The sequence below is a fragment of the Notamacropus eugenii genome, chromosome 3, assembly GCF_028372415.1.
Source record: "Notamacropus eugenii isolate mMacEug1 chromosome 3, mMacEug1.pri_v2, whole genome shotgun sequence".
Classification (NCBI taxonomy): Eukaryota; Metazoa; Chordata; class Mammalia; order Diprotodontia; family Macropodidae; genus Notamacropus; species Notamacropus eugenii.
Window position 1 is genome coordinate 70126070 of NC_092874.1, and position 144179 is coordinate 70270248.

Consider the following 144179-nt stretch of genomic DNA (forward strand, 5'->3'; position numbering starts at 1 on the left):
CCTTTACTGTTTCCTCATTTGGGAAATGGGTTGCATAGTTCTAGCAACTTCAGGATTGTTAGTGGGTTCAAAGAATATAATATATGCAAAGTGTTTTGTGAATCTTTAATCACAGTGTGATTGCCCAGCTGTTATAATAACCTCAGACCTGTTGTTATTCTATTACCTTTTTATTGCATTTTATCTTTGTGGTCCAATTTATTTTCACTTCTAATTCACAGGAGCTGAAATATCAATCCTGAGCCTCCTGCATTGGGAATACTGCACTAAGGTCAGAGTATGATAGAAAGCTTGGAAACAGCATTGTCTCTGACTTGTCAGAGCCTGCAATCTGCCAGGGAGAGAAGCCACATGCACAAAAATTATAATACAAATGAATAGGTTAAGTTATAAAGACAGGTAGGTGAGAAATGTCATGTGGGGGCTAAGGGGAGGTCTAAGTGGCCTAAGGACCATTATACCTTAGAGAGGCCTTGTTGCAGGAGATAACATTTCACCAGGGCTTTACAAGATGGATGGAGGCCAGCGCCAGTCATCCTGGCCAGAGTCTTACAACCAGACTCTGATGTCTTGGGAGGAAAGAATGAGGCTGGTGACTTTACCCAGCCCTGCTTCACTTAAATCCAATTCACTTGCAAGTCAAGACATCACCCTGCTAATGTGATTGGTCCTCTGAGAATGAAAGATAAGCAACAAAAGATCGATAGAAATAACAAGTGGAGGGAACAAGACAGTCGAAGACATGGAGAGCGGCAGAAGCAGAAACTCAGAGATGGGAAGTTAAGGCTTGGCTGCAGTATTCAACATCTGGAGAGAAGAGAGGTGAGATCACAACTGGAAAGGCAGGTGGGGGCCAGATTTCAGGAGTCCTTAAAGTCTAGACTGAGGAATTTATGGTTGTAACTCTGACATTCTATAGTTTTGGTGCAGGAGCATAGATTTGGAGTCAGACCAGACCTCAGAGGCCAGCTACTTCAGTGTCTTCATTTTACAGTGAAAGAAAATGCAGCCCAGGGAGGTTTTGTGACTTAGCCAAGGTCACACATCTGAGCAGATTTTTGAACCCACATCTTCAGGCCCCAGAGCCCCGGGACTGCATCATGCTGCCTCCTAGAAGCAGAGTAGTCTCAGAGGCATTATTAAAGACACTCTATTTCCTCTCTCCTCAAAAGGTCCTATAGCAAGGATCCTTGATGTTTTGTGTATAGCATGTGTGTATGTGCATGTGTATGTATGTGTGTGCACATGCATGAGAAGCTTGTGGATCCTTTCTTGGAATAATGTTTGTAAGCTCATAAAATAAAATACATATAATTAAAAAGGAAACCAATTATACTGAAATATATTTTGGTGTTGTTCAGTCATTTTTCAGTTATGTTCAACTCTTCATGACCCCATTTGGGGTTTTCTTGGCAAAGATACTGGAGTGATTTGCCATTTCCTTCTTCAGCTCATTTTACAGATGAGGAAACTGAGGCCAGCAGTGTTAAGTGACTTGCCCAGACTCACACCGCTAATAAGTATTAGGGGCCAGATCTGAACTCGGGAAAAGGAGTCTTCCTTACTCTAGGCCTTGTATCCTCTATACCACATAGCTACAAAATATAATTATCAAAATATTGATAAAAAAAGCAAATTCAGAGACCCTCCTGGAATCTACAGATGAACCTCAGGATCTATGGGCCCCAGGTTGAGGATCCTTGCCCTATAGGCAGATTGAATTATAGCAAGGAACAACTGAAAGGTTTTGATCAGATGAGTGACAGGACCAGATCTGCTTATAAGATCATGTTGGCATCTCCATGGAGCTGGAAAGCCTCCATGGACAGTAGTGAGAACCTGCACCAAACTGGTATCGATGAGAAGAGAACAGAGCGCTTGGGTGGCAGGGTCAATGCCTGGGTAGAATCAATAAGGCTTGGAAATAGATCAGTGGATGAAAGGCAAAGGAGAAGGGAGAACCATAAGTAAACTTAATTATGTACTATACAAATGGAAGCTATCATTATTATTATTTAATTGTTAACGATTTAAAATTCTCTGAAATAGAGATCAGACAGTACCAGAATGGGAGCTTCAGGGCAGCAGACAGGCTATGTCCCTGGAAAGCTCCAATTAACTCTGAAGAGTCTCTTTTAGTTCCCCCATAACAGAGCATCTGTTTTAGCCTCTGATGTTCCCCTTGACTTGATGAGCCCCTCTCTTGGGGAATATGACTGTCCCAAATCTAAAATCGCGGTTCCTGAAGGAAGCTGACATTCTCTCTCTCCTTCTCCTTCAAAAAGGAAGAGAGAGTTGAATCTTGGAGACAGCTCAGGAGAACTCCTGGAGTCAAGTAGTCATTCCTATATCTACAGGCATTCAGAGGCAGCTAGGTGGCCCAGTGGATAGAGGGCTGGACTTACAGTCATTGTAGATCTGAGTTCATCTGGCCTCAGATGCTTACTAGCTGTGTGACTCTGGGCAACTCACTTAACCCGTTTGACTCACTTTCCTCCTTTGTAAAATGAAAATAATCAAAATTGTCCTCAACTGTAAAATTGGGGTAATAGTAAAACCTATCTCTAAGTATTGTTGCAAGACTCAGTTGAGATAATACTTGGGAGGCCCTTAGCAGAGTGCCTGGCAGATAGTTGGCACAATATTCATGAATATTCAAGTTAGTTATTATATGAAGTCATCTGTAAACTCCCATCCAATGCATCTGTAACTGTCTGAAGTTAGCCATTCAGACCATACCAAGAATTATGAAAGAAGTAGATTGGAAGCCCTTCTCAGAGGTCTCCCCAGTCCAATTCCCTTACAAGTTTAATTCTAGAAAATAACCCACAGACTCTCACATCTTCTTAGAGGGCATTTTGGAAAGAGACAAAGTAGTAGATCTGTACCTTTTATTATAATCATCTGATACTGTCCAGGACTCAGCATAGTATAATGAAAATAACATTGGTTCTGGAGTTGGAACATTTGGACTCTGATTTGTCTCTGATGCCTATAATATGTGTGTGACCTTGGAGGAGTCATTTAACCAGAGAATATCAATGTGTTATTAATTAGTGTTATTAATATAGGATAATATATTAATATTCATAGAACAAGAATGTATTTCTTTCATTCTGATTCAGTTTTCCATTAGGACTGACATGATTCATAATAGAGAGACCCTTGTCTTCTTATATGCATTCTGATCCCTCTTGGGTCTAGAAGCAATAAAGTTCCATTCAGTTACTGCCTATTTTCTAACTCTTTTTTTGCTGATATCAGCATTTCAAGAGATTCAAATGCCAGCACTGACAAAGCTTCTGCCAAAGCTTCACTCATGGGAAATCTGAATTGGGAAGATCGCTTCCCTATGGATTATTTTTTCAAGAGATTAGCTACTTAAAGAGGAAAGTATCCAGTTCAATTCTTTTATCATCACAATCTAATGAACTATCGCGTCTGAGAGAAGGCTAAGGGAGGTTTCACTCGCTTTCTCACCCTGGGGCAGCTGGCGTCCAAAAGCTAATGAAGCAGGATGATAAAGACCCTCAGAGGCAGGGCCTGGAGCTCCGATGGCTTTCTCACTTTTGCCTTACAAAACTTCACAGTGAACCCATCAAACAATGTTGTTTCCTGTCTCCAAACCCTATAGCCAGGTTGGATGCAACAGAGGATTAGGTGCTCTGGGTTGGGGTAGGGGGATAGAATGCGGTAAGTCAGCATAGAGAAGTTTGGGGGACAGTTTGCATGCACTTAAAAGAAAAACCCGAGAGACTGGATAGAAGGAAAACATGACGAGGCACTGGGCACACTGACCGGAAATCTACTGAACATTCAAACTAAGCACTTCCTTTTCTTTCATATCTTTTTTTAGTGATTCTGGCTGGGTTCCTAATTACCAGCAGAGCAGAAGAGGAAGGAAGCAAGTACTAATCTTCATGGGTGGATATGTTCTCTTAGATCGGTTTGGTTTTAGCCTACATTTTAATATTTTCTTTTCCTCTTATTCCTTTTGAGTTGCAAGCAAATTTCTTTAACTGACAAATCCCACGTTTCTGAACTAGGTAACATAGAGCCAGAGTAGGTGCAGAGTATTTGGAACCTTTGCATTTTTATAATGCAATCTGATTTTTAATTAAACAGAACATTTCCCATTGTGTTATCTCCTTCCCTGGCCACTGCTTCCTCTCAAATCTGACTTATTGGGAAATATCCAAATTCCTTATCTCTTCTGGTTCTTCTTTTAACCAGATGTTATACAATCTGGTTAAAGCAAAGGTGACTTAAAACTTTTCTTTCTTTCTGATATGTTGTCATGTAGGTGATTAATTGTGTCTGACTCTTCATGACCCTCTTTGGGATTTTCTTGGCAAAGATACTGGAGAGGCTTACCCATTTCCCTTCTCCAGCTCATTTTTATAAATGAGGAAACTGAGGGAAATAATGACTTGTGGAGTGACTTGCCATTTCCTTCTTCAACTCATTTTTACAGATGAGAAAACTGACTTGTCCAGGGTCACTAGAGTGACTTGCCATTTGCTTCTCCAGCTCATTTTTACAGATGAGGAGACTGAGGCAAACAATGAATTGTCCAGGGTCACACAGCTAGTAAATGTCTGAGGCTAAATTTTAGCTCAGGCCCTCCTGATTCCAGGACTGACATTCTATGCACTGTGCTCCTCTTTCTAATATTATATAGAAGACTAAATATGCATTTCTGTCTGAACAGTGTAAGTCTGTGCTTGGGTTCAGCATACCCACCAAGTCAAAAGTTAAAAAAAGTGAAGAGACAGAGGACCAAGAGAAGCAAGATGGTGAATAGGGTGGAAAGAATTTTTCTCCAAGTTTAACTTACCCCTGCCTATTCCCCTGAACTCCATATGTAATGACTTAGTCATGGCAAGGAGTAATCCGAGGTCCCTGCCAATGACAGAACATCAAAAGTAAAAGCATTGGCTCTGTAGCTACTGGCTTCTCCCAAATCCATGCCTTATGCTTTAAGGAAGAACTGAGACCCAGATCCAAAGTTCCTGAGCTGTTCTTAGAAATACCAGCTCCCATATATGCTAGAAGGTGAGTACCAGCTGTCCCTATGTCCCTTTGTCTACTCAGAGGGTAAGTAGTTGGTTGGATGGGGGCAGAGGGCAAAGTTAAATAAACAGACCCATGTCTTTCTTAAACCCCTTAAGTTGTATCTATATATTTAGATAGAATATCTATAAGGATAGATATAGCTAGGTCTCATTTGTATCTATATCTAGATAGAAAAAAATCAACATAGATCAATATATCTATGTAGATATACAGATAGTTCTATATAGATGTCTATAGAGATATATTTATAGAGCTATATGTAGTGCTATTAGATATATCTGTATAAATTTCTATCTATATAGAATTATATACATATAAGTATAGACATGTCTGTAATTGTATTTATTATCTGTAATTGTATTTGTTAGTATGTATAAATATCATATTACATTATGAAATATAAAATATATATCTTATATATTTATATTATATTTACATAGCTATAGGAATTTAGACATATTTCTAGAGCTATATACACTTCCATAAGATATATCTATACAGATAAATATCTCTATAAAGATATCAACAAATATATGAATATCTATAGATATTTATCTTATGTATCTATACACAAATCTACATAGGGAGATATAAGTTGTCTAAATATATAGGGTGGTATATAAAATAGATGTCTGCAGAGATTTGCAGATATCTGTAGGGATATCTAGAAATATTTATCTATCTTATTTATCTATCTTTATCTCTATCAATATATGTGTAAATCTATATATAGATACAGTTTATCTAACTATACGTAGGCTATATAGATGTATGTGCTTCACATGTCTATCACCTAGTATACTCTAAATAGATACTTTTAACCAAATAGCCTTCATGTCCTAATGAGGCACTAGAGTAAGACTTTAGTGAAGGAATATGATTCAGATGTAGAGAGCTGGGTAGCACAGTGGCGAGGGTGCCAGGTTGAGGGTCAGGAAGACCTGAGTTCAAATATGGCCTCAGACACTTACTAGCTGTGTGACCCTGGGCAAGTCATTTAATCCTGTTTACCTCAGTTTCCTCATCTGTAAAAATAGCAAACCACTCCAGTATTTTTGCCAAGAAAACCTCCAATGGGGTCATGAACAGTCAGACACACCTGAAAAGTAACTAATGAACAAAACTCATTAAGTTGTTGAACCTCAGAGAGGTTAAGTGACTCCTCAGGGTCGCTTAGGCAGGATTAGAACCTTAGTCTCTTTTGAACTCCAAGTTCAGGGATCTTTTCATAAAATTGCCATAACAAATCTTTGTTGAATTTAATTTACAAAATGTATGTGTGTTTGCCCTTCGTTGCTGAAGAAGACCATGCCATGAGAGAGATGATGACATTACTTGCACTTGACTTTGTTTTGAGTGAGGGAGGGCCGTGCAGGTCACCAGGCTCACTTCTCCTCCAGAGCCATATGAATCCAGTGATTAGATATTCATCAGGATAACTGGAGATGACCCAGGATGAGGCAACTGGAGTTAAGTGACTTGCCCAAGGTCACACAGCTAGTGAGTGTCAAGTGACTGAGGTGAGATTTGAATTCAGGTCCTCCTGACTCCTGTGCTGGTGCTCTCTCCATTGCACCACCTAGCTGCCCCAATTTATAAAATAACAACTCAATGAAGATGAGATATCCTAACATATGCAGTTTTCAGAATTTTACTGTCACAGAGAGATAAAATCTAGGATGCATAGAGATGTACTCTAGGATCTGAATACCTTCCTTGCTGCCCCAAGATGGGCTCCCTCCTTCATTCCTTTCTCTCCTGATGAGGCATCTCTCAGGTCCTTTTGCCCCAAACAGGGGTCTTGACTGGTCCATAGTTTCTCTGTGTGTGTGTGTGTGTGCGCGCGTGTGTGCGTGTGTGCTTGAGTGCGTGTGTGTGTATCTGTCTGTCTGTCTGTCTGCCTCTCTGTCTGTCTCTGTCTTTGTCTCTGTCTGTCTCTCTGTTTCTGTCTCCCTCTTTCTTTCTGTTTCTTTCTCTCTGTGTCGCTCCTTGATATTTCTGTTTTCTGCCATAGCTCATCCTTTACCTTCTGTTTCTCCTTTCACTGGTTGCCTTGGGACTACCTGGTCTTGGATCATCTCTCCATGATCCCACTCTCTCACCTTCCAAACTCTTGCAATCTCTGATTCTGAGGTAGCTCCCTCCTTTTAGACAAAATTCTTGAGGCACAGCCAAGATTTTCACCCTTTGGCTTCAAGTCAATTGAGAAGTGCTCTTATCTAACAGATAATTACTTTTGAGTGGAGTAGAATAAATCAATGCATCCCCACCCTTCAGTTGTGACCAAGGTTCATTCAAATGTAAAATAGTGGCTATCTCCTCCTCTAGGTCTGCTTTTCCCCTCAGACTCAAGACACCAAGGAGGGAACTAGGACTTCCCTCAAATCTTGCCACCTGCAGCCCAGCTTTGGTGAAAGAAGTTCTCTTTGTAGATCATAAAAAGGGAAAAGGATCCTCATGTACAAAAATTTTTATAGCAGCTCTTTTTTTGGTGGCAAAGAATTGGAATTTGAGGGGATGCCCATCAATTGGAGAATAGCTGAATAAATTGTGGTACACGAATGTAATGGAGCACTACTATTGTTCCATAAGAAATGGTGAGCAGGTGGACTTTAGAAAAACCTTGAAAGACTTGTTATGTACTGATGCTTAGTGAAGTGAGCAGAACCAGAAGACACTATACACAGTAATAGTAACATTATGCAAGGACCAACTTTGTTAGACTTAGCTCTTCTGAGCAACGCGATGATCTAAGACAATTCCAAGAGACACATGATGGAAAATGAACATCCAGAGAAAGAACCATGGAATCTGAATCCAGAGAGAAGCATTCTATTTTCTCTTTTGTTTTTTTTTGTTTTTCTTTCTCATGGTTTTTCCCTTTTGTTCTGATTCTTCTTTCACAACACGACTAATATGAAAATACGCTCAATATGATTGTTTATGTATAGCCTATATCAGATTGCATGCTGTCTTGGGGTAAAGGAGGATGGGGGGAGGTGCAGAAATTTAGAATTCAAAATCTTATAAAAGTGAATGTTGAAAACTAAAAATTAAATAATTTTTAAAAGTTCTCTTTGTATCCAGAGGAATGACTCATTAAGAGATTGTTTCTGTACCCCCACCACCAACCCCCCAGATGCTTTCCCTACCCCACTGACACACTGCTGACCTTTAAAGAGTTATATTCTCTTATTCCTCCCTCCTCATAACTTTGCTGTAATTCCTTCCACCAAGACATCATTCCCTCTTCCTCTTTTATTTTTCTATTGAATTAATCCTCTCTGTGGTGGTATTTTCCCACACCTCCTCCCATATGGCTTCCTCTTATACTCCTATACCACATCCTGTGACATCAACCCACCTCCAAGCCCTTGGAAGGGGTGGGTGTGTGTGTTTGTCCTTGTTGTTGAAGAAGACCATGCCATCAGAGAAATGATGACATGACTTGCACTTGACTTCGTTTTGAGTGAGGGAGGGCTGTGTGGGTCACCAGCCTCACTTCTCCTCCAGAGCCATTTGAATCCAGTGACCAGATATTCATCAAGATGACTGGAGATAACCCAGGATGAGGAAATTGGGGTTAAGTGACTTGCCCAAGGTCACACAGCTAGTGAGTATCAAGTGTCTGAAGTGAGATATGAACTCAGGTCCTCCTGACTCCTGCACTGGTGCTCTATGCACTGCACCACCTAGCTGCCCCAAGGGATGAATGTAAATTCTGGGAGTATGATGGGGTGGGAAGAGCAATAGATCCAGAAGAAATGGGAATCCTGCCTGCCATTTCTCTCTCTGTGGCCTTGGTTGTATTCTCAGAGATGCAGTTTCCTCACCTAGAAAATAAAGTGAACCCAAACCAGAAGTTCTAACATTTTGTGTATCATGGATGCCTTTGGCAGTCTGGTAAAACCGTTTCTCAGAATAATGTTTATTATGGTTTTTTTGAAATTCATAATTGAAGAAAATGCTCAGTGTTGGTTAGAAGTTAGTGAAAATAGAGATACAATTTTTTTCCCCTCTGAGTTCACAGATTTTCACCTCCCCTGTCACTATACCCCAACCCTTCTCAAAATCCTTCCCTGGGCTAATGACCCCCAAATTAAGATTAGATGGTTTCTATGATCCTTTGTGACTCAAAATCTATTCTTCCAAGTGTTAAAAGGTCCTTCTTTGTTTCTGCCTCAGGATTTCTCAGTTCATTATCCTCCCTTAGAAACTTTATGAAGTATCTCCTTCATGGTCAGTATTGGATTGGGACTGAGGGGGAGCTGGGTTCAAATCCAAATTCAGATACTGACTAGCTGTGTGACCCCTGATAAGCTGCTTAACCTCTCTAGGCCTCATGTGCAAAATTAAGAGTTTGGACTGGTTGTCCTCTAAGATCTTTTCTAGCTTCAAATCTATGATGCTGAGCCACCAGCTTTTCATCAATCCACCATAATTCAGCTTTTAGATACCACCATGAAAGCTGGCACCATTGTTCATTAGCCATATAACATTAGGCAAATCACGTAAACTCTGGGGACTCTCAGGGTCATAGAATTGGGAAGTGGGGGGAAAGTCAGAGATTATCTAATCTAATTCCCCTCATTTTACAAATGGAGAAAGTGAGGTCCAGAGAGGTTATGGCCTACTCATTATCACATAGGTAGTATTGGTAGGACTTGAACTCAGGTCCTCTATCTCTAAATTCATTGCTTTCTTTTTCTGGGAAATGGGGAGAGAGAGAGAGAGAGAGAGAGAGAGAGAGGAGAGAGGGAGGGAGAGAAGATTTTCTGAAGAAAATATGGCTACATGTTGAAATTGTTATAGTTTTTAAAAGGAAAGCAAGCACTACAAAACACATCTCCAGTTTCATGTGCAATCTTCTATTTCTCTTCTATAGATATGGAAATGCCCATTTTATTTGGTGTTTGTTAAGTTCTAAATAAAAATCCGTTTTCAAAAAGAGAAGGAAGCATTATACAAGCATTAGTCTGAAAAAAACTCTTCCTTCCCAAACCACCCAGCAAGGAATATCATATGAGAAATGCTATGGTGAGTGGATGTGTGCGGGGACTGAGGGGGAGGGAGAGTAGAAGGAGGGTTTTACAAAGGAAGGAAATACAGAACATTTATCCTCAACATGTACCAAGGAATCAACCAAATTAATCTGGGGCCCATATTGGGGTTGAGCAATAGCTTTCCTTGGATCTGAACACAAGTATCTAGAGATGAGTGGGGAAAAAGCAAAAGAATGAACTTAGTTAATGTGTCAGATAACTATAGTAAGTCACATAGTGATGACGTTTTTTAGCCTCATTTTCAAATGCAAATACTTGTAGAATTTTCACATAAATGACAAAATAGTTTTTAAAAAAGAATGAACTTAGTAGGCTAGGAAAGCTTGCTTGCTGCGTGCTGCTTAACAAGGCCTAGAAACTTCTGGGTTCCAGATGAATGCACTTGAATAAATTGTACTGTTTTTCTTTCTGTTTCACTGTGTAAAATACTTAATTAAGGAACAACATTTGGTGCTTACTTGGTTGCTTTCTGCTTGGGGCTGGCAAGATAGCAAAAAAGCTAGGAGCAGGAAGTAGTGAATGAGGTACAAGGAGGCCTCCACTGTTCTGACTCACCATTAATCTTTTCCCTCCATCCCTTTGGTTGGTAAGAGCAACAACTTTGGTAAGAACAAAATTTCCCCACAGAAGAAATGCCCATGCCAGAAGGGAAGATGGGAAATTATGTGTGCACTAGCCTTATCACAGAAGTCGAAAAATTGGCTGAAGGCCATGCTTGGCACTAAGACTTGTTTTGGGTTGTTTCATGGGTTGTTTTTTTTTTTTCCTCTTGGCATCATTTGCTTCTCAGGAGTGACTGTCTGCATTCAAACCATGACATGTGTGAAAAGCAATCTCCAGCCAAAAGTGATTGGCAGTACCTTGGTTTAAAAATTCATAAGCTGTGAAAATCCTTCAGGGCTGTACGTTATGGTCTTCATATCCTGAAAGTGCTTTTAGAACTTTGAAGCCAGGAGGTTGGCTAGATCAGGGATTCTTAACCTGGAGTCCATGAACTTATTTTTAAAATACTTTGAAAATTATATTTCAATATAATCAATTTTCTTTGTAATCTTTGTATTTTATTTTATGCATTTAAAAACATGATTCCTGATAAAGGAGCCATGGGCTTCCTCAGCTTACCACAGACAAAAGCTAAGACCCTGTAAGCAGGATGATCTCTCAGGTTGTTTTTATTTCTAAATTCTATAATTCCATTAATCCCCTCATTTTACATATATGGAAAGATTGTCCCACAGAGGCAAAATGAGTTATTGAAAAATCTCATAGCTTTAGGGAAATGGCCCAAATTTACCACATTTCAGTCCATCACTCTTTTTATGATACTATTTTCTTTAATGAAGTCAATTTTGATGCCTTTTTTGAGATGGTAAGCATTATTGTTAATTATGAACATTTTATTCAAATAACTATTTATTTATAAAATAAATATTTATAAAATACCACCTCTGACACTTACTACCTCCATATCCTGCGGCTAGTCATTTAAACTGCTCTGTGAACCCATTTCCTCTTCTGTAAAACAAGGGGGTTGGGCTACATGGCATCTATTATCCCTTTCAGTTCTGAATAAATTATGCTAGACACTGCCATGTACAATATTCTATGCACAATCTGAATGGATAGAAGGTCTCTACAGAGGTCCCAGGATTTAGAGACAGAACTAAGATGATGGAATATAGGCTGGGACCCAGCTGAGTTTTCTCAACATTTTCCTCCAAACAACTTTAAAATAGCCTTAAATCAAATTTAGGAGTGGCAGAGTCAACACAAAGTCAGAGGAAGATATTTTTCCAACCTAAGACAACTTAGGAGGTCTGCAAAAGAAGTCAGTAACAGTGGGGCAGGTACAGGCCCGGGGATGTGGCAGGAACACCAGTGGTGGGCCTTGGATCTGATCATGACAGCAGCACCTTCAGGAGCTCTCAGCTCAGAGACAGTAAGGGGCTAGACAACTGACCAGAAAGTTTTACAGGGGACCCTTTGCTGGCACTGGGTGCAGCTGGTGCTGATTGGCAACTCTATTGCCCATAAGCAATTCTGGATTGGAGTTCCAGGGTGAAAAGGAGGCTGGGGGTCGGTCACAAGGGAGCAGAGGCCCTAGCCACAGTTCCAGTTCCAAGAGGAGTGCTGGCACTCATGGTTGCAGAGGAGCAGGGGCCCTTCCTGGATAAGGACCAAAGTACAGACTAGGAGAGCAATGACCAAACCTCTCCCAGGAACAGACCACCATGGAAGCACCATAAATTTACAACCCCCTAGAACTAGTTCTGAAAATAGCCACACAGAAAAGCCTCAAGCTTGGCACAGTGCCTTCCCACCCTGAGATGAGCAGATCCTAACTTTATTTCAAAGCTCAAAGTGAAGAAATAGGTTGGGAAAATGGGCAAACAAACAAAAGAACTAAACTGCAAAAAGTTCCTAAGGTGGCAAGGAAGACCAAGACATAAACTTAGACACAAACAACAATGTGAAAACAGTTACAAATAAAGCCTCAAAGAAAAAAAGCTAATTGAACCCAAGGCCAGCAAGATTTGTAGAAAAGTTAAAGAAAGAGATATGGGTAGTAGAGGAAAAAACGGGAAAAGAAATGAGTGATGCAAGAAAATTGTGAAAAAAAGAATTAACAACTTGGTAAAAGAGGCACAAAAAAAAAAATACTGAAGAAAATACCACCTTAAAAAATAAAATTACCTTAATGGCGAGAGGCATAAAAATTCACTGAAGAAAATAATTCCTTAAAAATTAAAATTGGGCAAGTGAAAGCTGATAACTCCATGAGACATGAAAAAACAATCAAACAAAACCAAAAGAATGAAAAAATAGAAGAAAATGTAAAATATTTCATCAGAAGAACAACTGACCTGGAAAATAGATCCAGCAAAGATAAGTTAAGTATTGGACTACTTCAAAGCCAAGACCAAAAAAAGAGCTCAGACATCATATTTCAAAAATTTTTGTAAAGGAAAACTGCCCTGATATCTTAGACCCAGAGGGCAAAATAAAAATCAAAAGAATTCAGTGACCACCTCCTGAAAGAAATCCCAAAATGAAAACTCCCAGGAATATTATAGCCAAATTTCCAGAGCTCTCAGGTTAAAGAAAATATTGTAAGCAGCCAAAAAAGAAACCATCCAAATATTGTAGAGCCACAATCAAGATCACACAAGATTTAGCAGTTTCTGTGTTAAAAGAATGGAGGCTTTGAGATATGATATTCCAGAAGACAAAAGAGCTAAAATTACAACCAAGAATAGCCTACCTAGCAAAACTTATTTTTAATCCTTCAGGATAAAAAAAAATGGATATTTAATGAAATAGAGGACTTCCCAGCATCCTAAAAAAAAAAAAAAAACAATAGCTGAAGAGAAAATTTGACATTCAAACAGAGGATTCAAGAGAAGTATAAAAGGATAAATATGAATGAGTAATCATAAGGGACTCAATGGAGTTAAACTGTTCATATTCCCATATGGAAAGATGATACATATAATTATTAGGACAGTTAGAAGGAGATAGCATAGAGACAAGGCATGGGTGTAACTCGATCATGTCAGAGTGATCTCCAAAAAAAGAATATAGGGGTAAAGAAAAGGAATGTAGGGAGAAAAAGAGAAGAGGGAAGGGAGAAGTAAAATGAGACAAATTTTCTCGTATAAAGGACACATGCAAGTCACTTAACTCTGTTTGTGTCAGTTTCCTCATCTGTAAGAATGAGTTAGAGAAGGAAATGGCAAACCACCCCAGTATCTTTGCCAAAAAAACCAAACAAACAAACCCTAAATGGGGTCATAGTCAGACACAGCTAAAATGACTCAACAATAATGATGATCACATGGCATAAAGTATAGAGGAGGAAAAGAGAGATCAAGGGAAATCTAACAGAAAGCTGAAGTGACCAGACACTTATCTTACTCATGTAGCAGTTTGAACTGACTCCTTTGTGAGGCCATAGGATATTAACATAATCTCATAAAATTAGCTCGCGCTCTGAGCAGACAGGTACTCCACTCATTATGACTTCCATCTCCATAATATGGGGTGGCTACAGAGAGTTCTCTGAAATGAGTCTGTTCTCAGTCTTCCTAGCACGGATACCAAATAACCATGTTCTGTCTCACAGGAAGCCACCCAGAAATATGCCTGGTTTTTGCTAGTCTGTAATGAAGAAGCAAAATAACCCACAAGCAACACTTGTAAGGAAAAATAATGAAAACTTTCTTATGAATCTGTAGATAGGAAAAACACTGGATTCTGTGGTTCCCTTGGTTGCCTGAAGGTCTAAAGCACTTTGGGCAGAAAAGAGTAGAAGACATAATGAGTACAGGGGAGGGACTGTTGCCTTCGTAGTCAGTGAATATGGGTTCAGACCTCAGCTCTGCCATTTATTTCCTCTTTGATCTTGGCTAAATTGCTCAATCTTTCGGAACTTCCGTTTTTTCATTCATAAAATGAGGGGATTAGATTAAGTGACCTCTAAGGTGTCTTAGTTCTAAATACACGACCCTGTGCTCTCCCCTCCTAAGAATTTCTTTCTTCATACTCTGGTCTGAACTTGATCAAATCATTAGGCCAGAAATGAGGGTCAACAAGAAACTGGCAGAGGATGAAAGAGGAAGAAACTAGCATGGGCACTGTTACAAAACTGACTCTCAGGGAGGAACCAAGATGATGGAGTACAGGGAGGGACTCACCTGAGCTTTTCCCCAAACCTTTCTAAATGCCTTTAAAAATGACTCTAAATAAATTCTAGAGCAGCAGAACCCACAGAAAGACAGAGTGAAATACATTTCCAGCCTGAGACAACCCAGAAGGTCAACAGAAAAGGTCTGCTGCACCAGGCTGAAAGAGGAGCACAGTCCATCACAGGCTGTGCCAGTACAGACCAGATCCCAGAAAACTCAGAGCAGGCCTCAAGAGTGAATCACTGGCAGCAGTAGCAGTCCAGACTTCTCAGCCTACAGATGCCAGACAGCTTAGAAGGTCAGTAGGAAAGTTCTGTCAGACCTGCATGAGAGAGGAGCACAGTCCAGTACAGGCCACCCCAATGCAGTCCCAGCCCCAAAAAACCAGGAGCAGGCATTGGGAGCAGCAGTGATTGCTTCTGGAGCTCTCAGTCCACAGACACTAAGGGCATTGAACAACTGGTCAGAAGGCGATTACAGGGGTCTCTTTGCTAGCACTGAGGTAGGACTCTGTTGCTTTGCCCTTACTTGGATCTGGCTCATAGTCCTGTGTCAATCCTGGGATAAAGAGGAGCACTAGCATAGCAGAGCTTGTGTCAGCAATAGAGGGGGAACCCTCCTCACAGTTGTAAGGTAGAAAAGAGTGCTTGTGGTTGCTCAAAGACCAGAGCACAGGCCAAGAGAGGAGTAAATACCTCTCCTTAGATCATACCACGTTAGAAGAGCTGAAAACTTACAGGACCCTAGAAGAATCTCTGAAAATAGCTGCATAAAACCTCTGAAGCTTGAGACAATAGACCCTCCACACTGGAAGTAGAGCCCTACCCTAACAAAGTGTTAAAAAGTCAAGTAATAGGCTGGGAAAATGAGCAAACAATAGGAAAAAAACCCTCTGACTATAGGAACTTACTTTGGTTTCAAAGAAGAGCAAAACACACACTCAGAAGTAGGTAACAAAGTCAAACCTTCTACATCAAAAGCCTCCAAGAAAAGTATGAATTAGTCTCAGACCATGGAAGTTCTCAAAAAGGATTTTGAAAATCAAGTAACAGAGGTAGAGGAAAAATTAGGAAAAGAAATGAGAATGTGGCAAGAAAATCATGAAAAACATGTCAACAGCTTAGTAAAGGAGACCCCCAAAAATAACGAGGAAAATAATGCCTTAAAAAATAGAATAAACCAAATAGCAAAAGAGGTCCAAAAATCCAATGAGGAGAAGAATGCCTCAAGAAGCAGAATTGGCCAGGTGGAAAAGGAGATACAGAAGCTCACTGAAGAAAATAATTCCTTAACAATTAGAATGAAGCAAGTGGAAGCTAATGACTTTATGAGAAATCAAGCAATTATAAAACAAAACGAAAAGAATGAAAAAAGAGAAGATAATGTAAAATATTTCATTTGAAAATTAACTGACTTGGAAAATATATCCAGGAGAGATAATTTTAAAATGATTGGACTACATGAAAGCCATAATCAAAAATTAGAGACTAGAAGTCTTCTTTCAAGAAATTATCAAGAAAAACTGCCCTGATATTCTAGAACCAGAGAGCAAAATAGAAATTGAAAGAATCCACCAATCACCTCCTGAATGAGATCCCCAAAGGAAAACTCCCAGGAATACTATAGCCAAATTCCAGAGTTCCCCAAGCAAGGAGAAAATATTGTAAGCAGCCAGAAAGAAACAATTCAAGTATTGTGGAAATACAATCAGGATAACACAAGATTTTGCAGCTTCTATATTAAAGGATTGGAGGGCTTGAAATATGATATTCCAGAGGTCAGGGGAGCAAGGATTACAACCAAGAATCACCTGCCCAGTAAAACTGAGTATAATCCATGAGGGGAAAAAAATGGACATTCAATGAGATAGACGAATTTCATGCATTCTTGAGAAAAGACCAGAGCTAACTAGAAAATGTAACTTTCAAATACAAGACTTAAGGGAAGCATGAAAAGGTAAACAGGAAAGAGAAATTATAAGGGACTTATTAAGATAATCTGTTTACATTCCTACATGAAAAGATGATATTTGTAACTCATAAGACCTTTTTCATTATTAGGGTAGTTAGAAGGAGTATATATAGAAAGGATGTACATATGAAGGAGTATATATATATATATATATATATATATATATATATATATATATATATGAAGGGATGATATCTAAAAAATAAAATTAAGAGGTGGGAGAGAGGAATTTACTGGGAGAAACAGAAAGGGAGAAGCAGAATGGGGTAAATTATCTCAGGTAAAAGAGGCAAGAAAAAGCTTTTACAGTGGAGGGGAATGGGGGGAGGTGAGAGAGAGTGAGTGAAACTTACTCTCATCAGTATTGGCTCAAAGAGGGAATAGTACACACACTCAATTGGGTATAGAAATCTATCTTACCCTATAGGAAAGTAGGAGGAAGGGGATCAGAGACAAGTGGGGGGGAATGGGGGAATGATAGCAGGGAGGGCAGATTCAGATGGGGATAATCAGAAGCAAAACATTTTTAAGGAAGGACGGGGGAAAGGAGAGAGAGAATAGAATAAATGGGGGGGCAGATAGGATGGAGGAAAATATGGTTATATCTTTCACAACATGACTATTATGTGTTTTGGATGACTACACATGTATAACCTATATTGAATTGCTTGCCTTCTTAATGAGGAGGTGGGGTGGGGAGGAAGGGAGAGAATTTGGAATTCAAAGTTCTCAAAATGAATGTTAAAATTGTTTTGCATGTAACTAAAATACTAAATTAAAAAAATACTAAATTAAAAAAAATAAACTGACTCTCAACCACCTTGTACCTTTTAACTCTTAGCACAAATATGTTAACTTGAAGAGCACTGCTTTATGTTTTAGTTTCCTAATTGCTTTTTATAAATACGCATTTCCAAATCCCTTGCATTGAACGCCACCCTGGGTTAAGATTGTGTTACAGCAAAACTCACTCATCTGAAGTATGAGTTTTTCATTTCATTGGCATAGGAGATTCCCAGGTGAGGAAGCTCAGCACTTTCTCTGTGACTAAAAATCTTAGGGAGTTGCTTGGAACCTTGAGAAGTTAAGTGACTTCTCCAAGGTCACATAGCTAGTATGTATGAAGAGTTGGGACTTAAATACAAGTCATCCTGACCCCATGGCTAGTTCTCTAATATACCATGCTACAAATCCTAGAATCAATATGTCACATCAGGAAAGTACTTTAGGATGAAGCCACCTCATGGTATAAGTAAAGAAATTGAGACTCAAGGAGTCAGAGGCAGTGTTAATTCCTTACATTTTTATTACATTTTTACTTGTCTGAAACAAATTTTTTTGTAGATCCTAGGCTGACATCAGTTGAAATAACCCAAGAAAACATAGCCTTTCCTTTCCGGAAGGGTCTCCCCTTAGAAGGTACAATTTGTTAACTTTATCCTGGAGAGAAGCTGCCTCCACAAGCAAGGTTAGGCTCCTATACAGCTTTCATATATACAAGAATATAATGTAACTAGGGGAAAAATAAAACATTATTTAAATAATAAAATAAAATTGTTTGAAGTTTAAATAATTTTAATAATAAATTTAATTTTTTAAATAAATAAGTAATGCATTTAAATAAATTATTTTTCTAAATTTAATATTATTTTTAAAAAAGAATATAGGCAATGTAAGTAACACCATAGACTGCACACACTTGCAGGTAAGAAGATAAAGACAACCAGTGCTATTTGATGGTGCTTCCTTGGATGTCAATATCCCAGCCTTGGCCAAAGAAAGATTGGATTCATAATTCATTTTACCCCTTGACATTAGAAATTCAGTCTTCTGGTCCACTCTCTGTGGTTTCCAGACAAAGATGTCTATGGGGAGGAGAGGAGCAATGATTGGCCTTGTGATTTGATTAATTCTAAAAAGGGTTGAAGGCTGAGTAATGATAGATATGTATAGGGTTAAGAAAACTAATTCCTTTAATCTTTTATTCCTTTTTGACTTGGAAGAGATTGGTGGGTCTTACCTGAATGATTTGACTCTGAACATTGTGCTGTTAAGACTTAAAATAGAGCTGGGGGAAAAACGGGGAGGATCCTCTTAACACGAAATTGTGGAGAATAAATATCACGAAGTCTAAAATTTATTTCTGTTTTCTGTTCATCTACTGAGCATTTCAGTAATAACTATTAATGAAGATGCCTTTCAGTGATACTTCACTGCCAAAAATTGTTACCAAAGGTGAAATTTTATAGGACACAGATGTGTTCCAAAACTGATTCTCTCCCTAAGATGCTTTAGTTAAGATCAAGATCCTTTGCTCTTCTTGGTCTATCCTAAGGGGCTTTCCTTCCTATCTTAGGGCATTTTCCTGTTCAGCAATATAACCCAGAACTCCAAGCATACAGGTCTTTCCAGTCCCAGGTTTTCCTCTTTCTTGAGCTGGAACTGGGCGCTGGCATGACCAGGAAAGGTCTATTTCTGTGATATCATTGTTTCCTTCTTGGACACTTTCACCACCAACCTGTGCTGAAGGGATTGGAACTTCCTTAACTCTCTTCCTTATCCTCGTCAATTTTAAGAGGTTTTGTTCCTGTCTCTTTCTTCTCTCCTGCCCTGCGCCACTCCCTCTCCTCTATTCCTCCCCAGGGATTTGTTAACTGTACTGAATCATAACCAGAACTAGATTTATTCTAATCTTATATATCTTACAGAGAAATAATAAAGATATCCAATAAAGCTTTGACCTCAAAAACAGAACTCCTAAAGACTAGTACAATCCCTTTGTGTATAACAGATATTCTCAAAGTTATTTAGGGGGCAGGGTGTTTCCAGTATTGATTTGATTCAACAGCCTCTATTAAAATCTGGTGTTTAAAATCTCAATTTGAGCTTTTAAAAGACAGGTTAGTGTCTTGAGTCTCCAGATCAATGTTGGAGAAAGAATAGAACAGATTCAAGGGAAGAACAGGCATAAAAGGAGATGAGATAAAACAATCATGATTAAAAAGAGAACCACATGCCATAGAGGTAAGACAAAATATGGAATTTATTTAGCAATCTGACCAGTCGACATTGGGCAAAATACTTTGCTTCCTCTATATTACCTGAAAACACATTTTAATAATATTCTTAAATATTTTATAATGTCAAAAGTATAGGAGTGTTCCTTAAAGCATTTGATATATACAACATACACAGTATGCTCTCTTGAAACTCAAATGCTTAAAGCATTTCAGCATTACAAAGGTTTCCATTTTTCCTAGAAGTTCACTCATTCATCCCATTGGATGTACTGAATTATGTGGTTTACACAGTTTTGCCCACATCCAAAACGTTGTGTTTTAAATGTATTAAGCATAGCATGTACAGTAAGAATTGTTTCCATAGGAACATAAAAGGACTTATCAGTGACAGGTAGCTAGGGACACATTCAATTAGCCATTTCAATACACTGGCTGAGCTTATTGGTGGTTAAAACAGTACTCTGGGCTCTTATCACCCCCTCAAAAATGTCAATTCAATTTTTGCCAGAATCGAACATCAATGGTTCAAGGAAATACTGTTTAAAAACAATAAACATTCTCCAATAAATAAAGATTTCTTATCCAACTTAGAAACAAAAGTAGTAATTTCTACATTAACGTATTCTTATAATTGTCCAAAACTGAAAATACCAAAGTGCACAATAGATGGAACCAATCACCAGAAAGTAATTCTTCTAATCTTCTCAACTTTCTTATTTGGGATTTATCATCAGGGATATGAGAACATTTCTTCTTAATTTGTACCAGTCTAGTTTCAAAGATTAACTGCATATGGGCGACGTAGAGCCCATACTATCCAGCTAAAAGACCTGTGGTGCCACCAACTACATAGTCACTATGTAGATGTAGAGTCATCATTAAATCTCCTAGGAAGAGATAAGACTGAACCCTAATTTGGAGCAGATGATGCTGGCCGTCAGCCATATTCTAACGTGGGAGGTCCCCGGACAATGTTGAAATAGCCAGCCAGGGCTCCAAGGTCAATATAGAGAGATCGCTGCCTCCTCATTGCTTCTGATTCTTCTGTGCTCCCAGTGCATGAAGAGGAATCTGTAAAGACAGCAATTAGGGGACTGTAAATTCGCCATCCAGAACAAATCCGGACATTTAGCCAACAAACACAATCACTTGGGGCCTGATGAGAAATCTTTTAAAAATCTGATTTTATTCCAAAAGCTTACACTTGAGTATTTTTCCTCAACTGTCTATCTCAGATGAAACAGACCATCAAATAACTATAAGATGGTAGCGAGGAACCCAACTTCCAGATACTTCTTAACAGTGGCAAGGAAAAAGGCCGGAGAAAATCCATGGGACTTTTTAGGAGCTGCACATGGGGACAGAGTATGAATCTCAATAGCTTCTAATAAAAAACAGAATATTTTCTAAACTGGGAAGTTCTCTGTCAGGGAAAAAGACTTTTAGAAAAAGACCAGAAATGCCAATTGATTTCAAACTCAGCGTTGCATCCATGGGCCACTTAGGATATTCTCCAGTGGGTTAAGAGCCTAAGGACATTTGTTGTGAAAGTCTATAATGATACTTTACCAAAAACCAAACTATTAAGGTTCATTTACTTAAAATGAACAAGTGAATTATCTATTGCACGAAGTCAGAAACCGCTTAGGATAGGACCGGAATATACAGACCTGTGGACCATCCCACAGTGACCAAGTTGATGCCCATCTCCCATGGATGCATATTATGATTTTCTAGTAAATTAATTCTCCATGAGAGAAATAAAATCTGTTTCTAAAATCCTAGCTATGGTTACAGTAGCTCAAGATTTACTTTTATTCCATAAACTGCAAAGAAAAAAATCTAGAAAAGTCATTAGAAGAAATGAAAGCTTAGGGGCTATGCACTTCAAGAGCTCGTACCTGTAATGTTCTCTGGCAACTCCAAATCCTTTCTCGTTATTCTTTTCCTCTCAAAAAGAGCCGAGTCCAGACTCTGACAACGCGGCTGCTCCTCTCGGGGAGGGTTCAAGGCCTCATGTTTTAGTAAGTCTGCTGCAGTTGGACGATGGTTTGGGTTCCTTTCCAGTGCTGCTTCTATCAGCTCTCTCATGCCTGGGCTAGAGTCCTGAGCAATGTCTTCCAAAGGGGGCGCTTGCTTGTGAATCTAACAACAAATCAATTTTTTTTAGTATACAAAGAGCAGATTGGGGGGTTTGATGGAAGGCTGGGGGGTGGAAATAGTCTCATGGGAGAAAATGTCCTACGGACAAGTCACTGGAAATTACATTGTGTCACCAATCTCCTCCCCAATAAAAACAACCAATATCAGTCCCCAAGAACATGGGTTTAAATTCAAACGCTGGATTCATCATCTAAAAGCACGTAATTTAGAAAGGGGGCACCCCGTGTCTATGCTCTCTCCACAAAAGAGCCTTAGTCTCAGCTTATTTCTGCTGCTCCAGCAAAGTCCAGCACTACATTCTTCTCCTTTGAGAAAGGAGGGTGATATTATCTCATCTGGATCCCAGGCTATCAAAGGGATCAATAGATTAACCTATGTTTCATTTAGCACAGGCCTTCTTAATCTTTTATGGGTTATAGACCTTCTCTGCAACGTGGTGAAGCCTAAAGAGACTTTCTCATAAAATATGCTGGTTTCTACATTATAATTAAAGGAATTAAAGGAAATGCTGAATTTCAGTTATATGCTAGTGAAAATAAGGTTGTCCTTTTTTTCCCCCCATCCAAGTTCATGGACCTTCTGAAATCTTACATCCCCTTGATCCCAAGTTAAGAACCTCCAACTTGAAGAGTTCAAAATACATGTGGTACATCTCCAGCTTGGAGACTCGGGTCATTTCAAGGTTGCTGCCAAGTACTTTAATTTTATGGGATAAAAAGAAATGATCTTTCATGGATGGCTGATTCAGGCCCAAGAGGCCCTTCTCTTTTGTATCATTTATTACTACTATTATTTATTTCTTCCAACATAGGAAGTATTTGTGGCTTTCTTAACACCATTTCAACACTCTAGGAGAGCCTGGGAGCTTGTCTGAGCAGGAGTTTCCCAGGCCAGGCTGAACCATCCCTCCCATGGCTGGTTTGATGGTTCATACTTACTATATAAAGGTAGGAGGGGTAGGCAGAACGAGGATAGCGTTTCACCCAGGGAGGGGTGCCAGTCTGCATATGGATGAGGGTGGCCCCCAAACTGTAGATATCAGCTTTGGTTGAATGGCCTCTGCAGAGAATCACTTCTGGGCTCATGTAAATCTGGAAAAAAATGTGGAGGGAGGTAGAGAATCAGCCTGTGTTCCCTCATTTGGTTGTTTTAGTATTTATTTCCTTTCTCCAGTTCTGGGAAATCCCCCCGGCCTTATCATTTCTATCAAACTCTCTACCCTCTGCAAAAGAGACAATGCTTGCTTCTTCTAGCTAAGGAAAATGAGAGACACACTTTATTTGGGAGCCAGGCAACCTTGGCTGAAAGGAGCAAACTAGCCTGACAAAGAATGCCTTTCAGCCACATGCTGAAGGTGTTGCAGATTTGGATCATGAAGAGACCTGGTGCCAAGCAAACTGAGCAGAATTTCCATCATGCTGTAAACAATGACCTACTGCACTTCATGGTTTTCTTAATGAGTTGAAGGGTTTTTGTTTTTTTATTTAATTTTTCTAAGATTTGGTCTATCTAATCCTGCTGCTTTTCCCACGTGGGTTGGTTCAACACTCCTTAAGTATCCTGCCACCTCCATGATGCCTGGGGGCTCACCTTACTAATACTGAATTTTTATTATTAATTACACAATTAATAATACTAATACAGAACCAGGAGACTCAGTCCACTGAAGTTGCTGAACTTAAGAGATCTGCCAGTCTCAGCCTATAGGCTGAGATAAAGCATGGATTACAGGTGAGCTGCATTACCACATCCTGCTTACTGGAGGGACTTTGTAAAATTAAAATTTGAATTGTATTTCTTATTTAAAGTAGACAACACACAAATCCTTTTTAGTCCAAAGCTTAACATTAAGTAATAGCTTTTTGATTACTCACACAGTGGGTATGAATGCTCCAAAAGCTAGATAATCATCAAATGATTTCTACTTGGCTTGAAAATGAGTTTTTTATACTCACATTTGAATATAAATGTGTCTAACATTCTGGGAATTAATTTAATTCTAGCTCAAGAGGAATTACTTTTCCCCATCCTGACTTCTAACTCAACAGGTTCCTGGGGCCCAAACACTGAGGTGAAGATATTCTTCTTTGAGTGCACAGTTCGAATCTCCAGTGATTCCAAATAATGTGGAGAAAGTACTGGTGAACTAATGAATTTGGATTTCAAAGGGTTGAAGAAATGAACTTGATGTTCATTGTTTATGATGATTTTCAATAACAAAGCCAAGCTATGTGGGACTGGGGGTCTTAGTGAGATTCTACAGATTTCAGGAGGTCCATGAACTTGGATGGAAAAAAATGTATATCCTTATTTTCACTAATCTTCAGTTGCCTTTGTAAATCCTATAGATTTCACTTTACGCATTCAACATTGCTCTAAAAAGAGCTCCACAGGTTTCCCAAAATTGCCAAAGGGTTCCATGACACACAAAATGTTAAGAACCTGTGGTCTTATCACACTTTAATGATGGCTTAGTGACTACACTGTTGGTATAAGAGAGTCACTGTACTTTGGGCTGAAGTCTGGCTTGGGAGCTAGGAGGCTGGAGCTCCAGCAAGGGCTATGTCTCTGACTGTGAGACCTTGGAGGACAGAAAACCTCTCTGGGCCTTGGTTTGCTCATCAGTAAAATGTTGAGGCTGAATCAGAGAGAAACTATCAGAAGGGCTCTTCCAGGGCAAAAAAAAAAAAAACCAACAAAAAAAGTCTTATTCTTTGTCAGGATTCTTTAAAATAGATTCTTTCATTTTCTGTGTTTTGGGAACTGAGAAGTTGTGTTTCTAAAAGAAAAAGGACAAATAGATGCCACCTCTAAACCATAGTGAGCCTGTATCGCTTGGATATTCTTCTGGGCCCTCCATGTACTGGTCCACAGAAGATGGTGGTTGTTAACTTTTAATAATGCAATGGCCAGAATTCAACTTTAACTGAATTCTAATACAGGCCCTGTTGTGTAATTACACACAGCAAACTTGTATTAGCAACCTACTACCTAATTGTGTACTAAGCTAGATGCAGGGGGATATAAACATTTAGCAGCCATCCTTGCCCTCAATGAGCTTACTGGCTAATAGAAGAAAGGATAAGTGTTGGTATTCGTTGACTAATTTAAGGCTTACAAAAGACATCACATACGCATTACTTTATTTCATCCTCATGATTCTTTTTTATAAATGAGAAAATGGAACTAATTTAGAGAAGTTCAGTGACTGCCATGGTCATGCTAGTCAGCGTCTGCCGTAGGTTGCACACCCAACCCGATGATTTCATGAATGGTGACACTCACTGCTCCTTCTAGTACACCACCCCATGTTGCCTCTCCCCCCACAAAAACAGTTATGAACACCAGCAGCTCTATTTCCTCTAGGATAAAGATAGGGTATAAACTTCTCTTTGGCTTTGTAGAGTTTTAGACTCTTTCCAACTTGGCTCCATTTTACATTACTTCCCCACCTGTACTCTGATTAGGCGTAACTGGTCTTTCTGTTTTTCATAAATAGCACTCCATTTCCTAACCTGCATTTATTTGTACTTATTTTCTTTATACTTATTCTGCAAATTATTATATATGTGTTATTTCTCTCTTTCATTAGGATATAAGCTTCTAGAAAGCATGGGTTGTTCCATTCTGTGTCACTGGCATCCCTAGCAAAATACACAGTGCCTGGCACATGACTGGGTCATCGCAAATGTGCAGTGATTAATTAATGGATCCACCACATAGGTTAAAACCAAATAAAAGGAAAATGGTTTTAACCAAAAAAATATAGAATCTTTTGGAACAAGAAAAGGTGGGATTGTTTCAAATGAATCATCCAAATGTTGATTAATTTCTTGCATGCTTTAACTTCTGATTTTTCCCAGTTTTTTCATTCAAATGCTATATTCTGGCCAGAGATATTCTTTCTTCAACTTCAAAATTTCCCTTCCAGAGTCAGAATTTGACCACTGTAGTTTTGATACTCCCAAGATAAAGACCAGCTCTGGCATTTGGAGCTGCAAAATCTTTGTGATGTTCTCTTGCAAACCATTCTAGCCAAACCATAAGAAGCAATTTGCTGTTGCAGAAAAAATAGATAATCTAAATGCTATCTAGTGGTAGAATATATTGCTAGATTTCTAACTCAGACTGGCACTGCCCTTTTTTCACAGAAGATGCCCAGAAAAGGTCTAGTTTTTTTTTTTCCGCCACCATTGCAAAATACTTAATTTAATCACACTACTGTGTAGAAGTATTAGGAGGGAGGGGGGTGATATGTACAGATTTTTTCTATGTTTAATACTGTAAGTAGTTTGGGGGGGTTTTTTTGTTCTTTTTTTTTTTAACAAGTCCAGGGAGAGAAAAAAGTTATGATGCTTCACATTTTTAAACTAATTACAAGATATCCTGAAGCATTTTCCAAAGATTTACCCAGGATCAGATAGTGAGCATCAGTCAGAAGCGGATGTTGAACATAGGTCTCCATGACCTTAACAATAACACTCTATCCATTGGGCCAAATTGCCTTTCATATTAGGTTGTAAAAGAAAAAAAAAAACTTTACACCAGGCCAAGAACCCAAGCCTTCTTCTCTTCTGGCTCACAGATATCCATGCACAAGTTCAAAGATTATATAGTTTTAAAGTAGTCCCTTTGGGGTCTAGCATGATGGTGCATACCAGTAATCTACACTATTAGGGGAGGCTCATCTTAGGGGATTGCTTGAGTTCAAGAGCTCTGAGGCGCAGTGGGCTCAGTACATAAGACATGCTCTCTAAATCTACCACACAAGCTGCCAAGGAACCATCAGGCTGATGAAATAGGGATGGACCATTCTACCTCAGAATGGAGGGTTGAAGCTTCCATGCCAGTGAGCCATGGGGTGAGTGGTCACTACACTTTCAGCCTAGGAGAGACTCAGGGGCCAAAAAAAATAAAATACATAAAAACCCCTCCTTACAAAATGGAGCGAGAAGAGAGAGAAAAGCATCTCACTAATACATACTCAAAATGGTTAAGGTCAATTAAGGAATTTATTAGTGACAAATCTAAGCATTGTAGGATATGAAAAACCCCGGGGACACATCTCCATTTCAGGAAATTCTGTTCCTTTTTGCTTCATGGAAAACTTAAATATTATTGCTATTTTGTTTTTGGTTCAGATTTGCTCATTATTCACTATTTAAATTAAATCCAACTACAATCATACATTTACTTTAAGGAAAACTAGTAATATTACCAACTGACAGAGCATTATTCCACAGACTTTTCCTGCCCTTTACTCTGTCTCTCTCTGAGGGATTCTAGAATCTTTACCAAAAATTCTCAGAAAGACAAAGTATTTTCTTGGATATGTAATAATTACCTCTGTTCCCCGAAGATCCTTAGGAAAATAGATCTCTTCTGTCATTTTAACACTCAGGCCAAAATCTACCAATACAGCCTTTGTTGACATGAAAACGATGTTGCTGGCTGCAGCAGAAACAAAACACTTTTTTTTAGTCTAAAAACATATATGTATGTTATGGTACAACAATTCCCAAAGAAAAAGATACCATATAGCGATCAAAAGCATGAGCATCTAGTGGAGTTTTCAGAAAAATGCAAGAAGAAAAAAAGGATTCCAATTCTAAGCATAGGAAGAGCTCAAGATGTACATAAATGACTGAGACATGCCAACAAAGTAGTCGGGGACTCAAGCTTCAAATTCTAAGAGTCAAAAATGTGGACCCGAATGGGGTCACATTGTGACCATATCATTCTTCTGAAACAGGAAATCCCAATTCTGACCCTATAAAAGTTGAGTCGCTATAGAGTCTAATGCATGCACCATGTTTTATATTGGTTCTCTTTCAGATTTGCTGATCACTGTTGCTGGAAGATTTCAAGGATCCATGATGTCCCCCATGAGGTTATTTTCTTAACAAATACAGATTATGAACTGCTCAGCCTTAACAGATTATATGCATGAGATTTGAGTTGTTACAGGTAGAAAAATACCTGTACTTGCTGGCAAGCTCTCCAGTGATGAGTTAGAATGGGCAGTGGACAAGATCACTTGTTTAGGAGGGTCTATACTCCTAAATCTTGCCAGAGCTTGCACTCCACTGGCATAGACTTCAGGAATCTAAGGTCACCTCCATACCACAGTGGGGTACTAGAGTAGAATATTATGAGTTTCATCTAGTTCTAGATATTACTAGGAGAGTTTCAAACATTTAATGTATTTGTTTTACATGACCCCAAAGAAGAGATATAAGAAGATACCTCTCTCAACCTCTGCAGGAGTGAATTAATACATAGATTTTCAGATTTCTTTTGTCTGATGTATCAAATAAACTTTACTCATTTTTTTCCTTCTTATCCTATTTTTCTTTTAAAAGATCCTTTGCATATATGATGGCTCTTCAGGAATGGGAGAGTGGGAGGAATACAGCAGAAAAGACCATATAAAAACAAAAGATAGCTATATTTAAAAAAAAATAAGATTTGTTTGGGGGTGGGGTGGGAAGGCATGCCTTTTAAGAACATTTAATGACTTCAAAGAATAGTGGAATAATGGCACTTATTAGGCTAAAATAGGGCGATCTCCTTTATGTTTTGTAAAAATTTCTAAGTCAGTGCCATGGCTTTTCTATGTAAGAGCTTCATGGAGGAAAGGGGAATAAAAGTCAGTAGCAACATATCTATTACTGCCACCAGCTCTCAGAGAAGATACTACCCCTGCCTTTAAGGGACTTAGAAATTTAGGGGTGCAAAAACATTTGTCATCTATCAGGATATTATGGAACCAACTCACCAAATATTCCAACAGATGGCAATATATCAAATGAGACAACACGAAACAGAGACAGGCTAGGAATCAGGAAGATGAGTGTCAAGTCTGGCCCCTTGTGACCATAGGCAATTATTTACCCTCTCAGTGCCCCCAAGCAATGCTCCAAGATTATAAATTGCAGAATTACTTCCAATCAGCAATGGTGAAAGGGATTTTTTTGGTCAAATGAAATCACAGATCCAATTCTACCTATCCCCATCCAGCACCACCCCCCCAAAAAAAACTATGACATCCAACTTACGTTTAATATCATGGTGTATTACTTTCTTTGAGTGAAGAAAATCAAGTCCCTTTAGGACATGTTTCGTGACCCATATAATTTCAAATTCTCTCATAGGTCCACAGCTCTCCAATTTCTCCATAACAGATCCCCCCTCGCCTGCTTCCATGAAGAGATGGATAGTTTCACCCCACAAAACAGCACCATATAATTCTGCAATATTTTCATGATGGAAGCAGGCCTGAATTTCAACATCTGATGGCTTGAATTGATCTACTGGGATCTAAATGACAAAAACAGGAGGCAGATTAAGGACAGTATAATGTTAATTCCTTCACTTCTTACAATGGAAATGTAGCAGAGAATCAATCCAAATAAAACTAGGTAGCCAAAAGGATATATTTAGATGGTCACTGCAACGGGACAAATAATTATTATTATATTATAACGATAATGACTAAGCCATAGGCTAGCCTCCACAGAGCCAGACTGGAAAATCCACATAATGCTATGCAGCTAAATCAGACTTCCCACGAATGATGGGTCACTGCTGTTTATCTCTCCCACCCCCTGAAAAAGTGAATGAGTGGTCACCCCCACAGCTCATCAGATGTGTTGACTGCCCTCTACAATGGTCTGACTCTGTGTGGAAGCACCTAAAGTCTGAGGGAAAGTGTTTACTTCAGGTAACACTGACTTACCCTGCAGGTCAGGATTATGTATGTACATACATACATACACACTCATGTGTACATAAAATTCTGCCTTTGGATATATATGCACACATATGCACATGTGTGTATATTACATATGTGTATATATATGTATGTATATATGAGCTGTGTAATTTTTTACCTGGATCGGATTCTTTTGCAATTAAATATACAGGTACTCCAACAAAGGAAGGTTTTTGCTTCTGTACCACAAAAGTATATTTTGATTAGTGGGACCAGAATAAGAAATATCACTGTTAGGTTTGGAAAAAGGCAGCAAATCCAGGATTCTATTTTTAGGGTAACAAGGGGCCCCGAATCAATTGCTTCCTACATACTTCATTAAAAGGGACTGTCATCTTTGAGGTCATTCCCTCAAACCACTTAAAACATGCACCCACAAAGAAAACAAATCCACAAAGCTAAATGCCTATACTTTCTTCAATGAAAGTTAAGTGTTGGACTCTCAAACGCTAGCAGAGTTAGACAGTCCTTCACTGGCTTTTCAGAACGATGTGAAGATGTCAAACTCCATTCACCGGTGTTTTATGGTGACATGCTTCTCAACACACAGAGAAAGCAACAAGGTCAACCACATCAATTTCATCTTAGCACTGGTTAGGGACTTAAGATACGTTTACAAATTATATGTCTGTATTTATAAAAGTGTGTGTGTGTGTATATGTATATACATATACATATACATATATACACACATATATACATATATGTGTACTATGTAAAATTTAAAAGCATTAGATGAATTAAAAGCCCAAATAAAAATATAGACAACAGTCCCACTATTAAGCATTCTCTATATAGGCATCCTTTTTAAATTTTCTACTCCTTAGATGGGGCTAAGTTTTGAGAAGCCCTACAAACTGAAGAAAGCAAACAACCCAGCAAACTTACTCTCCCAGTCTCTGATTATTTCCTTGCCCAGTTGTCTCCCATTTCTCATGTTAGAAAGAGGAAGTAAGGGTCTGTGGTCTCAGAGTCATGGAGTCAACCACAACTTGTAACTGTCCTACGCCTCCCTCCATATGTGGGAGTAATAACAGCATGGAGCTGTGGGTAAACAAGTAATATCCCAGCTCTGGGCTAGCTTCAGGCTCTTTCTTTTAGTCAGTCAGATGCACACAGACTCAGAGTCTGCAACAATTTAGGTAGTGAGCGAACCAGTGAATACAGATGTTTTTAAATGGGTCATCTCGTAAATGGGATCCAGCCAAAGGAACTACAACCCAGTGAAAATATTTGAAACATGCAAAGAGGGAAAAATGTGAATGGGCAGGAGTATTTTTTTTTGCTATAAATACATACCAGTTTACATGCCATTCTTTTTTTTGTCCTCCTATCTTGTGCTAAGTATACTTTCCCAAACGCTCCCCTGGGAATGAAATCAGAGCCAATATTTCTATAAGTCAGCTTCCATGGAAAAAGAAGGACATCAGCATCGATCTGGTACCTTCCATTTTGGGGGGTGATGACCTGTTAAATGAGGTAAAGAAAAAAGGCAGAGTCTCCATGAAAAAGAGCCTTTTGGATACATGTTACAAAGTACTACATTTCTGAAGAGATGCCACTGACCATATGTGATCACCATGACACACTGTACACAGAAAGCTATATTTAGAACTATTGACAAGGCAAAGGGAGCATGTGAAAACTCACTCCTGGTGAAACCTGCTCAAATTTCCGTGTAACAATGAGTAAGCTCTTTAAATTGTAACCTATAAAAAAAACTATTTTCACCATGGAACACCACTGCCATACCATGCTGACTGACTGAAAACAATGACTGTATAAATAGATCTGCAGGTTGATTTGCTTCTAAGTAGAATATGATAACCTGTTAGTCTACATAGCTATTACTCACATATGACACACACCTCAGAGATTAACTAATGGTCACAGAGAATTCTAAAAACAGTAGGCCAAGGTGAGACTGAACCATTTTAAGAAAGGCACCACCTAAAGAACAGTAATCACACAAAAATATTATCAAAGGCCAGTTTCTGCACAGTCTGTCTCCAACCCCCTGGGACATGAAAGAAGACAGTCATTTCTTCACTAACACTAGGAACTAAGTTTGAGAGTTAAACTTCAACCAAAATAGGCTGCACATGATGTCTTCAGTAAATTGGTCGAAATATATGCCTACTCTTTCCAAAAATCAGTCCTGCCACGATTTTTCCCAAATATAATGAAACTGAATCAAAATATTATTAAATAGGAGATCACTATCTTTCAAAATGACATTTGGATTATCTAGCACTAGCATAGGAAAGACCGTAGATGGGGGAAGGTGGAAAGGGCATGTGACTAAGAGTATTAAAAAGCTAATGAACAAGGCAGAGAAAATGAGAATTCCAATTAAAATATTTCACTTTGTCTAACATGCTCATGACTTTGGCCTCCTGTAAGGGTACACTATTAAAAACAATTGAGACCAAATAATTGTCTCTAGCTGAAATTTTCCAAATGATGTACCTACTGGGGAAGAGAATAAGTCTAACACTATAGAAATCAACATCTATTGAGCAGCTAATGTGTACAAAACTTTGGAGTAGGGCACTACTGGGATTAAAAAGTATAAGACACAACCTTAGCCTCTTGGCAAAACCAGATCCTTCCATGTTATGAAATAATATCTCGGGGATGGCAGGAATTTTAAGAAATTTAATAACATACTAGGAATACAGCAAGTGATTAATTTATTTCATCTTACAACTTCAGACAGAAGAATTCTTGCCACCTCTCTTGGAGGTGTAGTTTTCCTGTTCTTAAAAATTAATAATGATGATGATAGAAATTCCATAAGCTCCTTCAGAGTAAATGAATTTGATTTTTAACAATCTTCTCTATCAGAAGAACACTACTTCTATCTATCCCTAATTCCTCATGCTGTAGTTTAAGTGCATTCCCTCTTATTCCATTCAGAGAGAGAGAAAACAAGTGGCTACTACCCTCTAAATAAGAGTCTTACTTATTTGAATGCCATCATTAAAGTATCAACATCAAAATATGTGGCCTAACTTTACAAGGCACTGAGCACACATCAGCCTTCCCCTCTCTTGGACGAATAATCCAAATTCTTTTAATTTCTGGTGGCCAGTTCCCAGGCTAATTCTTTAGACTTGGAGCCAACAGTTGACTGCAACTTTCTGCAATGACTGTGGTCAGACTGTTCTTAATATAGTGCTAATCTGCTAGTCCTAGCTGGTGGTTTTTCCTGTAAAACCCATATCTTCCCTTGCCATATTTTCATATGGTCATTCTCTCAATTTGAATTTAATTCCTTTTTTTATCTCTTTCATAAGTACCCTTTCCCACACATGGCCATTATGAAAGTTCAGGCTATTTGCTTCTGATAGCTTCTCCAATTTACCATGAGCACTCATAAGGTTGTGAAAAACACATTCACTTTAAATTAATGCATTTTAAGCATTTTCTATTTATCCAGATATCTGATATACATACAAAATTCTAGACTCAGGATTAACCTTTGAAGATGACTTTGGATATCATCTCCACCAAAAACATGGGAGGAAAAACCGAGGTAAAACCTTGGTTGGTTATCTATGTGCTACATACTCATCTAGGTCACTGGTGTCCAATTCAGTCACTCTGTCATGACATCATAATATGCCATTTATAGAACATCTTAAAGTATATAGAATTGATTTCTCTTTATTCTCTTCCTTGAGTTTCATAAGAACCCCATGAGAGAGGTACCAAAAATATTATTATGCCCTTCTTATAGAAGAGAAAACTGAAGTTTGGGGAGGATAAGTAATTTACCTATGGTCAGAGGCCTAGTATCCAGACAGCTAGGTGATGCAGTGAATAAAGCACTGGACTTAGAACCAGAAAGACTCCTCTTCATGAGTTCAAATCTGGTCTCAGACACTTACTAGCTGTATGACCCTGGGCAAGTCACTTAATCCTGTTTGCCTCAGTTTCCTCATCTGTAAAATGAACTAAAAAAGGAAATGGCAAATTACTCCAGCATCTTTGCCAAAAAATCCCCAAATGGGGTCATGAAGAGTCAGACATGACTAAAACAACTGAACAATACACAGAGCTAGTAAGTGTCAGAGGAGAGATCTGACCTAAGGCCATGGTGTTCACAATGTCATGCTACCTACCTCATATAAATAACTATAATATTAATCTGTGTTTCTCTTTACAAAGACTTATTAATCAGAAAATACATGCCTTGGATCAAAGGCTCCATGGGCAGCAGTATTCAATTTAAGCTACAAAACTACAATCATCCAGTCTCCTGTTTTAGATACTGGAGTATGTAAAGAGTAAGAACCAAAAACCTTATTAACAAAACATATGTTCCAGAAATTAGACTTGCCCTCCATCTACAGAGTTGTGAGGATTAAAGGAGATATTCTGAAACAATCTGTGACCCTTAATGCCCTAAACAAGTGTCAGTTGTCATTATGGTATCTTCATCACCATTACTACTGCCACCACCAGCACTAAATCTGGCACTTGCATGAAATCATGCTAGATTAATCTATTAGAATCAGTTTATCACAAAGTCCTGTTGGGTATCTGCTCCTATTAGCTATTTTAGTGAAGACAACAATGTTTAAAACAATATTACCTACTCTTCTGCTGCCATAACTTTCTATTTGTAATTATGATCTTTACAGGCCTGGAAAACAAATTTTTAGAAGTCTGTACTTCTACACCTTCCAGGATCTTGATCCATAGTCTTCTCCAAAAGCACTGCCCAAAACACTGGAATTATGTGGGGTTTTTCCCCCACTTCTAAAACCCTCTCCATATTTTTCAAAATGAGAGCCTATTCTATAGTGACTTCTGTCCCTCCTTTCAGAGGACTAAATGTTGACACCTGAACCTGCCATTATCTCACTGGACACCTCTTCTACACCAGATGTTGAACAACGGTGTTAGGACAGAGGAAGAAGAATCCAGAGATGAATAAGACAGTGTTGTCCTCTCTCCTCAGGAAGCTTACAGTCCAGTAGGGAGAAGAGACAAGTCCACAAATAATTAATATGAGCTAGAATATCATCCATGCTATAACAGGGGTATAAGCCAGTTAGGTTCTAAGGGCAAGTAGAGCAGGGTGGCACTTAGAAAGAGCAGATCAGATTTGGTTCTGAAGGCAAGGCTGGTGGATCCCAGAAGGTTTTGTGAAGGAGGTGGCATTCAGGCTGGGCCTATAAGAATGGAAAAGGCTTTGAACAGGCAGAGATATCATCCTCTCTGTTTTAGGCAGAAGGAAATGAATGGCAAGAACCAAGGTAAAGAGATAAGAAAAGTACAGGATGCATTCAAGGAACACTAAATCATCCATCTTGGCTAAAAGCATGAGTTAGTGGTAGAAAAATTAGTAGGAGCCAACAATGGAAATAGAGACTGAAGCCAGTGCATGGAAGGCATCTCCCTTTTGTGCGTCAATTTCACTAAATCAAAAATCAAAGAAGATGTACACCTATAATTATATGTACATCTCACTGCAAATATATAGATCATTTTGGCCTTCAAGATGACTAGCTAGACATTTAATAACAGGCTGTCACTTAATCCTCACGTCTCATCTGGCTGCACCACTTTGGGACTTCTGACTAACTTCTACCCCTTCCCACCCCTACCCCCCACTTCCTAGCTTCCTTTTGTGTGATGTGCTCCCCTACTAGACTGTAAACTTCTATGGGCAGGGACTGTATTTTTTCATATCTGAATCCCCACAGTGCCTGGCACACAGTAGGTACTTAATAAATGTTGATTGATTGATCATGACATTATATATAGTTCAAGATATTTTCTAGAGGAAATTAATATCCCTTCAAAAAACTGAAGGCACCCAGGAGGAAGGAACTCCATTCAGTTTACTATTCAGCCAAGTTCACAAATGCCATACTGCCAAGCAAAGCAAACACCAACTGTAGAGATTTATCTCAAACAATATTGGATTGCAGCTGAACATGGCCAGCTTTCAGCAAAGACAAACAATTAGACCACCCAGATGACCCAAGTGAGAATACTGTTTGTATCTAAGTGACTGTATGACAGTAGTCATTCAAAATAAAAATGAAAAAAATCAAGTACAGATTTTAGGCATGAGTCTCCTCAAAGTTACCTTTTTGGGGACTAAGGGAGATAATATAAAAGTCTTCACTTTCAATAAGTGTTATTTATAAGTTGCTGATTACTACTCTAAGTACTGTGTGGGCATTTGTTTCTAAATTAGGTTAGATGCTAATGATGCCTAACCCCACCTTGCAAACACTAAGGCCATCAATACACCCAGGCACACCTGAGCATACCACATGAACTGTTGGGACAACAACTTGTGGCCCTAATGTTTTAGATTATTTGCATTCTAGGGATGACTAGCAAACACAACATCCATCACTCATGTTCTGCCAATTAAAAAGGATGAGCTCTGTGATTAGATATTTTCAGGTTGTAGCCTCTAAGTTGTATAGTTGCAAAGACTGACTCTGGTTAAATTCTAGTTAAAATTCCAATGACTTGATGAACCTCACTCAATCCTCCCCTCCCCCCAAATGAATGAGATGAAGAAGCAGCTTGGTTTTCACAAATAAAAGTTAGGTAGAGTTGTTATTTCTATTTTAGAATAAGAATATTTCTTTCAGAAGAATTCTACTATCTTTTTGCCTAAATGAGATGAAAAGAGAGAGGGAACTTTTCTTATGAGGTCCCTCATTCAGAATACTCAAACTGGCCACCAACAGAAAGTTTTAAATATTTTTATAAATTTTCTATTTCTATAAAATTTTTATAAATTTATAAAAAGTTTTTAATACTTAAAGATAGGTAATACAGTATAGGGGCTAAAAGTCATCCAGACTTGGAGTGAGGAAAGATCTAAGGTTGAATACTAGCTTCAACACTTATTAGCTATAAGACCATAGGCAAGTCATGTGACTTCTGTGCCTCAGTTTCCTCACCTGTAAACTAGAGATAATAGTACCCATACTACCCCCTTTAGAAGGGTGTCGCAGGGAAAGGGTTTTGTATGTAGAAACCTGTAGAAACGTGAGTTGCAATTACTGCTTTTCAGTCACATTCAGTAAAAATCAAAAGTGAAATCTTAAAGATTTTGTACTGAGCCTTTAACTTCAGGATGATTTTTAACACATTTGTAGGTGTTGTGAAAGCTGGTCATAGTTAAACTACACTGGTCTACTTGCTACCTTCTCTCCACCAAGTGGCAAGATTAGCAGTGATACAAATGAAAAAAATCATGAAAAGCAAAAACTTGGCAGGTCAATTGCTTACTGTATTTAGCAGAATTCCAGATTCCTGTGGCCGGCACCCACAATAATGCTTTGTAGTATTGGAAACGTGATTCGCAAAAGCAAGCAAGTCCTCCACAGTTCCATATTTGACAGATGACGGCAAAGAAACCTCCTGGCCACTAAGTAAAAGTGATTCTGCACGCTCTTCATTTTGATTAGTGTCCTGGCCCATCTTGACAAGGCTGTGTTCGTAAACTGCAGGTTCTCCACTTGGGTAGAGATTTTCCATCATGTCTATGACTTCAGACATGTTCAGGTTTTCAATCAACAAGTCAATTTCTTCTTTGTCATCACTTCCCGTGCTCATATACTCCATCACTGTTGCGTTTTCTAAATCAACTGCAAAGTCAAAGGACAACAATTGGTTACAGTAAGAAGTATAAGACAACATTGAAATAAAGGAAAGAAAAAGGCTGAGAATAGATTTCAGTATTGACACCCTTATATGTAAGTCAAAGATTTTATTGCAGGATATGGTACCATTAACTTTGCCCATCAGGAAGAAAAACCATGCGAGTCTTCAGCCAGAGGGGTAAATTATTATTATTTATTTTTAAGTAAGTCTTTGGTCAGAGGGGTAAATTGTTATTTATTTTTAAGTATCAAATTTTTGCTAATATGGCTTGTAAAGTACCAGATTAGTTGTTCTTTAAGCTTCATAGATTTAAAGTTAGAGAAAAATGTCATTTTGCATTTTGGCATTATACATTTAGGAAAGAAAATTGGGAAGCAAGGTCCAATTCAAGAGCATCGGCTTCTATGGCACAGATTATTTGAAATAAAGACAGCCTACAGCGTAGATGAATTCCTTTTATTAAGGGGATCTGTTCTGTGAAGTCCTTTGTCAAGGGACCACATGTGGCCTTGAGGCCTCCGGTCCCCTACCCATAGGCCCTACACCAACATTTAGGGCAGCTAGGTGATGCTATGGAGCATGGAGCTCTGGGCCTGGAATCAGGAAGACTCATTCATCTTTGTGAGTTCAAACCTGGCCTCAGACACGCCATGTGTCCCAGAACAGGATTTACTGTGATTTAAGATCAGGATCCATACCACAGGTGCATAATAAATAACCCTTTGCAATTTGATCAGTTTTAGTTGATTTCTGGACACCAGTTCCTTAAATCTAAGTAACATGAGTGAGACAAATTCGTTAAATTCAGCAACCATTAAAGAAGTCTAGTGTAATTTGACAAATCTAGTAGAAGCTTTAAAAAAAAAAATCATTGCATAAATGCTGAAAGCACTAGACAGAACAAAAGCAGAGATCAGAAAGAAAATCACCTACAGACACAGACAAGTGCTTGTATATACAATGCATGGGCACAGATATCAATACAAGTGTATAATCTGCATAATTATATTATGCAGAAAATATGGAGGTACAAAAACAACCAAATATGCACTTTTCCTCCTTGCAGACTTCTGGAAATTTATTTCCTTCTTAACTACTCATACAATGGAAAGGGGAACATCTCTCAATTGGCATAGAATATTCAAAGCCCAACTGGTAGAACCTGAAACAAAATCCATGGAAAGCTCAGTGGAAAGGAAAAATCAGAAGACTAGCTTTGAAATCAAAACCTTGCAGTTAACCTAAAACCAAATCAAGGAGGTCCAAAGATCAGAAGTTCTATGGCCACTTGCCCAACATAACTCTACTTTTGAGCCAAACACCTTTCCTTGGCTCTCACTCCTGAAACAGCAACACCACCACTATTCTCCCCACAGGAATCTCTGTATGTAAAATCTGCACATCATAAAACAGCTTTCAATTAGTTAACTTGGCAAATGAAATTCACCCTCTGGAGCCAGTCTGTATGCAAATAATTTGGGTTACATTCTTTGGGAGCCCATCAGATGAAGATTCTATTTCTGGGAATAGTTCTGGATCTAAATGAATAGATAGATTAAAAGAGTTAACTGGGGAAAGGATTACAATTTAAGATTCTAGGTCTGGTGTCTGCAAGTCTGGAGAAATGTCATTTAACCAGTGAATTAGAACTTTTTTTACCTCTCTTCACCAAAAATCATATACTTCCACTGTATTTGAATGCTATTATGGAAGGGGATTTTGTTTAGAAGGTTGCTGCAAGCAGCAGTATTAAGAACAGTGACGAATACAGCATTAGTAATTCAAAAGTGAAATATCCTTTAGCTCTTAAAATAAAGTTAACCACAAAAGTGAAATATCCGTTAGCTCTTAAAATAAAGTTAACCAACACTTAATTATAGCATCATTTTTTGGAGGCAATCAGGGTTAAGTGACTTGCCCAGGGTCACACAGTCACTGTCTGAGGTTGGACTTGAACTTAGGTCCTCCTGATTCCAGTGTCCGTGCTCTATCTCCTGCGCCACCTAGCTGTCTCTAGAGTTACAGTATCATACACACCAGGTGCAACATCTGGGAATTTTCAAAAGAAAAGAGATAAAAAGAAAGGGAAGGAATTTAAGTATTCCGTACTAGAAAACATTTCAATTCAAAAAGGAGTAAAAGGGTTATTTTCTTTGGAGAGGCAACATAACCTGTTAGTTAGAAAGGTGGGTTCAAAATATCTTTGTTCAAGTCCAACATCAGGCATATACTGGCTTTTCAACTATGCAAATGCAGAATGCTCTAGACCAGTGGTGGTCAACTCAAATAGAAACTGAGGCCACTAATCTGTACATTTGGGGTCATGTATTAACTTAGTTTTAGGATACAGTATTTTCTATATTTTTATTTATTTTGTTAAATATTTCCCAATGACATCTGGCTGGGGTTAGGAATGGTGTCGTCTGGGGACACTTTGTGCCCTGAAACCCTTTCAAGGACTCAGAACTATCTTCATAATAACAGATACTTTTATTATGGTAAGTATCAATAAACACAACTCACATAAACAAAAGTGTGAGGGAGAGGATGCCTTCAATTTCTAAGAGTGTAAAAGGGTCATGAGATCAAAACATCTGAGAATATTCTATAGCACTGAAATTAAAGGCCCAATTCCTATCCCTAACCTATATTTTTCTCTTGCTGGAATAACTAAGAGGTAATAAGTAGATAATAGCACCTGGAAGATGGGCAATGACCTTTAGCTGGAACCATGCATTCCTGAGAGGATGATACCTCCCCACCTGCACACATATACAAACATTTAAGGATTTTGTAACCATCAACCGCCCAATAGTCTTCTACTAGGGGCGACAAAGATCATAACTTTTTCCTCTGACAAAGTGGTACTTCAGATCATAACTCGGAGAATATGGTCCACAGTGTTAGACCGTAAGTGGATGACTTGAAACATACAGCTGACTTAGGTACTAGATACATTCATTTCATCTCAAGTGCTTCTCTGAAAAATGAGTATGTGGCCACCAGCCCTTAGCTACCATAGAAAGTAGATTTTTTTTTTTAAAGTATGAAGCACTTTAGTTGTCATTTGAAGACAAACTACTATTACAGTATATAGCACAGCTAATATGTATAAAGAAGGATGATTATGAAAAAATACAATCTTGCTATAAATTTTTTCAGAAGTTGGAAAGAGTTTATCAGTCTCTCATCCTCACATTATTTTAATTCATCTTCTAGACTGTAGGTTGCAGAGTAGGGGTCAATCTCCATTAGAGGAGGGAGTTCCCTAAATGGATGAAGTCACAGATGCAGTTTAAAAAAAAAGACCTCCCAAAAATCTTAATTTCAGATTGCAGGTCTCCGAAAAGCTAAACAATTTTGCAGTCAAACATTAAATCTTTTGATCGGGCTCACCTCTTAAGTTATTCCAGTGTAAACTCTTGAGACAATCTGCAGGAATTTAAAAAGCATGCCTTTCACATTGGCATCAGCTGAGCAAACTGTGAATTCTGTGGAATTTTCCCCTGCTTCCTCTCTGGAGTCATGTGAACTCATGGACTTTTTTTTTTAAGAAACATATTTGATTAGTAAGTCAATAAGCCCTCCCCAGCCAACAGCATGCTAAGTAGAGTTACTTTTGTGACAACTTCTGTTTTTCAAGCCTGGATTGTATAAGAAGAAACTGCAACTAACTGTTCAATGAAACCAAAGTAGTATCCATGTTCTGTTGGTCACATCCCTCTCACTGACATACAAACAGTATGGCCCTGAGGACCAACTTACAGTCTTAATACTTCTACAGAAGCAGGTGAAGTTTCCTGAGATGCTTTTTTAGTTGAATACATAATATACAGATGCCTTCTGAGCTAGTATCAAAACACATGATAGTGCAGGTACCATTAAAATTCTATATTAAAAACAAGCAAAGTGAGATCCATTCTTGGACAGAATGAGAGCATGCAGCTATAGAAAGAATGAAATAATCGCAAAGTTGTTCTAGCATAGCAATCGATGCTTTGTAGCCTATGTAAGCCAAATGCAATGCCTCCCCTCTACAGAGCACAAGCAACTTAAGAGACAGAAAAAAAAAATCCCTACAAAACTTTACACCCAGAAGAAGGGAGTACAGTCATTTGCCTCAAGTCCTCAGGTGAACCCTTTAGTAGAGGTAACCAATACAACGTTTTAGGTTAATTTCAGTTAAACTGACATTAAAATTGGAGTCAGAAGTCCTGGCTTCCAGTCCCTACCCTGCAACTGGTCAGCTGTCACCTAAGGTTAATATCCTTACTTACAACACACTTCTCTAGTGCCTAAACGATTACTTTCCTCCTAGCAGCCCTTTAAGGTAGGGAAGTAAGTAGTGTAAGTATTATCAACTGTGTGACATTTGAGAAACCAGAAGCTCACAAAGTCTCACATGCATGTACTCTCTTAAGAATACTGGTGGAAGTCCCAGACCAGCACTTTCACACTTCACACCTTATTAGCCTTTGTGTATTCTTAGCAGTAAAACAAAAAAACAAAAACAAAAAAAAAAACAAACCAAAAGAAAATAATATTAATCTATTTACCTCAAAGTCCTGGAGAAGCAAAAGAGATCAACTATTTGGCTTTGAAAACTGCAGCCCCCTAAAAACGTAAGGTACATCTGCAAGAATCTTGTGAGATGTAGGTTGCAAGATGATTACTTCCTTGCAATCAATGGTAAGAACCCCTCAGTAGTTTGTATTAAACGGAGTTTCCGGGAGGAAAGGAGAAAAAAAAATTTAAAAAAAAACTTTACTTAGTGGTCAATTACTCCAGGTGCAAAAATTTCTGGCTTTAATATGCAAATGAAAGGTGTACCCTTTCTCCCAGGTCCCAAAAGCACTTCTAATCCCTTAATAGAGACTATTCAGAATAAAGCCTAAGGTTGATGTATTTTAATTAGGCTGAAGTACTGCATTAGTTAATCACAGAAAGCCAAAAGATCTATACTGGAGAGAAAAACTGGTTTGAAGGTCATCAGACAGTAAGCTCAACGGAAAACCTTCGGATGAGACAATCTATTTGGCCTATATAGATTACTCAAAGTAATGGTATGTAAAGCTGATGTATTTTTAGTTTCAAGGAACAGCCCCTTATTTTGGTTCAAACCACCCACCCTCCAAGATGAAAATTAGCAAGTGTTTACATCATTTCACACAGGCTCGATTGGCCTCTACCCTCTCCCTTCCTCACTCCCTTTTGAAAAATCCCAACTAACAGCTTAAAGCTTAACCTTCAACACTTTCAGGTAGAACCTGTCAGTTTGAGCCCTCGAGGACCGGACGCTGGGTCTCTGGGTGTCAGGAGAAGGAGAGCAGCCCTCAGACAGCAAGTACCTTCCATGAAGTTTTTCCCCTCTCCGGTTGATACAGCCTTCCTAGCCTCAAAGCCCAATCTTGACACTATGACGCAAATGCCCTTTAGAAAAGACTCGGAGCAATTGAGTCCGACTCCCCAAACCCCCAAACGCCCTCTCTCCCCAGCCCACCTGCCGTCCCCACCCGCAGCCTTGCTTCCATAGGTTTTTTTCCTTGATTAAAATGATCAGTCCCTCGAGGACCTGCAGTTTCGGGATAATTCTTAGGATTAAGTCCACAAGATGCGTCGGGTTGATGTGTTAGCAAGTTAAGGCTACTGATATTTTAAAGGCGCGCAGAGAGCAGTAGCGGCCAAACCCCCCAGACTCTGGTCTGGGTCGCACTCACCTGGAACCGAGCTCCCCGGCGGCCGTGGGAGGGAGGCGGGGCATCAATCCCACCTCTCCCGGGCACAGCCCAGACCTGCACTACCAACCTGGAGCAAGTCTTGCGGACAGCAGGGATCCGGGAGAGAGAGGGAAGGGGGCGGGGTCGAAAGACTGCCACCAGTTAAGAGTTTCGCAAGGTGCTTTCCAGCGGGATCGCAGCATCCCGACCGGGTCCGAGAGGAAGGAAACTCGGCGGCAGCAGCTGGTTGGCAGATCCAGCTAGCCCCGACCCGAGGAGTTCCCCGTCTCTTCCCGGCAGCCAGGCGGAGAAACACAGCGACAGAGGAGAGAGGCGCTGCCCAAATAAAAAAGAAGTCCCCTCCCCCTGCACCCGAGTCCCCCAGCGCCCCCGGCAAGCGGCCGCTTGGCGCTTCTCTCCTACCTGGAGTCCCCGTGCAGCCCGGCGGGCGGGCGGCTGGACCTCTCCAGGGGGAGCGGGACCCCGGCCAGGGCCGAGCACTCGCCGAGCGACTGTCTGGCCGGAAAGCTTCGACGTGAGCGGCGAGGGGGTGGAGCAAGAGGCCAGAGCCGCGGAGAGCGCCGGGGTGCGGGCCCTGGGTCTCCGCCCCGGCCAACGCGAAGCGGCCGCTGCTTAGCCCCGAGACGCTGCCAGCTCCTTGACTCCCTGCGTCTGAGCCCGGCGACGGGTGGCGCTGCGGAGAAGACCAGGCGACGCCGCCCCCTCCTCTTTGGTGTTTTCCATTTCCCTTTTCTCTGTGTAATCAGAAAGAGGTGGCCCCGGTCGCAGGGGAAGCCTGCGTCCCGGAGTGGGAAATTCCCCCTCCCCTCTAGGTGTCTAGGCACTAAATGCACCCGAAAAGATTGGGGGCGGGGCCAGGGGCGGGACTTAGGGCACCGGGAAACCAGAGAGGAGACAAGCGAGACGATCAGAGGGGCACCATGGACTCTACTGGGGAATTCCCAACTTTTTCTGGAAGGGAGCTGCGAGACCGGAAGCAGCTCCCCACAGCTCCCAGCTGTAGGGACCCACGGACTGCCACCTCCCCTCAAAAAAGAAAAAACCCACTCCTGTGAAGAGTGAGGACACCCTGCCCGGGTGGGTAGGAGGAGCTGCGGGCTTTGATCTTATCTCCCAGTGCGAGCTGGAGAAGAGAACAGAGTGCGGAGGGTGTGGATTCTTCCCCCCCGCCCCACCAAAGAGTCTGGAGGAAGCTCTGTTATTCCAAGATCTTCCTTCCCCACCCTTAACCTCCCCACCGAAGGCTCCTCTCTGCACCGCCTCTGGATTGGACCAAAACATGTTCCCATTCCACTTCATTAGCTCAACCACTGCATCTTCAATGGCACAAAAGGAGATAGACATAGCTAGCTAGATCGATGGATAGATCTTACCAAGCCAGCTTCAAGAAGCTTACGTTTCAGATCTAGAAAGGGAGCAAAGGTTGAGGCCCAACTCCCCCATTTTGCGCGTGAGGAAACTGAGGTCCCCGACGCACGTTAAGCGCACGTTAAGTGGCTTGCTCAAGATCTCTCATAAGTATTCTAGGTGTCCGTGAGGTATTTGAGCCTAGGTCCTCTGACTGCAGTCATAGGTCTTCCTCCGGTACCCCATTGCCTCCGACTACTGGATTTGGAGACAGAGGACCGAGGTTCAACTCTCAGCTCTGCTGCCGTTTGTAATAGACCCTGGACAAGTTACTTAACGTCTTTGGGCCCTTGGAGGAGTGATGTTAGTAACTGCCTGCCTAACAGTGCTGGGAAGACAGCTGAGCTCCACCCTCAGCTGAGTTCCTCACTGCTGGGAACGGCCTGCTCCCTCCCTTACCCCTGAAGCTTTCACCACTATTCCCCCTCCTCCCTCCTCCTTTTCCGCTGGCAGCCGCTCCATTCCTGGGTCGGGCCGGCGGCTGAGCCACTCACTCTTGGCCCCGGACCTCTTTTTCTGAGCCAATTGCCAGTAACCTGCGCTTTCCACACCCCGTCTTCCCACTTAAGGAATGCAGCGATTTGTATTAATGGTCATTTTCTCAGCAACTCCTGAGTATGCGGCGGCAGATGAACGCAAGAGTCAGCCGGAAGCTGAAAAGCTTAACTAGACTCTGCAGCGTCTGCACGGATAATTGGAATCGAAATGCTTTGGGGGGACTTTAATTAGGACCGAAATTCTTAACACCTGTGATTTGAGGATTGCGTGTGATACTTGGTGGAAGGATTGAAAGCACTTGACAATATTTTGCTTTTGAAATAGAAAACGCTATGTTCTAAGAATTGAGGGATTTCGGGCGGGGCACTGGAAAGTTTAGCAGAGACCGCATTTACACGAGCTGTTCATTCTTTCTGGCCTCTCTCGGTGAAAGAACTTTGGGGCACTCCGCCCGGATTCCCTCCCCAAGCATCCGACGGGCAACTGCAGCCTGGACTCTCGGGGTGTTCTACCATAAGTACTGATTGATCTGGTCCTTCCTCCCCCAACTTGTAAACACAGAATAGGATCCCTTATCTTAGCAACTCCTGTGAGGTTTAACTTGTGGCTGGCTGGGTAAAAAGAACTGCGAATAAAACTTGAAAATGACTGGAGCTCAAAATAGAAAAAAAAATGTATCCCACTCCCTTTTTTGCAGAGGCTTCCCGGGCTTTCTTCAACGCTTGGCTCAGCTTCCACCTTCGGCAGGAGGCCTTTTCTGGTCTCCCGACTCCTCTGACTCGACTTCCTATTTATTCTGTAGATATCTCTATGTTCATAATTGTTTACTTGATGTGTCCCCCATTTGAATGTGAGTTCTTTAAGGGCGGAGACCATGTCCTTGCCTGCTTGTAGCCTTAGCGCTTAGCACCGTGCCTGGCACTTAGTAAGTGTTAAATAAATACTTGTGGGCTGACTGGCTGAGGGACTGACCCGAGGACTAACGGTGTGGAGTATTTTATATACCTCTAGATTGTATTGATGTCTTGGTTTTGATTTTCATTTTTCCCTTTTTTGTTCTTTATTACCTGGGATGGTGGTAACTCTTTAATTGGGTGCAAAGAGGACAGTGAGGGGGGGTGAAAATGAAGATGTAAAAACAAAAGATAGCAATACATTTCTCAAAAGATAGAAACTCAGTTAAGTCTTTTTCACTGGTGTAAGACTGAGGTTAAAAAGGGGGGGGGGGGGGCTTTCACAATCTTTTTCTGTATGTCCTTGGACAAATATTATGATTTCTCTCTGCTCTACAGTAAAGTAGGTTATGAGGTTATGACTGGGATCATGTTATCATAATAACTCCAAGGGACATTAATAAACACTTTGCAAATACTGAAAGTTGCTTAATCAGCAGATTGCTGTTAGGTGCGTGCTATATTTAGCAGATTGGGGCTTGCAGAGTTGATACTTCCTAACTTCCACCCCCAATAGAACAGTTATTGAAATTATTACCTAAGAGTTAGAATCATAGTCAAAAATTCTAGGCAAGCAACATGGAAGACCAGCTTTTAAAGAAGAATTTAGTTGGGTGAGGGAACATGTGGGGGAGTGGAAGGACCATAGGACAATGAAGGCCCTAGGGTAGAGGGAGTAGGAAAGGTAGGCAGAAGTCACCTAGGTTGTGGGGTAAGGTTCCTTATTCTAGTTGACCAGGTGCAAAGTCCAATTATTTCTATCTGTATAAGGAACAGAGATTTTTCAGTGCCCTAGGGAAAACTTCAGTAGCTATGGCCCTATCCTTGTGAAAGGCTGTGCTGGGAAATCATACTACAAAGTGAATGCTGTATGGTAGGTATCCAGAAAAGAGTGGAGCTGACCTTGGAGTCAGAGCCCTAGGCTCTGTTCCCGACTCAGATACCAGCTGTGTGACTGTGGACATTATCACAATGTCTCTGAAACTCAGTTTCCTTATCCAAACATTAGGACAACATTTCTTCCACCTTCCTCACGAGGTGGTGAACTAAACTTTGGAAACCTTAATGCCAGAGCCCTGTGAAGTCAGTAATTTACGTATTATTACCTCCATTTTGCAAAGTAAAAAAGCTTATTGAAGGGTCAGAGAATTAAGTGGTTTACACAGTGGCAAAGTCAGAATTCAAACTACATCCACGATTTCAAAATCAGCTAAATCCAAACTCTCCCATCTCACAGATGAGGGAACTAAGGCACAGAATAGTAAATGATTTGCTCAAGATTGCTTGGCAGTATGTGGCAGTAATTGGATTTCAATTTAGATCCTGTGACTTCAAATTCATGACCTTCTCCGCAGCCACCCCTGTCCCCCCAACCCCTGCCAGGGTTCTTTGCATTCTACCATTCTGCCTCCAAAGTAATAACTGGTGTCCTGGCAAGGGTGACCTGGGCCTGGAGGTTGGACGTCGAGGTTAAGAAGTTGAACCAGGAGGCCTGAATTCAACACCTCTGGTCTATTGTGGAGAAAGGCAACTCAAACTCATAAATGCAGAATGGATTTGACCAGAACCACACTGGTGACTGAGGCTAGGGAGTTGATTTACTCTCTCCATAGATTCTGGCTCCATGGTACCTGAAGGTGAAACCATAGGTTGCAGCAAGTTCATTTCAGTTCAATAACTATTCATCGATCATCTGCTATGCACAGCACATTATGTTAGGAGGGGAGGGGCAGAAGGAACAGGGGCTCCTCTGCCTTAGGTAATTTATAAAATAGTTGGAGGGGGGTATGTCACACACAAATAGCTATAAAGTCAAATGGTACTTGATAAGTGTTTCAGGGAGGTGCTCCATCAGATCCAGGGTTTCCTCCATTTCTTCAAGACTGTTGTTGTGTTCATCCTTTGTTGTCAAAGACCATGCCATCAGAGAAATGATGACATGACTTGCACATGACTTTGTTTTGAGTGAGGGAGGGCTGTGCAGGTCACCAGCCTTACTTCTCCAGAGTCATCTGAATCCAGTGATCATCATATTCATCAGGATGACTAGAGATGACCCAGGATGCACTGGGAGACCTTGACCCCTTTAGGCCAAGGTCTTTGCTAGCATTCACCTAGGGTGAGGTAATGCCCATTCATTGAGTAGGACTGTTTAAGAAGTAGCTAGGGTATGGCCCCTTTAATGAGGCAAAGAAAAAGACATCAAGCTGGGAAGGAAACAGCAACAGTTACTATTGATAATCACACTTAAGCCAGGAGGGTCCAGAAGAGCCCTTAGGCAGGGGGTCAGTGTTGTCCGAGCTTCAGAGTGCAGTAAGTTTAAGGTTTTGGGAAAGGCAAGGCAAGGCAAAAAATCTAGCCAGTAAAACCCGAGTCAACTGGGCATCTTCTGACCATCCAAAATTACCTTCCTTCGGAGAAGAGAAGAAAGGGGAGGAGAAGACAGACAGGAGGGGAGGAGCTGAATTACCCAGCTAGCTGGGTCCCTGTTCAGGCAGCTGCATCTACTCAAAGGTTGTTGTGTTCGTCCTTCATTGCCAAAGAAGGCCATGCCATCAGAGAAATAATGGCATGACTTGTTCTGAATGAGGGAAGGCTGTGCAGGTCACCAGCCTCACTTCTCCTCCAGAGCCATTTGAATCCAGTGACCAGATATTCATCAGGATGACTGGAGATGACCCAGGATGCACTGGGAGACCTTGGTCCCCTCTTCAAGACTATCTTCTTATAGAGGCCTTTCTGGTCCTTCCTCCTCCCCTCCTCCCCACTCCCTCCATTTTTCCCTCTGAGATCACATTCCATTTACAATGTACACAATCACACATACACACACATCCCATAATTGTTTCTATACTGTCTTTCCCATTAGCCAGTAAAAATCTCTGAGAGCAAGGACTGGTTTTTGTCTTTTTTAGGTGGAGTTATCTGCAGTGATTAGCACAGTCCTTCACTCTTAGTTGATTGTTGGTGATAATGCAGACCAGAGGTTTCTAGGTGCTTAGCACTGGGGCTACAAAGAAGGATCCTAACAGTCCTTGCCCTCAGGGAGTCCACCCCCTTAGGGGGGAAATAACAGATGATTAACTAGCCACACAAATATAAGATACAAACTGGGAGAACTCAGAGAAGGTAGGAGCAACTGGGAGAACTGAGGAAAGTAAGATTTGAACTCAGACTTGAAGGAAGCCAGGGAAATGAAAAGGAGGAGGTGAGAAGGGAGAGCATTCTAAGTTGGAAAAAAGCCAGCCAGTCAATGCAGAGGCAGGAGGTGAAATAAAGATCTGCAGAGTTCATGGGATGGGGGAAAGCTCAAAAAGGCTGTAAAAGTAGGAAGGAGCCAGGTTGTGAAGGCTCTGAATGCTACACATCTGTTTTTATACTGTTCAGTCATTTCAGTCATGTCTGACCCTTTGTGACCCCATCTGGGGTTTTCTTGGCAGAGACACTAGAGTGCTTTTCCATTTCCTTCTCCAGCTTATTTTACACATGAACAAACTGAGGCAAGTAGGGTTAATCAACTTGCCCAAGATCAAACACAACTACTAAGTGTCTGAGGCCAGATTTGAGCTCAGGGAGATGAGTCTTCCTGACTCCAGGGAAACACTGGAATCTATTGAGTAGAGCAAAAGGTTACATGACCTGACCCATGCTTGGGGAAAAATCACTTTGGCAGCTGAGTAAAGGTTAGATTGTAGTGAGGAGACACTTTAAGTCAGGGAGATCCATTAAAAGGTTACTGCAATAGTCTAAGTGAAACTTCATTCACACACTAAATCCAGGATGATCAATTAATTAATAAACATGTTTTAAGCACATACTATGTGTTTTTGTCAAGTGATTTTTAAATAAGCAAACTGAGACTCTGTACTGAAAGATGATGTGAATGAAGGTAAAATGACAAATATTCAGAATAGTTTACTTGAAGCAGCCAGAATTCACTTTCAAAGGGGAGAACAACCAGCTGATGGCAGATTGATCTGGAACTCCTCAACTTATAAGCAGTTATGACCAAAAGTTCATTTGTTTGACTCATCATCACATGATCATAGAGCTGAAGGGACATTAGAGGTCATTTGTCAGGCCCCTTCGTTCTACAGAAAAAGAATCTGAAACGCAGAAAGAGGTTAAATAATCTTGCCTAAGGTCACTCAAGGTAGTACATAGAACACTTGTGCCAAGGTCGTCAAGACTCCAAATTCCATATTCTTTCCAAAGCCCTTATGCTACTTCATAACATATTTCATTGTCGTCATTATTATAGAAGTAATTACACCTAGTGGTTCTGTTTCTAGATCAGAAGACAGATGATCCAATTAACTTGCAATGTACCTGTAGTGCCATAACAGAGAGCATTCTAAAGAACCTGTCAAGCATAACAATTTTTTCCTATTGGAAATTGCATTCAGAAATAACCAATTTGGAATATCATGCCTCCTATTACAACCTGTTCCACTCTTTATTACCCTGCCCCCTCCAAAGTACCTTTTTCTATGGAATGATGTCTTTCTTTCTCCTTCCCTATTTGGCTTCACAAACAAATGCTAGCTGTTAGTGAGAGAAAGGCTTTTCTTGTTCCTCTCCTCCATCTCTATACGCTCTTTCCCCCCTACAGATCTCACTCTAGAGAAGTGAGAATAAGGAATCAATGTTGGGGGAAGAGGAGTACAGCACTGCTACTTCTGGTGGGCAAGGGAAAGGAAAGGGAAATCACCAAAGGCAGTGGGGAGGAATGGGGAGTTTCTGCAGCCACTCAGTTGGGTAGACAATTGGTAAGTAAGAGATCTATTCCTAGTGTTCCTAAATTACAGAATCCCAAAGTTGGAAGGGATCTCTAAGTCTAAATACAACCTGCACCTGGTCAGGAATCTCTTCTATTATTGATGAGTTAACCCCCAACCTCCATTTGAAGAACTTCAATGATGAGTATTCTATTGCCTCTTGTTAAACTAATTATTTCCAATTACTAAGCATTTATTTTCTCTACCTTCTTTCCCTCCAGGAAAAACAAAAACAAAATCCTTGTAACAAATAGGCATAGTCATACAAAACAAATTCTCTTGTTGACCACACCCAGAATAAGTGACTTATTCTGCAATTGGTCCATCACTTCTCTCTGACCAGAGGTGAGTAACGTTCTACCATCATTGGTCACCTAGAAGCATGGTTGATCAATGTATGCATTAGAGTTCCCAGTTTTTCAAAATTGTTTATTTTTACATTTTTTTTGTTAATATAAATCTTTCTCCTGGTTCTGCTCATTCCTCATCAACTCATAAAAGTCTTCTCTGCTTTCTCTGAAATGATCCATTTTGTTATTTCTTATAGCATAATAATCTGTTATATCAATACATCATTCATTTATCCATTCTTCAATTTATAGGGAACCTTAGCTTCCAGTTCTCATTTCAGTCCAGCTTCCAGTTTTCCACCATAAAAGAAGAGCTGCTATAAATAGTTTTGTACAAATGAGTCCTTTTCCTCTTTATTTGGTCTCAGGGTCTAACACAATCCGATATAAATAGGTACAGGTATTTATGGATATAGATATATAATTGTAGATGTATATATCAGTCTGTCTGTCTGTCTATACTTGGTCTAGTCTGGCTGCTTTTTACATTTTTGCATTCCATATCATTTCTATTTCCTTTCTATGTCCTTTTGGTAAAGGGAGATTGTTCTAAAAATCTTTGAAAATTGTTTCTATCTTACATCTTTTTGCTGTACTTCCACTCTCATCCTAAAAATGACCTCAGATTGACTTTAATTAGTTGTTTCTTTTACCAAGCCTTCTTTAAAGTGGTCTTATCCTCTACATTTTATTTCTATTTTATGGGGGACAGTTATAGTTCATAAATCTCTACCATTCCTTCTCATAAGGCCTTGCAACCAAGTTTGTTTTTTTTTCTAAACCAGTGTTTCCCTTGGCTGCCATATTTCTCTGCTTAGCAAGTATTGCTTGCTGAATAAGTGCTTTGTGGGCTCTTTTAGTCACCTAATTACAGCAATAGATGTGCAACAGTTAAATTTCTATATGAAATTTCAATGTTCTTTTTTCTGTCTATATTGCACCTTTTGGGGGGGGGGGTGGAGACAGCTCCTGTGATTTCATTGGTATAAAGAACTCTTTCTGCCACTGCATATCAGTCACTGTTCTACAACTTATAATTTTAGAGAGCTTCCTGACAAGTTGTCCTTTTGCCCAAGTTCACACAAGTAGTATGTGTTGGAGGTGAGGCAGAACCAATGGGGGGTACTGATAAAGTTTAACAAGCAGTTGGGGTGGGAGACAAAATATACCTAGGATACATATTTAAATTGATTTGCATTATTACTATTTTCTACATCACTTTCTTAAATCTAGACAATCACCAAAATAGTAAATCAAGTCCTGATTTGTCTCATTTGCTCATGCTGAAAATATAACAATCAGCTCTTGAGTTGAAGTGGTTCCAGGACATCCCTGGCTTGAATCCAGATCTCCTTGATGCTGAAGTCACTTCCATCTCTTTAAAAAATATATATTTATTTCCCCCCAATTACATGTTAAATCAATTTTAAACTTTTAAAAAATGTCTTGAGTTCCAGATTCTATCACTTCCTCCCTTCCTCCCTTCCTCTCTTCCCTCCCCCTTCCCTGAGATGATAAGCAATCAGATGTAGGTTCTATAGGCACCTTCATGTAACACATTTTCCATATTAGTCACTATTCACTGTCACATGGCTTCATGCATTAGAAACAAGGAATTTTACAAAGGAGGACTGACGAAAAGGATATCATCAAAGAAATATACAACCAAAGAAAAAAAATGACCTGGTCATGTGATAAGAGACAAGGATAAATGATGGACAGCTTTATGCAGCACTGATATCCTCATGAAGCTAAACCCAAATCAACAAAGGCCTCTGGTAGGTTGGGAAGAATCCTGTGTTGAACTTACCTGAGGACACGGACAAAAGTGGAACAAGACTGGCAGGCATGGATAGGTTGGGAGATTCATTGTGGGAGCAACCATCCACACAGATGAGATCACAGAGCCATTTGAGTATTATAACTTTTAGGACACTATATAATAAAGTATCTGTCTTTGTGTTACCTTACTATATACCATCACTTCCTCAAACCTTAGATCTTGGGCCACACTGTCAAACAGAAACCAAAACTCCAGTTACTTCTCTGTTCCACCTCCTTCCCCTTGACAAATAAAAACTCCTAGTTCAGTGTTTCTCAATCTAAGACTGACTATGTCATCAAATACTGAGTTGGTGCTATTTCCTAAAGACAACACAGTTGGTCTCTGACCCATTGGGTAACCTGTACTTTTTACCTATGTAATGGAGAGAAAGTAATAACAGTGGCTTACCATGACCACCACCAACAGCACAGATACCTCCCGTCCCATCAACCTCTGCGCACTCACAGCCCTCTAGCTGCTTGGTGGCCTGACATCATGAAAATCCTCCTAGCTGGCTCTGTGGAAGGTAATCAAGTATGACTACATTACTCATCCTTTACTTGTAAAAAGTACCACCCTTCCATCTCCATTTGAATGAGTGGTCTGAAGTATTTAATATCTCTAAAAATGGGGAAGGGGAACTTCAGGTGATGCCTTGTTAATTGTTTTTAAAGCTAACTAAACAAAGTTTATTTCTTTCCTTTCGGATGATTTTTTTTTTAAAGATAGATTAACCATAACTAAACTAGCCACAACTAAATTCAGATTGTCCTTTACTGGTCTCTGACTCCTCTAAGAAACCAGGAAACTAATGGTATATAGAAAACAGGTTTCCCCAAATGAATAATTTTAGAAGACTTAAGAGCTCTGATCAATGCAATGATCAACCATGATTGTAAAGGACCAGAGATGAAGAATGATACCCACCTCTTGACAGAGAGATAATGGAATAAATATAGAGGAAAAGATATATAATTTTGGAGATGGCCACTGTGGGAATTTGTTTTGCTTGACTCTGCATGTTGGTTACAAGTGTTTTCTTTTTCTATGGAGGAGGAGAGGAAAGTGGAAAGGAGAGAAAAAGAAATGCTTGCTAATTGAAAAAAAAATAAATTTAATTAAAAAAACAAAAATAAAAGAAAATTTGTTTAGAATGACGATATAATGATTAAGACATTCTAAATCAAAAACAAATAAAGTCAAAGTATGGATCTATTTTCCTAACCCACACGTGAATACTTCTAATATAAACATGGCTGCCACTCACGTGCCATAGACAGATATCTGGCTTGAGATCTGAAAAGCCTTGCCATATCTTAAAAGGGAGACTTTGATTTACATTTTTGTGGAGAGTAGGAGATGGAACAGCTTAGTATAATTGGGGTTCATTGAGCACAGTTAAGAGTGGGTGATCATTCCTTCTACTTCTAAGAGAGTTATTAGTCTGGAATTATATCTCTCTGCCATGCCTCAAATATTTGTAGTCTAAGGGTATTATGCTTTCTCTTTTAGAGGTTCAGAATAAAAGGTACTTTCCCTGGTTACTCTAAAGGGGAAGGTAACACTTAGCTTACTCTCACTAGGTTAGCTCCCTCCCTTCAAAGGCTAGTTACATGAAAGGCAATCATGGAAAACTAGCAAATCTCTTCATCAGAGAAAACGGTAAACAGAATCCAGAAATCAGATACTTTATACAATAGGCAAATTCTTGGGTAGCAAGGCAATAATAGTTCAACTAAGAGAGAACCATGATGAGTGGGAAGAATTCTCTCTTAGTGGTCACTAGAGTTTCAGCAGCTTGAAGTAAAGGATCATGTTGGGGGATAATTTTCCCAAGTGTCTGCCAGCTGCAAAGTACAGCTTGCCTTTCACCCTCTGTCTCCAACTCCTTTTAGGCTTCTCCCTGTCCAAAAAAGTCTCTTCATTCATGTAGGAATGCAACTTGGAAGGCTTAGATGTCTGTCAATTAGGAATCACATCTCAATTCCCCTCCATGCCACTAAACACCTGCCAGTACCACTGAACCATTCCTCAGGAAACCACCCCAGGCTTGGGTGGAATAAGGTTACAAAAATGATTTTGAAAAATTCCATAAATTGACCATCTCACACCTATCAGATTGGCTAACATGACAGAAAAGGAAAATTCCCCCAACTGGCTTTGTGTAGGGAGGTCAGTTAGGCTGGAAGGGATGTAGAAAAACTGGGACACTAATTGGCACTGCTGGTGGAGTTGTGAATAAGTCCAACTATTCTGGAGAACAATTTGGAACTTCCCAAAAGGCTACAAAACTGTGCATACTCTTTGATCCAGCAATACCACTACTAAGTAGGTCTGTACCCCAAATAGATCAAAGAAAATGAAAAGACATGAATACAAAAACATTTATAGTAGTTCTTTTTTGCAGTGGCAAAGAATTGGAAATTGCAGGGATGCCTATCAGTTGGGGAATGGCTGAATAAATTGTGGTATATGATTGTGATGGAATAGTATTGTACTAAAAGAAATGATGACCAGGGTGGTTTCAGAAAAACCTGGGAAGACTTCTATGAACTGATGAAAAATAAGCAGAACAGGAGAACACTGTACACAGTAACAGCAACATTGTAATGATGATCAACTGTGAAAAACTTAGCTCCTCTGATACAGTGATCCAAAATAATTGCAAAGGACCCATGATGAAAAATGTTAGAGAAAGAACTGATGAGCTCTCAGTGTAGATTTAATCATACCCTTTTCACTTTATTTTCTTGGGTGTTTTTTGTGCATTTTCTTTTGCAACATGGTTATTATAAAAACATCTTTTGCCTGGCTTCACACATCATATTGCTTGCCTTCTCAAGAGTTGGGGGACTGGCAGGAGAGAGGGAAAGAATTTGGAACTCATTTTTTTAAATGAATGTTACATTTTTAACTTAATTAAAAAATATATAATGAAATAAAAATATGTCAAAGCCCAAAACAATCCTCTAGAAATTGTGCAAATCAACATTGACATGCAGCAAAAATGAAATAGCAATGTTCTACTTATTAGCATGTATCCAGGCTACCTATATGGCACTAGAACAAAGGTACCTTAGCTTTTCTTTCTCCTAATGCAATTAAATAAGAAAAGCAGAACTGTGAAGTAGCTGTTTTCAGTGGTTGTCTTTCAGGTTTTTTTAAAACACAAAGTAGGGGTGGGGGAAGACAGGATAGCTATATTGATCTCAGACAAAGCAATAGCAAAAACCAACCAAATAACTAAAAAAATAGCAAAAAGACTTAAATAAACAATGAAACTATCTTATACTGATAAGAGTCATAGACAATGAAATAATTCTCTCTCTCTCTCTCTCTCTCTCTCTCTCTCTCTCTCTCTCTCTCCACACATACACACACACACACACACACACACACATCTCTCTCTGTATATATATATATATATATATACACACACACACACACACACACACACACACACATATATGTATTTACATATGTATAATGTCATAGTGTCTAAATACTTAAAGGAAAAGCTAAATGAGTTATAAGGAGACATGATAAAATGTAATAGTGGAGAAATCTCAATGCACCCTTTTCAGACCTAGATAAAGCTAACAAAAATATAAATAAATAAAAGTAGCCCACTATTCTGTACTTCATCTTCCTTATAGAGGTAGAAGAGTTCTATTAATTAATTATTAATCCATAATGCAGTGAAAAGTAACTTTCAAAATTATCCTGCTTCTCTATAATTCCTTCTGACCTTCCTTCTGTTGTCTTTGTGCATTTAAAAAAAAATGATCATTACTTCTCTTTTCCTTTTCTTTTTGGGAACTCTGTCAATTACATCTTTCCCTCTTATCCCCAAATTTAAAAAGAAAAAAAAAAGCAAAGCCCAAATAAGGCTTAAAAAAAATAAGACTACTTTTGTGAATACCTTGTTGATCATTAAAATAAAAAAGACACACTCAGATACTAATAAACTCTATACCTTAAGATAGTTGGATAAATAGTATTAGTGTTACTTCACTTCTTGTATGGTGTGAAAATATGAGAAACTAGTATGTTAATTGTACCCTAGACCTTGACATTTAGGAGGCTCTTGCAGTTTCCCCTTGGCTCATGTCTGTGCCTTGGTTTTCCCTTTGAAAGAGGAGAATTTAGCTGTTTCTTCTTAAGACAGCTCTCAGCTCCCTTAAAAGTATTCAGGCTAATAATGCATCAAATATAGAACAATTGTATTTGACTCAACAGAAAATGTAGAATAGGGTCATACCTGATTCCCTCAATAGTCAGGAATCCTCTCTTCTTTTAGAAAAGTGTTTTTCCCTAACAGACCACCAAGCTTTATACTAGTGAAAAGAGAGGCCTGGGTTCCTTTTGCCTATCACCCTTTGCTGAGCTGGTCTTTTGAAGGAGAGCCTTTAGGCCTCTCTTCATATCTGAGGCAAGAAATCTCTATCTTTCTCTCCTGTCATCTCTTATTCAGGCACAGAATTTCTCTTGCTATGGCTCCATTTGGATCTATAAATTAAATGCATTTATCTTCCTGCAGAGGCTATTATCATACAGATGTTTCTCTAGGTCCATTGTGGCCTGTCTCCTCCCTGTGGGCTTATTTCTCTGTCTCTGGGTCTAGGCTATCCTCTTAGGTCTCCAAATGGCAGTGGCTTCTCAATGCATATAGTTTTCAAGAGAATTCACAGATATCCCTCTAGATCCCAGGCCCAGTATCTACTTTTTAAAGGACAAACCAAAGGGCTCACAATAGGCATGGGAACTTGGACTTTTCCTGAGATGACAAGTTATTAATTTTGTAAGTTTTGGTCCAAGGCCTCATCAGTGGGCCAGTGAGGAGGTGGGACAAAGGAAATTCACCCACTGTCCATGAGTACTGATTCTACTGTTCACTGTTCATGTTCGATATATAGATAGAGCTCATATTGATATAATTTTTAGGCTTTACAAAACCTGGTGAGGTATGATTCAAACATTGGAGATGAGTGGCTATAATTTAAAACTGTAAAAGCTGGCACATCAGTGCAGCGACCAATCGTGACTTAAGAAAACTGGGGATGAAGCATGCCTCCTACCTCTTGGTAGAGACAGGATGGGCTAGAAATACAGAAAGAAACATACGTGTAAAGAGATAGTCATTATGGGGGAAACGGGAAGTGATGGATAATAATGTAATAATGGGGCAGCTAGGTGGCACAGTAGATAGAGTGAAGTAACCTGATCTTTGTTTGCCTCAGTTTCCTCAGCTGTAAAATGAAGTTAATAATAGGACCTATTTCTCAGGGTTGTTGTGAAGATTAAATGAGTAATACTGAAAATGCTTACCATAGTGCCTGGCATATAGTAAGTGCACATATAAGTAAGTACATGGGTTAGTTATTATTATTATTTTGAGAGGGTTGTACAGAATAAAGAAAAGAAATGAAAGAGCCTCAGTGAAACAAAAAGGAAGAGAGCAGAAGGAAATCACAAAAGGACACTGATAAAAAGAGCAGTTTTGTATTCTGTTCAATTTGATAAATATATCATTTTTTTTGAAAAGTCCTATGTAACAGAAGGTTATAGTTTTCATATCTAAGAGGACCCTGGGCACAGGAGCACTAATCTCAGAGCATACCTGCCCTGTCTGCTCCCAAACCACATGGGAAGGTTTGGTGAAGCTGCTTCTAGAAATTTATGATACAATAGAGGGCACTGCTCTCCTATTCAAAGCTTGTGCAGGTATCACTGTTATGGCCTGATCACCTGAAAGTGAAGAAATAGACTTGAGCCAGAGGGGATAGTGCCTACCAGCAACTCCTTCTAGGGTGTCCAGAAGAGTGACAAGGTGCTGTGATCCTGTGGGTGGATGCAGTAGATACCAGCTCCCAGACTTCTTGAGTCTCGCCTGACCTTTCAAAACTCCTAAGGTTGCAGTCCAGTCCATTCCATCTCCAGTATTCCTTGTCTAAGATGGGAAGGAAAAGATACGAGACCCAAGGAAATGGCAGAGCCAAGTGCTTTCAGTTTTGGGTCCACTGGAGGGGTAGCCCACTGGTGTTGGCTGCCACTTTCCTCAACAACAGCAGGGGCATGTATTGGAGTCATTATGCCTTCTCTTGGCATGAGAGAGTCTAAGGCTCCTCCCTAAGCAGAAGTCCAGAGCAGCTTATCCTCCTTATTGGACATTAGGGAAGAAAAAAAGGCTGAGTTCCACCTCTCCTCCCTCTCCTCCCCTTCATCCATGATCTTTAGTGACCAGCAATATTCTATTACCCATCTTTATAAACATCCAGAAGTGAGCTCACCAAAGCCTCCACATGAGGTTTAGAGCCAGGCAGACCATGTTCATCATACTCTGAGAATGAGTTTTTATTGGTCAGTCCCCTAAAACATATCCTTTACTGCTCTTTGTTTATTGAATTGTTCCTGATTGTTGAATTTCTTATGTTTATAACAAAAACAGGTGAATCCACTATTTTTCTTCTTGAGCTATCCTTCATGAGACAGCAAGGTTGTGTCAGATAGCATATTAGCCCTCAGGTCAGTAAGACCTGAGTTCAAATCGGCCTTAGACACTTACTTACTAGAGTTTGATGCAAGGCAAGTAATTTCACTGGTTTGTCTCAGTTTTCTCAACTATAAAAAAGGGATAATAACAACACCTACCTCCTAGGGTTGTTGTGAGGATAGGATTAGATGAGATATTTCGAAAGTGCTTTGTAAGCCTTAAAGCACCACATGAACACTAGCTGGTATAAAAGTTTTGAGCTTTGAGAGACTTTCGAATTCTAGTCCATCCCACCCCCAAAACCCAACTGTCCATTTTAGAGAAGAGAGAGTCAGTGAGGGAGCAGCTTCCCACAACTGCAGAGCTGTTTCCTGACTCTCAGACTAATGAAACTTTCACTGCATTGTAAGGCTTCCTTTCCAAGCAACAACAATCTAAGGGTTTTACACTTTACACTGCTTTGTAACTCCTTCCTTAACATCTGTGATTAGTGAGATAGTATCTATGTAACTTTTGCGGTATTTTTTTTTTTTTTACTAATATGAGAAAGAAGCTACAAAATATCTCGCATACATAGAAAAAATATCCCAGCACACAAGTGTTAGCTTTTTGAGGTAGAAAAAAAAGAAATGAGGCTCTGGATTCTTGACCTTGGTGATCAAGAGGTGAATTCTTTTTTCTTTCCAATGAAAAACAGTAAAATTAGAGACTGAAACCTCTACTCAATGCATAGTGAAACCAGCACAGCCAACTGAACAAATTTAAGTCATATGAGTAGTTTCTTTTTGTCCGCAAGCTATTATGTTTGCATTTTCTACAGCTTCACAATTAGCATGGTATATAGCAATGTTTCATCTCAGTCACGGAAAGTGGATTCTCTTGCTGTAAATTTCCCCCATGTATCTGGTACCATCACCAAAATCAATAAGAAAAAGGAAACAGTGAGCTCAAAAAAACTCTTAAAAAAAAAAACCAACTGGAATTGATATTCCACATTATGGAATATGCAAGAAGTGGCACAGCTAAGTGGAAAGAGTCTTGGAATTGTAGTCAGAGCACTCAGTTCTCTTACCTGTGAGACCTTGGGCATGTAATTTAACTTTGGGGGGAGGGGTTATGCTAGTTTCCTAATATGCAAAATAATGCATGTATAATATAACAATGCAAAATAAATTTAGAGTCCTATAAATCTATAGAAAAAATAAATAAAAGTCTATAACTCTGATGCTATATTTTCTAAAGTGAGGAGAGGAGGATGGACTGGCCTTTCCTTACTTTGCCTCTAATCTAGCTAGAGTAGAGGGACCCCACTGGGCAAGCTCACACTTGAAACCCTGGCTACCTTTTGAGTCTCGTATTTCCTTTCCTGAGGGTGTGACCAAGAATCAAATTTGAGGTGAATGTATCTAGGCTTGGAAGCCTAGAGATATTAGAAGAGGTTTTAAGGTCCTGAGTTCACTGAGTAAAGCTGCCTAGTGTTAGGATAGTTTCTTCACAGGACACTCAAAAGAGATAGACTTTGAGAGAGACAGTGAAAAGCTAAGGGGAAGTATAAAATGTCTAAGCAGCAGTCCTTCAAACTTTATATTCTGATAATATTAAAGTATTAGCTCCCTATACTCCAAAGATATCAAAGAATGAGGAAAAGATCAATAATAGGTAACTTTTTGTTGTAACAAAGGACTTGAAACTAAGGCAATGCTCTTAAATTGGGAAATGACTAAGTAAGTTATAGTATAGGAATATGGTGAAATACTATCATACTGTAAGAAATAGTGAAGGCAAAAATTTCAGGGACACCTAGGAAGATGTGTATAAACTGATACAAAGTGAAGTGAGCAGAATCAGGAGAAAAATTTATATAATAACAATATTGTAGATGATGAGAAAAACCTTTGAAACATGTAAGAATTCATTTTCTTAAATTTCTCAAAAATTTTCTGGTAGTTCAGGACATTGAAAGTAATGAGCTGGATTCTCATTTTCTTTGTCCCCTGAGAACTCCTCAGATAGGATTTTCTCATTCTAGCCAAATGGATTAGCAGTATTTTCCCATTCCTGATGAAAGCAGGGAAGATTCTGACCAAGCCGTTTACCACAGGCTAAAGGGAAGTGGTTTATTATGTTGAGAACTGGGGAACCCTGAAAAGACAAAAGCCCAGCATTCTTCAGAAAAGATTACTTCTCATTCTACCTGCTGAACAACCTAGCTCATTGTGGTTCTGTTCCAAGCCTCTAAATCAGCTAGGTAGATTATAGATTATCTCAGGAGTTACAAACTTCTTGAAAATGAGGTACCAAGTCACAGGCTCCTATTCTTTTGAGAGGAATGGAGTACAACCAGGCCTACGACCAAAGTAAATAAGAAGTACTATGAAAACTCACCTTGCTTGAACTATCTACCCCACACACTGCACTATTTTAAATTCACTGGATTATTGGATATTCCACTTATAGAGGCAAACACTCCATGGTTATATTAGGCCAATTAGCTACTCACAAATTAGAGTAAATTGTTGTAGTCATATAATCTCCTGACTTACTAATAGGGATAATAAAAACTTAGGGAATGGAAAGCACTTGTGGGGTGGAGATTTTTTGTGTGTCAGGGGAGGGATATCAGAGGAGTAAACATTTTGGAGCATGATGCATTTCATATAGGGAGAGCCCAGCAAGGATATTCCAGTATTGGCTAGTCAAAATGTAATAGATGCTATGGATGGAAAGGGAATAAAAAGGTAGTCCCTGAATTCAAGGTGATCCCCTTCTAGTTGGGGACCCAGGCCATAAAGATGTTTTTAAAAAGAGATAAGGACCCAAGGTAGTATTGTGAAAATGATGACAAACACAATAGTGAGGGCTGAACAGTTAGAGAAATCTTCATGAAGGTGATTTTGATGCATCATATACCAGGCATGTCAAATTTAACCAGAAATGGATCCCTGCCAACCTGCATTTTGACTTAGAAAACCACAAATTAGCATCATCTCTGTTGTATTGTATTTTTATATTTTTTATTAACCATTTTCCAACTATATTTTAATCTGATTCAAGGTACACTAACTACATGACCATGTGTTTGACATTTCTAATTAACCCTCACCTCGAAAGGTGAGAAAACTTGGACCTATAGGGAGGACAAGAATTGCTTTGAGGTCACCCAAAGTATTTGGGATGAGAGCTGGAATTTGGACTTAGGTCTTCTGATTCCAAATTCAGTATCCCTTTCAATACATCAGACCTGACTCATTAAAGTGGAATGTAAGCTCCTTAAAGGCAGAGGCCCTCTTTTGTTTGTTTTATATTCCCAACATAATTTCTTGTATCTATTAAGTACTTGTTGAATTGATTTGAAACTATCTCCAGTTTTAAAAGAAGGTTATGACTTAAGTTGTAAGGTAGAGGGAAAGAATTCCCATAGAGGAATGAATAAACTTGGGCAAAACTACTGAGGTGGAACGTATATGGTGTGTCCTAGGAAAAATTAATAGATTCTTTTGCCTGGGGGAAAAAGGTTCATATTAATAATAGATGATATTTATCTAGTGCTTAATGATTTATTAAGTGCTTTAAAGGTATACAACATCATATTTGATCCTCAAGGTGTGTGTGTTCGTCCTTCATTGCCAAAGAAGACCATGCTGTCAAAGAAATGATAACATGACTTGCACATGACTTTGTTTTGAGGAAGGGAGGGCTGTGCAGGTCACCAGCCTCACTTCTCCTCCAGAGCCATCTGAATCTAGTGACCAGATACTCATCAGGATGACTGGAGATGACCCAGGATGAGGCAATTGGGATTAAGTGACTTGCCCAAGGTCACACAGCTATGAGTGTCAAGTGTCTGAGGTGAAATTTGAACTCAGGTCCTCCTGATTCCTACACTGGTGCTCTATCCACTGTGTCACCTAGGTGCCCCTGATACTCAAGGTAACTCAGTGATGTAAATTGTATAGATGTGATCATTCTCATTCTACACATGGGGAAATTGAGGCTTAAAAGTTAAGGACTTCCCCATGATCATACCACTATATCACAGGTGGAATTGGAACTCAGGTAACTCCTAACTGAAGTTAAGCATTATTTCCATTGTACTGTTTGTATAGAGAGAATAATGGCTAATAAGGTTGAATTTTTTAAATGATATGTTGGGGTTTTTTTTGTTTTTTTTTATCACTGTATTTTTATTTTTTAAATTTTATTTGTTTTTAGTTTTCAACATGCACTTCTATGAGATTTTGAGTTCTAAATTTTCTCCTCCTCCTGCTTCCCCTCCCCAAGATCTGATATAAGCTATATATGTTCAATCATATTAAATATATTTCCACATTAGTCATATGGTAAAGAAGAATTAGAATCAAAAGGAAAAACCATGAGAAAGAAGAAACAAACAAATAAGAAAGAGAGAGAGAGAATAGTATGTTTCTATCTGCATTCAGACTCCATAGTTCTTTCTCTGGATTTGGATAACCTTTTCCATCATGAGTCTTTTGGAATTGTATTGCTGAGAGGAGTTAAATCTATCAAAGTTAATCACTGCACAGTGTTGCTGTTACTGTGCACAATGTTCTCCTGGTTCTGCTTGTTAAGTAATATTTTGTGAACTCTTTTAACGCAAGCTCTAAGCTTGAACTCACTTTCCCCATTATTCTGTGTGTACTGGGGGTGGGAGGGAAGTACTTCACAGATTTTGGGAGGAGGATATTATGGACAAATTATACTACTGTAGAAAATAAAAATCTCTAAAAACTAAGTTTGGCTAATTAACATCAACTGATAACTCATAGCAGAAAATATATTCATGGGAATTCATGAACTATAACCTTAGGGAAAAAAATAACTATCAATTCCTTAAAGATACTTTCTAGATTCTGAGAGGACAAGAAGAGTTGTCCTTTGGGGACCCAATGTGCCAGTACAAATGGGGATTGAGAGAGTATTTCCAGGCTCTAAATGTGCCATATGTGGAAAGATATTTTCTTTATCAGCAATTATAATGTTATTTTGGAAATGATTCTACTTTCAAGGATCCCAAACTCTGGAGATACTAGAAACATCCTGATGATGCTTTCAGTGAACCTGCAGAAGATGGGCTTGCATTCCAACATATTTATTCCATTACAAATAGGAGTGATTTTATCCACCTGTGTAGGAGTCTATGAAATATCAAACATAAAAGAATAGTAGTAAGATAGTAGCCTGTCCCAGAACTATCTTTATTTGAGATCCATTGAGAAGATGAAAGGAATCAGATGATAATGATTAATAATAATAATTTGCATAGAGATGTAAACTGTAATCTTACAAAACACTCACATATATTTTTCATTAGATCAATACAGGAATCTGATGAGTAAATAAGGCAGGTATTTCAAAGACATAGACATTTCACAAATAAGGAAACTGAGGCTGAGGTTATGATTTGGCTAAAATTACACAAGTCTGTTGACTTAGGTAGAGAGATGATAAACAGCCTCTTTAAGAGGAAAAAAAAACTGGTAACACAGGTAAAGTGAGAAAATAACCAGCTTTCCCTACTGAATTAAAGAGAATAGAGAAACCCATTCTAATAAATAAGGCTTATTTTTATGCAATAGAACAACTTCTTTTAGGAGAGCAGGCATGAAAATATGGTTTGCTTCTGTGATTTCAACTGTATTTTTGTCTGTCAGATTCTTGAGACCAAGTCTTCAACCACTCCAGTATTTTTGCCAAGAAAACCCAAATGGAGTCATGAAGAGTCAGACATGACTGAAATGACTGAATAGTAACAAAATTGGAATTATACTGGGTAGAACCCTTTCGAATGATTTATGGTCGGAAATGAATGAGAGGCAGCACAGGGCAGTGGATAGAGAACCAGCCTTAGAGTCAGGAAGACCAGATTTCAAGTACTTCCTCTTATTCATGTTGTACAGTCTTTATGACCCTGAGCAAGTCTCTAATCTCTCAGTTTCCCAGGAAACTCTCTAAAGACTATAAGTTACAGAATAGTTGCAGGTCTGCATTGGTAGAAGGAACGTCTTCATCTGAGATACCCTTACGCTGAATTAAAGGTCATACTAAGGGAGCAGAGAAGATATTCAAAGGAATAGTCTGGGAGTAGGGTTGTTGGTGGTTAGGGAGAGGGAGTTCCAAAATAAATCTTGCTGAAAGCAAGGGCTTTTTAGGGCTAGTCATGATAAGAAATCTTGGGATATTTAGAATGTTACCTTGCAAAGGAGTAACCATTGCAAGTATTTTCCTATATGGTCATGAACTTGTAACAGGAATTTGTTCATGGAGCATTCTGAGAGAAAGACATGAAAAGAAGGAGAAAGCAGAGTGCAGTGTGCAAATATATTCTCTTTCTTAGGAACATATGGAAGGATGTTGGTTTTCCAATTCTTTCATTCAAAGAAAGTCTGAGGAAAAGCAGATTCCTGTAGTGGAGGAGGATGAGCATCAGATGTGTAGAGTGGAATTGCTTTAATGAGATGGATTCTGAGAGATATTATTCCCTACCCAGAAACTCTGAGCTTCAGAGAAAGTCTCTTTGTTAACTGTACCCTTTGGTGTCTTGCCCTTGCAGTCAGAGAAGGATACACTCAGTACTCAAGTCCCAGTGCACTGTGCTAGCCAGCACTTCTTATTCTACCTCCCCTGGTGTTTTTTGTCCATCTTTTTCTTTTCCTTTTTCTATTTGGATATCTTGTTGCTAGATAAACAAGACATAAATATGAATACCCCAACCTTTGTTTTTGTGCTATTATTTGGGTGATAGAAGTTGGGAGCAAGTCCAATTTGGATAATGCAGTTGACTCATTGTGCAACAGTGGCGAGGAAGGGGAGTCAGGTCTAGATGTGAAACAGCCTGAACCACCTCAGCGTCTTCCCCCAGACTCACAACTTCAGTAGTGCTACCTGCCTGCAACAGCTTCTAAGTCAGCTCCAGAGGATAAGTGGGAAAAATAAATGCAAAGAGACATTCATAATATGAAGCCATCATTCCCCTAGAATAGCACAGTTAGTTTTTTTGAGATAGGCAGAAGTGTCTTTGTGGAAGACCTTAGTAGTACTCTCCTAGGTTCCTCATTTAGAGTGAAGCTTTCGTTTAATTATTATTTTTGGTGAGCCTAAAGCCCTTCCAGCTACTCAGTCCCTCCTCTGGGAGTTACATGGTCAAGTAAACAAGTGTTTATTTAGTATCTGCTATGTGTCTGGCACTGTACCAAGAAAGGCAAAATAACCCCTGTTCACAAGGGGTATAATGGGTGAAACAGCATGCAAACAACTATGTGCAAACAAGATACGTACAGGATAAAATTGGAGGTGATGGGGAAGTAACATTAAAGGGTACAGGAAAGGCTTCTTGCAGAAGGTGGGATTTTAGCTGAGACTTGAAGGGCACAGACAAGACAAGACAAGAAGACATAGAGAAGAAGAAAGACAATTTTAGGCTTTTGGGACAGCCAATGAAAATGCACAGACAGAGTTGGGAGATAAGAGTGTCTCTGGAAAAGTAAGAAGGTTATGGAAGACTGAATGCCAAACAGAGAATTTTATACTTAGTCCTAGAGATCAGGAGGGAGCCACTGGAGTTTATTGATCAGACCTGTACTTTAGGAAGAACACTTTGATAGTTGAATGGAGGATGCATTGGAGTAGGGAGAGACATAATGCAGGGAGATCTTGTATTTACTGTTTACATTTTTTGTATGTAGACAAACACATATATATGTTGTTTCCACTACTATAATTTCAGTCCCTTGAAGTCAAGGGGTTTTTGGGGGGGGGGTTGTCTTTCACTTTGTATCCCAGGGCCTACATGGGGAAAGGGGAGAGATTAAGCATTTATACAGCACCTATGCACCTGGCAGTGAGCAAAGTACTTTACAAATGTCATCTCATTTGATCCTCACGAGAACCCTTTTGTAGTTGAGGAAATTGAAGCAGACAGTGGTTAAGTGGCTTTCCCAGGGTCACATAGCTAATTCCTGTCTGAGACTATATTTAAACTCAGATTTTCCTGACTCAAGACCTGGTGCTGTGCCATATAGCTGCAATTTGTAGGTGCATAATATGTGCTTATTGGTTAAATACTTTCTCTTATTTTCCTTTCTCTTTTCTTCCTAACCTTGTTTAACCACTAATTTTGTAGGAATCTAGGGCAGGGGTGAGGAACCTGTGGCCTCCAGGCCACATGTGGCCTTCTAGGTCCTTGTGTCCTTTTGACTGAATCCAAGTTTTACTGAACAAATCCTTTTTTTAAGGACTACACTTGAGGACCTAGAGGGCTGATGGTGGCCTCGAGTCCCACAGGTTCCCAACCCCTGATATAGGAAGACCAGTGAGTTCTAAATAGCCATTGCTTCTTCTCTTGTTTATAGATACCTTGCAGTCTGAGAGATCTGGAGCCACTAGACCCATGGGAACATAAGATCCTTGATTTGGAGTTGAAGGGACCTCAGAGATTAAATTCAAACCCCTAATTTTAGATGGGGAAATTCAGGCCCCCAAAAAGCTTTTGCACTTACTCAGGCTCACTTTGGTACTAGGTAGCAGAGGCGTTTAAGATCTTCTATTTGCTCTCAGTGATTGGTCAATAGATCACAGACCAAGCCCTACTCAGTCATAGTTTGGGCCTTGACTGGCTCAGAGTGAATGTAAATAGCAATTGTTTTTGTTTTGGCCAGAAACCCAGAGGGTCTTCCTCTCTTTTACCCTTCCCTTCCTTTTTTTTTTTTTTTAGGAGACCATTCTCTGTCTCATTTCTTATTAAGCCTTAATCACTGAATAGGCGTTGCCTCTGTCAAACTGAGAGACCTGTTAAAGAATTTAGCTTGAAAAGGCCAAGGGCCCCCACTGCCTCCAGGGCCATCTGCAGTCATCCTGATCAATATCTGGCCACTGGACCCAGGTAGCTCTAGAGGAGAAAGTGAGACTGGTAACTTTGCACAGCCCTCCCTCAGTGTAATCCAATTCACTTGCTGGTTATGGCATACCTCCTGGAAGTCACGGTCCTCTTCAAGAACAAAGGACTTGCTTCAGCAAGTCTGACCTTAATTAACAAATCACTTCACCTCCTAAGGCCCTAGTTTCCATATCGTAGATTGAAAGGAATCAACGCCATGATCTCTAAGGTTCCTTCCAGCACTCAATCTATGATCCTAGCATGATTCAAGTTGCATTGGAATAGATGAGCCATAATTGAAGGGGCCACTCCACTCTCTGGGAGCAGCTGTATTTTATCTGTTATTTGAGGTGCTGTTTATATCTATAGGGAAGGACATAAGAGTCTAGAGTCCTTCACAATTCATATATGAGAAATCACTTTGGCACTTTTCTGAATGTTTAAATTCCTAGTAATTTCTGAGACTGAATGACAGGTGAATGGTAGAGATTGGCATGCTGGGACTGAGACAAAACTATTTCTCTGTAGGGTCCCCAGGGAAGAATTGTGGGTGGGGTAAGGAAGTCCAAGGTTTAGTAATGAGTTTTGAAGAATGACTATGCCACTTGTCAGATACTGTATAGGAGGATTGCAACAGCTTCACTGGAGAGAGAGGGAGGACATTATATAGATCTTAATCAGATACATAGTTTTTACAGGAGACCAACAGAAATTGCCACAATATGAAGCAAAAGAAAATCTGGATTAAAATTAAGCTCTTTTTAGTTGAATATTCCAAATTGAAAGATAGTAAGGAGCAGAAGAAAATGAACTGATACAAGCAAAATCTCACAGATTGGAACTAGATGTGCCAATAAGTCAATCTGATGAATAAAAAGTATATTATACAATTTTTAAAATGCAGTTTCATTGGAGTTAAGGTAAAGTATTGTTACTATATCAACTAAATGTAGGAGAATCACTGCTTCTAAAGAGCTGAAGGATGATTTTCAAAGCTTTAAAACTTTACATAGCTTAAGTGTTTGCAAATGTTTGTACTTTTAATATCCTTTGCAAAAGTTTTTTGCAGACAGCATGAGAATAAATCTGCCTAGCCAAGTTTCAAATGAGTGGAATTAGATTACTGCAACCTCCTCAAAGTTTACAAAGTATTGAATATTTTTTAAAGTTAGATTATTATTTAAAAAAAGGAGCTACAAAGCCAATTAATTTCAAAGAAATATTTCTTAAGTGCTGACTGCAAGCAAAGCAATGGGGGAAGTACACAAAGGTAAGTCATTTAAACTAGGAAATTCAATTGAGGGACCATAGGTGGGTCACTTACATCAATCAATTGAGCAACAAACATATATTAAAAGCCATGCATTATGTTAACTAAGCTGGTAGGATGTCAGTGCAAAGAAAATCCCTACTCTCAAAGGGCTTACACTCTAACATATATAATCAACATAAATATATAGTGAATAAATAGAAACAAATATAGTAGCTACACACCAGGCCATTTTGGAGGGAAGACACTATCCATTGGGTGAATCAACATTTTAAAAAACAAAGGGACTTTATAAAGCAAAAGTAAGGAGAGAATGAATCCCAAATGGAGTGTGTGTGTGTGTGTGTGTGTGTGTGTGTGTGGTGTGTAACAGAGAGAGAAGGTCAAGCTGATGGCCTCACAGAGTACAGGAGGGTCGATTATTTCCAATGAGGCTGGAAAGGCAGCTAGAAGCCTGTTTGTGAAGAGTTTTACAAGATAAATGGAGGAGTTTATATTTTATCTTAGAGACAATGGGAAATCACTGGAGGTGACTCAGTAGAGGAGACACATGGTCAGACCTGCAATTAAGGAAAATTACTTTGATAACAACTGTGTGTGTAGGCTGGACTGGAGAAGTGAGCCACTTGAGGCCGGGAGGCCAATTAGGAGGCTGTTGCAACAATCTAGGTGAGAGGTGTAAAGGGCTTGAACTGAGTCTGGTTTTTTGGGGGGTTTTTTTTGTGAGTAGCAAGAAGAGGTTAGATAAGAGACATCTCATGGAGCACAAAATGACAAGATCTGGCTGTTTCCTGGATGTGTGGGGGAAGGACAGTGAGAAGACTGAGATAATGCTGAAATTTTTAACCTGAGGCATTGCCAGGACCGTGGGTACTTTTGACAGAATTAGGGAAGTATTGACAAGAGGAGGGTTTGGAGATTCAGTTTCCGACATGTTGAATTTGGAATGTCCAACAGGCAACTTGGGAGAAGCTGGTGTTGGATATATTGATGTCAGAGTCATCTACACAGAGATGATAGTTAAAGTCAGAGGAGCTTATGGGGTTACCGAGAGAGTGTGTGGAGAGAGGACAGCCTTAAGATAGAACCTTGTGAAGTACTCACAGTTGAGTTATTTGCCTGTGTTAGAGTCTATACAAATCTAGCATGGGTGCTAGAGGCAAATGCTTGATGGAGGGCCTTGGGCTGGCAATCCACTTAGATTCCTGGCCTTTACCTAGCCTTTGAAGTTTGCTCAGGTTCAATTATAAGGAAGCCTGGCTTCCCGATAGCACCTTAGGCTTTCTAGTGTCACATTCATGGGTTCATCACTCTGAGGAAAATTGCTAATTATGTTAATATTTGTGGGTAAAGCTTGAAAGTCAAAGGGGTTCCTATAAAAGGGAAAATAAAGGAGATAATGAATAATAAAAGTCAGGCATAGGGCCAATTATTTATTCTCACAGAGAAAGCAACAATAAGTCTAGGGGAATCGTTGCATGTATCAACAGAATGATTTAAAGAGGGTTCAGTATATTATTAGTACCAGTAGACTCTGCTGGGAGTCAGTATTCAAGCCTCTTTGGGTCATAATGCAGTATTTTGCAAGACTGCTAATTAATTACATCACATTTCATCTCTGTTGGCATTGGCTGACCATACACCCAAGCTGGAACTTTACCATGGCCACTCCAATAACCACTCTTCCCTTGGCACTAGTTCACACCTATTGATATCTAGGTATTTTCATCTCATTTCTTCCCCTACTATCCCACTTCCCTTAAAGTATGTAGAAGACAACAGCTGTCATCTCTGCAGATTCTCAAGATGGATGCTAAGGAAGGAAGTGCATGAGAGGTAAAAGCAGCCAGGGTCCCCATTCAAGGCCAGTCAGTTAAATGTATGCTTTTTAGCTCAGAAACCACTTAGAAAACTCTCAGCAAATAAGTCTTATATGGCCAGAAGCAGATATAAAATAGAGAATAGTTGCACATATTTGGGGGAGGACAGAATAGTAGAGGGGAAGGAGGGGCAGAGAAGATTACATAACTAGTCTTGTCTCTAAGGCATTTACCTCATAGGGTTGTGACAATAAAATTAGATAACACTCAAGAAGTGTTAAAAATTAAAAATATAAAAATAACCTTATTCTAGTAAAGTGATTGTGTCAATAAAGTGAGGTTATTTAACTTTACCTGAATACACATGAGTTCTATAAAATATACTAATTTTATGGGTTTTGATGAAAGACCTTATTCTGGCTAATATCCATAGTAGAAAAGATCAATTATCATATTATGAATTCTCCCTATTTAGACTCAAATTTCTTGAGTATGATTTTCTTTTACATATTTGTATATCTTATAACCTAATTTCAAATGTGTTGAATAATTATTGTCTTTATCTCGATTTACACTTCTATTTATTTACTATATTGCCTTTTTAAAAAATTAAGTCAGTCATAAGGCTCAGTATATTTACATAAAAATACATAGGCTCTGGTCAATGTCAATAGCCCCATTGTCTGGTCGTGCCAGCCTTGAAGAAGCAAGTTTCATTTAGCATAGTCTCACTGAGTTTCAGGTTCCTGCCCTCTGAGGTTTGGAGGGAACTTCACTGGGCCTGAGTATGCACAGTTGCACACAGTAGTTTATTGAAAAAGTGACCCATTTCCTTTTGTTTCCCACCCCCTCTTACAGTCTCTCTGATTCAAGGAGTAATGATAATAGCTAATATTTACACAGCACTTTACAAAGTATTTTGCCTGTGTTAACTCATTTGATCCTCACAAGAACACTGTGAGGCAGGTGCCATTATCATTCTCATTTTACACATGAGGAAACTGAGACTGAGAGGGGTTAAGGAGCTGTCCAAGATCACACAGTAAGTATGGAAGTGAGGATTCCATCTCAGGCCTTCCTGATTCCCAGTCAATCACTCTATCCACTCCTACACCATCTTGCTTCTTCTGGGCATGAGGGCAGCGCTAACTAGTTAGTCCACATCACTTATGGTAGTGGATTGGTCAGCCTCCAGAAGCTTCATTTCTAAGAGGATGGTTCCCATGCTAAATCCATCTTAGTTCTGTGTCTAGCATGTGACATGATCCCATGATCAAGGAAGAGAGATGGGTTTTTTCCTTGTTATTTTGGGCAGCAGTACATAAGCCAACACATTTTACCATTGCTTACTAATAGAATGTGAGCTACAATAGGTGTTTACTTTATAAAGTCTAGGTGTTATCCTTCACACCTCACTCTTTGTCAGCCCTGCCCCCCCATCAGTTGTCAAGTGCTGTTATCTCCTGTGTACCCCACTTTCTTTCTTTGGACAATGGAAGTATCCTTGTACAATCCCTCATCTCTTAATGTCTGGGCTAATGAAATGGCCTGATGACTGGACTCCTCATCTCAAGTCTCCCTGCTACAATACAGTCTCTACTCAGAGATCAAATTGGTCTGACCATATCACCCCTCTCTTAAATAAACTCTGGTAGCTTCCTAGTATCACCAGAATCAAATATAAAACATAAAACTTTCAGTTTCGTTTTCATAGGTCTAGATAATAACCCAACCCCTGGTTGGTTTTGTTAATGCTTCTTTCTGAGACCTCTCCCTGTTTATCCTGTCTGTATCTTGACTGTAGGTGGCTGCTCTCTATCACAGTGTGAACTCCTTAAGGACATGTGGAGGTCAGGGAACCATAATGTTGAAGTTGGAGGTGCTTGAAACCCCAAAATACCAACACCTTGGGTCCTGCCTGAATGAATTCGACCTAAACTTTCTTATAGCTAAAGAAAAATAAGTTTTATTAAAGATTCACCATTTTGGGTTGAGTCTTAAGAAGCCTTACCATTTGTGATGCTTGTATTGACAAGCAGTCCAGATAGTTATCTCAGCTAGACATAATCTGAGCACCTTCATGGAGGCGAGATGGAATTTATATACAGAAAGACTGTGGGAGGGATCTGGGGGTGGTTTAGAAGTCTGGGGGATGGGAGGAGGGGTTTAGGGAGGGTCTAGAGGAGTCCAAGGAGGATCTTCATGGGACTGGGGTGACTGATCAAGGGTGGGAAACAGTTGGAGGCAATGGGGAAATAACAGACAATGGAGGGCTGGGGTGGGAAGCAGATGGGGCAATCCGGAGGTAACACATAATGGAGGGCCAGGCTAGGTTAAGGGTAATAGATTTGGGTATGACAGGAGAGATTAAGTGGAAAGATTCAAGGAAAGTTCAAGGAGGTTCCCAGAGTCTATCCTCCATCAGACAGGGGTAGGTTTTTTTGCCTTTGTTTCCCCAGCACACTGCCTGGCAAGTAGTAGTAGTAGTTTTAGTAACAACACATTATTAACAATAGTTATAAGAATAGTTATAGTAATAACTATTAATAGTAAGAAATAATGCATTAATAGTTATAGTGATAAATACAAGGAATAGTACATTATTAATATTTATAATAAAGAGCAAGAAATAATGCACTGACAGCTATGGTAATAAATTTTAATAGTAAGAAATAATAATAATTATTAATAAATAGTTATTGTCTGACTGTCTGTGACCTCCTTTGGGCTTTTCTTGGCAAAGATATTGGAAAGGTTTGCCATTTCCTTCTCCAGGGTGTCTTCATTTTACAGGTGAGGAACTGAGGTGATTCCGTTTAGGTGAGTTGCGCAGGGTCACAAAGCTGGGGAGTATCTGAGGCTGAATTGGAACTCACATCTTTCTGACTCCAGACGGGGTGCTCTAATCATTATTAATAATTAGTACTATAGGTGATTAAAATTAATATTGCAATAACTATTAGTAGCTATTGTAATACTGCTAATAAGAAATTCCGACTAGTTAATAGCTATACTAATAATTGTTGGAACAATAAAGCATCACTGAGGGTTACAGTAATAATACATAATAATGAAGCTCCTTTGTAGCAGTCGGAGGTTCACTAAGAGCTTATCATTTCGTTTGATCCTCCGCAGTAGTTGCTGGAGAGATGGGCGCCTGCAGGGCGACTGTGGCCAGTAAACATCAGTGGAGGGATTTGAACCCATGGCCTGACTCCAGCCCACGTGCTCGTTCCCTAGGTTCCGGATGACGTAAGTCCGGAGACGCGCGGCCCGCGCACCCTGCGCAATAACCTCATTTTCTACGGGAAGCCGGCGGAGCCAAAAGACGGGAGCAGAGTCCTCCAGGAAGCGCCCCGCCCCCTCCTCAACCCACAATTCCGGATGGTGCTCTAAGGGTATTTCTTAATGTTGCCACTTAATTTATAAATGTTGGAGAAAGGGCGGGGGAGGGCGTGAGGCTCGGCTTTGCTCTCCTCGGGACCCTGGTCGGGAAGCAGGGGGAGGAGGCCTTCACGGGTCTTAGGGACGCCTCCTCCCAGCAGAGGCGAATAACGTCCGCGCGCTCTGGTTTGACCCACGCGACTCTCCGTCCGGATTACGGGAAGGCACATGCGCATTTCGACTCCTGACCTTTCCTCTTTGCTGCTTCCCCCTCCCCCACCCCAGCAACAAGGGGCAATGGCGGCCCGCGTGGGGCTGGTGACCCGTCTGCCTCTTTGCGCCCAGGGAAGGAGCCGATTCCTTGATGCTGTCCATCGGCACCTCAGTTCTCCCGGGACTGCCATCGTCAAGAGAGAAGAGCCGCCTGTGGGGACCGCAGAGCCGGGTGAGTAGAGGTCAGCGTTTATCTTCGGCCATCCCTGCTTCTCTGCGTGTTGGGGGAAGGGGGAGGAAAGGAGCTCGCGGCCGAGGGGCGTGGTCAGCCCCGCCTCTGAAAGCCTGTCCGGGGCGGGGGGAGGGTCTGGGCTCTCTAGCGGCTTGGTGGGGAGGGGACCCGGCCCAGCCTGGGGACCTTGGATCCGCCGCTTAATCTCTCTGGGCCCCCGTTTCCTCTGGGGTTGGTGCTGGAGGAGCTTCGGGGCCGGAACCCCGCTCCCCACCTGGAGACCCTCAGGCCGGGCGGCCGGCCTGAGGACTCTGGACACGTGGGCAGGACCTTCCCCGCCGCCCAGCCCGGGCCGCCCCGCAGGGCCCAGGGCCTCGGGATGGGGCGTTCGTCGTGGGCCACCTGGCCCGGGCATCCGCTGGAGCCTGCCTTCGGTTTCCCACGCAGGCCGTCTGTGACCCCAGACACGCAGTGCGGCCTAGCCGGGGCTCGTCACTGAGCTTGTGCCGGCCTCGCTGTCCTCGTCATGGCAATACCTGCCTGGAAAGGTGGTGCGGATCGGGGGAGATGGTCTTTGTAAAGCGCCTGGCAGGAGCGGTCACTGTGTGAGGGCTAGCCGTTGTTAGTGCTGGTCGTACTAGTAGCCTTACCTGTTCCTGTTGAGACCTGTTTTATACCCTTCTAGGTACAATTTTAAATGGTAATAGTGAAGCATTCTTCCGCTGTCATCGCCGTTAAGTGAATTAGTATTTTTCTGTAAGGAAGATGGAGACAGGCTGTGCCTTTACTGATACCACCAGGACCTCAATCGATAAATATTAATTGGGCATTTACTGTATTACAGACACAGTCCTTATTTGAGTGAGCTTATGAAAACCTGAACTTGAAAGAATTGGTATCACTTTTAAGTGGTGTATCACTGAGGGCATTCATTTCTTATTGTGAACTAATAGCGGGTTCCTCTTGTTAAAAACTCCAAGGTTCAATCCAGAATAGAGTAACAAATGATTTCTGTAAACTGGCTAGCCCATTCATTTCCATCTTGAGGTTTTGTGTTTGTGTCTTTTTTAAATTGTGTGGAAAGAAAGGGCCAAATAGTCTAGTATATGCTAGAATAATAAACAAGTCCCATTAGAAAAGTCCAGTAGTTTTAAAAAAGTCCAGAACAGTCTTTACTAAGTTATAGGAAAAAATTTTTTCCCTTAGGTTCTCTGAGAGGAACAAAACAGCCTTTGAGATACCATCTTATGGCAAATAAATATTCTTCAGGAGTGCATAGTGTGGGAGAACACCCAGTTGGGTTCAGAGCCTTGATGGTAGCCTGGTGATTTTCGACGTTGAATAGACTGATACGGATAGTTCAGTTTCCCTATTGGTATCATTAAGATAAGTTCTCCATCCTAAATTATTGTGTTGAGAAGCAGCTTGGGGTAATAAATAGAAGACTCACTTAGAAGTAAGGAAGACCTGGTTTCAAGTCTTGCTTCTGACACCCATGAGCTGTGTGGCAGTGGTTTCATGCAGAGTGTGTTGAACTTGAGGTGCTGAATTTGGGGTCAGAGAACCCAGACCCAAATCCAAACTGCCATTTACTGTCTATATGGCCTTGGGCAGGACAAGTCATTTAACCGTTCTAGGCTTCTGTTTCTTCATCTGTAAAATGAAGAGGTTTGACTTTAAATCCATGGTCATAAATAAAAGTCAGTTAACTTCTCAGTGTCCCAGGTAACTCAGTAAATAATAATAACAACCACAATAATAATTAGCATTTATGTTACACTTTAAGGTTTACAAAGGACTTTACAAATATTGTCTTATTGTATCCTTACAGCGTTCCCGAGATTCACTTTATTTTATGGATGTGTTTGTTTTATGAAAAGGAAACTGAGACAAAAAGAGATTAAATGACTTTGTCCATGGTCACACAACTAGTAAATGTCTGAAGCTGAATTTGAATTCAGGTCTTCATGATTCTGAATCTAGTGCTCTACTCATTTTGTCACCTAACTACCTCTAAATTATAGTTCCTGAATTATATTAATGAAATCATAGATTAGTCCTCCAACCTTCCACCAAAACAAAAGTAAAAACAAACATTGCACAGTAACATTTTTAATGGACAATAACTAATAACAAATCTCCTTGTCTGAATTACTTTTTGAAAAGAGGGTAATTTCATTTCATTAGGAGCTGGTCCTGGAATCTTAACATTGAAAGAGATATTAGTTATTATTTAGTCCAACTTGCTACTATGTGCAATAGTCCTCTTTAAAATATCTGACACACTGCCACCTCTGACCAGTTACAGTGATAGAACTTTTGTGTTCATAAGGTTCTATTTTGGGACCACTCTAATTGGTAGAAAGTTCTTCCTCACTTAGGGTTTAATCCTGTCTCCCTAATACTACTACTGCCACAGATTGATTCTAATTCTTCCATTTGGAGCCCTACAGAAAGTAATCTCTTTTCTGTGTTAGAGCTTATACACTTTTCTTGATCCTTGTCTCTCTTCCCCCTTCCCTTTCTCTGTCTTCCTTCCTTGCTTTCTCTTTGAAGGTGGCTGTGTCTCACCGTAAGCATTCTTTTCCAAAGTAAACATTCCTTTTTCCTTCAACCATTCCTCAAACGACATGGTTTTCAGTTATTACTTCAGATGCTGAGGAGCTACAGTTAGGATCACATACAATTTAGCAGCTTCTATTTTGAAGGAGTTGAGAGACTGGAATATAGTATTCCAGAAGGCAAAGGAGATATGAGAAATACCTTACCCAGAAAAACAGTAGAATTCTACAGGGCAAAAAATGGAGCTTTTGGGAAATAGAGGACTTCCAAGACTTCCTGATAAAAAGCCCAGAGCTATGTAGAAACTTTGAAGTTCAAGCACAGGATGAAAAGAAATACAAACCCTGTAAACATGAAAGACTAAACAAAGATAAATTACTTATATTCTAATATGAGAAGATAATTGTCAACAGGCAATCACAACTTCATGAAACTTACATGAAAACAAGATTTATTACAAGAGAAATGAACATGCATGTAGAACCCAAAGAGTTCATAATCCATACAGAAGTTTGCATTTTTATAACAATAAGTCAAAGGGAGGAGGAGCAAACAAATCTCCACCTAAAGGGGCATGGCATGGGAGGGTGAAATAAAGGTGGGAAAAGGACAAAACATTTTTTGAAGGGGAGGAGCAAACTGATGGCAAAAGCCAAATACTTTTCTCTTGGGAACTGCTCCCAGATGGCTCCAGAGGAGAGAGTGAGGCTGGTCACTTTTCACAGCCCTACCTTAATTAAATCCAATTCACTTGCAAATCAAGACATCACCTTTCTGATGTCAGATATCATATGTTATTAGTCCTCTTTAAGAATGTAGGATGGACATCAAAGAGACTGGTGGTCTGCTTATCTCCATGGGTCCCATCTGCACCAGCAATTTCCCCGCCTAGTGCAGACTGAGGTACCTGTATTCACTCCCAAGGACACACAGGAAGTCCCGCTTGGGGTGCAAACAACACATTGTGTCAGCTCAGGGTAGGCTTACTCCATACTCCCGATCCACTCTTTTTGGAGAATGTGGCAACTCAGAAAGACATTCCTTCACATTATACATGTGACCCCTCTGAACTCTGTCATCATTAGGGGTTATAGAAACAAATCTAGTTAGACAGAAGGCCTGTGAGTACTTCTGTTAAATCTTAAAAATTTTAAAAGAAGAACAGAAAAGGAGGGGTTGGGGGTGGGACTGGGAAGGGAAAGGAATGTTAAAATTATTTCACATCTGGGTGCCCAATTAAAAGTCTGTACATAAAAGAAGAGATAGTGGGACTCTTCAGTACTTGAACCTTTCTCTTATATTTGAACTGGCCAAAGGAGAGAACACACATATCCACACGAACAGAATTGGGTACAGATATACATTTCATTCAACAGGGTGGAAATGTGGAGATGGGGAAAATTAAAAGAAAGATGGATTGAGGGATTAGTCCTAAGCAAAACAAATTCTAACTAAGGGTGTACAAAAAATATTTGTACCTCTTTGAGGTGGCAAAGAATTGAAGTCTGAGGGTATGGCCCATCATTTGGGGGAATGACTGAATGGGTTATGGTATATGAATGTGTACTGTTGTGCTGTAAGAAATGGAAGAATGTAGTTTCAGATAAACCTGGAGAGACTTGTATGAACTGATGCAGAATGAAGGGAACAGAACCAGGAGAATGATTTGTACAGTGACAGTAGTATTGTAGAGACTAACAGTTTTGCAAGATTTAGGAACTCTGATCAGGATAATGACTGATGATGAAACATGCTACCTACCTCCTAATAGAAAGCTGAGAAGCTAAAGTGCAGAATGAAGTTTCTGTGTGTGGTGTGTTTCTTTTAGACATGACCAGTGCGGGAATTTGTTTTGCTTGACTATACATGTTTGTAACAGGGTTTTTGTTTTTTCATTTTCAGTTGAAGTATTAAGGCATGGGAGGGAGAAAGGGTAGATTTTTGATGTTTGAAAAAAATTAAAAGGAAATTTAATGGGTTCAGTTTTGTATACTTTGAGTTTGCAATATCTGTTGGTTATCTGATTTGAAATGTTTAATAGGGAGTTGATGCTTATCTAAAATATGGGATATCCTTCCCAGATTTTTGTAATTTGTTTCCATTTCTTTGCCTCCACAAAAAGTGCTCGAGATGATTTTTATTTGTATAATTTCCCTCTTTTGTTGATCCCTTTTTGTCAAGGTTGTGGTAACAATGAATATAGGAGTTACTTTAAAGAAGAAAAACTAACTCAGTCCTCAAATGGACTACAGGGCATGTTGGCCCTGTCTACATTTTTCTTAGAGAGTTCCCTTTTTCTTTGCTTCCTCTATCTTAGGTAAGCCTATAATATAACCAAATACTCAGATTTTTGTTCAAAAAAAAAATTCTCATGAAAAACTTACAAATAGAAAAGAGAGGCAGTTTGTTACATTTTTTTCTTTTTCCTTATTACCTCATTTACTCTTCCCTTACATTAACACACACACCCCACCCACACCCACCCACACCCACACACCCACACACACACCCCATTTTTTACTCTGGGCCTGTAATAAGTTGCACAGCATCTTCTCTTCTGTGAGACACCCATACACACATGTATTTGTAATGAGAAATTTATTTTCTTCTTTTTGTTTTACAGTTCTTCAAATTTTGTAGAATTCACTCCGTGGGCACTATAGATAAATACAATAGGTTAAAACAGGGACTGTGGAGAATTCTAAGGATAGCTACATGGGAAAGTTGGCACAATGTGGTAGGAGGTAAAAAATACACCTTTGTATTATGATTGTAAAGTTACACTCATTTGATAAATTTTTAATTAATTAATAATGAATACATTTTTCTCTCAAGCTGCCAAAATACTCCTTTTGTATAGGGAAAGAGTGTCCAGGTTTGTGATTTCATTGATAGAGAGAATTTCCAATTTGTAAATGCCTTTCACCGGCAGCTCTCCTATAACTTACAGTTTCAAACAACATCTTGGGGTGTTGTGAGGCTGAGTGACTTGACTACGGTTACATAAATAGTATATGTCAGAAGCTAGACTGGTCTTTGTGACTCCAGTGCTAAAAATCTGTTGTACTACATAACCTCTTCAAAGCATAAATTAATTATTAATTTTGTGGGGTGAAATGTTTTTGTCCTTTTCATAGGCTTGCAAGAAGAGACCAAGAAAAAGACATTTTCTGAGGTGCAAAAGGAAAGACGTGAGCAGGCACAAAGGTCCATTTTAATCAGCTGCCCCAAGAAAGTTACTGAGAAAAAGCTTCTGAAGCATTTATGTCAACATGGAGAGATCACTAATCATTTCTTCTTTGAAAGCTTTGTAAGTTCTCAGAATGTTCAGAATTTGAGAGAATACTTTGACCAAGTGAGAAAACAACATGAGCTTCATTTGTGTTTTATGCTCTTAGATTTCTTAGGCGGCTCAGTCATTGTTTTGGACTTTGTTCAGCAAAAGTAGTACATTTCTTCTTCTTTTAATGGTATCTTTTTTTTTTCAATTACATGTAAAGACAATTTTTAACATTAATTTTTTAAATAAGATTTTGAGTTCTAAATTTTTATTCCTCCTCCCTAAAGATAGTAAGCAATTTGATATAGGTTATATGTGTGCAGTCATGTAAAACATCTTTCCATACTACTTACGTTGTGAAAGAAGAAATAGGACAAAAGGAAAAAAACTACAAAAAAATGAAGTGAAAATGGTATACTTCTGTCAGCTTTCAGATTCCATCACTTCTTTGGATGTGGATTGCATTTTCCATCATGAGTCTTTTGAAATTGTCTTGTATTGCTGAGGAGAGCCAAGTCAATCACAGTTGATCATCAAACTATGTTGCTGTTAGTTTATACAATGTTTTAAAAGGAGTGCATTTCTGCCAAATGATACAGATCTATTGGATTCTTTGTATTCTTTGACTACTGAAATTTGTTTGTATTCTTCTAGCAATTAGCAATTGTAACTGCAGAATTCATCATTTATAAGTAATGGTAACTATTTGCTTGATTTCCGGGTTAGAGATGGACAAGATAAGTTTGTTTTTAGGCTTTCAATTTGATAATTAAATATCTAATTTTTTTTTTTGCATTTTATTCTGAATATTTTCCCAGTATGTTTGTCTTCTATCCCTGTCTTTATATGGAAGTGCAGAATAGTAAGAAATTTGTGAAAAGAAAAGGATTTAAAGGGGGGAAGTGTTTATAATTTAGTAATTACTTTAAAATGCAATTTGATAATGTGAATAATTAAAAACCAAATAGAAAGTGACTTTAAATTTATCACCATATAATTCTTGTTCTTATTGTTGTGACTTTTTTCCTTTTTTGAATAGGGTATTCATGCCGTTATAGAGTTTTCCAAAAAGGAAAGTATAGCTTCACTACAGGATGCAACTTCTATGCCTCGTGGAGAAACAGAGTTTCCTATTCCTTTTAAATCTCGCTTCTTGCATTTAAACTTGAAGAATCCATCAGGCCAGACTTCAGATGGGAAGCCTTTACAGTGTCGTAACCAGTCTAGTCCTTTGAATACAGATCTTATCCAGACACTTTGCAATGCCGAAAGTGTAAGTTGTATTTTTTTACTCGTCTTTTTGCAGGCATGTAAGAGGAATAAGATACGCTGTTTGAAAGGTAACGAAGTAATAGATGTCTGTAAATATGCAGGACACTGGAAGTTTTGCGAGCGTAATTTGGAACACCTCGCTCTGCTTTAAACTTGGCTTTTAATTTTCTTTTTAAAAAATTATTGTTAATCTTATTTAAAACCTTTTTAAATCCCATTTTTATTTGTTTCTTTATTTTAAGTGCTTTTTTTTACTTGCTGTTTTCTTAAATTGTCATCTTTGTTGTTGTTTGCGTCACTTCTTTATTTTTGGTTTTCCCAAATTGATTCTTTAGTTCTTTACCAGAGGTTTTTTGGGTTATTATTATTTTTTGAATAGCAGTTTCTCAGGAAAGGTGTGATCATAATTCTGGTCTTCATTTTTCTACTTTAATTATTGTTTCAGAGAAGATTAAGGGTATTGTTTTGCTTTTTAGCTTCAAAGATAATTCAAGAATTTAAAAGTTAATCTTTATAAGACAAGCAGATCACTAGCATTAACAAATTGTAAACAAAGTCATTTAATTGACTTGTTCTTTCTGTCACTTCTTGAGTTTTGTATGTCTCTGTTTTGGTCAGCTAGGTAGAAGGCCAAATAAACACGCTCATGAGGATGTTACAAATAACAGAGGAAAACATTAGGCTTCGATACCTTACCTGCTCTCTTATTGAGGATATTGCAGCTGCATATTTTCCATCTTGTACTATCAAACCATTTGGCTCATCAGTAAACAGTTTTGGGAAATTAGGATGTGATTTGGATATGTTTTTGGACCTGGATGACATTGGGAAAAACCATGCTACGAATGTAAGTATGACTCTGTCTTTCTGTGCTGTTACAGTTGGTTTTAAAATTAAGAAATTAATCAAGAAAGGAAAATGATTGAATTTAAATTAACTAGCATTTTGAAAGGCCTTCTCCTTATTTAAAAGCTTTCAAGTGAGTTTTTAAGAGGAGAGAAAGAGTGAGTTAGGAACTGATTATGAAGTAGGAAGCATATCTCAAGTAAATGGAGTGTTCTGTCACTGAGTGACCCTTTCAGAGCAGTTTGTTTTGATGGAATTGCCAGTATAGGCAATAAGAACTATTTTAGAATTTTTTGAATAATTCAGTAGAAAAAGGAGAACAATACTGAAAGTAGGAACCTGGGAAATTTGGTGTTGGTTGAGGGAGAAGTTTTGGACTTTGACCTCACACTTAAAAATGAATGGAAGATTTTAAAGAAAGTTTTTGTGGAGTCCTTGTTAGCTAATTTAGTGCTACTTTTATATAGATCTAAGTTAGAGAAAAACTGTCACTTTGTAACCATTCTAAAAAGAGTAGACTACTTTGAGATTTTACATTTTGAGAATTAGGAAAATGAAAGGATAGAACACTTGTTGGATGTGTCCTACAGGGCATTATTATATTCTTCAGATATGTTTTGAAGTAGTTAACCACTGAAGTCCCTTCCTAGTGCTAGAATTTTGTTATTCTGTGAAAATTGAAGCTTTTTTTTAAGCTCTTTTTTAAATATTTAAAGTATAGCAAATGTTCATCTGATGGAGTGAGTTTTGCAGTAGTTTAATTTTAACATCTATGAAGATTACAAATGAAATTTAAGTGATATTGATATGATTAACTTAGAGTTGTTGCTAGTGTTAATACTCTTTTATCTTTCTACCTACCTTTTAGGGATGGAATGTGATTTGGTGGATTTAAAGAGCAAATTAGGAACTTAGTGGTTCTAATTAATCTTCGTTTTATATCATCCTAGTGAGCAAACTACCTAATCTTCATGTTCCTTAGTTAAGTTCCCAACTTTTAAATGGGGTTAATAGTATTTGTTTCATATAAGAATTATGAGGAATGTTTAATAAATCTTAGGTTTTGAATTATGAGGAATTGTTAATAAATCTTAGTTCTGAAAAACTCCAATGTGAATTTGAAAACTGTAGAAAATCATATTTCTACAGAGTAAAAACTATTGCCTGTTGCTTTTCTGACTTCTTGGAAGAATAGTTCTAACATATAAAATAGAACAAAATAATTTCAGAAATACCTTGTCTTTGTTCACAATAGACATGACTGTTTTTTGGAGGTAGTTGGGATTAAATGACTTATCCAGGGTCACATAGCTAGTGCTTGAGGTCTGATCTGAACTCATGCCCTCCTGACTTCAGGGTTGGCGCTCTATCCACTTGTGCCGCCTAACTGCGCAGTAGAGGGGACTTTGGGAAAAAAAACAAAAAACTAACCTGTTAATCCAGGCTCACTCCCAACCAAAAATTGAGTTCACACTCTACCCCTGCCTTTGCTTCCATTCATCAGATTGATTTTACGCATCCATGTGTCCCCATCAGTAAAATATCCTTGCTTGATTCTGCCATTCTTGTTCTTATATCTCTCTTCCTCTTTTTGCATCCAAACTCTTTTTAAAAATCTGTTTATACTAAGGTATTTTTATTTCCTTTTGCTTACTTGTGAACCCTTTTCAGTTTGGCTTCTGCTCTTATCATTTAACTGAAATTTTTTTCTCATTACTCATCCTTCTTAACCTATCTGTAATATATGACATGGTTGAAAATTCTCCTCCTATATACTCTTCTCTGCAGGTTTTTGTGACATTATTCTCTCCTGGTTCTCCTTTACTTGTCTGACTGTTCTTTCTCAAACTCCTAGTTTGGATCTTCATCCAGGTCATGCCCACTGACTATCCTCTCTAGGTTCTGTCCTAGGCCCTCTTCTCTTCCTCTTTGGTATGTAGTATATAATGTCTGAACTGTTGTGATTTTATCACCTCGCCTGGGTTCATTTGTCAGTGTATGAATCTCAAATTCAGCACGTCCAAAAGAGAGCCTGTTATCTTTCCTCCATAAACCCTAACCTTTTCTTAACTTTTCCTCTTACTGTCAAGTGCACCATCTTCCTTGTCACCCAGGCTTGCCTCAACTCCTTGCCCATACTCACCCTATATATCTGATTCATTGTCAGATGTTGTCATTTCTGTGTTCATATCTTGTGTACATGTACTTCTTTCTACTTACAGAGCTATCTTCCTGGGATAGACCATCATTATCTCTCACCTGTACTGTTGCAGCATCCTTTTCATTGGTCTTCTTTCCTGGGACCTCTCCTTATTAGAAAAGTGATTTTCCTATGTTTCTCTTTCCACTTACCCCCACACCAGTTCAGTCAACTCCAGTCCCTACCTGTTACCTCCAGGATCAAATACAAACACTTACATTGGGCATTTAAAGCCCTCCATAACAGGCTGTCTTCTGTCTTTCTAATCTTACACTCTGCTCCTCTCCCCATATTCTCCACTCTGGCTACACTGACGTACTAGCTATCCTTGCACAGAGCATTTCTCTCCTGATTCCACTCCTGTGGCCTGGCTGCTATTCATGGCTGGAATGCTCTCCTTCACCTCTGCCTCCCTAGTTTCCCTGGCTTTTTTCAGTCTTCAACTCAAGTATCACCTTCTGTAAGAAACCTTTCCAAGTTGTTTCCTTTTGTTCCTCCTCCCCTTCCTTCTGAAGTTAACTTCCATTTATACTGTGTGTATTATATATGGATATAGTTAATTTCATATTGAGGTTAGGGAGCATGTTTTTTCGGGCTTTTGTATCCTCTTTGCTGAATAGAAGCTTGTTCACTGAATGACTTTAGTAATAGTAATTCATATAATTATGCCATATTTAATTTAGAACAGACCTCAGAAGTCCTGCAGTCTGATCTCTATCTGAAATACGAATTTCCTCAATCAGTTAACAAATAGTTGTTAAGCCCTCCCTGTGTACCAAGTTTTGTTTAGGTAGTGGGAATGCCACCACAAAGTGAGACAGTACCAGTCCTTATGGAATTTTTATTTTTTGAGAAGACAACATCCCCAACAAAATAATCATTGAGCGCTTGGTGCATTGAATGATATATCTCACTGTTGTTTTCATAAACACCAAATTTGACATCACTTCTCTGCATTAATTGATTTGGTTTCATCTTCTCTGTATTTCTAAACCTTTTAGTTTGTAACAGTGTTTGGAATTTCCATTACCTAAAGATGATCCTGTTATTTTCAAAGTAGAAAACAGAAAAGAGGTGAATTACAATGGTTCTCCATTTATTATTCTGGTATTAGGAGTTAGGAATGACTATACAGATGTTGGGAAATAGCATAAAGTATTAGAAAGAGCAATATGCTAGAGTGTGGTCTTTTCATTCCAGATCTGACCCTAGCTAGGTCTGTGATATTTGAAAACTTGCTTAAATACTCTCAAGTGAGTTTTCTCTTTTAAATACAAACTTAGAGAGAACTTGTTTCTCTGATATGGTAGGCCAAAACCCTGCTTTTGCTAGCCTTAGTGCCACATTTGATGTCCTTCCCACAAGTAGAGTGGTGACAGTGTCTAAACATGAGAGGCAGCATGGTATAGTTGACATCAAGCTGGCCTCAGATAAGAAGTCCTGGGTTCAAGTCTTATCTCTGACTAGAGTCATTTACTATCTTAGTATCTCAGACAACTTTTACAATTTAGCATTTTCTTATTAGCTATTTCTTAAGCCAGTAAAATCACATATCCTAACTTGAGATAATATTCCATTTTATCCATGATAAATAGAATCCCACCTTCTGCCAGAAGCCTTCCCTAACCCCTTTTAATTCTAGACCTTTTCCTCTTTTAATTATTTCCTAATTATCCTGTATATCGCTTACTTTGTATATGTTTGTTTGCATGTTGTCTCTTCCGTTAGATTGTAAGCCCTTTGAGGACAGTGACAGTTTTTTTCTGCTTTTTTGTATCCCTAACAATTAGTGCAGTGTTTGACACATAGTAAGGTCTTAAGAAATAGTTATTGATTGATAATGATTAAATACCTTCCCTTTGACAAGCTTTCTACTTCCTTTATTGTTGTTGAGTTGTTTCAGTGTTATCGAACTCTTCTTGACCCCATTGGTGTTTTCTTGGCAAAGATACTTGGTTTGCCATTTTCTTCTCCAACTCTTTTTACAGATAAGAAACTGAAGCAAAAAGGGTTAAGTGACTTGCGCCCCCGGGCCACACAGCTAGTAAGTGAGTGGAGCTAGATTTGAATTCAGGAAGACAAGTTTTCCTTACTCCAGGCCTGGCACTCTAACCACTGTGCTACCTAGCTGCCCTCCCACTTCCCTTACTTCTGCTTGAAGAGGCACCCTGGATTCATGCCTGTGTGACTACATACAGGCTTTGTGACTATGTAACACTTACTGCTCCAGGCAACTGTCTTAAGACTCAGGAAGTTGGGTTATCAAGTTGCCTCAGTGGAGTGAGCTCCCTACTGGGACGACATCACAGGTCGATCTGAGATGGGTGCCAGCCTCTCCCATTTGTTTTTCTTTCATTTGACAGACATCAAGTGCCAGTTGTTCATAGAAGAGTATCTTTGACCTTGTTTGAGATGATTTTGTATTGTCTAGTTGCACATCTTCCTGCTCCTTTATCGCCTTCCACTTTTATCGTGGTGCCTATTTTTTTCATGCCCTTTCTAGGCATTTTTCTTTCTCTTTCTTTCCCCCTTTTTTTTTTGAGGAAGGGAACTAGGAAAGCAGTTGTCTCTTTTATATGTTAGAATAAGAAAATCTTAGGGAAACTACAAAAATACTTTAAAGTAGTATGTAGTTGAATTACAGAGATTTTCTGAAAGTAATAGCAACCTTTTTTTCTCTCCTTCAATAAAGAACTCTCAAGGAAATGAAAAACTGATAAAAAAAATCAGTAGAGGAAATAACATGTTATTGTGAGTTTTGAGTAACATATTAGGGGTGTTGAGGTGGGTTTGACTTTAAAAACCTTCATAGTATATATAAAAGGACTTGTGGTGTAATGATAAGGCATGATATCTGAAGTATGTGATATTGTATGGACAGTACATTAACTGGAATGTAAACTTGTATTTACTGGCATTTTATAAATTTGGGGAAACATGATTTTTAAATTCTTATTTAAAAATTTTTTTTCTAATTGCATAAAGAATGTCAAATTTTTTCATAAAATGACTGAAATACCTTTTCAAAAAAGTTGTAAATGTCTTTTTAAGCAACTAATGTTTACATATGTATTTTTGTTAGACAGTAGGACCATTTTTAATAGAATATCAGGTGAAAAATGTCTCTTCTGAAAGATGGGCCACTCAGAAGATTCTGACTGTAATTGGAGAATGCCTAGACAACTTTGGCCCAGGCTGTGTCAGTGTGCAGAGGATACTACATGCTCGCTGTCCACTGGTGAGGTTCTCTCATCAGGCTTCTGGTTTTCAGTGTGATTTGACTGCTAATAATAGGTATGATTTCCAGAATTTGTCACTTTACACATCTCAAACATGGTAATTTTAGTATTTGGGCATTTTGCAAAGTGTATTAAATGTTTTCAGTCTTGTACCAATCATTTGATGCTCCTTAAAAGCACATGTGTTATGATTCATGATCTAACTGTTCTTTAGGCAGACTAGAACATTGAAAAAGCTAATATTGATCGTTGGGGGGGAGACTTCTTGTTCTTACTAGTACAGTTTGACAAAAGGGTATATGTAGAAAGAATCTATTTATAATATTTACTATCACACCATCAAGTGATAGCTAGTTTTTTCACCCCTCTACTACTTTAGAAGTCCAGTCACTTGTACTATGTAGCTATTGACTTTTTTTTATGGTTTTAGGTCAGGTTATACAGTTAGCAATGTGGAGTCAGCTTCTGTTCTTGAGGTATATTTAGATGTATTCATCATGTTTTCATTTTTATTAGCCTAAATTCCATGTTGTTTAGTACTTAGAAATCTATAAACTAACCATTTTGGTTAAAAAAGGCAAGTTTTCATACAAAGAATTCTTTGTAGCAATTCTCAGTAAGTAAAATGATATTAAGTTCATTGTTTGCATCTTACTCTCATAGATGTGTTTCAGTTTTACTTTCATTTCACTTTATTCATCAGTGATTACGTAAATGTAATTAAGATGACTGATAGCTTGAGAAAATCCAGTCTAGAATTATTCTTGGAAATTGGGAGGGTAGAGAGGGGAGATCTTATGGTTGTTTTTGGTGAAAATAGTTGGCAGATTCCCTGAGATAAAAGTTTAATCAGTAAACTTCTTATGGATTTCACTTTCATCAATGGTTGGAGTTTTATATATGCTTTAAATGTAATATGAATTTCTTACCTGGTAACCTTCAAGTAAAATGAATATATTTTGTAGTCTTGGGGAGTTTTCTGCTAAATGAAGGTATTTTTTCCTAAGCCTTTATAGTACTACTACATTTGATGTGTAGGGCTTAAAATATGACATAGGCATTCTTACCTTTACTTGTAAAATTATTCTCTCCCTTTTCAGTACAGGTTTTTAAAAAATTTGTGTTACAGGAATGGTATTTTACTGCAAAAAAGTATCATCCCTAGTTTATAGAATTTGACCTTTGGCTAAATTTTATTTTATTAAATATAAAAGTCTCTTGCTTCTGCTATGAAAAGTGAATTTCATGACCATTGTGAAAATGCTTATTATTCTGAAAGAATTATGAATCCTCCCTTGGTTCTTTTAGTGCTTACAGCACATTGTAAATGGTCTGGAATGAATCTTTGAGTTTGTTTTGCATTTTTATATGGAGAAGCTCCATTTAATTATTAATAATGTGAGAACTTAATGAATATAGATATTAAGATCTAGTTCCTTACAAATTTTACTTTATATCAAATTAGTTTAATAGTTTTTCATGTAAATATTGGGCTTATTGAATTTTTAATTGTTTTAGAAAGTACATCGAAAGGTATGAAAAACATTTAGTGCTGTTCAATGAGAAGGATATTTCCCTCAGTTTTTCACCCTGGTTTGTCTCACTGTAGACCATCAGTGCTTCTCAACCTTTTCTTATATGAAGATCACTTTTTGACATTAAAAACTTTGAAACCCCTGAACAGTATGAGTGCTGTTAGTGGCATCCATCGACTAAAGAAATATATGACAAAAATTACTTTAAATTTGGTAATGTTTTGAAATGAATTTTGCATTTTATTAATCACAGTGGCACCTACAAATCAGTGCTACATAGATCTAGGAGCCATTCAACCTATGAGGGGTGTAATTGAGAACCACTACACTGAATATATGACTTGTAAGATCAGGCATACTTTCCAATAATCTTGAGTTAGAAATGAATGTCTTTAAAGACATTGGGGGAATATTCAAAATAATGAGTTGTAGTATTGTACTAAAATACTTCATTTATTTTGATGTTTAACGTTGAGGACAAAAATCCTTAATATTTCCAAACCGTGAATATCTATTGTTTTGCAGTACGAAACTTAAAAAAATATAACAAGTATTGAGTATTTAATTGTTTATCATCAAGTGTCATGTTTTTGCTTGGGATAATTCTTTGAGGTATGGTAACTTCATTTTAATTTGGAGTATTGTACTAGATGCCCCAGAGACATCTTAAGCTTAAAAAGCTTTGTGCATAACTGAACTCATGATTTCTGTTTGCCTCTCTGAACCTCCACTTTTCCAAACTGTAGAAGGTCACCAACCTTCTAGGCTTCCAGCTTCTTGACCTGAGCATTCTGGACTTTCACTCTCCCTTATCCTGCATGGCTAATCTTGATAGTCCTACTTCCACAGCATCTCTCATTCAACTCTCTTTGCTCACCAAATGTCACCTTAAGTATCACTCTGGCCTAAACTATTGCAGTGGCCACCTAACAGGTTCCCCGTAGTCCCTCATAACTTCAGTTCATCTTTTATAGTGGCCCCAGTCATTTTCCTTAAGCTCAGATCTAATTGTGCCATGCCCCTCCCCAGTTGACTCTGGTAGCTTCCTATTGAGTCTAGGATCAATATAGAGTCCTCATCCACTCAAAACCTGCGCCCAGTCTATCTTATCAACTTCATTGGGCATTACTTCCCATCTTGCACTCTGATCCAGCTAACCTGACTTTCCTTCCACTTCTCACACACAGTGCTCTTTCTCCCTTCTCTTTGCCTTTGCACTGGTCATCCCACGTGCCTGAAATGGGCTCCCTCCTTGTCTAACACCTCACAGAGCCCCTCTGTTCCTTTAAGATATAAGCACTAGCTTCTGCATGATTCCTTTTATGACTGCTCACACAGTGAGCACTCTTCCCTTCCAAACTGCCTGATATTTGATTACTTTGAATTTATTGTCTTTATATTTATGATGTGTCTATTAATGTGTGTACTAGTCTCCCATATAAAAATACAAACTAATTGGAAGTAGAAGTTCTTTCATTCTTAGTGCTTGTCTCTTTAGAGCCTAGCGCAGTGCCTGGCACATTTATGATTGATTTAATTATCTCATTGTAGATAGAATTTGTTAAACTATTTAGATCTGTTCAAACATTTTTCTTAAGTAAGATGCATTTTTAATTAAATAATTTTTTTTCATACAACTCTAGTAGTTCTAATAGTTGAAACTTCTTTTAAAAATGTTTGTGCTTTCATTTAGGATTGCCATGAAGAGTTCAGAACTCCTCTACATATATGGCTCCCTGGATTCCCGAGTAAGAGCTCTGGTGTTCAGTGTACGATGTTGGGCACGTCAGCATGCTTTGACAAGTAGTATTCCTGGTGCCTGGCTAACAAATTTCTCCCTTACAATCATGGTCATCTTTTTCCTTCAAAAAAGATCTCCTCCAGTCCTTCCATCTCTAGACTATCTAAAAAATCTAGCAGGTAAGAGCAGAAGCTATTTTCTTTTTCATCTCTCTTTAATGATTTTTATTAATCAGATAACCATTTGTCATTACTAAATACTCATGAATCTGAATTTGAAGATCCATTTGTTTTGTCCCTGCTAGAGGGCAGGAGAAGAAATGAATTGTGTCAGTGGGCTTTTGGAACTCCTCTGTAGATCTGGATCAGAGAATAAAACAAGACACCATTACTAGCTGCTTGAGTTGATTTGAATCCTACAGTACCTAAAAGAACTTTGACTTGAAAGTTCCCTAAGAGTTCACCAGCGTAACCTCTGATTGTGTCAGACCTTAAAGGCTGACTAGAGTTAGGATCCACCAGGACTTCTTCAGACTGAATTTCTTACCTTATTGGCCTTGAGGACCTTTCATTTTGGGGGAGTTGGAATGGGTCTTCCATGCATTTCATATCCTGGCAAATTTATTGTTGGTGCCATTATAGTATTTATGAAGAAGTAGTCTGATGCCTGCTGAGCTCTTGGCAGCAGCCAGAGAGACAATAGACCTTTGAAGCTTCAATCTGCGAAGTCAGGTTTGATGTCTTCAGTGTCACACTGCCATCCACAAATGCCACATTTTATGTTCACATTTGTTTTCACTTGTGAACCATTTTTAATATTAAACGGACTAGCAAGAGTCATTTAAGAAAGAGACTCCTCAAATGGGTTCATAGAATTTTAGGGCATGAAGAAATCTTTAAAGATTTTCTTATCTAGTCCTTTTATTTTATAGATAAAGAAGCCTCCCCTTTCAAACTTCCCTATTTCTCTGGAGAGCCCTTCATCCTTCCAGTTATTCAGTCTTGTAACGATGGTGTTATACTTGATTTCTCATTCTTCCTCTCCCCACATATCCAATCAGTTGCCAGTTGTCATTTTTACCACCATAATTCTAGACTTATTTCCTAATTGGTCTCTCTTTCTCAGTTCTGCCCCATCTTCAGTTAATTTGACATGCATCTGTCAAAATGATTTAACTAATGTGCAGGTCTAACTATATCCCTTTGTCAGTAAACTCCAGTGATTTCCTGTTGCTTATGTTTATGGAATATAAACTTTTCTTTTTAGTTTTTTAAGCCCTGACCCCAACTTATATTCGCAACCTTGTCGTGTCTTACTTCCCTTCCCATGTGCTGCTGTGTAGCCCAAACTTTTTGCTATTTCTCACAGATAATACTCCATCTCCTGTCTTTGAACCCCTGTAGTGACTATGTCCCCCTTCTCCCCCAAAAACATTTGGATCTCATTTTTCCTCCAAAACTCTGCTCAAATGACACCTTCTACATGAAGCCTTTCCTGGGATTTAAGCTCCTTTAGAAGCTGGTTTTGTTCAGGTTTTGTCTCTGTCAGTGCCCAGCATGTAGTAGATTAGATATTCAGTAACGTATGTTGATTGTTTGCATTTATCAATATGAAACTGTTGCAATCACAGGCTTTGATGAACTATATCCTAGGGTACTGAAATGATAGACAGATATGATTGCCACATCCCTATCTATAATCTTTAGAAAGCACTGGCAGTTTGAAATTATGCAAATAAATGATTAAAATATTCATGCCTTTTGACCCAGAAATTCTGTTGCTAGGCATATACCTTAGAGAGATCAAGGACATGGAAGCAAAATAGATACCCTTTAATGGACTAAACAGATTGTGTTACATGAATATGATGGAATGTGACTGTGCTCTAAGAAAAGTGCCTGTAATGAATGCAGAGAAGCATAAAAAGACTTACATAAACAGATGCAAAGTCAATAAGCAGAATGAGGAAAACAGCATAAGCTACTTGACTACAGTGTAAATGGGGGAAAACTGTAATTATAACTGAGTGCAGCGAAATTATAATAATGACCAAAGGCTAGAGTGAGATGACACCTCCCCACCATTTGCAGGAGAGGGGGTCCTTGGGTGTAGAATAATGCATATAACATCAGACTTTTTCGGTGTGTTGGTTAGTCCTGCTGGACTTTTTTTTTCCTTCCTCTTTTTTAATGTTTGTATAAGGATTGCCTCTCTTGGAGGCAAGGAGGAGGAAAGACACAGGGAGAAATGGAAGTGCTGTTAAAACAAAAGATGTCTATAAAAATTTGTTATAAAAAGGAAGATACTAGAAAATAATAAAGGGACCATTCGACTTGACAAATGGCAAATTCATGGCTTAAGAGAATGCCATCTGTAGACTGATAGGCTAATAGTGAGTTTGCCTTCACTTCTTGGCACATTCCAAAGTATTATTTGTGATTGTTTGTGAGCACTTAGGGAAACATCAGTCACTCAAAATCAGAATGGTTTCGTCAAAAATAAATTATGCCAGGCTGTCTTAATTGCCTTTTTTTGATAATATTAGACCAGGCCATCAAGAGGAATCCTATAGACATGGTATGCTTAAGAATTCAGTGTGGTGGGATTCCCCATTGCAAATAATACTGTTCTTTGAGCAAAAAATAAAAATTTGAAAACCACTGCATTGTACTCTGCCCTTGTCAGTCTACATCAAGTGTACTGTGGTCCATCCCAGGTATTTGACAAAGTATTTTATAATTGTCCATATGGAGAAATAAGTGCTGGGTAATGATATATTTAGGAGGATTCATAACTGATTAAATCAGTGGACCCTAAGGGGAGTATTCTTGGTTTTATATCACTTTAAAGGTTTCTATTGAAGTTTTGAAGGAACCTATCTGTGGCCCTGTGCTGGCCAACATTTTTATCAGTGACTTAAATAAAGCCTTAGAAAGTTTACCTATCAGATTTTCACTGGACATGAAGCTAGGCTGATTTAGAGAAGAGAAGCCATGGCCAGGAAAATGTGATGATCATTTTGGAAGGAGTAGACTTGCCCTTGTTCAGAGGGTGATACTAGGAAAAATTGGTACAAGTTAGAAAGAAGCTGATTTTAGGCTTGATGTAAGGGGGAGAAAATAACAGAGCTGACCCAAAAGAGGATGAGACAGTGGGAAAAGTTAGCTGACCATTTGTACAGTTTGGACTGGATGGCTTCTGAAATCCTTTCCTAGCTTCTTTGTTTCTTGGCAGGATTGCTTACATATTGGATGAGAGATTCAGGCTTCAGAAAGATCCTGTCAAGGCTGAACAAGGAACTAAATTAAATGAGGTGAAATTGAGTAGGGACAGTTGGAAAGGTCTAGACTTAGACTTTACGACATGCTGCTCATGCAAATGCAAGAAATAAATTTCAACAAGTATATAGAATGGGGGAGATGTAGCTTGACAATATTTACTGTGAAAAAAGTCTGGAGGTTTTAATGAATTACAAAGTTCAGTTACAAACTCAAAATGGATTCATTGCAGTGATCTAAACACAGTTTCCAAAGATTCATCATGGAAAATGCTGTGCATGTACAGAGAAAGGGCTCGGGAGACTGAATGTGATTGAAGTACACTATTTTCTTTCTTTTTTTTTTTCTTTCTCATGGTTTTTCTCTTTTGTTCTGATTCTTTCACAACATGAGTAATGTGGAAATGTTTAATATGGTTGTCCATGTATAGCCTATAACAGATTATATGCCATTTTAGGGAGGTGATGAAAGGGGGGAAATTTAGAACTCAAAATTTTATAAAAGTGAATGTTGAAAACTAAATTTAAAAAAACAACATTATCTTAGGCTGTATTAAGAGAGGCATGGTGTTCGCAAACAAGAATATCATTGTTTCTCTTAATTGTGCTATAAGATTTGGATATTAATTTTATTGTAAATAAAAAAATGTATAACTTTGATTAATATAAATTCTTTGTCAGCATGTGTCCTTTGGTAAGTACAGTATTCACAAAAGAATCAAAACTTGCCTATTATATGTATTCATTAACTTCAGAACATGTCAGACTTGGAAAAGAAAAGGAACTCAACTGCTTTTACTGAAAGGAAATTGCATGCACACATATCTAGAATTTCTTTCATTTTACTAGCTTTTTTTTCAGGTCATTTGAAGGGCTATAATGTGCAAGGGGGAATAAAAATTGCAGTAGGACAGGTTTTAGGTATATTTTAAAGTAAAATTTCCTAATAGTTACAGCTTCCTAGAATTGGAATGGGCTATGTATAAGTAGAGACTGGATTTCTATTTGTTGAGGGTCTTGTAAAAGAAGATTGGTCAGATAGGCTTTTTGCAAGATGATCTCTGAGGTTTCTTCCACTTCTTAGATGCTCTGATTCTGTGGTCTTTAAAGATGTGATAGGGATCACTAAATGATCAATTTAATCATTTGAGTTTACTGAAATCTGTGTTGTTTCATTCACTGCTTAGCAGCTAGTCTCATTCTTTTCCATGTTATTTTAAAGTGAGCTAGGCTAGTGTAGTGGGGACAGTGCTAGATAGGAATTCAGGAGAGATCTGACTCTATCATTTGGTGGCTATGTGACTATGACCTTCACTTCACTTAACTTCTCTGCACCTCAGTTTCCTTATCTGTAGAATGAAGACGGTAGTATCCAAATACAGGGTTGTTAGGGTTAGGTGAGTCATGTATACAAAGCCCTTTTCAGTATATATGTCCATTAGTTAATAGTAATAAGGATGACAATGATGAATGAAAAAGCCTTCATACGTTGTATAAAAGCCTGTATACTTTGTGTAAAGCCTTATGCCAAACCCTGGGAATACAAACAGAAAAGCAAAATAGGCACTTCTAACAAGGAACTCACATTCTAAGAAGGGAGACATCATACATAAGAGGTTTCAGCTACAAAACAAATACCATAAATCTTCCTAAATGTCATTTCTGTTGATAAAACAATATCTGTTTCTTATGTTGAACCGTTTTAAAGTGCTAAGGACTTTGGTAATGAGAACTTCCTTTTCTGGGTCTTCAGCAGTTCTGGCTCCTGAGGAGACACAGGCTGTAGCACTTGCACAGACAGTTGATGGAGTCCCATTTCACAAAGGTTGCTCCTCTGAACAGTAACTCTAGGGGTTGATCTGGTGGTTGGGTGGGCCTCTTCCCAAGGCTTGTCTACCTGTTGCTGATAATTGGTCATTGGTGTTAGTGGTCAGGGATGGAAGGGCCCTTCTCCACTACAATTATTCCTCTCACTCATGGTTAATGGAGTATAGGCTGGAAGTATAAACTACTCTTCAGAACTAAGTTGGTAAGTATAAACTTTATTCTCAGTGTTCAAGTTATTAATAACAAAATACATTCACTTCTTAAGCTTATTTTGATTTATATGAATCATATGTCTTTTTCCAAAGAAGGAAATTATTATAAAATGATTTTCACTAATTGTTTCACTTTTTCCTTTTTTTAGATGCAAGAGACAAATGTATAATAGAAGGCAATGACTGTACATTTGTTAGTAACTTGGATAGAATTAAACCTTCAGAAAACACAGAAACACTAGGTAAGCAGTACACTAGATATTTTCAAAAGAATAATTCAGTTCTTGTTGCTTTATCCACTAATTATTGAGCATGCCTGAGCTAGGTGGTTAAAAACAAGCAGTCATTCAGTAGTTATTTATTAAGCACCTAGTGTACTTAATGTGTACTAGGCACTGTACTAAGTGCTGGGGATACAAAAAGAGGCCAACACAGTCTACTAGGGAAGGCAACAAGCAAGCAATCTGCTGTATACTGGATAAATTGGGGGGACGTGAGCATTTTTGTAGGCAGCAGAAAAGGAACTAGTAGACAGGGAAAGTTTGAAGATAAGTGATATAGCCGAGGGATAATAGAGGGGATGAGATGGGAAAACTGAGAGCATCAAAGGATAAACAAGAAATTGCCCATAGAGAGCTTGCAGCGTAGGGGGAGGTAAGATGTACATATAGAAAGACTATAATCAAACTAGAATGTAATTGGGGTAGAACATTAGAGTTCAGTCAGAGAGTTGAACAGAGCGCTTTGGGAATTCAAAGAGAGAAGAGGTGATTTCTGGCTGGAGGAGCACAGGAGGCTTCTTGGATGAGTTGGTGTTTACCTTGAACCTTGAAGGAGGGAGAAACTGGATAGGTAGAGTTGAGGTGGGCAGTGGGATCATTCCGTTTGAGGGAAGTAGTGAACAAAGAGGCCATTAAGTCACTGGACATGGAGTGAGGGCAGTGTTGGTTAGGTTGGAATCGTGAAGGGTTTTGAAAGCCATGCTAAGGAGTTTGACCTACTTTTGGCTGACACTGGGGAGCCATTACAGAATTTTGAGGGTTAGGATGAAATAGGGTCATAGCTTTAAAGCAGGAAGGGATCTGAGAAGCCATCCAGTCTAGCCATAGCATCTTACATGTGAGGATGCTGAGGTCCAGATGATGAAGTGACCTGTCAGGGGTTTCCCAGTTAGAAAGTAGCAGAGCTGGGCTCTCCCCCAGGCTCCCTACGGCTTCCTTTGGAGATGGCTGTGTGGGGGACAGACAGACTGGAGGGAAGAGACCAAGGAGGTCTGGGATTAAGGGCTTGGCCCTGGACATATACACCAAAGGAGGTTAGGGAAGAGATTTAGGCTCGACAAGGAGGGAGGGCTGACACATGACTGAATGTAAAGAAAGGTGGATATACCATGGAACCAAAGGCAGGAAAAAGTGTGAGGGAGGAGAGAAGAGACCATTGGTATAGGAAACTAGCACAATATGACAGAACAGTTTGAAGAACAACGGGCCTGAATAAGGAAGTAAGAGAGAGGTGGAGGCACCAACTTTGGCATTCTTCTTCCAGGAGGGGAAGTGAAGGAGAGTTGAGGGAGTCACAGAGTCTAGAGGCAGGGCAAGGGCAAAGGAGGGGATAGCTGGTAAGAGTGACAGTCTTGTGTAGGGGAGGGCCCATGGGCTGGGCTATTTATCACTATTTTGTCTGAGGCAGATTTTCTGTTCTATTTTACTTTTTCTTCCAGATATCCTACTGTGTCAGTTTTTTGAATATTTTGGAAATTTTTCTTTTAATAAGAATTCTATAAATATCCGAAAGGTAAGCACGTATGCATTGATCCTCTATTATTGGTGACCTTATATCTATCACATCTTCAGTTGTTGAAACATTATGTTTTAATACACAAACTAGATTTGTAAGCATAGTTATGCTAAGTACTGGCTATCATTATTTAATTTGTGCATTTTCAAGCATGTTTAATGGAGTTCAGATTAATAGGTATGCTTCTATAAAGTATCCTTCATAGAAGTATTTTTTTCCTATTAACAAGAATGTTGTCTCCTACCATTCATTTTCTTTTTTCTTCCTTCTTAACTGTCGCAGGCCAAATAGATTGTTATAATTTTTATAAATTCCTTACTCTGATTCCTGGAACTACTCTTCAGAGGTGCTGATACCATCTTATAAGCATAATTTGTTATTTCTCAAAGACACATATTAAGAGAATTTTCATAAAACTATAGGGTTTTTGTCCAGGTTAATGCATTTAGTAATTTTCTCTATGCAATAAATTCTACATTCAATGTAACCACTATTGGAATCTGGCATCAGTATGAATGCATTTATTATTAAGTTAAGCAAAATCTTCTTGTTTTTAAGCACTCCATATATGTATGTACTTTTTTCTTTTAAAAAAATTTTATAGGGAAAGGAACAAAACAAGCCTGATTCTTCTCCTATATACATTCAAAATCCTTTTGAACCCGCTCTTAATGTCAGCAGAAATGTTAATGAAAGTCAGCTGGAAAGATTTGTACACCTGGCCAGAGAAAGTGCTTGGATTTTACAAGAGGACAAAGGTCGTTCTTCAAAATCAAGTAACCACCCTTGGGGGCTGGCAGCCCTGCTGGAACCATCTGTATCGAATAAATCCAAAGCCAAGAAGCCAGGGAGAGGATCAACAGGTGAAGCAGTGAGAAAGTTGTTAGAGTCCCTAAAGGCTGATTCCACAAAACGTTCCACAGCTACCAGGGAGAAAAGAACTATTACTACTCAGTCATGAGACCTGCTTATTTTCTTTTAAGAATTGATTATGTTCAATAAAAATGTACTTGAAATACAGTGGAAAAACTGACCTCAGCCTTCTGCAAGTTTCGACTTTTGTTAATTCTTTGCATCTGACCCAGCTCAATGTACCTGACTTGGAGCATCGAGACCTAGCTTTATTTATTAGATGGGTGAGGCCAAAGCCACATACTGTTTATGGAGTGAAGCACAAATGACAAAAGAGAAAAGAGGTTGGGGAATAAGAAAATGAATGTACAACAAAGGGGTGGTGCCACCTTTTTTGAGTAAAGTCACAACTTAAAAAGCAGTTTGTTGACTATAGTACCACCACTTACTGATTGAAAATTATTTAAAATTTTAAGACTTCTAACCATGTTCGATGGCTATTTTTAGTACACTCATAATTGGCATCTTAAATGCAATAAAGCATTTAGAATTACTTTAAAATGAAACGAAACAAATGGGTCCCGTTTTCCATGTTAAGGAATGAATAAGTGACTGAGAAATGAGAATATTAAATTATTTAGCCACTAATTTATAGGTATCCTCAACCCAGATATAGTTATTTTTGGTGTGTTGTTGATCTTTCAAATCATGATACCACATTACTTGTTCTTACTTTTCAGAATCAAAAGAATAAAACCCACCACTATAATGTATTTCTTCCTGTCTGCTTTTGAGAAACCTTTTGAAGAAAGTCAAATATTTTAGAATGCAGCTCCTACTACATGTCCTGTAGAATCATGTTTACTCTTTATTGTTTCTCTGCCATGTAGCAATTCCTGAAATCCAAGGTCTTTCAACATTCCAAGTGTATTGAAAATATTTTTCTGTTTTAATCGTGAATAAGAGACTTAATAAGCTCCACTAGGGAGAGAGCACATGCATGTTAACAAAATTTCTATGAAGGAAAAAAAAATTTGTCCATGATAGAGGCCTAAACTGTGCTATTTAGTCTCGTTTAAAAAAGAACAAACAAGCAGCAAAATTGTTTTTTTTTGTAGACAGAGCCAGTAAACTTTCTAGTCATCTGTGTAGTTTGGGGGTTATTCTCTGGCCTGATAATTGTTATGGTAACTAATGGGGTTTTTTTTTTTAAGCAAAAATCTTTAATTTACTAAACTTTTTAGAAGGATGTGTTTGAGTGTGTATTGCTTTGACCAGTGAAAGCTTACATTTGACATAACCTTGTTATATCATTGATGTTAAGTCCTTTGTACGTTGTCCATTTTGTAGTTAATAGGACAACTTTGACTAGCTATTTCTTTTTAATCTCGTTAGCAGTGTTTGGGATTGCTTATCTTAAATTAGGGAGTTATTTCAATCAGCATATCTGTGAATCAGATAATAATATGTATTCTTCATCTCCTATTCCAGCTTATGGTAGCTATTATTGGAGAGATTCAGGAAGAATGTTTTTTCCCTCTTTCTTAATTAATAGACATTAATGTTGTTTTTGCTATCTCATTGTGTAACTTTGATCTGCTTTGATTTTCGTAAAGTAACCTAAATATCAAGAGGTATGGTATGGTAGACAGAAGGCCAGGATTGACCTCAGGGGATTGGTTTCAAATCCTGCCTCTGACATGCACTAGCCATTTGACCTGTGATAAGGTTCTTCCCAGACAACTCTTGAAGACTGTTAAGTTATAAAGTGTGAAACTCTTGAGCACCAGTCCAACGTCTCTAATTGCTTACTGCGTATTTCAACCTGGATGTCCCATATACATCTCAAACTCATTTCTAAAAACGCACTATCTTCCTCCTTAAAATCCATCCCTCTGCCTAACTTCCTTATTTCTATAGAAAGTGTCACCATTCTTCTAGTCATCTAGGATTTCAATCTAGAAGCCATTCTCAACTCTTCACTCATTGATATTGAACCTCCATCACCTCCATCCCTCCAAATCCAGTCAGTTGCCAAGTGTTGTTGATGCTACCTCCTCAATATCTCTTAAAACATCTCTTAATTCTACCCACACTACAACCAGTCCAGTTCAGGTACTGGCTTTTTGTACTAGCTTCCTAATTGGTCCATCTGTATCTATACCCTTCTTTTTCCACTATATCTACTTCTATGCAGCTTTGACCATATCTTTGAAGCTCAAGAGATGTGAGTGGCTTTCCATGACTGCTAGAGCCTAACAGACCCTGTCCTTTAGAACCCTTCCGTTCTGCCTCCAGCACATTTTTCCAGTGCCTGACTTCTCACAAACTATACTTCAGCCAAACTGACCTGCTTTCCAATATCTTATCTCCTATGTCTTGTGACTTTTCTCAACCTGTTCCTCATGTCTTGACTGCTTTTCCTCCGATTCTTCACCTTTTTGAACCCCCAGATCCTTTCAGGGCTTCGCTAATGCCACCTTTTCTACATTTTCTATGATTTTCCCAGTGTTTAGTGTTCCTCCTTCTAATCACTTATGTATTTGCTTTGCACGTCCTCTCTGTTCTTATCTGAGAACCTGTATTGCCCCAATAGATTGTATACTCTTTTAGGGGGACTGTCTTATTTTTATCTTTCTGGTCTCAGTGCCTGTCACATAAGTAAGCCCTTAATACGTGCTTATTGATTGATTGATCTCCATTGTTGGAGAGAGTTTCCACAATAGGAGTTCCCTATACAGATGAAATCTTAGTTTAGAACAAAAAAACCCAGTCATTCAGCACATCTGGAATTTGGTTGCTCATTGAGCTTGCTAATAAATATATTATGATTCTGTATTAAATTATTTAACTAACTTTTCATTAAAAGAAAAGTGGCATTCTCAGACATTCTCAAAAGGTAGGCTTAAAGAACCAGAAATGGAATGAGACTTAAAGTAGAAGAGGGACACTGGGGCTAGATTATGAAGGCCTTAGAATTGGTTCAGTAGATGACAGGCAGCCAGTGCAGGATTTGAAGCAGAGAAATGACAATGATCAGATATATACACACAAAGCAGTTAGAACTGGCTGTGAAACCATTGATGTGCTATTTGAGAGAGTAAGCATTTATTATGCACCTACTATATGTCAAATACCAGACTAAGCTCTGGGGATACAAAAAAACAAAAGAGTTCCTACCCACAAGGAACTCAATCTAATGGGGAAGATAAGTTAATAAATATGTTCAAAGAATCTACAAGATAAATTAACAGAAGGAAAGCACTGGAATTACGAGGAATTGGAAAAGGCTTACTATGAAAGATGAGATTTTAGTTGGAATATGAAGGAAGGCAGTCCCCTGGGCAAGGCACAGGGGACAGCCAGAGAAAATGCCCAGAACTGATCAACGGAGTGTCTTATGGAAGCTAAGGTGACTGGATTCAAGAGTATGTGGTTGGAAGTAAGATGAAAAAGACTTAGAAAGGTATGGGTTGGGTAGGTTATGAAGAGCTTTGAATGCTGCAGAGGAGTTTTTACAGCAGACCTGTGCTTTAGGAAAAACACTTTAGTGTCTGAAGGACGGATTGTAATGGGGAGACACTCAAGGCAGGCAGATCCATCAACTGGCTGTTGCAGTAATCCAGGTGTGAGATAATGAAGGCCTATGCCAGAGTGGTGGTGGTGTTCGAGGAAAGAAGGGGGCACATCAGAGAGATGTTGCAAAGGTAAAATCCACAGACCTTGGCAACAGATTGAATATGACAGCAGAGAGATAGTGACAGGTTGAAGATGAGTTCTAGATTGTGAGCCCAAGGGATTAGGAGGGTGATGTTGCCCTCTCTAGTAATAAGGAAGGTAGGTGGGGGAAAATAATTCTATTTTGGACATAAGGAATTTAAAATGCCTACTGGACATCCAGTTCAAGATACCTAAAAAGCATCTGGAGATGAGATGAGAGACTAGAAGCCAACAGAGAAATTGGATCAGGATTGATAGATTTCAGAATCTACCTTTGAGCATAGAGATGACAAATCTATGGAAACTGATGTGGTCACCAAGTAAAGTAGCAGAGAGGGAGAAGAGAAGACCCAGCAGAGAACCACACATGTATGGGTATAGGGTGTTGTGATCTGGACAAGGATCCTCCAAAGGAGACAGAAGGGTCGGTCAGGTAGGAGGTTGATAGGAAGACAACCAGGAGAAAGTGGTGTTGTGAAAATAATTTCAAGAGAATAATTTCAAGGATGAGAGGGTGATCAGTAGTGTCAAAGGCCACAGAAATCAAGAAGAATGAGGATTGAGAAAAGGCCATTGGGTTTCTCAATTAAAAAATCTGATAACTTTGGAGAGAGCAGTTTCAGGGAAATGGTAAGATCAGAAGCAGAATTGCAAAGGGTTAAGAAGAGAGTGAGGAGAAAGTGGCGGCATGTATTGTAGTTGGCCTTTTCAAGGAGTTTAGCAACCAAGAGCAGAAAAGATCTAGGGCAGTTGTTAGGAGTGGAAGGATCATGTGATGGTTCTTTAAGGAAGGAGGAGACAGTGGACATGTTCGTATGTAGTAGAGAATGATCCATCAGAGAGAAAAAGACGTGCCAAGATGGGGGGCAGAATGGGACCTTTTTTTAATCAGTTAATCAGTATTTATTAAGCACTTAATATAGGCCAGGCATTTCACTGCACACAAATCTACACTTATCTGGCTTCCTTTAAGTCCCAGTTAAAACCCTGTCCTCTACAGGAACCCTTTTCCAGGGAATGGGACCTTTTAAACTGTTAGAGGAGTTAACCATGGTAAGGAGTAAAGTTACCTCATGTTAGTTAAGGATGAAGGTGATAGCCCCAGAAGATGTGTGTATAGGAGCAAAGGTGGCAGATAGTGGGAATGATTCTTAGGAATAGTAATGTGGCAACTGGGTGTAGAATGGATTGAATTTCTAAATTCCCTTTTTAGCAACCCTGGTTGTCATAGGTAGTTATTGTTAGTGTTCAGTAATTTTTCAGTCTTGTCCAGCTCTTCATGTATACTTCTTAATTATACCATTCAGGATGCAAACCATTACTTTTAGAAGGGATGATGTATATGTTAAGTTGTTTTTCAGTCGTATCTGACTCTTCACGTGATCTTATTTGGGGTTTTCTTGGCAGATCCTGGAGTAGTTTGCCATTTCCTTCTCCAGCTCATTTTACAGATGAGGAGCTATGGCAAACAAGATTAAGTGACTTGCCCAGGGACACACAGCTGGGAAAAGTATCTGAGGCTGAATCTGAACTTGGACTCCGGGCCTAGCACTCTATCCACTGTACCACCTACTCACCCCATCACTGGTGCTATAACAGATTCTTGTAGAGAATTTCACGCTTATTCCTAAATGCATCAGAAGGATTCAGATTTTTAGTATTTAGAATTAAAGAAAATTCAAGGAGTTTAAGGTTTTTAACAAGAAGTATCAGGTCATGAATTTCATATAATTTTATGTAGTTATATTAGTCTGTGTAATGTTGTAAGGTTAATGGGATATAAGATCTTCCCGGCCCATTAATAGGCCTCATGTGAATTCCTGTCACAGAACCAGTTAGGCTCTGGACCATAGGGATTCCCACATGTTCCCAATTAAGTGCTGTTTTCCAAGCTTCTCTAAGCCAATCAAGTGCCCAGTCTTTAGACTGGAAACAGTATATATTGTATTGCTTGGAAGGAAAGGTGTGAGTGGTGAGAAAAGCTGGCAGAGAGAGAGAAAAACAGGCTGAGGGAACCTAGGGGAACTTGCTCATCAGGAGGCTTGTGGGAGAGAAATGTCAGTGCTCTCTGGATTGGTTATGAGTACCTTACTGAACCTTGCTTTCTAGTATCCTAATAGCAATGTTCCAAATAAATTTTGGTTTTGTCTTGGAGGAGGAGAGTTTGCAAACTAACCATGAAGATATGCATGTATATTCACAGCAGCTGCTATGGGTATCACCTTGGTGTTACAAATGTTTACATGACAGGGGGTGGCATGGGGCTGGAATGTCCAAAGTTTTTTTCTTGTGATATTAGAAATATTTTCAGAAGTACTGAGAACCGTATTTTAGTTTGCAAGCTGCATTATATTACTTGAAGATCCAGATTCCAGTGGAATATAAATATTACATCCCTAATCTGAAATTTCCATGGAAAAACTCCCAGAAAATGTCTCTTCTTGATAGAACCTTTGTAATACTTTAATAATTAAGAATGTAAAATTGCCACAAATTATTAAGAGATGGACTTCTGTTCATATTTTTAACATGATTTCTCAAAATCAGTCAACTCATCAGTCAGCTAACACTTATTAAGAACATCTTGTGTGGGAGGCATTGTGCTAACCCTAACCCCTTTTTGTCTACCTTTTTGACTAATCCAGTGGAATCCAAGCTCCAGCATTGTCAGTGTGCTTAGATTATTTACTGTTCTTCGTGGCAGCACTCTTTCTCAGAACCTCGTACCTCAGAGCTCCTCAGGACTAACCTGAGTGAGTGAAAGAAAACGCATGTGTGCTTATGATATGCTCTTAAGTCCTGGGAACACCAGTGGAGAAGTCCAATTGTCCCTGCTGTCATGGAGCTCTCATTGTAATGCTAAAGACAACACACGTAGAAGGGTTCTGCAACAAGTCAGATGGAAAAGTCCCGTGGTCCTTTGGGCTCACCTAAAATTGCCTCAATAAGATGTCATTTCCACTGATGAAATCATATTTTTCTGACATTGGACCATTTGGCACTGTAAAGAATTTTGATAACAGAAACTTTCTCTTGTGGCTGTAGCACCTGTAGAAGGAATTGCCAAGTTTAATCTCCGTGTGGTGTTTTCTTCACAGCTAGGATTAGAAGGAGAGCTGGTGGTCTGGGTGGTGCTGCCACTCAAGTGGGTTTGTACTTACATGAAATGGTTGATTGATAGTGGTGACAGTGAAGATGGACTTTTTCCCTGTTGTGATTGCTCCCTTCAGTGATGGCCTTGGAACTTGGGCAGGAAGCAGGAGACCTTCTACCCAATAACTAAATTGTGGTTATCCAGCCTTTGCTTGGAAACTCCTAGAGAGGTGGAACTCATGACCTACTGAGGTTTCCAAGACATCTTTTTAAGAATAATTGGAGAAATATAATGGGTAATAAACTGAAACTATAGGTGTGGTATAGAATGTGTGAAAAACATTCATATAAGCTAATCTAACCTATTAGGTACATATTTATTCTAAATTTGAGTAATAATAACTGACATAGCTAGCACTTTAAGGTTTGTAAAATACATTACATTATCTCCTTTGTTCTCACAAATTCCAAATGTATTATTGAATTTTCTGAATAAATTGTACAAATATAGGCAAAATAGCCATGACCAAGGTTAGAAGCCTTGACATTTAAAATAATGTCGGTCACTTTTCCTCCATTTACTCCATCCCCCAAACTGAATGCTATATTTGTATATCACTGTACAAATTATAAAGTATTTTCTTATTCATTGCTTCTCTGATCCCTGCAACTGTGAAGTAGGCAGAAGACACAGTATTAGTTATCTCCATTTTATCCATGGGGGAAAGGAAACTTCATTTAGTCACATGACTAGGAAGTGTCAAAGTCAGAGCTCAAAGCTAGGTCTTACTATTTTTTCAGTCTGCACCACTGCACTATGCTGACTTTCTTAAAAATGAACAGTGTATTATGGGATGGGTTTGTTGTGAAATGAGAAAGCTTAATTTTTCTGGATGAATCTTACAAAAATTTAGTTGTTGAAACATAATTTTCCACAACAAAATGTCACTGACCAAATTCCTATCTTGTTCTGTTCTTTTAAACACCTCTCTTTGCTTCCTTCCTCATCAACCAGCAAGCTTTTGATAAATATATATTTGTATCAGGCAAAAAACCTCTTCCATCCCCTTAGCTTCTTGAACAATAGTTAAATTTAGAGATGAAGCAAGGGGTGAGAAGCCGTAATTTATTCTCTTAGGATCTCCTCTATTTCCATGATTCCTGAACTCTGCAGTCTGTCTTCAGAACATCTACATAGGCTTTGATAGCCTCTTTTACTGGAGAGTGTATTATTAGTACAAAGTAATTTCTCTTGCCTGCACATGATAATTTAAAATAAGCACTATGTCCAATTATATTTTTGTTTATTCTCCCACTCCCCTAGGATTGGTTAGTGTAGTGATAAACACTGGCACTTCATTTGTCCCACATCAGGGAATGAGATTTCCATATAAGTAAATTTTTCAGATAACATCCAGTCACAGTTTCAGCTGCTCTCTGTACAGATAACTTCCAATTCTATTTTCAGCTCAATTCAACAAATATTTATTAAGCTCCTACTCTGTACAAACTACTTTGATAAATTTTTAGTCTACAAAGACAAAACTGCCAGTCAACAACAATTTGTTAAAGAGCTTACTCTGCCAATTTGTGGGGTGGATGGGGTGTTCAAGGAGAGCTAGCACCTCTGGAGTGGGGCCTTTTTCAGGGTTGCTCACCCACCTTTGGTGTCCATTTTTAAAAATTATTTTATTTGTTTTCAGTGTTCTACAATCACTTCCATATATCTTAGATTTTTCCCCTCCCTCCTTTCCTTCCCACTCTCTTCCTGATATGGCATACAGTTTTTTATAGGTTCTACACATACCTTCCTATTAAATACATTTTCACCTTAGTCATGTTGGATAGAAGAATTAAAATGAATGGGAGAAATCATAAAAGAAACCAAAACATAATACAAAAGAAAGTGATCTGCTTCATTCAGTGATCTAATTCCATAGTTCTTTCCCTGGATGTGGAAGGCATTTTGCCTTGAGACCACTGGGAATTAATTAAGTCCATGCATTGCAATGAAGTACAAAGTCTACCAGAAAAATTCCTCACACACTATGGTTGTTGCTGTGTACAAAGTTCTCCTGGTTCTGCTCCTTTCACTCAGCATCAGTTCATATAAGTTTTTCCAGACCTCTCTGAAGTCTTCCTGTTCATTATTTCTTATAGCACAATAGTATTTCATTACATTCATATACCACAATTTATTCAGCCATTCCCCAATTGATGGGCATTCCCTTGATTTCCAGTTTTTGGTCACCACAAAGAGAGCTGCTATAAATATTTTTGTACATGTGAGACCCTTTCCCATTTTTATGATCTCTTGGGGATACAGTCCTAGAAACGGTATTGCTGGGTCAAAGGGTATGCACATTTTTGTAGCCCTTTGGGCATAGTTCCAAATTGCTCTCCAGAATGGTTGGATCAGCCCATAGCTCCACCAACAATGAATGAGTATTCCAATTCTCTCACATCTCCAACGTTTATCATCTTTGTTGTGTTATCCAATCTGATAGGTGTAATGTGGTATCTCAGAGTTGTTCTGATTTGCATTTCTCTAACCAATAGTGATTGGGAGCATTTTTTTCATATGACTATAGATTTCTTCCTCTGAAAACTGCCTGTTCATATCCTTTGACCATTTATCAACTGGGGAATGACTTGTATTCTTGTACATTTGACTCAGTTCTCTATATATTTTAGAAATGAGGCCTTTTATCACAGACACTAGTTGCAAAAATTCGTTCCCACTTTTCTGCTTCCCTCTTAATCTTGGTTGCATTGGGTTTGGTTGTGCAAAACCTTTTCAGTTTAATGTAATCAAAATTATCCATTTTGTTTAGTCAAAAATTCTTCCCTACTCCATAGATCTGATAAATAAATATTTCTTGCTCCACTAATTTGTTCATAACATCAATCTTTATACCTAGCTCATGTACCCATTTGGGCTTCTTGTGTATGGTGTCAGGCATTGGTCTGTGGCTAGTTTCTGCCACACTGTTATTCAGTTCTCCCAGCAATTTTTGTCAAACAGTGAGTTCTTATCCCAGAAGCTGGGGTCCTTAGGTTTATGAAACAGTAGATTGCTATATTCATTGACTACTGTGTTTTGAGTACCTAACCTATTCCATTTGTCTACCCTTCTGTTTCTTAGCCAGTACCAATTGGTTTTGATAATTGCTGCCTTATAATACAATTTGAGATCTGGTAGAGCTAGGCCACCTTCCCTAGTATTTCTTTTCATTAGTTTCCTGGATATTCCGGACCTTTTGTTCTTCCAGATGAATTTTGATATTATTTTTTCTAGCTCTAGAAAATAATTATCTGATAGTTTGATTGGTATGGCACTGAATAAGTAAATTAATTTAGGTAGAATTGTCATTTTTGTTATATTGGCTTGGCCTACCTATGAGCAACTGATGTTTTTCCACTTACTTAGATCTGACTTTATTTGTGTGAAAAGTATTTTGTAATTGTGTTCATATAGTCCCTGGATTTGTTTTGGCAGGTAGACTCCCAAATATTTTATAGTGTCTACCCTAACTTTAAATGGGATTTTTCTTTCTGTCTCTTGCTGTTGGGCTTTGTTAGTAATACATAGAAATGCAGAAGATTTGTGTGGGTTTATTTTGTAACCTGCAACTTTACCAAAGTTGTTTATTATTTCAAGTAGTTTTTTACTTGAATCTCTGGGATTCTCTAAGTATATCATCATATCATCTACAAAGAGTGATAACTTAGTTTATTCTTTGCCTATTCTAATTCCTTCAATTTCTTTTTCTTCTCTTATTGCTACAGCTAACATTTCTAGTACCATATTGAATAATAGTGGTGATAATGGACATCCTTGTTTCACCCCTGACCTTACTGGGAATGCATCTAGTTTATCTTTATTGCATATAATGCTTGCTGAAGGTTTTAGGTAGTTACTGCTTATTATTTTATGGAAAGTTCCATTTATTCCTATGCTCTCCAGTGTTTTCAATTTGGCGTCCATCTTTCACCCAACTCTCACAGGTGGCTTCAAGAAGCTGTAGCATGTAGCCACACTCCAGGAAACTGCCTCAGTAGACAGGCTAAACCAGGTTGAGAGTAACTGATGGACCTCAAATCCATTGATAAGTTAAGGGGATGTCCACTCCAAGCATGCAGAGATTTTCCCCTGTGCAGTGCGTGAATGAAAACAGTTTGTTCCAATGGCAATGAAGGTGTCTGAAGCAGACCCTGGAGGGTTTAAAACCTGGTCAAATATCAAAGATGTTGAGATCATCCACTGCCCCCCCCCCCCCGGCCATTGGCTATCGTTTTGAATTTTGCCCTGCCACTGGACTGTGATGACTCTGAAAGAAGGAGTGAGACCAGTAACTTTGTGCAACTCTGCCTGACTTAAATCCAGTTCACAAACAGTCAAGACATCACCCCATGATGTCACTGATTCTCTTCAAAAGCAAAAGACAGACAACAATATATGCCACAAATGGGAAATACAAAGAAAGCCAAAAACCTGATCTCCAGCAACTCACATTCTAATGGAAAAGGCAACTTGTAAGTAACCATGTACACACAAGCTATTTACAGTATAAATGGGAGTTCTTAGCCTTTTTTGTGTCACAAGTCCCTTGCAGTCTGGTGAAACCCATGTAACCCTTTTCATGATGTTTTTAAATACATAAGATATGTATTACAAAGAAATCATTAAAATGTGCTTATCAAAAATTTTTTAAAAATTTGTGGGCTCCCTGAATCTAATCCATACAACCTTGTCATAGAGGGAAATGACTTCAGTAGAGCAAGGGAAACAGTAAAAGCCTGTATAATTCCTTCCCCATCTCTGCACACTGACTTCCCTGGCTTCTGGTAAATCCCATTTAAAATCCTTTTATCCTAAAACCCTAAATTCCTAACCCATGAAGAAATTTCCTCAAGAAACTTTCCTAAACCTCCTTTCCTCTGAGATAATCTATCAGTAGTTTGTACATAGTTGTCTCCCCCCTTACACTGTGTGCTTCTTGAGAGTAAGAAGCGTTTTTGCCTTTCTTTTTAGCATGTAGTAAGGTATCTGCCAGGCACATGGTGGGTCTGCAATACGTCCATCTTGCCTGTGGGGGCTGGGATTTAAGTTGAGTCTTTAAAAAAAAGGCCAGGTAAGCTGGAAGGTCAAGGTGAGAAGGGAGAGATTTGCAGGCATAGGAGGCATGTGGTTAGGGGATGGGAATGTCTTGTGAGAAGAATAGTTGATATGACTAGATCATAATATGTGGAGAGAAGTGTAATAAGACTGGAAAGCTAGGAAGAGGCCAGGTTGTGAAGAGTTTTTAAGTATTTAATGGAGAACTTTATAATCTGATCCTGGAATGCAGGTGTGGAGTAGGGTGATTAGGGGAGGGAACAGGGACATACCTACGGTTTAGGAAGATTATCTTGGCATCTTTATGCTGGATTGGTGTGGGAAGATGCTTGGTGATTTGGAGTGGGGAGAGAATCAAATTAGGCAATTTAGATAGTCCAAGCAGGAAGTAAAGACATGTAACGTGGTGGAGGCGATATAAATGAAGAGGAAGTAACAGATAAGAGAGGTGCTATGCAGTGTAAAACAACAGACTGGATATGTAGGGCAAGTTGGACTGCAAGGTTGTGAGCCTGAGTGAGTGGGAGAATGATACCTTTTATAGCAAAAGTCGTCTTTAGCTTTGAACTTTCATTCTCACGGGGAATAGGAAATAAAAGTGTGTGCAAAGTAATTTTAAAGGGGAAGGATGGCTACCAGCTAGTGATGGGTGGAGAAGGGGACAACAGTAAATATCTCCCACAGGAGGTGAGAATTGAGCCAGACTTTTAAAGAAACTAGAAACTCTTAAGAGATGAGGTGAGGCCACATCCCTTTTTTTCTACTCTCCTCCCCACCAACCTCATTGAGACCTTTACCACTTCATTGCTTGAACTAATGGCATCTACTGACTGGTCTCTCTGTCCCTTGTCTCTCTCTCCCCAAGAAATAGTCATCCAGCCTTTGCTTAAAGCCCTCACGTGCCGGAAAATCCACCATCTCTTGAGGCAGTCCATTCTACTTTTGAATAGCTTTAACAGTTCAGAAGTTTTCCTTTACCTTGAGTCTAGATCATCTTCTTGGTAACTTCTGCCTACTAGCCCTGCCCCCTCGAAACAACTAGTAGAGCTCATCCGATATCCTTGCTAATGGAAGCTCCTCAGATACCAGAAGAGAAATGTCATGTACAAGTCTTCTTTTCTCCAAGGTAAATATCCCCAGTTCCTTTAACCAATCCTCTCATGGCATCCTGACATGATCCTGACTGCCCTCCACTGGCCACTCTACATTAATGTCCTTCCTAGTACACCCAACACTAAACACAGTATTCCAGGTGTAGGGTTGAACAGGTACAGTGGAACTATTTCCCTAGTCCTGGAACTTTATACCCTTCTTAATGAAGCTTAAAGTTGCATTAGCTTTTTGGGCTGCCTTATCACACATCTGAGCTTGCACACTTGAGAATATTTTCAAACAAATGGCTATCTGACTGCTTCCACCTTACACTTGTGACGTAGATTCTTTTGCCCCTCTCTGAGACTTTACGTTGCTACCTTTTAAGTTTTGCCTTGTTACATTTGTCCCTGCGTTCTGATAATATAACAATAATTATAGCTCATCTAGATGGTCCTTTAAAGTTACAAAGTACTTCCTATACATGACTTGATCCTTTATATACTTTATACATTACTTTCTCATAAATTACTGCAAGCCTTTGAGGTGGATAATATAAATATTGAGAGGAAATATGGATAGCTAGGTGGCACAGTAAATGGAGTGCCAGGCCTTGAGTCAGGAAGCCTCATCTTCCTGAGTTCATCTTAAACATTTATGAACTGTGCCAGTTTCCTCATCTGTAAAATGAGCTGGAGAAGGAAATGACAAAACACTCCGATACCTTTGCCAAGAAAACCCCAAGTGGGATTACAAAGTCAGACCTGACTGAGCAACATTGGTAAGAGGGAGTTTTCTCTCTGGCCCCTCTTCAAATGATGAAACCATAAATCCCAAACAAAAAACAAAGCAGAACAAAACTGTCCTACACATTTTGCAGATGAGGAAAGTTGAGTCTCCAGAGGTTAAGTAATAATTATAATAGCTAGCATCTATATAGTATTTTAAGAATTTCAAATCAATTTAAATGATATGTCGTTTGATCTTCACAATAACACTATGTTGTTACTCAGTCATTTTTCAGCTGTATCCAACAATTTGTGAAGCCATTTGGGGTTTTCTTGCCAGTTTTTACTGGAGTGGTTTGCTATTTCCTTCTCCAACTCATTTTACAGATGAGGAAACTGAGGCAAACAGGGTTAAGTGACTTGCCCAGGGTCACACAGCTAGTAAGTGTCTGAGGCCAGATTTGAACTCAGGTCTTCCTAACACCAGAATTGGAACTCTATCCACTGTTGCCATCAAGCTGTCTGTGACATTATTATCCCCATTTTACAAATGAGGAAATGGAAGCAAACAGAGGTTATATAACTTATCACATAACTAGTTAAGTGTCTGAGGTGGGGTTCACATTGAGGACTTTCTGACAGCAAGTCTGGTACTTTATCCACTTCCCAGCCCATCTACTGTGCAGTAGTTTACCCATATACCCATAGCTGGGATTTAAACTTGAGTCTCTTGACTTTGTGTCCAGTCTTACTTTCACAATCTCACACTGCCAAAGAAAATAACATATAGCAAGCATTCCTATGATGTTCTTTCTAGTTTCCAATTTTAGTTATAGCCAACTTTCACTTCTAGCTTGTGCATGCTTTATTATTTTGTGCATGCCAAGTTTAAGTATTAAATTCATGCCATGTGTAATGGCTGCCTTTTAAATGCTAGAATGGTTTGCCTAGAATGTTAAAAATACAATCTTTCTCCCAACCATGAAGAGATACCAAAGTACCTATGAAATTAACCAAAAGACTCATGTCTGGGCTGAAACTGCACATGGATATATCCTGGGAGATGTATTAGTTTTGAAAGGAGTTTTATAATTAGTTTCTGTTGCAACACCTATTACTTATTTACAGCTATGGAATTTTAATGAATACCTATTTCAAAATAGCCAATGGGGAAAAAAAAACCCTTAGGTATTCTAACATTACTAATCAGGTCAGTTATTTCTGTTTTGTTTGCTTTTTTTGCTACTTTTTTTTTTTGTGTTGGTCAGAACTTGGTGTCTATAGAGAGACAAATAAGCTTCTGTCTTCACGTAGATTTGTTCGCAATTCCTTTCTTTCATGTGCTCCATATTCTTGTCAGCATTGCCTCATTGTCAGACACATGAATTCGAAGACTTGAATATTTCAGGGAACCTTGGAAGCTGAAGTGATACTTCTCACTTTGCTCTCCTACAGCGCTGTCAACTTCTCTTCTTTGGGCCTTAAAATAAAAATGGATTTTTAGCAATATCTGACTCCATGAACTCAGAAACTCAGAAATAGTAATTCTTATGTCCTTTGCATTTTCTATTATCTAGGCAATATTGGTGCTCCCTTGGACAGAGAAAGGCTTGACCATTCTGATTAACTATATACATCACCAACCTGAAATATTCATTGAGATGAATAAAACATATATAACTTGTTTTAAGGGGAAAATATTTTAAACCATTCATTTTGGGAGGATAAGTTATAGCCTGTTCTAAATTCGGTTAAATTCCAATCTGTTTTGCTCTTTTTTTTTAAGGCCTTTACAGGGGTACTTCATACTTTTTGATTTTCAAGGTCCTTTAAATTGCACCAACTCATAAATTTAGGAAACTTCAAAAATCCATTTTAGTTTTCTGATTCAATATCTGTTGTGTGGTGTTCTCTAAAGCTCAGAGAACATCCTTCAAGAGTCCAAAGAGAAAGGATTTGACTAAATGTTTTTAAGTCAAATACAACTATTTCCCCTTCCCCACCAATAGCATTAATTTATTGCTTATGTTTTTGAAGGAGTCATTTATTCTTTTATACTTCTAGTATGATCAGTTTATTGGGGCGTGGGGGAGAGGGAGAATGACAGGGGTGTGTGAAAGTGTAGGAGAGATGGGAGGTGGTACTTCCTATAGTTCTGAGATCTCAAACCCTCTATAAGCTGGAAGAAAGTCTTTGAGAAGTTGGTTACCCCCATGACATTCTGGTGATGAGCCTAAGTAGTCACAAAAACTAAATATAATTTATGAGGCCATCCTATAGATTTTCTTTATAGATATTCAAATCTCTTATCCTAGTATCCAGGTTAAAAATTAATGCTCAGGAAAACAGTCACATTCTTCCTCCCCATAAATCATAGATTATGATTTATTAATATTCCACAAAGTAAATCTGCATTGAAGATGAGCAGTAAAATGGATCTGTGAAACAGGTGGGGGAGAAGATACCCTAGCCTTGGTTGGGTAAGGTGGTGAGACTGAGCACCCCATTTGCTTTTGAAAGAAAGGGTCTAGAAAAGGGACTGAAGACAGAATGACCTTGTCCCCATGGTGTGGATACCTGGGAGCCTTTTCTCCATTGATCCTAGACAAACTAGTGAGTTGGAGAGTTTAAAAAGGGAGCTGGAGATGGATGGGGATAACTGAAGGTGGTTAGAAGATAGTCCCATGCCTGCAGTGAAGGCCCTGATTAAGGGTTCTAGTTAATAATATGAATTCCAATACCAGTAATAGTAATAAAGGTAATAATAACTACTGTTTATGTATTACTTTGAGACTTGCATTACCTCATTTGATCTTCATAACAAATCAGAGTGTGCTTGGATAAGTTATTCTTTGAAGGATTCAGTTTCCTTGTCTTTTATATATAGGAATTTGTATTGCTTAGAAGGACTAAACAAATTGTAATGGAATATTACTATGCTGTAACTAATGAATATAAAGAAATCAGAGAAGCAAGAGAAGACATAAATTGACTTCAAGTGAGTAAAATAAGCAAAAGCAGAAAGCAGTCTATACAATATCTACAGCAGTGGAAAGGGAAAGAAAAAAACAAACTTCAAACTGGAATACTGTGACTAAGCTTGACCTGAAAGAAGACCAGACAAACAGTATTGAGAAGATAAGATGTACCTCCTTCTCCCCTTTGCAGAGGTGGGAGACTCTGAATGTGTAACACTGGATATACTATCATATTCAGCAGGTTTGGATATTTTTGCTGAGTTGATTTTTTTCTTTTTTTTTCTTCTAAATACTTTGTGATAAAAAATGACTCTAGATAGAGAAAAGGGGAGAGATATATTGGAAATGAAGGAGATGAAAAAACAAAAAAATATCATTTTTTTATAATGAGGGAATTTGGACTAAATAATCCCTAAGATAGGTCCCTTCCAGCTACAAAATACTATGATGCTGTAGATCTACTTACACATGATCAGTCAAAAAGCATCTAAATGAGGCAGCTGGGAGGTGAAAAAGGTAGTGTACCAAACCTGGAGTCAGAAACTACTGTTCAAATCTAGCCTGGGACCCTTGTTAGCGAGATGACCCTGGGAAGTCACTTGACCGCTCTCTGTCCCTGTTTCTTCATGTATGAAACTGGGATACTAATAGCACCTCCCTCTTAGGGTTGTTACAAGGATAAAATGGGATAATATTTGTAAAGCACTAGGTAAACCTTATAGCACCGTATAAATTCTAGTATTATTATTCTGCTAACAATAATGAATACCAAACCTAAGGCTGTCAACGCTATAAAACAGTACACACTTAAAGGTCATTGATCTTCACAACATCCCTGTGAGGCATTATAGGTATTATTTTTCCCTTTCTACAGATGGGAAAACTGCAGCTCAGAGCAGTTTTAAGAGGCTTGCCCAAAGCCAGGCAGCAAGGAAGGGTCAGAGGGAGACTTTGAATCCAGCCAGCCCCTGGGGACTCCCAGTTAAGCACTATCCCCTGTACCCCTGCTGACTCCTAGGAACGAAAGCCTGACCCAGCAGAAAAGGCACTCTCAGGTTATCAGGTTTGTTGTTTTTAGCTGAGCATGATGAGGGGTCTTTCTTCAGTTGTTGGGATTTTTTGAGCAATGGAAGTACTAATATAGATGCAAGAACCCCGAAGAAAGCCTGAAAGGAAAGAGTAGTTCTTGTACCATTCCTCATTTCTTCTGCTTTCTTTTTTTTAATTGTAATAATAGTTGAGCCAGCAGGCTGTGCTGGAACTGTGGATTAGAAATCATAATCACTGGAGAATTGGGGCACTCCTTGCAAACATAAAGGAAGAGTTAATTATATTGTCTGGCTCCAAAGCACCGGGGTCATGGGGCTTTTTCTACAGCTCATTAAAATTATAATTATTCTCATCTGTGCTCAGATGATTTAATAATAAGCCAAACCTGAAATATAACCTGAGTATACCCTTCTCCTAATAATTCCAGAAGAAAAACTCTTGCTTTCTACATACCTGTAGGTTAGGAGCAGAGGAAAAGGCTTTTGATTTCACTGGGGCCTTAGAACTTTGAGAGCTGAAAGTAACCTGAGGGATACCCAGTCAAGCCATCTCTCATTCCTCTCTGGTCTGTACGTCCTCTCCCATGCTCCTGTCTTTGTCCTGGTACTCTGCCTTCCTTTTCAGCTTCATTTTATGTGCTGTCTTCCTTCATAGAATCTAAGCCCCTAGAGGGCAGACTCAAGGAGCTTATTAATCTTTTTAAAAAAATTGTTCAATTCCTGACAGAGTACTGGCCCTGGGAAGTCCCCTCCCTCCCACAACTTTCTTTGAATTTTCCCAGATGGTCAAGTCTCTGGCATTTGTCTGAGGCATCAACCCATCCCGGTTATCCTCTCAACTGACTTTTCATTGTGTCCTGTGCCTAATTTCCCAATTCTGTTACCCCTAACCTAACCCAATCCTTCATTGTCTGTCACCTCTGGATCACCCCTGCCCCCCACCTACTTCCCACCCTTGATCCTATCTAGACATCATTCTCCTTTGGGCACATGGTCCAGATCCATCTTGCCTCCATTAAGGGGCTCAGATTTCTTAAGAATCCAGCCAATGGTTTGATTCAGTCTGGCCAATATTGTGGATTTTTAGAAGCGCACCCCCCCACCCCCGACTGGTGTTCTAATAAACCTTGTCTTTGGCTGAAAGAAGACTTGGGTCAAATTCATTGGAGGCAGAACTAGCATGTCACTATTTTGGGGTCCCAAAATCTCAACATTCCCAGTACTGAGCAGCGTAGTTGGCACATAGTAAACTTGCACCTTGGGGCCCTGTTCTCCTGGGTGCCAGTTGCTCCAGTCACCTACTGCATCTAAGACCAGCTTCTGTCATGCTTCACTCCCTGGCCATCTTCCCACCAGCTGACATGCCTTGTCACTATGGGTTCCTCCTCCTTTTTTCTCCTCCACAGGGAATGACTCAATTCTACTTTTCTGCACCAAGATGTCAGCAGTCCCAAAGAGACTCTCAGTTTTAAGAGGGAATATTTGTCCCTGTGAACTACAAATCCCATGATGCCAATCAGTTCTGAAACCCCAGTTACACTGGACCCCATGATGCTACTTTTGGAAAGGAATACCATGTATTCCTGTGTAAAGGATCTTAATGAGCTACAGGATACTGAAAATTAGAGGGTGCTGACAGTATTTGATGTCCTTTAGTAGCATAGAAACAACTGAATATACCACCGAATTAGCAAGCACAACTTGAAGGAACAGAAAGCTCCTGTTTGACAGTGTTTCCTCCTTAGCAGCTGTACCCTGGGTGAGTTCCTCCTCAGTGGGACCCTGCTGGGCTTTCCCCTTCCATCTGAATGTGTCTAACTAAAAAAGTTGAGTTAAGAGCTTGTTTCCTGCCTTTAGTCCTTGCCAAATTTTGTGCCACTTGGTCTATGCGCAGTACTTAGTAGTTATGGGCCCAAGGTAAGTGGTAGCTTCCTAAAGTCATTCTGTTGGTCTGTCACAATATATAGCGTGTGAGTAGAGGCAGGCTCATTGTTTTCATTGCCCTGTTGTTGTTGATGGTCTTTAGCCACTTAAACTCAGACTTCTAGAGAGCACAGAATTTATTTTCAATCTGACCTTCCAGTGCCTGTTACTGGGCTAGGCACCTTGTACTGTGTGTTGGATGATCCAATACTTGTTCTTATCCCTTTCTAGTCCTAGGCTGAGGCCATATATACTGCCTGAGTGACATTTAGAAAACCACAGGGCCAACACCCAGAAGAGCTGAGGATGAGGGGTTTGAATGAAGTCTGTTAGAATAAATCCTTATCATTCAGACATGTCTTTAAATTGCATTAGCCGTTGAGCAGTTCAGAATGCCTGTTTAGCTAGGTACTTTCCTTCTAAATATTTTTTTGTATTTTTCCCAACTGGGAAGTACCATAATGCAAAAGGATCTGTGTTCATGTAAACTGAGCAACAAAAACACCATACTTTTGTACTATAGTGGGAATCATTAAAATAAAGACGATAGATTGCTTTCTGGCTATTATGCTAGAAGAAACCATGATGAGGTCACACTGTTAGCTGACTTTAGACAGCACTGGCTTGCAGCATGGTGTCATGAAGACCTGGACTTCGGGAGATGTTAGGGGAACCTCCAGAAATCACAAGACTCCAGAGTTCATCTGGCAATCTGCCCATAAGTGGTGGAGTCTTTATGGTCCCTACAGGATGAAACTGTCCTGTTCCCCTCTTTTTGACTTTGATATTGGGGGGAGGACCTATTCTACAATGATCTCTATGCAGTTCCTCCCTTGACAAAAGGGAAACTGAGATTTAAATTTTTTTTCTTGGAATAGTACAGCTCTTTGGGGATTTTAATATCATGTATATGTATATAGTGAGTACATATATTCAAATACAGAAGGTGACATATATGTATATATTGAGTACATATATACACATACAGATTGTCATATATACACATATATACTACACTTCCTATTCAGGTAGCATGTTATAATCTGTAATAGAAATTTGAATTTCTTTGCTTCACAAAGTACAGGTTCCAACTATGTGACTTCCATTCTCGATAAACCTCAGTAACTCCCTATGATTCCAGGATCAGATACAAAGTCCTCTATTTGGCATTCAAAGTCCTTCATAAGCTTCCCAGACATGTATTTCCTGTCATCTTGTATCTTAGAACTCCTTCCCGCTGCCAGCACCACACACATAAACTCTTTCATCCAGTACCACTGATCTCTTTGCTGTTCTCCATCTCTGGGCTCTGGGCATTTTCTCTAGTTGTCCCCCATGCTTGCAACATTCTTCTTCCTCATCTCCTCTTTCTGACTTCCTTGAAGTTCCAACTAAAATCCCACCTTCTACAGAAAGCCATTCCCAACTACTCTTATTCTAGTATCTTCCCTCTGTTAATTATTCCCTATTTTTCCTTTATATAGCTAGGTGGCACAGTAGATAGAGTGCTGGACCTGGAGTCAGAAAAACTTGAGTTCAGAGATGACCCCAGACACTTCCTAGCTGTGTGACCTCTATTTGCCTCAGTTCCTCATCTGTAAAGTGAGCTCACATGAAGAAGGAAATGGCAAACCAGTACAGTAACTGGGCCAAGAAAACCTCATGGGGTCACACAGAGTCCCATAACTGAACAACAACAGCTTGTTTGGTTTGTTGTCTCTAGATTGTGAGTTCCTTGAAGCCAAGGATTGTTACCACAATCGTTGCACCCTGGGTGGGTTAGGTTATTTACAGTCCAAAAACTGGTTTATAACCTTTCATTGTGCAATTGTTGCGTGGCATAATTCTATTCATCATGCCACTTAAAAGGCAAACAGAGCAGTAATGTATTCACCAGTGACATGTGGATATGCATTTCTCTTGCACGTTGTGAGCCTAGGATTCTTAGTGCATGCTCATTGTCAGCATTCGATTTTAATGTATATTCATGAGTATTTCATGCATCCTAATCTTGCACCAAAGACAGTTTAGTAATAAATGATTTTTAAGCAATACCAGCACATTTTTTTTAAAAAGCTTCACATAATGGTTGTACCTCACCTTTTTGCAAAAAATTAGCATAAAATCTGTGACAATTATGTGGTGAAATACAGTATCTTTCTTTGTATCCCCAGCACTTATCACAGTACCTGGCACATAGTAGGTACTCAATAAATACTGTTGCCTGCCTAACAGGAAATTAAGGAGAAAAGAATCTTAGAGACTGAGTGAATTTTGATAAATTTACAAAATATTATGATAATGGCCTTTACATTGGAGTTCATCAGCTTGGTATAGAAACACACGCAACTGCATTCCAATATAATTGCTTTCCTTTGTAATCTTGTCTATTTTATTTTATGCATTTAAAAACATTACTCTTAGAAGGATTCCATAGGTTTCCCAAGACTGACACATACAAAAATTAAGAACCCTTGATTTAGAGTAAATAACGTAAGCCAGAACCTGGGCAGGACTAGAAAGAGGTAGAGGTTGAGGGCAGAGGAGTGGAAGAAACAGGCAACTTGGGCTGGATACTGCAGGGATCCAGGTAGGCTCCTCCGAGTTGCTCAGAGACCCAAATGATGCTGTCTGTGCATTTGTAAGACTGAAGGAAACCCCAAAACAAGGGCTGCTTGAAGTCACATTGCCCCCTAATGGCTTATGATGAGATTGTAGATTGAGTACCTAGTCCAGTCCATGGCAGTGGGAAGCCATGGACTCTGTTATGCATTTACCTCTTTTTAAACATACAGTGAACTGTAATAATGTATCACAATTACCTCTTAGATATCTCAAACTGGATGCCTTGAACTTACATATATATCCTTTTCTCTCCACTCTTACAGCTATAACTCTAGTCAGATCCTCATTATTTTGTACCTGAAAGGCTAGAATAACCTACTAACTCATTTCCCTGCTTCAGGTCTCTCCCTACCACAATCCATGCTCCATAAAGTCTCTGTGTAGGTCTGTCATATCATCCTTTCCTGTCCCCACAATGATCTCCAGCAGTTTCCTCTTCCATTCTAAATATAGAAAGTCTGCCATTTGACACTTTAAACTCTTTATACTCTGGCCTCTTCTTGCCTTTCTAGTCTTTTTGACATCATAGTCCTTTCCACACACTCAATGATCTCACTACGTTGGCCAATATGCAGTTCCTCAAACACAGCAATCTATCCCAAGCTTTGCTCTGATTGTCCTCTCTCCCTCCTCCCCTCTAGCTCCTAGCTTCCCTTGCTTCCTGCAAAATTCATCTCAAATCTCAGCTTTTGCTTTGAAGGCTTTCCCTACTGCCCTCATGTCATCCCCTTTCTGATGACCATCATCTACTTTGTATGTATCTTGTATGTACCTAGTTTTTACATATCGTTGCCCAGATTAGAATGTACACTCCTTGAGGTTAGGGACCATTTTTTTTTTTTTTTTACCTTTCCTTGTTTCCTGATAGCTTAGTACTGTGCCTGGGTGTAATGTCAGTGAGATTTATATTAATGAATAATCTTCGCCCTCCCATTAATAAGCCTCACTTGGAGCCCATTAAGGGGGGCTTGATTAGGGGAAGCTTGTTTTGTAGGAATGCCAACACCTTTCGTTAATTAATGAGGCACTGGGTCTTGAGGGTCATGCCTTCCAGCTCTGAAAAGTGTATATACATATATGTATGTAATGGTCAGACAGTTGAATCTTTCTGTTGACCTGTGATGTATGTATTGCTTATGGTCAGACAGTTAGAAGCCCAGTCTGTTGGTCTTTATTTCTCTGCTTGTATTTGCTCTGGTGGTATATGTGATTTAAAAAGATTGTTTTTGTTTTTTGAGTTTTTTTGGAAGTAAAATAAATAATTTTTATTACATTAAATTAAAAAGCTTTTGCACAAATTCAGTGCTATTATCAGCCATACAATGATCCAAGACAATTCCAAGGAACTTAGAAAGAAAGAAGAAAACTGGGGGATTTTTTTCACAGCAAGTTTCTCTGATAAGAGCCTCATTTCTCAAATATATAGAGAACTGTGTCAAATCTACAAAAATGAGTCATTCCCCAATTCCTTCTGTGTATGTTGGGTGCTTGCTGCTGTGCTGGGATATAGTAAGCTCTCCTCATCAGAAAGGAAGGGAGGAGATATCTGTTCACCAAGAAAGTAACCTTCTATAGTCTTCTGTGTATGCTGGGTGCTTGCTGCTATGCTGGGATATAGTAAGCTCTCGATAAATGCTTGTTGATTGATTGCATGAATGATCATAGCACTGTAGATTTAGCCCTGAAAGGAATTCCAGAAGTCATCCAGTTCAAATTCCTCATTTAATAGATGAGGAAACTGAGAAATTATTTTGCCCAAGGTCACACAGGGAGTAAATGGCAGAGTTTGACTCTGACTCCAGATTTAGAAATCTCACCTTTGAACCACACTACCTCTCAAACATAAATTCATTAGCAAAGAATGTTTTTAATCCATTGATCTTTGGTTCCTAGGTCCAGAAACTCTCACAGACATATATATAGTAGCTGTGAAAACACATTGGCACGGAGGCATTTTTGTTCAGTCATTTTCAATCATGTCCCATTCTTTGTGACCTCATTTGGGGCTTTTCCTGGTAAAAATACTGGAGAGGTTTGCCATTTCCTTCTCCATCTCATTTTCCCGATGAAGAAACTGAGGCCAACAGGGTTAAGTGATTTGCCCAGGATCACCCAGCTAATAAGTGTCTGAGGCTGGATTTGAACTCGTGACTTTGGGCCTGATACACTATCCATTGTACCACCTAGTTGCTGTATGACTTAAGGACAGCAAAGTATAATTTAAGTATAACTTAAGCAAAGTATGATTTAAAATTTAAATTATAAAGTAAAATTTTAAATTGAAGCAGAATATTTAAAATTTAGTTGCTTCATAGAAATATAATTATAGAGCTGGGAGGGACTTTTGAGGCTATCAAATCTATCTTACAGATAATAATACTAAAGTACAGAGATATTATCAAGGGAGTCACCCTGCTTGTCAGTGGCTGAGTCAAGAATTGATTTCAGTTCTTCTTCATTTGAAGTCCAGGTCTGTACTGCCTCAGTGGGTCTAAGTGGATCTTCTTCCTGCTTCTAATACTGACTAGCTATGTGACAAAAGGCAAATCATTTGACTACTTTGAGTTTCAGTTTTCTAACAAGTAAAATGGGGACAATATAGACCTACCTCATAGGGTTGTAAGCAAGGCCTCCTGAGATAATGTTGGTAAAATGCCTTGTAAGCTTTTAGTGAAGAATGACAGTCCAAGACCACACTGAAGCAAGTCCCCAGGGACTGGGACACATGCTTTTGGATTTACCAGCTCCCCATCATTCCATATGGGGAGCTTTCTCCTTCCAAGTTGGAAGCAATTTGACTTGCCCTGATTTTGTTTTCTAATTGGTAATATAATGTTACCCCCTGCAGTACGGAACTGAAAAGACCCAGGCTGTTTCTGCTTTAATGTGTATTTTTTTTTTTAAATTGTGCTTTGCAAAGCTCACTTGCCCCAGAATGCACTGCAGGGAGAAGTTCTCTTGGCCATGAAAGCAAGTTATCTTATCTTCTTTAACTGCAGTCTGGCTCACTGGACTTTAAGAAAGCAGTGACTTTGAAAATGATCACTTAACAGGCTATGATACACCAGCAGAGGGAGCTCAGAAACCACCTAAGATTTGAAAACTGAATTTTCTTTCTGGGTCCGTGAAAAATACATGTAGTTCATCATGGTGTCTCTAAAATGTGTTTTCTTTATATAGCCTCTCTCTTTTAAAAAACAACATTTTTATATTTTAACTTTTACATTTAATTGATTTTATTTCTATTTATGCCTATATTATATTTAATTCCTATTTAATGTTCATATTTATATTTTATTTTTGTATACGTTTATAATTTCCTTCCATCCACACTGAACAACTTACATGTATAGTCTAGCAAAGTACACCCCCACTTTGGTCCTACCCCCAAATGGATGTCTTTCTCCATTTTAAGTCCATCGCCTCTCTGGCAAGAGGTGAATGGTATGTTAATCGTATGGATCCATGGTTTGTCAAGGGGTTGATCTGACTTCAAAAGTCTTTCAAAGTTGTTTTTTCTCTATAATGTTGTCCTTGTATAAATTATTCTAGTTCTTCTCACTTCACTGTTCAAGTACATAGAGATCTTCCCAATTTTAAACAGTCCATTTCATTATTTCTTATGGCACAATTATATGCCATTAAATTCACATGCCATAACTTGTTTAGATATTGCCCCTTAGGTTTCCAATTTTTGGCTACTATGAAAAGAGATGCTCTAAATATATTTGCTTATAGAGGCCTTTCCCTTCATTCTTAGATCTTTTTGGCAGTGGTATAGCTGCATCAAAGGGTGTAATAATAACAGGGGGCATTTATGTAGTGTTTTAAGTTTTCAGATAGTCTCTTTACCAATATAGTCCCATTTGATGCTCTCAATAACCCTGGGATATAGATACTGTTGTTCCCACTTACAGATGCGGATAACTGAGACTGAGAACAGAGTCACACAGATAGTGTCTCAAGTCCTCCTGACTTTAGTAATTTAGAAACTTTGCAAATATAGCTCCAAATGGCTTTCCATAATGGCTAGGCCACCTACCCCAGCATGCCTGCTTTTCCTTATTCTCTCCAATATTTGTCCTTTTTTTCTTGAACTCTATTGTATTTTGTCAGCACCAGGGTACCTCCTCCCTTCCTTTATCCTCTTCTGCCTGATGACCAGCCAAATTCAGTTTTAGAGGAGGGGCCAAATAATGCGTAGAATGATAGATTTAGAGTTGGAAGGAATCTTAGAGATCATTTAATTCAACATCTCCCTTCATTTTAGAGATGAGGAAGTTAAGGGGTTAAGTGACTTAGCCAAAGCAGTAAATGGCAGAGCCAGGATTCTGAGCCAGAGGAGTCTTCTGGCTCCATCCTTGGAGCTCTGTCCACTGTACCAGGTTACACCTTGTGTTGCTTTTCAAATACTCTTGTGAATTTCTACTACTATGGGTATGCCAGAACAAATTCCTGGCTTTTTGTGTAGCCTCTTTTTGGAATCAACGAATGGGGCTTCTGAGAGACTTCAGAGCACTAGTGCACTGGAAAGAGAATGAAATTCTCCTTTGGATTCCTCATAACAAAATGAAACTGGTTCTATTAACTCTTCTGTGGGACAGGGCTGGGAAAAGAATCATGACTGGCCTTCCATGATATAGGGTCTGACTTGAGGCTGTGTTGGAATGCTGACCCCTTTCCCAGTCCCTCAATAACACAGCTGAAGATCTTCAGAGAAGGCAGAACAAGCATTCCAAGGCTATCCACCATGGTAAGATCTTCCAAGTCACAGCACCCAACTATTGATCTCTCTGCCACATTTATGACAACAGAGAAATATTTTGGCAGTGAACTACTCCTCAAAATAGTATAAAGACCAAACTGAGCAGACAGACTCAGTGAAATGAACTGCCAGCAGCCCTAAATGCTCAGCCTTGGTCCCATGAAGTTCATCTTCTACTGGGAGTCAGCATGGTGTAGTAGACAGAGTGATGGATTTGCATTTGGAAAGACCTGAGTTCAGATTCCACCTTTCACACTTAGAAGCTGCCTGACTATGGACAAATCTCTTAACATCACTGAACCTTAGCTTTCTCTTCTGTAAAATATGAGTAATGAATGGATAATAGAACAGAAGTTCTTAACCTGGGGGCCTTGGACCATCAAAGGATCTATTGGTAGATTTCAGGGAGGGTCTGTGGACTTGAATGAGGAAAATAATTTTTTTTTGCTAATCTCTAATTGACATTTAGCTTTTTCTCTAATTACAAATTTAAAAAATAAACCCAAGCAGAACATGATTATGAGAAGGCTCTATAGGCTTCACCAGGGACTACTAAGGGACCATGACATAAAAGCACTCTGTAGAAAAATAGCTCTATACAATGTGTATGGAACCTATATTATAGAGTTGTTGTAAGGCCCAAATGAGATTATGTAAAGCACTTTGTAAAACTTTAAGTGCTATATGAATGTCAATTATTATAATTAGTTCTTCTGAGTTTATTTCTTGCTAATTTTCTTTTAGGGGGGAGAAGTAGAGAGAAGAGAAGGAAAAGAGAACAATTGTATACACATGCTAATTCTAAATAAGGAAAATGTGGATGATTTTCACATGTAGCCCTGGGAATTTCCCTTTCTCCAGAATTCTCTTGGACTATGAGGGAATCTCCTGGGCAGCTAGATGGCGCCATAATGCATAGAGCTCTGGACCTGGAGTCAGGAAGACTCATTTTTCTGAGTTGAAATTTGACCTCAGACAGTTAAAGTTGTGTGACCCTAGGCAAGTCACTTTACCAGGGCTGGGTAACCTTGGCCCTTTAGGTCCTCAAGTGTGGCCCTTTGAATCCAAACTTCACAGAACAAATCTCTTGGGCTAGGGGTGGTTTTGAGGCTGTAGGTTCCCCACCCCTGTGACTCCACCCTGTCTGCCTCAGTTTCTCATCTGTAAAATGGGCTGGAGAAGGAAATGGTAAACCATTCCAGGACCTTTGCCAAGAAAACCTCAAATAGGGTCATAAAGAGTTGGACACACCTGAAGAATGACTGAACTATGAGAGAAGCATGCTTTTCTCGTTTTGAACAAAATAAATACATGTCCCTCTGTGATTTTTGTCAGTAGCCTTCCAGGATTGGTTAACTTTCTAGGATCATAGCTTTTGAGATGGAAGGGAACATAATCTAGATCAGCTGCCTCATTTTTCAGATAAGAAAACTGAGGCCCGCCAATATTCAGTGACAGGATCCTAGATTGAGAAGTCAGGAGTCATTTAGTTCAATTATCTCATTTTATAGAGGGGGAAACTGAGGTCCATGTAGGCAGAGTGACTTGCCAAGGTCCCATAGGTAGTAAGTGGCAGAACTCGGATGAGAACCTGCATCCTCTGGGTCCGGATCCCTCATTCTTTGCCCCTGCACCAAGGGAACTAGGCAGATAGCAGACAATAAGACCAGGTCTCAAAACCTGCCCCTCAGACTCCAGAAACAGTACTGCCTTTTCTCTTGTACGTCATTACCTTTGACTTCCTAACCACAGACCAAGTAGAGCTTCAAGTAAATTACAAGAACAAAATTTTAGAAAAGCTGGTGGATTTCCTCTTACGAAAGGTGACAGGCATAAATATGTTTTGGAGGCAGACATGCCATTGAATGCTCTTGATTCCTTAGCCCAGTTAAATAGATGGTGGGAACTTTATGAGATATTTCCCTTTCTTTCAGTCCCTTGCTATGTAGGGAAAGGGGGAAAGCTTTGAGTTAGGTTGAAATTATTTCATGGAAACTTCCTGAAACAACCAAAGGAAAAAAACACCAGACAAGAAATGCAATAAGCCCATGGAGCTGGGTGGGGGTGGATGAGTGGGAATAAAGGTTTATGGAGTTCAAGTAAGTTAAAGCCAAATGTTGGGGGCCTGAGCAAATGGAGTTAGTGGTAACAAAGATGTCTGTAAATGGGGACACAAGCCAAGGGCAAAAATTCATGTTGCCTATTTTAAAAGGGTTTTATTAATAAGAAAAAAAAAAACCTGGGAAAATGTAACCCTATCTGATTAAAAAATCAGGCCTCCCTTGCTACTGTCTTAGCAATTTGGTAATAAATTAAGGCATAAAAATGCATAAATTATATATGTATTTTTTCTTATAAAAATCACATTTAGATTCACTAGCAATCATAGGAGTTGCAAAGAGTGCCAGATGCTGCTGACCCCAATTATATGTTAAACTTCCTGAGGTGACCATGAAAACTACTAAGTCTGGGTCAGCTTTGGGAGTTCTGCAAGTAGGAGTGCCCTCTGTTGAAGTAGATCTCAACCAGAGTTTGACTTAAAAATCCTGCCTGAGACATACATAAATTCTGACTTGCCCAGGGTCACTTAGATAACAAGGGTCTGAGGCTGGATCTTTCAGGCTTAAAAGCTAGCACTTTATCCACTACACCATTTTGGGAGGGTAGGATGAAAAACTGGAAGGTGGGATGAATGGAGGGAAAATAGTAGTGAAGGAAGGGAGGTAGGGAGGAATGGAGGGAGACAGGTAGGGAGGGAAAAAGGAAGAGAAGAGGGAAGTGAGAGGGAAGAAGGAAGGAAGAGAGAAAGAAAGAAGTGGAAAAAATGAGGAATGAATGGAAGGAGGGAGGGAAGGAAGAAAGGGGGTGAGAAAGAAAGAAGGAAAGACAGAAGGAAGGAAAGGAGAGAGGAGGGGAGGAAGGGAAGGAGGGAGGGAGGAAGAAAGAAATGGAGGAAGGAAGGAAATCAACTTTCTAGTTTGCAGCATCCTTGCCTGCAGAGCTGTTGCCATAGGACATGATTCCCACCTGTGGGAATGTTGCTGGGAATCTCTGGCTCAGGTAGACAGTGACTGTGGCCCCTCAGACTTGGAGAAAATTGGAGGCAAAAGCTACTGTGTTTTCACAATGACATCTATCCTGATACTCAGCATCCCTGACTTCAGATCTCTGGCTAAGATATTATTGGTGAAACCAGTGTGAGAATGAGATTTACTCAGTGGTATCATAGAAATAACCTCCACCAGGCATTTTTTATGCAGATGTAGGATGTGGAAATCCAGAAGATATGGGGAAGAGAGAGGGTGAAGGTGATACTAAAACCTCGGCCAACAAATGAGGAAATAGATGGGTGAAATAGGTTTTTAAATATGCTCTAATGAGTGTGACACTCAGTCTACCATAGACTTAACTAAAGGTCAGAGAAGGCCATGTCTTCTTGGGCTGGTACCTTGCACTGTTATTTTCTCACTCTAATAGGAAGAGGGTAGCCTAGTTGGCATCTTTGGCATAGACTAGCTGAGTTAGAGCATTGCTTCCAGATGGCTTCAGCTGAAAGAAGGCACTTGGATGTGCTGATTTGCTTTACAATTCTTTAGCTCATTTCTTGGGCCTAAAATATGAATGAATCAATGAAAAAACATTTATAAAGTTCGGCACAGTCCGAAGCACTGGAAATAAAAATCAAGCAATCCAAACAATCTCTGCTCCATGGAACTTATGTTCTTATAAGAGAAGCCAACATGGAGAGGAGAGTGGTGGCCTAGGAAGAGAGTTCTGGACAGGGAAATTAGAGGAAATGGTGATTGAAGACATGAGACAGATGACTGAAACGTCAAGGCTGAGAATGGTAATGTTGATTTGACCACTCATTTGCAGCTAGACTCAGAAAGCAAAGGAGGGTGAGGAGAGGTTTCTCATTCATCAGCTTAGAACAGAGATGGTAAGAAAGTGGTGTGTGACCTGAGACTAGACAAGATGAGGCAACTCTTCTCCAGCCCCAGGATCCCTAGGGCAGGAGCTTGATCTGGGTGAGAGGTGGAGCCTGGTGAGTGGGCAGCTTGGTTCTTGTCCTTAGTGAACCTCATGTTTATCCTTTCTGCCTTGAATTATTGTCTTTCATAAATGAAGATGGCCCTATTGAGCCATAGTTTGTAGCGCTTGACAAAACATCTATTTTTCCACAGGTGAAGTGTTGACCTGAGGCATCATTTATACTGATTGAGTTTCCTCTGTGGAGGGAGGGAGAGAGGGAGGGAGGAAGGGAGAGAGGGAGGGAGGGAGGGAGAGAAAGAGGGAGGGAGAGAGAGAGAGAGAGAGAGAGAGAGAGAGAGAGAGAGAGAGAGAGAGAGAGAGAGAGAGAGAGAGAGAGAGAGAGAGACATGTATATATGTGAGTGTGTGTATGAGTGTAACTTTTGTGAAATGACTAGTTGGGGATGGGGCTGGTTTGTGGCCATAAAAACATTTTTTCCCCCTGTGAAAACTGAGCTCATTCCATTTCTCCGCAAACTTGCTCCTCCCTCTGACTTCAGTGTTTCTGCCCTTAGCATCATCATCTACCCAGGCTCAGGGAACTGAGACCTTGTGGTTTATCTGTGACTCTGCTCCCTCCCTCACCTCCTATATCTAAGCAGTTACTCATTCCTGTTGACACCATGCCAGCCTTCTCTTCCCCATCCATCCCTTTTTGTCCGATTCTTGCTGCTTCCACTGTAGTATAATGCCCCCAACCTGGTACCTGGACTACTCCCACTGCCTCCTGATGGGTCTTCCCACTCCCACCCTCTTCCCTCCTCAATCTGTCCTTTACAAAATGGCAAAATCTCCAAGTTTAGATTAGAAAGGGCTTTAGAGACCATCCAGTCCAACCCATACCTGATCAAGAATTTCCCCTAAAACTTTTCCACTAAGCAATCAAGCAGCCAGGCTTTGCTTGAAGACTTCCATGGAAGGGGGCCTCCCCTCTCCCCAAAGCACCCCTTTCCATTTGGGGTTAGTTCTCCCTGTTAGGAAGTTTGGGTCAGGCCTCATTTACCCCTTGCAACTCTCACTTACTGACTTTAGTTCTGTCTCCAGAGTCAAAAGAGAACAAGTCTAATCTCTTTTGATATCACAGCCCTTCATTTGCTTGAAGACCATATTCCCAGCTGGTTTTCCTCCCATGAGTCGTCTCTTCCTCAAGCCAAACTCCCCAGTTCTTTCACCTATGCTCATATGGCTTGCGCCTTAGGGCCTTTGCCATCTTGGTGTTCACCTCTAGATTCTTTCTGGATTATTAATAACCTCCCCATTACTGTACACAACTTCAGATGCTGTATGATCAAGGTAGAAGACAGCAAGCCTTTTAACTATTGCTTGTTAATTATTAACTATTGATCATCATATCATTCCTCTCTTCAAAATCTTTTAGTGACATTTTATTATCCATTGAATAAAGTTCAAACTCCTTTCCTTGGCCTTCCTGGTCCTCCCCAGTGTGGTATAGTGAACAGAACACAGGATTTGGAGTCAGAAGAGTTGAGTTCAAATCCTGCATCTACCATCTAACCATTTTCCATCAACTGCTCTGCTTAGCTTGAACTCTGTGGAATAGCTCCCCTCCATAAGATGATCACCTGAAATCTCATCACCATGAAGAATGACTCAGGTTTCTCAACTCTCCTGAAGCTGCTTCTCTCTAATTGCAGGGCTGGAGGGCAGAGCACTAAACTCCTCTCAGAGCCTTCCTTTATAGAGAATTCTGGCTCGGGATCTTTCTGGTAGCTCCAATTCCCATCAGCTTCTCTGCTTGACTCTCCCACCCACCCCTTTTCAGTTTTATTTGTTATCTTTCCCTATTGGATTGTAAGCTGATTGAGGGCAGGGACTGTCTCTTTTTCTTATTTGTCTCCCTAACGCTTAGCGCAATGCATGGCACATAGTAGGTGCTTGGTAAACGTTTGTTGAATTTTTAAAATTACATGTTTGATTTTGGACAAACCATTTAAGCTTTCTAGATCTTCGGTTCCTTTTCTACAAGTTATGCTAGTTGGCTTCTAAAGTCCCTCTTACTCCAAATTGGACCTTCTCAAACTAATTTGACCTACTGCCCAATTTTAAAAAATTACTCAGTGTTCCCCCCACCCCGGAAATCTACTTTCTTTAATCCTCTAATTTTTTAAAAAAATCTTCATCACTTTGAAAAAATATAATTTTTTTTAAAAAGTCATCTTAAGTTTAATAATTTACTGCAAATTTGTTGTTTTTTTCCTGCATTGAAATTTTGATGATGCAATATTGCATCATGTAACTGCATAGAATCATATTATAAACAAGTCATTACAAGCACATATTCCTGACGATGCGTGCTGGACTTCCTAACAATGTGTGACATACTTGCCTGCCAACACTTGCTTATTAAGACCAGTTGACAGACTGACCACTGATAGGTTATAATTTGCATTTTGTGTATTTATTTGGAAAACAATATAATCACTATGACTTTAACTCTGTTACACAACAGATGAAACATACATGAAGGTTTTTAACTTTTTCTTCTTTTCTTTTCTCATGCTTCCACCACTCCCTTGTTTTTATTCCAACCCCCTCTGTCCCCCCCTCCCCCTCCCTGCAATGGCACCCAAAGCTACCACTGTGCCCCTGGACCATTCCTATGCAAATGTATCATTCTACCATCCTATGATTTTGTGACCACACTATATTCCATGTACTCAGTGCTCCAAGAAGCATAGACTCTTTGCCATCCTTTGTCCTTTCCTGCCTGCAAACCTTTGTTTATTCTGTTTTTCACTCTGGAATGTCTTCCCTTCTGTTTCTGCTTGTTGAATTCCTACCTATCCTTTAATACCTACCCAAATTAAATAATTAAATTTATTTAATAATTTAATTTAACTTTAATATCCTACCCAAATATCTCTTCTTTCTAGGAAATCCTAATCATTCTAACCAGGAATGACCTTTTCTCCCTTGGATAAGCAAATATACTTTTTTTTTTTTGACTCAGACTTATAATTTCATCAGGGAAGGGAACTCCCAGTGTGAAAGCCCCTATTAACCCTTCACCAAGATAGAGATTGTCTACTTATCTGTAATTTACAGTCTTAAAGAGTTACCAGGTACAGTGACAGAGTAGTGACTTGTCCATATGGTCATTCAACACACTCTGTGTGCCAGAGGTAAAATCTGAATTCAGGTCCTCCTAAGTCCAAAGTCAGACTTCTATCCACTGTGATACACTGTGAATGTATGATGTATTATTTTGTGTTATGATTACTCAAATATACATTATCTCTCTAAGCCTCATATGGGCAGCAGCCACGTATTAACTAAACTTTGTTATTCCCTGATGTGTCACATAGCACTCTTTATATGGTAAGTGCTTAATAAGTGGTGTTTCATTGAATTGAATCTGTGAGCTAGCTGAACCACATGGAGATTGACCCTATAACTTTTATTGGTACCATGCTGATTACATTCTCATTTTACCAAGGTTATTGTGAATTTTTAATCTTACACATCTCAGAGCTTTCTTTTCCTTCTTTTCTCTGGACTATATTTCAACTGAAAATTTAATGAGTTATCCTTCCCATTTCTGTTGTCCAGGTCATTGATAAAAATGTTAAATAACCATGGAGCCAAAGATGGATTTTTAGAAGGTTCAGTACTCCTTGGGGCAGTTTAAACTTTCAGTACAAGGATATATGTTCCAAATTATATCCTACTCTAAGAAAATAAGGTTTGCCCTTCACCCACAAGTTAATAAATTGTTCAGGATACCTTTCCACATGGTCCCATAACTACTCTGAAGCAGGATAATTCCAGATTTGATTAGATTAATCAATCAATCAGCAAGCACTTACAGAACATCTAATATGAACCAAGCACTGTGTTCAGTGGTCAGACTACAAATTCCAAGAATAAAAAGCCCCTACTTAAGTGGAGCAGAGGAGTCATTGAGGACCTATATCAACTAATCAAATAAAGATGTATTTAGTAATTGCTTACTATATGCCAAGGATTTACATTCTAAGAAAGGAGCAATTTTACATATATATATGTATATATATAAATATACATATACACATACACACACACATATATATATACATATACATATACACACATATATGCATGTACATATATATGCATAACACATATAAATCTATAAAGAGAGAATAAATAAAAATACAAATATCTACAACAACCAAATATTTTCCAAAAGGCTTAATGTAGTTCTAAATTTTGAGGATGCTTTGTGGAAGGAATATAAGGAGATCAATACAAGATATTTAGGAGTACAGACTATGAGCAATTTTGGGGTGATCAGTAAAGGTTTCCATTGGAAGATGGTACCTGAACTAAGTCTTAAAAGAAGAGAGGAACTCCATTAGGTGCAAATGAAGAGGAAGTACATTGCAAACATAGTCAAAAGGCAGATCAGACACTCCAAGGCAGAGGCTCTTAATCTGGAGTATGTGATTTTAAAAATATTTTAACAACTGTATATTGATATGTTTGATTCTCTTTGTAATCCTCTATATTTTACTTATTTAAATACATTATATTTACTTTACATTTCAAAACATTATTCTGAGAGGCTTCACCAGACTGCCAAAGAGATCCATCATGCAAAAGAGTTAAGAAACCCTGCTAAGCATTTGTAGTAAGTGAATGGAGCACCAACCCGAAGTCAGGAGTACCGGACTTCAAATCTGGCCTCATACACTTGTTAGCTGTGTAGCCCTGGGCAAATCCCTTAACTTAGATTGGCCCCCCCCCCCAAAAAAAAACCCCAGTCACATATTTGTGGTTCCATATAATGGATAGAGGCTAGACCTAAGAATCAGAAAGAACTGAAATCACATCCTACCACTGACACTTACTAGTTGTGTGCCCCTGGTGAAGTCCCTGAGCCACTCTGTTCTATAAAATGGGGACAATCAGGTTCCTAGTACCTGTCTCTCAGGGTTAGTGTGAGGATCAGAGGAGATGAGGTAGGTGGACATGCTTGCCGTACACTGCCCATGGCTATCTAAATGTCAGTTTTTTTCTTATTACCAGAGATGTCAGCCCTGCTCGGGTGAGGCTCCTTTGACAGTTTAAAAAGGCATAGATGCCCCGATATTATCCTTGCTGCCTTGCAGATGGGATGCTTCACTAGTAAACTCTTGCTGTCTGAGAAATCCGCTTACCAGAATCATTATTAAGCTCTCCTTTCTGTGGCTATTTCCTAATCTCTATTATCAAAAATTACAGGCATTGCTTTGGGCAGATAAATCCCAAAGCAGGCTATAACTTCTGATAGGGAGCCAGCATTCACTACCTTATCAACTCTCACAGTGGATAACTTCTTCCTAAGAGTGGAAATTACTGAGTCAGGGAAATACAGAAAAGTTTACAGAGTAACAGGCTAAATTCCTGCTTGCTGAGCAGCACAAACCAACTCAACCCAAGCTGAGCTGCATGCCTGCTAAGCAGGCCCTCTTCATTGCCACCTTTCAGAATTCTTGTCTTCAGTCAAGGATCAACTCACACGTCATTTCCTACTACACTCTACGCCTTCTCAGTTTTCCCTGTACTGTTCTTAATTCTGGGTACAGCTTGCTGGTGCAGTGGAGAGAGTGCTGGGCCTGGAGTAAGGCAGGCTGATCTTCCTGAGTTCAAATATGACCTCAGACTAGCTGTGTAACCCTGAGCAAGTGACTTCATCCTGTTTGCCTTAGTTTCTCATCTGTAAAATGAGCTGGAGAAGAAAATGGTAAACCACTCTAGTATCCTTAGCAAGAAACCCCCGGACCTCCAGGAAACAGAGTCATGAAGAGTTGGACACAAGTGAAACAACTCAATGACAACAAAATTCTTAATTGTGACTATTTCATACTCACACATACCCCAGTAGAATATATAATACACTTGATAAGGGCAGAGACTATTTCTACAGTCATCCCTAGGACCTAACATAGTGCCTGACATAGATACTTAAAAAACATTTGTTGAAATGAATTAAATCATCACCAGTTTATGTCATGAGGTGATTTTCAGGGTGAAAAACACTCCTCTTTATTTGATATTCTGCTCTATGAAAGATATGGAAGGGGAAGAGATTTCTTTTTATGAAGATGCCTACCTAGATGTGTACATAACTTTCTGATCTTTTCTTGAATGTAGGTGGTGCCCAGGACAGGCAGGAAGACACTGAGTACTTGAAAGGAGAGGGCCCTTCTTTACAGTTTTATCTGGGGCACGTTCTGGTTATGCCATCATAGTTTCAAGACTGGGAAGGGGTGACATACAAATGATCCACATGTAAGCTTATGGGCTAGCTCAGAGTTGGGGCTAGTTGGCTTAGAAGAGCTCACAAGCAAGAAGCAGTATGGTGTGGGGAAAGGGGACTGATTCTGATGGCAGAGACTGTTCAAATCCCACCTTCGCTACTTACTTTTCTTGTGAACTTGGACAGACATCCCTGAGACTCAGTTTTCTCTTCTGTAAAGTGAACTTTTGCGCTATTTGACCTCCCTTCCTGGTTTTGAGCTTTGCCATCCTATAACTCACAATATGCATTCCCAGGGAGTCACATTAGATAGCAAATCCTTGGTTTTCAGCTGCTTGTAGTTTTCACAAGTAAGGATCATTTTTATCCAGATGGTTCTCCATAAGAGTTCTTCTCTAATCTCATTATCCTGTGGAGGTGACTCTAGGTCCTCAAAGATCCTGCCAAGTCCTTTGGACTGATTGTGTTTGAAGATCCCACTGAGCTAATTTTAGAAAGGTACATTATTAACCAGTTGGCCAATAGTTGATATTTCTCTGGTAATGGGAATGCTTCAATGAAAGCCCGGTCTTGAGGAGCATGAGCACTGTACTCTGCCTGATGCCATTTCCCCAGCTGGATGTTTGGTGAACCTTCTTCCAGGAATGCATAATGGGGGATCTTGATCTCTGCTTTGGAGCATACCCAGATCTACAATCATTTTCTATCTGCTTACTATGTGGCAAAGAAGGGCCTTCTGATTGGCTGCTGAGCCAGAACTGAGTGGGCATAGAAAACGTCCCAGGGACTTTGCTTTACTCTTGTTTGCTTGGCAAGGACTGTTTTGATGCAGGGATGTAGAGAGTGCTAGAGCCAGTACCAACGATTTACTGTCCTCATCTAGATCTACACAATGGTGCCTCTGTTCTTTCCCTCTTTGAATTCATTCTTTCCTACTCTTAGATGAAGAAATATCGGGGCTGGCTGTGATCTTATGAGCTTTGAAAGTTCAGAAGACTGAGGGAACAGAGGTCCATGAACTGGGGTCCACATCAGAGTTTTCCAGCAGCTGAGCTTGATGAGATGATAGTGCAGTTCTGAGGAGCCCGTGACCTGAAGGGGCTGTGAGTGCCATGTCCTGTAGTAAGGGAGAGACTTGGCCAGCCCCTAGGCTGCATTTACAAGTGATTCAGTTCAGAGAATGCCTGGCCACAACCGCTTCAAGTCTGAGACCTCCATTCCCAGGGACTGCAGTGATTTTGGAGAGGACACCCCCTTTCATTAATGGGAAATGCTTTGGAACTTCTGATCTTGCCATATCTTCTTAGCATATCCCTTTGTACAAGTCAATTGATATTAGCCAGTTAAATTAAGAGTGGGGTGCTAAAAGCTAGATCAATTGATAGTATAGGGAAGATAGTTACTGCTACTGGCAATTGATATAGTGAACACACCAGAATGGAGGCTCAAGCCAGTAGTACCTGATGAAGCTCACTGCCTCTTTGGGATATCCATAGTTCCCTGAGAGGGAAATGTAGCCAGCTGCCCTCTGGGATCCAACTTGTTACTGTAAGTGGGAGTTAGGAGTAAGATCCCAAGAGTCTAAAAAGGTCAATAATGATAACTCAAGAAAGAAATAAAAGATACAAGAAGGCCCTCAGTCCTGTGCAGCCACCTTCTTCTGTAGCTATGTTGGGGCAGTTGCTCCTTCTTTATTTTTAAATAGGACCAGTGACATCATAAGGTGATGTCTTGACTTAAGTGAAGTATTAGATTTAATTAGAATTAGATTTAAGTGAGGTAGAATGGTAGATGAGCAGGGCAAGCAATCTACAAATATTAATTTGCTTGTTATTATGACAGGTCTACTCTCTATCCAACCACCAGCAAGTTGGTGTACATGCTCAGAGGAAAGCTGCCACCATATTGGTAGATCCTTTATGCAAGATGTATAAACTTATAGGAATATACAAGGATCTGATGGCACAGGATGACAAGGAGTAGGTGGCTGCCATCTACCCCACTGGGGAAGTATTCATCCTGATGAGATCACAAACTCATCTAAAAATCAAAATATTTACAAGACCAATAATCACAGTCATTCTTTGATTGGTTCCATGGTAGGAAATAAAATCTGTATTTCAGGAGGGAGGCAAAGTATTTTATTTTATTTTATTTTTTTTAACCCCATTTATTCAGGTCTTTATTTTTTTTTATTTAACTTTTAACATTTATTTCCACAAAATTTTGGGTTACAAATTTTCTCCCCTTTTATCCCCTCCCCCCCCAAACCCAAGCATTCTAATTGCCCCTGTGACCAATCTGCTCTCTCTTCTATCCTCCCTCTCTGCCCTTGTCTCCGTCTTCTCTTTTGTCCTGTAGGGCCAGATAGCTTTCTTTACCCCTTAACCTGTATTTCTTATTTCCTAGTGGTAAGAACATTACAGTTGATCCTAACACTTTGAGTTCCAACTTCTTTAGCTCCCTCCCTCTCCACCCCTTCCCTTTGGAAGACAAGCAATTCAATATAGGCCAAATCTGTGTAGTTTTGCAAATGATTTCCATACTAGTTGTGTTGTATAGGACTAACTATATTTCCCTCCATCCTATCCTGTCCCCCATTACTTCTATTCTCTTATGATCCTTTCCCTCCCCATGAGTGTCGACCTCGGATTGCATTCTCTTCCCCATGCCCTCCCCTCTATCCTCCCCCCCACCCTGCTTGTGCCCTTGTCCCCCACTCTCCTGTATTGTGAGATAGGTTTTCCTATCAAAATGAGTGTGCATTTTGTTCTTTCCTTTAGTGGAATGTGATGAGAGTAGACCTCATGTTTTTTTCTCGCCTCCCCTCTTTATCCCTCCACTAATAAGTCTTTTGCTTGCCTCTTTTATGAGAGATAATTTGCCCCATTCAATTTCTCCCTTTCTCCTCCCAATATTTCTCTCTCACTGCTTGATTTCATTTTTTTTAAGATATGATCCCATCCTCTTCAATTCACTCTGTGCACTCTGTCTCTATGTATGTGTGCGTGTGTGCATGTGTGTGTGTGTACTCCCACCCAGTAGCCAGATACTGAAATGTTTCAAGAGTTACAAATATTGTCTTTCCATGTAGGAATGTAAACAGTTCAACTTTAGTAAGTCCCTTATGACTTCTCTTTGCTGTTCACCTTTTCATGGTTCTCTTCATTCTTGTGTTTGAAAGTCAAATTTTCTTTTCAGCTCTGGTCTTTTCATCAAGAAAATTTGAAAATCCTCTATTTCATTGAAGACCATTTTTTCTCCTGAAGTATTATACTCAGTTTTGCTGGGTAGGTGATTCTTGGTTTTAGTCCTAGTTCCTTTGACTTCTGGAATATCCTATTCCATTCCCTTCAATCCCTTAATGTAGAGGGTGCTAGATCTTGTGTTATCCTGATTGTATTTCCACAATACTTGAATTGTTTCTTTCTAGCTGCTTGCAATATTTTCTCTTTCACCTGGGAATTCTGGAATTTGGCCACAATGTTCCTAGGAGTTTCTCTTTTTGGATCTCTTTCATGCGGTGTTCTGTGGATTCCTTGAATATTTATTTTGCCCTCTGGTTCTAGAATCTCAGGGCAGTTTTCCTTGATAATTTCATGAAAGATGATGTCTAGGCTCTTCTTTTGATCATGGTTTTCAGGTAGTCCCAGAATTTTTACATTGTGTCTCCTGAATCTATTTTCCAGGTCAGTTGTTTTTCCAATAAGATATTTCACATTATCTTCCATTTTTCCAATCTTCTCGCTATGTTCTGTGATATCTGTCTTTCTCACAAAGTCCTTAGCGTCCATCTGTGCCATTCTAGTTTTGAAAGAACTATTTTCTTCAGTGAGCTTTTGAATCTTCTTTTCCATTTGGCTAATTCTGCTTTTGAAAGCATTCTTCTCCTCATTGGCTTTTTGAACCTCTTTTGCCAATTGAGTTAGGCTAGTTTTCAAGGTGTTAATTTCTTCAACATTTTTTTGGTTCTCCTTTAGCAGGGAGCTGATCTGCTTTTCATGCTTCTCTTTCATCCCTCTCATTTCTCTTCCCAGTTTTTCCTCCACCTCTCTAACTTGATTTTCAAAATTCTTTTTGAGCTCTTCCATGGCCTGAGCCCATTGGGTGGGCTGGGACACAGAATCCTTGATTTCTGTGTCTTGAGGCAAAGTATTTTAAATGTAATAAGAAAAGGGTTTTGTCACTGATCCACAACTTTTCTGTATTCAGTAAGTCTTTCAGAGTTGTTTCTTGTTGTGGAGGTAGACTGATGTCTTAAGGTATGAAGAATAAAGCTGACAATCTGTCATCATGAACTTAGACACATCTACAGATGAACTATAAATATCAATGTAATAATAGGCCCTTGAATTCGGATGTTATTTTCCTAAATGTTTAGGATAAAGTCATACAAAAGAAGCCCAGGTCTGGACACACAGACTCAGTGCCTAGTTATTATTAGGGGAGACAGCATGGTACAAAGGGAAAAATACTGACTTTGAATTTGTAGGACCAGAGTTTAAATCCCAGCTATGCCACATCCTTCCTATGTGACTCTCTGGATCTCATTTCCTCTTCTGTAAAATGAGGAGTTAGAGTAGAGGGCCTTTAAGGACCTTCCAGCTCTAAAAGAGATAAGGGGAAGGTGAGGAAACAAAAGGCCACCAGTGAAGTGAAGAGTCAGAGAATCGATTGTAAAAGTCAAGCATTGATCTAGTTCTGGGATCAGGGGACCTTATACTGCCTGCCCAACTATGTGTACCCTTGGGGAAGAAACTTCAGAATGGAACTGGAAGTGATCAGCTTTCTAGGTGGAACCTGCTACAGGAGAGCAGCAAGCAGTCCAGGACAAATCACCAAAGAGAAAAAAGTCCTTTGAGGGATAAAGTTGTTTTAATGTATATGTGTGTATAGGTATAGGTATAATATATACCAATCACATACATATAAATTGCATGCTATATTAATGGTGTATTAATATAATGCTATATATAACATTAATATTACATTATTATATATGAATTATGTATGTATGTATATGTGTGTGTGTGTGTGTGTGTGTGTGTGTGTATATATATATATATATATATATATATACACATATATATATATACATGCAAAACAAACTGGCCATTCCCCTGTCTCTCTCCCTCTCCTCTGATCTCCCTATTCTTTCATACATGACAATATTGAAATTAGGCCAATTAATAATCCTATAATGGCCTCTAAGTGTTCAAGTGAAAGGAAGAGTCACTCCACGCAGCAAACTTCATTGTTGTCTTATCTTAAGAAATTGCCACAACCATCCCCACCTTCAGCCACTACCACCCTGGTCAGTCAGCAGCCATCAACACTGAGGCAAGACCCTCCACCCACAAAAGGGTTGTGATTCCCCAAAGGCTGAGATGATGGTTGGTGTTTTTAGCAGTAAAGTTTTTTAATTAGGGTATGTACATTTTTTTTGGACATAATACTATTGTACATTTAATAGACTGTAGTTTAGTGTAAACGTAACTTTTATATGCTCTGAGAAACCAAAAGCTTTGTGTGACTTGCTGTATTGCAATATTCTCTTTATTACGGTGGTCTGGAACTGAACTCACAATAACTGAGGTATGCTTGTATCCCAAAGTTATGTATATGTATATATGTGTGTATAGTCATACATGCATATGCACACATACACATACACACACACATAGACATTTTATACATATAATGTATATATTATATATGTATATTCCTCCAAATCTTAGTGCATACTTATGCTCTAATGGTTTATATACAAGGTGGCGATGGCTGCTTAGGAGAGTTGATTGGTAGATTCTCAGTTTGAGCATTTACACTTCAGAAATCAAATATTACAAATCAAAACATGATTTATTGTTTTGTTGATTGTCTAGATTTAAGAAAGTGATGGAGAAAATGTTAATAATGCAAATTAAATTTAAAGTGTATTGTGCATACTTCTTTATAGACAGCCTGGTGTAATACATTTCCCAGCATGCCCTCTGCTTATATGTATATATTTGCATATAGATGTTCTGGAAGCATTGTGGTATATTGTAATGAGTACTAAACTTTACATGCACACACACATTTTTGGGATTCCATTCTATGTGGAATAATTTATACCATTTGTTATTTTTTCATATGAATCATTGAGAGTTGACTGTGTAAACAGGTCAAATGACTTCACTCATTACTTCCAGAGACTCATAGTTTCAGCAGTGTGGGTATCCTCTCTGATGGCAAAAATCCTAACCTATATAAAGAATGACATTAATGATGACTAACATAAGGAATTAGATGTACAGTAGAGACATGGTGATTTATGCTGAGGGTGGGGAGGGAGGAGGGAAAGCACGTCTGACACCTGTCACTTCATCTGTGGAGAATTCCCAGTATGATGAGTCCCTTTCCTGACACAGATTTGTAAGTTTCAGTCTTCCAGAGCTGCCCAGGGTCACTGAGAGTTTGTCATTTATGCATGGTCACACAGATAGTATGTGACAGAGAGAGAACGTCCACTCAAGTTTTCTTGACACTGAGGCTGGCCTCCTTTCTTTTATAGCAGGCTGCCTTTCATGGAAACTTGGGGTGGTAATAGTTCCCCTTCATCAATGCAAATCTATATTTTTAGCCAAATCTCCTTTGATTCTATTGACAGGGATCAACAGGAATGTGAAAGTCATGCCAACTTCTGACATGCCTGAAGATCAGCTCCTAATTTATGCTTTAAGTAAGAGAAGAGACAATAGTGGAGGTGGTGGGGAAGGAAAGTGAAAACAAACAAAATCAATTCAACAACTTGAGTTCTTGAGTCAGTCATAAATATCTTCCCTGGAAGAGCTTGGGCTTGGTGTGTGCACATGCATGCATGTGGTGTGTGTGTATGTGAGTATGCATGTGCATGTGTGAAATGTGTGTATGTTTGTGC

General features: G+C 39.2%; 2 protein-coding genes across 7 annotated transcripts; one reads left to right on the top strand and one right to left on the bottom strand.

The window, feature by feature from the left end:
- Nucleotides 1-19814: 19814 nt before the first annotated feature.
- On the bottom strand, nucleotides 19815-43653 carry MAP3K8 (mitogen-activated protein kinase kinase kinase 8). Of its 4 annotated transcripts, none has more exons than XM_072651840.1 (8): nucleotides 43540-43653; nucleotides 37025-37383; nucleotides 31052-31219; nucleotides 29037-29298; nucleotides 27323-27429; nucleotides 22917-23069; nucleotides 21717-21960; nucleotides 19815-20886 (listed from the first exon to the last, which is right to left on the bottom strand). In XM_072651840.1, the coding sequence occupies exons 2-8, from the start codon at nucleotides 37358-37360 to the stop codon at nucleotides 20753-20755; spliced, it is 1404 nt and encodes a 467-aa protein (XP_072507941.1). In that variant the 5' UTR covers nucleotides 37361-37383; nucleotides 43540-43653; the 3' UTR covers nucleotides 19815-20752. The 4 variants fall into 4 exon arrangements, with proteins under 4 accessions (XP_072507941.1, XP_072507944.1, XP_072507942.1 ...); XM_072651843.1 differs by lacking the exon at nucleotides 43540-43653 and adding an exon at nucleotides 43117-43444; XM_072651841.1 differs by lacking the exon at nucleotides 43540-43653 and adding an exon at nucleotides 41956-42869.
- A 30907-nt stretch (nucleotides 43654-74560) lies between these two features.
- MTPAP (mitochondrial poly(A) polymerase) lies at nucleotides 74561-100666 on the top strand. Of its 3 annotated transcripts, XM_072651846.1 has the most exons (10): nucleotides 74561-74822; nucleotides 75094-75253; nucleotides 80953-81125; nucleotides 82135-82368; nucleotides 82990-83214; nucleotides 88496-88707; nucleotides 91881-92107; nucleotides 97394-97486; nucleotides 98965-99038; nucleotides 99646-100666. In XM_072651846.1, exons 2-10 carry the CDS (start codon nucleotides 75106-75108, stop codon nucleotides 100000-100002), a joined length of 1743 nt encoding a protein of 580 aa, XP_072507947.1. In that variant the 5' UTR covers nucleotides 74561-74822; nucleotides 75094-75105; the 3' UTR covers nucleotides 100003-100666. The 3 variants fall into 3 exon arrangements, with proteins under 3 accessions (XP_072507947.1, XP_072507946.1, XP_072507948.1); XM_072651845.1 differs by lacking the exon at nucleotides 74561-74822 and having other exon boundaries at nucleotides 74996-75253; XM_072651847.1 differs by lacking the exon at nucleotides 74561-74822 and having other exon boundaries at nucleotides 75072-75263.
- Nucleotides 100667-144179: the final 43513 nt, after the last annotated feature.

Excerpts from the sequence above, each read along its gene's own strand:
- MAP3K8 (XM_072651840.1), bottom strand. The coding sequence starts at position 37,360 with ATGGAGTATATGAGCACGGGAAGTGATGACAAAGAAGAAATTGACTTG. Across the intron at positions 23,070-27,322 it reads AGGATCTTCGGGGAACAGAG|ATTTACATGAGCCCAGAAGT; the intron begins GTAATTATTACA and ends ATTTTTTTCCAG. Across the intron at positions 21,961-22,916 it reads ACCCCTCCTACCTTTATATA|ATTCACAAGCAAGCGCCCCC; the intron begins GTAAGTATGAAC and ends ATTTGTTGTTAG.
- MTPAP (XM_072651845.1), top strand. The coding sequence starts at position 75,037 with ATGCGCATTTCGACTCCTGACCTTTCCTCTTTGCTGCTTCCCCCTCCC. Across the intron at positions 81,126-82,134 it reads ATTTCTTCTTTGAAAGCTTT|GGTATTCATGCCGTTATAGA; the intron begins GTAAGTTCTCAG and ends TTTTTTGAATAG. Across the intron at positions 83,215-88,495 it reads GGAAAAACCATGCTACGAAT|ACAGTAGGACCATTTTTAAT; the intron begins GTAAGTATGACT and ends TATTTTTGTTAG.